Here is a 144,179-nt window from a genome sequence, read left to right on the forward strand (position 1 = left end):
TTTAGTTTAAAGTTAAGTTTGAGGTAAGAAAACTGTGTCAAATAGTATAAAAACATCAAAAATATTACGTAAAGCTACTTTAAATCTTTTTTTAGATAAAAAAATGTTTGATGATGACAAAAAGTTTTATCTATGCAATGATTTTTTATGTCAACTCAAAATTTTACTACTGAACATATTAAAATTGTTGAAAATTCCAGGTTTTTCTCAAATTCAAGATTTTTTCTTTTTTTTTTTGCTTTAATTTTCAAATTCCAGGTTTTTCCAGGTAAAGTTGCAACCCTAAATATTTTTTAAGTTCAGAATGACTTAGGACATCTCAGGCTAGTAAATAACTTAAAAAAAAAAGACTCATGCCAGTTTTTTTTTTTAATTAGGACAATTTTAAGAAGTTTTGAAAATCTTTCCAGGTTCTTTTTCTAGATCTTGAATGAGATTTAGCTGTTCCAGATTTAATATTTTAACAATTTATAAACAATTATGTTCAATAACTTAATTTGTTTAGTTTTGAAAATTTTATCTTATATTTTTTCATTTACTCAACACAATTTTAAAGATTTCTTTAAACTCATAATGACTCAGGACATTCAAGATCAATGGGGATAGTTTTTTTTACTCAAAGAGTGGCAACCACGATTATAGGAAAATTTATTTCTAAAAACAGCTAAGGTAAAATAAAATAATTTCAGATTATTACATTCATATATATTGAAAGAGTTTTTTCAAGTCAACTGAAGAGAGCTAAGTATAGGTTTTATAACAGTTATTAACGTATTTTAGAAAGTTTAAAAACTTATAAAATCTTGATAATATCATATTTAATAAAAATATCACAGTTACTGTATATGCATTTAAACCTTGTTGTTTTCAACAAAGCAAAATTTGTACAAACTTTTTATTTAAGCTCTAGATAAAATAATTTTACTTTCAACTTTTTTTTTATAAATCAGCATGAAACTTAGTAGCTATTTTACACAAATTAATGAACGTATCATTATACAAGGTCATAAAAGTGTACAACTATTTTCCACTAAAATCAATATTGGCCCTATTTTGAAAGCTTTAAATATAAACTTTAAGATACTTTCACATAACAGATAACTTTCTAATAAATTATGAAATATATTAAGTTTTGTAAAAAGTTATTGACATATTCAGAGGAAAATTTTTTTGACTGATTTATTTTCTTGAAATTATAAAGAAACTAAAAAAACTTTTCTCCTACATTTTGTAACTAGTGTACCTAAATTTTCAAAAATGTCCTTAAAAAATTATAACAATTAGTTGGAAAAAAATATTGTTAAGAAATATTTAATTTTCATGATTAAAAATGGAAAAAACCAATTTATTTTGTTTTGTGTAAAAAATTGGAGTTTTTTAGTTCAGAACTTTAGAACTAATGCTGTGAAACAATTAAAATTTTAAATAGATTAGAAAAATAAGGTTCAAAAAAATTGCTTAAAGTTTCAGAAAGAGAAATATTTTTAGTCAAACAGTTTTTATTTCAGTTTCTTTAGTTTGCACATCCATAAAATATTTTCAAAAAGAAAATAAAAAAAAATTAATAATTTGACTTTTTAAAATAAAGTCAAAATTTTATAACTTTTAGTTTAACAAACAATGTTCATATATCATTTTTCTGCTAAATAAACATTAAGTTCTAAAACTTTAAAAAATAACAATTTGAATTTTGTATAGTTATCAATTTTCAAGTCTATAAGTTTCAATTGTCAATATACCTTCATTTTTAACTACCCACAAAAAAAAACAAGAAAACAGCTATATTGATGAAAAACCCCTGGTGGGAAATCATTTGTTTTTCACTGACAATATAAAACTTAAACAAAAATACATAAAATTTAAAATTTTTATAAATACACTTTTCAAAAACACCATTTATAAAGTTTAAAAATTAAAAACCAAAAAAATAATGAGAAAAGGACATACTAATAAAATGACAATTTTAGGGAGAAAAACTAATTTTAGTCAAAAAAAGCCTATTTTAAGAAAAATATTAATACCAGCTTGAGCTTACCAACATAAAAAATCCTAAGTCTGCCTGAAATTTATTTTAATTTCAAACTAAACTAAATTATAAACAGTGGTCTAAGTGTGTAGCAATTCCGATATCATGCAATTATGGTATATTGAAAAATGGTAGCTATGTCAAATTTTTTTATAATGTTTTACTTGATAAAGGGTTGCCAAGTTTTTTGGAGGTATTCCTTTCAGGTTTTTGAAAGAATAAGTTTTTGGGTCTATTTTTATTATAAAGTTAAGTTTAAGGTAAAAAACTGACTTTAATATTATAGGAATATTGGAAAGATACTGTAAAGCTACTTCAAGTGTATTTTAAAATGAAAAATTTAACAATAACAAAAAAAAGTCTATGATAGATTTCTGTGCTATATCAAAGTTTTATTACCTTTCATATAAAAATTGATTAAAATTCCAAGCTTTTTAGTGAGTTTTCTTCAAAATTTTAGATTTTTTGGGTTTTTTAGCCTAAACTGTCAAATTTCAGTTTTTTTCAGAATTCCAAGTTTTTTTACAACTCTGATAACAACATTCATAAGACACTGTAAAAATACTTTAAATGTGCTTTTTAATAATTTCTTAACAATTGACAACATTTTTTATCTATGTAACAGATTATTTTTGTCCAACAAAATATTAATTACTTTTCATGTAAAAACTGTTTAAAATTCCAGGTTTTTCAAGAATTTTTAGTGATTTTTGTTCAAAATTTCTCAAATCCAGTTTTTTTTGCCTAAATTTTAGGGTTCCAAGCTTTTTAAATAAACTGTTGATATGTATTGAAAAGATGACAAATGAACAGCATCAGTACTTTTACATAAACATGTACTTACAGCATTGATTTTGGATTAAATTTGATGGTAATGATCACATAGTTGAAATGCAAAATTACTTTGTTGAAATGTTGATGAGGGAGTTAATGTTGCCAATTTTTTCAAGTTTTTCATTGAAATTTCATGTTGAGAGTGATATATAATGATGACCCACTAGGGGTTTCTTTATTGAAAAAAAGCTGCTTTCTTATTTTTTTATTGATAGTTTAAAATTTAAGTAAATTTAAAACTGATGTAAATAAATTATTGACTTGAAATATGATAACTGTAAACCATTCCATATGTATATTTTTAACATTTTCAACAGAACTTAATGTCTTTTAAGCAGAAAGTATGATATATGTACATTGTTTATATATATAAAAAAATTTAATTTAAAAATTACTAAAACTTACTGAGAAGCATAAAACAACTTGAAACTTTTTTATTAGTTACCTGCAAGCTTTTTGGTTGCATTTAGTTATTTATTATACAACCATCAAAAACATTCTCAATTATTTTTTGAATCATTAGTTAAAGTTTATAGCCAAGATTAAACTTATCCAGTTCAAAAATTCAATTTTTATATATAACTTTTAAATATTATATTATTCAACTAATATTATTAAATTGGAAATCTTTACTTAGGTAATTTTAATGAAGTTTCCCCATCTTGCAATCAAAATCACGGATACCTACTTAGGTAAAAAACCTAAAATGGGCGACAGAGAAAAAAGAAAAGTGCAAAATGTCTACACAAAATTCCAGTAATTTCTTGTGTAGTTTTGGTTTCTACCATATTAGTAAAGGCCAAAAAAACTTTTATATGAAGAAAAAAAAAACTTTGTTAAAGCTGATTAAAAAGTATACTTTTTTAAGTTATTTTTCTATTTTATTAACTTTTCTAACTTTTTTCAAATAAACCATATTTTTTTTATTAAAAATAGTCAATTAAAACTTTTTTCTTAAAATAGCTTTTTTAAAATTACGTTTTTAACGAAAATCAAAGGAATTTATAAAATTTTGCATTATAAAAATCTTATGAAGTCCAATAAGAAAAAAGCTTTGTGTATTTTATTATATTAAAAAGTTTAATAGTTGGAAAATATAACAATACGACTACTAATATAAAAAATGATGTTTAAAATAGAAACATTGTTTATCAAAAAAGTTTATAAGTTTACATAAAAAATAAAACAAAACTCTGTATTATTGTTACAAAATATCATCGAAAAAAGATCTTTAAAGTCTTTAAGATTTCTGTCTTCAAAATAAAAACAGTTAACAGAATTATGTAGATTGAAAAGTAGATTAAAAATAGGTTTTATTTTATCTAAAGCTGCTGTACTAACTTTTAGTTTAGAATTTACTTACATAACTACCATTGTGGCTATGAGCGACTAGCAAAAATTACTCGAACATTATATTTTTAATTAGAACTTACAAATTTTTATATAGTAATCAAAGTTTTTTTTTTTCTGGAAGTCCTAAAATAAAGAATAGAATTATAAATTTCATACTAGTTTGAGAAACGATTTGACTTTTTACTTGAAGTTGAGATGGTTGTAGCTAAAAAATATAGTTAAGTTGTCGTTAATTTTAAAAAACTAAAGCAAAAACAATAAAAATTAAATATTAGAGTAAAATATAATTACTCAAACACCAGTAAAAGACTCTTTTATGAATTGTTTTTCATTTTGTTTAAAGGAGATGAAACTTAGTCTAAATATCAATTACCAAGTTATAAACTAGTCATTTGAATGACTAAGTAACTTTCTTTATACACAATTAGTTTAATATATTCAAACGAGTATTTTCTAAACAACAGAAAAGGTTTTTTATCTTATTGTTTATGCAATAGTTTGTTAGGTAGGTTAGATTCAGGAACACTTTTGTCATAAAGTTAGCACATGGTATAATATCAAGTATACCTTTTGATTAGCTTTACTTTTAACAACTAGTGATGTAGTTCTTTATATCATTTTTCGATACATCTTAAGTCTTTATATTTTTGGTAATAATACTTGATATTTGCCCTTGTTGTTTTCATAAAAGTAAAAAGTGTAAATTATTAATATCAATTGTTAATTAAGTTCTTTAAATACTTAAAAACTTCTTTTTTAAAGTTTTTAGTGCTTTTTAGCTTTAAGTAGTGAATTTTCATGATTTATCTCTTTAATCTTTGTAAAAGTTTTTTTAATTTTGACTAAATAGCTGTAGCTAAAATTAAATTTTAAATAAAACTATGTTACTTAGCTTTTACTAACTTTTATACTTGATATAAAAGCTGTTTTGATTGAAAAAAAAAACTGAAGAATAGATTAAAAGATCATAAACGTTTTACCAATTTAAAGTAATTTCGAGATTTACTCTTTTTTCAGCGAACTTCAAGTACTTCAAGTTTCCAAAAATTAAATAAAAGTTAATGTTAATTTTTCTATCTAATATTTTAAATGTACATAGAAAATAGACGTTAAGTTTTGCATTAAAAAATTTTACACACATCTAAAATATTAGATAGAAAAATTAAGATGAAGTTTTGACATATAATCTTCTGAAACTGTTTACTTTCATATTTTCTTCTTTTTGTCGATGAAAATAAAATAACGAGCGTGAACTTAGCTTGAGAGCGTTTTTTAGGAACTTTATAAAAAGTCCAAACTTAAGACCCAATTATTTTCCTTATCTTAATAGCTACTTAATTTTTTTTTGTTCTAGAGAACGGTCATTTGTCTTTAATTCAAAAAAAAATCCATTGAATTGGGGTTTGACTTTTTGAGTGGGGCCCATTTAAAAATTTTGTGTTTTTTTCTATTTTTTTTATACAACCTTTTCTCAAATACTTTTTTTTTTTGATTTTTTTAAACATACTTATTAAAATGAGTTTAATGATGTTGTAAATTTTTTTTTTAATATTTAAATGTACTAAAGAATAAAATGAACAGGTAATTACTTTATACCTGCTTGATAAAAACTGCCCAAAAATAAATAGTATTACAGGCCGTAGAATACACTTTTAAGCAAACTGGTTTTTAGCCAATTTAATCAAGGTTATACATCTTTTAATAATTTTTCGATAAACTTTTCTTCAATCGTATTTCTCAGTTATGCTGAAAACTAAAAATAGTATATATGTAACTGAATTGTAAAATACAGTAACCAATATCGAAGTAAACAAATAATTGTGTTTCTTTAAACCTTTTATGAACTTACGTTTTTTTTTGTTTCAAAAGTGTTATTAAAAACTAAAAATTTATGTAGAGAATTTTTTTTCAATAGTTTATTTGTTAACAAAACAAATACAGTCAAGTTTATTTTAACGTTATCTATTTTATTATTTAATAACAAATTAATAAACAGAGCCAAGTATGTAATGGAAGTTATTTATATAAACATAACCATCTAGTGTGCACAACTTATTTATTTGGTTATAAACTGTGACTATCAAAAATTCAGAAAAAATGTGACAGGTAAAAATATTGATTTTACTGTTTAATTTTAGAAATGCAGCTGAATAATTGTTGTAACTTGAAAAAAAACATTTTTCTTTTCCGAAAACTTAAAGCTACAAGTTGAAATGGATAAAAAAATGTTTTCAAGTTTATGTAAGCTGTTTCACATTTAAAAGCTATGCTTTCACAAATACTTTTAAATGCGCCTTTTATTTGACCATCAGTAAAAATCAGCATGTGTATAGCTTTAATTCTTGTGTAAAATGAAACTAGTTTTCAAGCAGTTCTAAACTTTTTTTTAGCTAGTCTATCTGAATTAGACGCATTGCGATTTAGAAACTACAGAGTTTTCAATCTGTAAATATATAAAATGGTAACTATGCTCAGTAGTGCTTAAAACTTATTGATCCATATCAAGTTTTTTTAAAAAGTTTCTTAGTAATTCAAATAGTTTAATTTTTGATAATACATGGCTCAAAGACTTTTTTAAACAAGTACGACCGCGAAATATTCTTTTCGGTAAGGTAACAAGAAAAGGTCCTACCCCTATTACTAGTAGTAAAAAAATTAGAGATGCTATGAAATAAGTGATCTTTAAGTATTTTATCCTTATAAATAAAACATTTTTGTTAAAAAAAGTTAAACTTTCAAACATTTTATTTGTTAAAACTTGGACAATAGTATACTTATAGAAATAATTAAGAGTTCAAAATTGCATGAATAAAAAAGTCATATCGACCAAAGAAAGACTAACTAAATCATTAGCATGTCCTAGCTAGATCCTTGTGCAAGTTTTTAATTGTAACAAACATTTAGAGATAGTTACAAAAACAAAGTTTCAGTGTAAAGAATAAAAAACAAGTAGTAGTTTTATTTTTCATGATCAATACTTTTTTTATATTTTTATTCTAATGCATTGCTTATATTTAAAAAATTTACATTGATAATGCTATAAATTTTACAAATAAAAAATGGTTTCAGTTAAATATTCAGAGATTTTGAGCACCGACACAAATTATACTTCAAAAAACATAATATAAATGTTATCAAAAAAAAATATATATATGTATGTTAACATAGTATATTATCAATTTTATTTGATTAATGAGGGATAAACTATGTTAAAAAGTAACAAAAATAAAAACTCAGTTTTAAAATAAAAAATAATTTATTTACAAAAAAAAAAAGAGCAACAAAACAGAAAAACGAGTTTATATATTTAATAATTTTGAATATATCACAGTGTCATCTAAATTATAGAATTTATTGCAAGCAAACTGTATTTGATTTTAATTAAGTTGAAAGTTTTATTTGGTAAAATGGAATCATAAAGCATTAAACGAACAAACTTAAGACCAAAAATATTTACAACTCGATACTTTTTCTTCTGTGACGTCACACTACAGCTTGTTACTTCTTCAGCTGTGACGCCACACTACAGCTTGTTGCTTTTCAATTGTGACGTAACATCGGCGAACAGCTTGTCCCACCCCCAAACCTGGTCCTCCTCTTCGGACAGGTGGGGGTTGAGGTTGTTCACCAGGCACTTCATGTCTATGACGTCATCGATCGTTCGGAATGACGCAACGTTCATCAGGTCCACGTCTAATTCGCTGAAAAAAAAAATTAATAAGATTTTTCTAAATAAGCAAGATTGTTTTGAGGCAATAAAATCAATCTGTTTTTATGAGAAAATTGAATAAAAAAATTTAAATTGAGTTTATTATACTTTTTTTTATCACTAAAAGTTGATCAAGCTTTAGTACGTAGATTAAAAGCAACAAAAGGAACAAGAAAAACATAGTAAAAATAGTCAAGTCTGAAATTTATGTTAAAAATTCAAAATCTAAATACCAAAAGACCCTAAACAAAGACATAAAAAACCTACTCTGCAAAAAAATGGTAATAGTTTTTTGAGATAAACCATCAAACTTGTACTATATGAATGCAAACAAATACAAGAAGCTAATGAAAAATAGCATAACAAGCGAATATTCAATCGACAATGAAGATACAATTAATGCTAACAACAACGAGGCAGCCCAGATCATAAATAGAAAATTAAGCTTAAAGAACAAAAGAGTTCCAAAATATGAAATCAACGAAGCATTCCTTTCTATCAAAGACCACAAAGCGAATTTTCCACATGATATCAGCTGTAGAACAATTAATTCATCTAAAACTCACTTAAGTAAATTATCCAGAACCATTCTACAAAAATACATCAAAATCATAAGAAACAAACCCATGCTTTGACAATGGAAAAATTCTGACGAAGTGATAGATTGGTTCGAAAAAATCAACAACAAGAATCGCAAATGCTTCGTGAACTTTGACATAAAGAACCTTTTACCCGACCATCAAAAGAAAACTTCTAATAGATGCCATTAACTTTTCCAACTCTTATTCAAAGTTCACAGACTTTGAAATAGATACAATTATGCACACATGCAAATCAGTCATGTTCTATGATAATACTATTTTGAAAAAAACCAATAGCAATGACAACTTCGACGTACCTAAGAACTCATTTCACGGCACTGAAGTATGTGATCTTGTAGGTTTATACCTATTATACCATTTGTCCACGATAATTAATACCGAGTCAATTGGACTCTATAGAGATGATGGACTTGCCATTATCAAACAAACAAGTAAGAGTAATATTTCCAAAATTAAAAACAAAATAACAAGAAAGTTATCAGACATAGCAGAAACTGTGCAACTGCAAAAACAGAAAGCAATGTCCGGTAATGATCAAATGTAAATCAGAGCAAGTAATCTACAAAGCAATTGTCTCATCTGAGAAAAATGTCATTACATTGGATCCACCCGAAGACCTTTCAAGAATAGATTTACGAACATAGAGCATTATTTCCGAAACCTAACAAGAACAAACCCACCAACTGCACACAACTCGCCAATTACATACGGAAATTGTATAAAAAAGACGAAAAATACACAATTGAATGGAAAATACTAAGACAGACCAACAGCAGATTCAAACCAAACTTTATGTGCTCACCTAGAAAGACTGTATATAGCAAATCCTAACCAAAAAAAAATCTTTAATAAGAAAAATGAACTAGTCACGCAATGCCCTCATTACCCTAAGGAATATTTTTAGTTTTTAGTTTATTTTAAATCGCATTAACTTAGTTTATTTATTTATGTTATTCTATTTAATTTAATTGTTCCAATATGATATTTGTATTGTGTATATATTTTTGTCTTAAAGTTACAACATTTTCGTAAAAATAACATTTCTGTTTCCATAAAATCCCCATAAATCTCAATATTTACATTTTTTCAAAGCTTAATATGCAAAAAGTATAGTTAATAGATTATTAAAATTGAACTTACCTATATTTCATTTTAAATTAATTTAACTTTTGTAAACAACATATTAATTATAACTCATATTTTAAACTTAATTTTAATTATACTATTATGTGTACTTTTATTTGATAATTCATCGCTCTGTATACTTTTATTTTTCAGCTTTTTTAGCGTCCAATGAAGTGCTCTGCAGGGAAACGGTGTAACGCAATAAAAGTTAGACAATAAGTATATATGAAATTCAAAATAGCAAAAAACCTAAAAAATACTACTAGAACTGTAATACACACAGATTAGTGTCAATTGATTTTATTTCAAACCGATAAGTGGCGATGTCCTTGTTGAACTTCTGACTTGGGTTGGCCACTTGTTGGATCATATTTTCCTCCTGAAGATCTTCCAGGTCCGGAATGATTTCCATAACTTCCGTCTCCTCCTCATCATCGTTCTGTATCAACCGAGAGTCTACTTCCTGAATAAATATAAAACATTTACTACAAGTATATGTCTTCGATAAGGTGCTAAATATCAAAAATGAGTTCTGTATCAATCTCAAGTCTATGTAAAAAATTATTGAACTGTTATAAAAACATTTACTTCCAAAGAAACTATGAAAAATTTCGAAAAATGTTCTTTATCAATTTCGATTCTATTTCCTGTATGAATAAACATTGCATAAAATAAGTTTCATGTAGAAAATTATATAATAAACATTGTTAGTTTGTTCTAAAGTATCAATTTCAAGTTTATTTATTTTTGGGAAAAAAGTATTAGAAATATTAAATACTACAAGTTGCAAAAGAAGTTATGTATCAATCTTGAGTCTATCTTCTTTTGAACGAAGTAGAGTTTATTTTTCAAATAGAATTTTTTTTTCAATATTTGTATGGTAAGTGATTCAGTGTCAGTGATGATAACTATTAAAAAAAAATTACTACAAATTAATTGTATCAATATTGAATCTATTTCTTGTGGAAATAGAATATAAAATCTGTATTCTTGCAAATTATAATAAAACAATTGAAAAGTCCTGGATCAATCTCTAGTCTATTTTCTGTAAAAATTATTGAACTTTTTAAAAACATTTAAGTAAAAAAAAAATATTTTTAAAGAAGTTCTGAATCAATCTTGAATCTACTTTCTGTGAAAAACGTTAACTTAAATAAAAAAACTTGTTCTGGATTAATTGTAAGCCTTTGTAAGTATTTAAAAATAATTCAAAAATATTTGGCAGCTATTGATTAAAATTAAATAAATCAACAAATATGTTCTGTATCGTCTTGAATCAGATTATTTGATACAATATACAAACAACTTTTTATAAACTAAAATATTTGCTGTAAAAATTTCTGTATATATTTTTATGGTAAGAAGCATTAGTCTTAATTAAGAGGAAATCTATACCAATCCTGGTCTATTACTTCAAAATAAAGTTAATGAAAATAGCTTTTCAAATGGAACAAAATATGAAGGGATTACTATTCCTAAGTTTTAAGATTTAAAATAAAGTTAATTTAAAATGTTTTTTCAAATGATACAACATATAACGAACTCTGAAACAAACAGTTGAAACATTATGAATTCAACTTTTTTTATAGATAACTTATACAAGTTTTTTTCTACTTTATTCTGTATTATCAAATTTGAGTCTAGTTATGCAAAAACTAGTAGCAAATGATAAATTATTGCAAGTATTAACAATCAAGTTTAAATTGCAGTGATTATACAAAATAAAAAAATTAAAAGAAAAAGTGTAAGTTTTGTATCAACTAGAACTAAATTTGTAGCTATGGTATAAGTACAAATAAACTGTAAAACTACATAACTCAAAAATATATTCTTGAGATGATTCTAGTAAAGCAAGCTTAATTATTAAAATTGTATACAGTCTACTCTTAGGCTGTGTTCGAATTACAAACTCAAAAGATAGATTACTTTATTTAGAACTTTCTTATAAATAAAATAAAATTCTTGCCGTCTATTTTCAAAAATAACATAATTATATTAAGATAAAAAAGATAGTAAAAGACTACCAGTTATAATATAACTATTCAATTCTTGAAGTAACATAAACTTTAAGTTGGACAGTTTTAAGAAATATGTATATATATTTGAAAAAATTAAAACCAAAATTTCTAGAAACAATTAAACTTGAAACCCTTAAGACTTTTTGAAATTTTATTGCATAATATAAACAAATAATTTACTTCTTTTTGATTTTTAGCATCATCTGAAGTTCCCCACCCCATTTGTCTGTTTCTTGGTTTTTGATTAGCTGGTTTATTCTTACCATCATTGTTATTATTTTCATTCAAATCTAAATTCGAAATCTGCTTTTCAACTTTGCTCTTGTCTGTTTATAAATTTATCAATGTAATTTTAGTATAATAGAATTAGTTTAAACTTAAAATAATTTTTGGTAGAAGAACATGCTAGGGAAATAGGGGGATAATTACCTTTTCACAAATTTTTTTTTTGATATAAAGCTAGTTAAAGTCGAAGAGTACAAATGGTTCCTTGTGGAAAGAAAAAACTAAAGCAGCAAATAAATAGAAATCATTAAAAATATATCTTTTCTTATCGTTATTAAGATAAATACCTAAAATTTTCAGAAAATGTTGCAATATTTAGAAAAACCTGTCGTTTAATAAAAATAAATACTTTTTTTATATTCATTATAACTTTATTTTTAATTCAAAAACTAAATCTAAGACAGATTTTTCTAAATATTTCATTTAATTCAAGGTATTTAAATAAAAAAACGTATCATAAGACTGACTTTTTTTATTTACAAACTAGTTTTCTTATCCCATAAAGATTCTACTGTACTCTCTGACTTTGACTAACCAAATCCAATTTTAAAGTTTTTAATTTATAAAAAGCAACTTGTAGCTTATCTAAAACTCAACAAAATAAAAGCAGGTGTGAAAAAACTATTTACCATCCTATGACCTTAATACTTTTTGTATGATTACAACTATTCATAGAAATTCAGGAAAAACAAACAAAATAAATAGGAATTATGATAACAGTATAAACTTTAAAAAATTCCTCTTGTTTTTGGTCACTATAAATTTAAAACTAAATTATTATTAAAAACTGTTTATATGTGTTTAAATTGGTTCTGCATGGGAAAAAAAGCAAAATACTTTTTATTTTTGGTAAAATTAAAAAATATCCAGAGAAACTCAGAAAAGTAAATGTTATTACATATTAAAAAACATTTTTAACAATATTAAATAGGTTACCTATTAAAAATACTTAATATACTTATTTGATGCAAAACAAAAAACAAATAACTTAACAGTTCTCATGCTTTGTAGCAAATCAAAATTCACAAAATATAAAACTTTGAAATCTTTGTAAAGTGTTATCTTAAACTTTATTATTACTGTTTTTTAAACTAACTTTTTCCTGCCCTTCTACCTTTGGAAGGTTTTGATCTTGAAAGTTCCATGTTAAAATCATCATCCATTTTAAGAGTTTTATTATTAAAACTGTTTCTGTGAAATTTTATATTTAGATAAACTTACATTATCAATTTTTTATTTAGTTACAACTTTTAAATTGCTAAAAATAAAGTTACATACAAAAGTTATTTTGTAAATTTTAATAATATTAAGTTGAGCTAAAAAGCTCAACTTTTTGTTCTAAAAATTCATTTTATACCGTGTGGGTAAATATAACAGCAATAAAACAAGACCAATTATTCTAAAACTAAGAACTTAATCTACTTCATATAATTTACTTATTTACTTGAAATGTTAAAACATTCCACATGGAAGAGAAATTAACCTACACATTAATGTTGATTGTATAAAATCAGAAATAGATATTTTCAGAAGATTAAGAGCTGAACTGAAGAAAAAAAACAAGCAGAAGCTGAAATTTGAACATTAGGTTCATGATTAAAAAAACAGAACAGTTGAAAACACTGGGCAGGCCTTTTGGTTCAAAATCCCAGGATCTCGGGGTCTAGTAAGTCAAGTTTCTTAAATTCTAACATACAGCTTTTTAACATAAAAAATAAACAAACAGTTAGAGCAAAAATAAATGTAGCTTTTATTTTAGTGGTTGTACTAAAACTTCAAGCACAGTTAGTTGTAATAGTGTAAACTCTAGTAAATATTATTTTAAAAGTTTTATATACAAATAAAAGGTCTATTTTAAATAAGAATTAAAAGATAATTTAATAATATTTAAATAACAAAATTGTACTAAGTTAATTAAGATAAATTTTTCAATGTAGCTCAGGGGTCCATAGCCTTTTACATGGGCTAATTTTCCTAAAAAAGGTTGCTCGGGGCCGCAGTGTATAGAAAATACCTTTCAAAGGTTATTTTAGAATATTTATAGTATATATATGGTTTAAAAAAATCTAAACTAAAAAGAAGAAATTGTCTGGTGCCCATAATAGACTATGGTTTCCATGCTTTATATTAGCAAGGGTGGTCACATTTTTAAAGCAAAAATTTGTTTGTAAAAAATAACAAATAGATCATATTTAGCTTTTAAGTTTTGTTATTCAGGGTTGCAAAATGTTTTTTTAAAAAACATTTTAAGGCCTTCTGAGTTTCTTCTAGGTTTTTGAGAGTGCAGGTTTTTTTGTTTGTTTTTAGTGTAAAACTAAATTTAATGTAAAAAATTGTGTTAAATAGGATAAAAAATTGAAAAAATACTGTATTTCTACTTTAAATGTGTTTTATAGTAAGTAAATTTGTAAATTATAGAAAAAAATATCTTTTATATGTTAGATATTTTGTATCTAATTTTAATCTCATAACTTTTCATGTAACAATTGTTTTTTGATTATTTCTGTTCGAAATTCCTGTTTTCTTTTTTTATACAAACTTTGGACTTTAATACCTATTTTTAAGCATTGTATTTCTGTAGTATATGTTTTAACTTACCACAATGCGTTTTTTTTTTTGATAAAAGTTTTCTCTACTCAACATGTGTTACTCTTTTTGAAAGTAAGAAAAATGTGAACGCTCACAACTATGGTCAACGGATTGGTGTGGAAAAAATTGAAAAGTTTAGAAAAATATAAAACTAGTGTGCACTGTTTTTAAGCCCATTTCTGCAAATATTGACTATGGAAACCACAGTCTACCATGGAAACCACACCTTCTCCTTCCTTAGATTTTAATTTTTAAGATCATGTACATTCACATTTTTCTTATTGCGTTATTAAAAATTATGATTATTGAGAGCACCTGTCTAAGAGTATAGACTCATATATCATAGAAAGTGCATGCAAATTTATTAAAATTAATGTAATTTTTTTCTTTTAATTTAAAAGTATTTATTTAATTAAACAATAAATGTTTATCTGTATTAATTTTTTTTAGCTTTAAGTATGTTAATGTTTTCAAATTACTATTAGTTAAAGTTCATAAAGTATTGTACATCTAAGTTAATTAAAACTTAATTTGTTAGTTTGTTTAAATGTTTTAATTGTCTTATTTCAAAGCTTTTAATCAAATCTTTTTTAATTTTAAACGCATAGCTGTTAATTGTTATTGTATTTACTTGTATAAAATGCTCTCAATAATTATAATTTCTAATAACAGAAAGTGATTTAAAATGTATATAATATTATATTTTATATTATATAATATATGTTTTATTTGCACATTTAGGGTCATTATGACGTCATAATAAATCAAAAGCAGTTAATATGTCTATAAACACATGTTAAAAAGTATAAGCTTTCATTTAAAACATAAATTAAAAGTCTAGGACATGTATAAGTGATTTTATTACTGTTAAAGTCAAAAAATCAAAAAGTATGTGATTTTTGGGGTAAAATTAGTTTTTTGGGCAGCAAACTTTTTTTTTTTACATTCTTTTAAGTTTTTTTAGATTTTTCTTAATGAAGCAAAAACAAATTCAAATCTATGTACTCATAACTCCAGAAAACATCACCCAAGTACTCCCTACCCATAATCAAACCTTTTTCTAGTCACATTGTCAATGGAGACAAAACGATAACACTAAACACCAAATTTAAAAAGCCAAAACAAAGCCATCTCTGCCAAAACCCAGTCAAATCACCACCAATCAGCCCAAAAATTGATTGCAAATATACCAATACCACAAATTTATCTTAGTTTTAAAAATTTAGAAAAAATTACGTTTGACTTCTATCTGATTGATTTTTAAATAAAACAATTTTAAGTCCAGATTGAAAAGCTCCATAGTAGCTCTGATCTTTTAGGTTTCTTGGAATTTCCTCCCATACTTTACATCCAGGATAGGATAAGATTTTAGAACCATAGAGACTATTTACTCTAGTGATACAGTATTTTGTCTCTCAAAATCTTGTTGAATGATTGTGAATTTTATTTACTCTTGTAAAGTAAGGCTTGAAGTTAATTGGCAAAGTATCTCTTTTAAATTTGTGCATAAAAACTAAAAATTTCTAACTCATACTTAAACACATTTTTAACATTTAATATCTTCTTTTCTATCTTTATACTGTTAACAATTTCATTCCAAGCTTTAAAATGAATTCACCTTAATTCTTTATTTATAAGTTTATCAATCTCAGTTATTTTGATTTTACTTGCCCTACCACAACACAACAAACCATATCTTACATGACTCATCAGATTGAATTAGAGATATAATACAAGGAGTTTTGATAAAAAAGTACTTTGTTTTGTATAAAATACCTATTGTCTTCAATAACTTAGTTTTACTGCTTCAATATAGTCAGAACAATTGAAATCACTATCAATTGTAACATCGAGATACTTATAATTTTCTACCTTTAATATAGATGAACTACCTATTTTTATATAAAAATTCGTGCTTTTCTATACTTCTGTTTTCCAGAGTGAAAGAGCATGTACCTTGTTTTATTTACATTAAGTTTAAGCCTGTTGTTAAATAATTAACCATTTTGATACATTTTCCAACTGTGAGTTTAAGTATATATTATCTCTTTAATAGGTGTTTTCCTTTAGGGTAGTATATAACAGGGTATCATCTGCAAAGTTCAAGACTTTTATGGTTGTATTGTTTCGTAAATTATCAATGTAAAGTAAAAACAATACTTCTCAATAAACAATAAACTATATAATTTCTAATTTCTCAAACTCCAGGTTATTTCAGGTTTATTGGCAACCATCATTGTTTATTGGCAACCATCATTCATATTTATTAATTGGCAACCATCATTGGCAACCATCATTGGCAACCATCATTGGCAACCATCATTCAACGCAAACTAAAACGGCTAATAAATAGAAATCACTAAAAATCTATCTTCCCCTACTTCTTTTGAGATAACTTGATCTAGTTTTCAGGAAATGTTTCTTGAAAATTGTGTAATGTTGTAGCTTGATAATTCTGTAGCAAGGATTTTTCTTGATTTAGAAAATAAAAATTTTATATAAAAAATAAACAATATACAGTTTTTTTTTTGTTTTCTTGTCATAAATTTTTTTTTTTAATTTCCAAAAATTTTGTTTAGACAGAATTTTATAATTATTGCAAGGAAAATTTCCTGAAAATTTGAGTAAGTTATCTCAAAAGATGTAGGAGAAGATATATTTTTAGTGATTTCTATTTATTTGTCAATTTAGTTTGCGCCTCCCATAAAGAACTTATTGTTGCCTCCAACTTTGAATTTAAATTTTTTTTAAGTATATAAAATTAATAAAAATCAAGTTCTGCAACAAAAATGGATAATAATGAACAAAATAGGGTAACTGCATCAACTAAAATTTCATGCAAAATCTATTAAAAATTCTGCCATAACATTTTAAAAGACTTAAAACTATCCTGATATTTTTATTGAAAAAAAAAAACAAATCTATCCTGTGTCAGCCTGACTTTAAAATTTAAATTCAAAATCATGAGATATCATGAGTATCTTGAGTGTGTGGCACTACATTAAATATATTAAAGAAGTTAAGCAGTATATATAAAAATTTCAATAAAAAAACTTTTGCAACATTGGAGAGTAAGACTGAATATCATAAGAATAAATAGATAAAATCTATTAAAACTAAAACCTTTACAAAGTGATTCATTAGGAACTCCATTAGACCACACCTCTCAAATTTTGCAGTAATATGTGTACTTAGTTATCAATTAATTTGAGACAGATTTTTTTCATAATTAGTATAAAATAAGCTAACTAATTATACTTCTATAATCTACAACTTTACAATATTAGCCTAATTGCCACTCTTTAAATCTACAAAATTCGATTGAGTCTACATAACTATGGCAAAGTACAAAATATTTAAGAAATTTTAAAAGTCCCCTTTTCAAGTGGAATAAAACAATTAAAACAGCTAGACTTTGTTTTGTTGCAAATAACATACTTTTTAAAATGATATGGAAGTAAATATTTTATTTTTTATCTAACCAAGATTTTTTTATAAGTTTATACTCAAACTTTGAAAACAGAAAATATTAACTTAATCTTAAGTTTTTATATCTCCTAGACAAGACTCGTAATGTGCGAATCAATAACTGAACGCTTCTTCGTGCACCAGGTACTAGGACCAAATATCTTCAGCTTCTTTTTTTGCTGTTCATTAAATGAGAATAATTTAAAAATAAGTAGTTTAGAAAATATTTAATTTTGAGTCTCAACAAAATAAAAACATAGTAAAACTATACTCAAAACAAGTTTACGAAAACACATGTATATATGTTTACTAACAGTGTAAGTGTAAAACAGCAAATTGTTTAAACTACTTTTTAAATTCAATTTATGTCAAATTGAAATCAAATTTTGAAGTTTTCATATGCAAACAGATTGTAGTAAAAAGGTATACAGTTTTTTAATGTACATTAAATTTTTCACTAAATCTTTTGTGATTTAAAACTTATAACTGAAGTAAATAAAGCACAATTCGACTAATATTTAGACTCACTGTTTAAGTTTTGGTTTTAGTTTTTTACTAAGTTTGCTTTATTATTCCTTTTAAAGTTTTTTTATTGTAAAACTTTAACTGATCTTACTTCAAAAATGCTAATGAATAGACTAAATATATATTAATAAAGTATGAAAAGCAATTTAATTACGGTAATGTTAGTTCTAATTTTTCTGAAATATTTTATTTCACAAAACATGTGCATTACTGATTTTTTACTTTAACCTTATCATTTTATGTTTGTACCCTCGTTGATATGATGTATAATAATATTTTGGTTAAAAATCATAAAGAAAGATTAAATTAAAACAAAAAATCTAAGTTTGAAAGTTAAAACAATTCAATTTATAAACTGTTTCTCAAGCTAAACTATATAAATAGTAACTTTGACCAAAAATAATATTTTTTTTTAATTTAATACATATCTACATTTTTCAATAAAACGGGTATTCTTATTTTTTACAGTCATTTAGTCCTTATGTACGCCGTGTTAATGTGATCTTTACACAGTTATGTGAATAACAACTTGAACAAAGATTTTATAATCAAACTTAATTTAACTAATCATTAAAAGTTTAAAACAGTTCTTACATCTAAGTGGTATTTTTTACGTGAAGATATATTATTTTTTTTACTACATTGCACAACATAAGTTATTAACTTAAAATATAATTTTAATTTATATTACATAAATTACTTTTATAAAACACTTTAACAAGTTAAGACAAAAAACGATTTTAACAAAAACAGTAAAATATAAAATGTAAGAAGTTTTCAAACCTTGATAAAACTACTTATTTTTAGACAAACTAAATTTTCAAACAACTTTTTTGTGTTCTGATTAGAGTTTAAAGTTTTTAATATAACTAACCAACTGATTAACTGATTAAAATAAAAATTTACACTAGCCTAAATACTCTTTTTTTTTAATTTATTAACTCTAATATTTGTTATTAAGCTAGTATGAATTTTATTTGTCAAAGTTTTAATTAAAACAATTTAAAAGCTCAGAAGCTTGTTAAAATAACGTTGTATTTAATTTATAATTAAAATAAACATACTTTTATATAAATCATACTTGAATTACGACAATATATTAGTTGCACTGCATTACTTAGTTGATTTAACTAAATTTTTTTCAGCAAGTTGTTGTGTAAAATTGAAATGTCAAGCAAAGATGATTGGCAAGAAAATACTGATGAGCAAACTTTTTTTATGAAAAAAGTTAAAATTTCACTACCTGATGCATAAAAACCGACTAATTTAACCAATGAAGTTTCTAATCCTGTTGATAATCAAGCGAAAAACTTGAATGAAACGTCTAATTCGAATAAACCTTTGGTTTTATTTGCACCTGAAAATAATCCTGTTGACGCGATTGATACTAGGCATCGTTCTTGTTTTCATAAATCGCGTGATAGTTTTTAAATAAAGTTTTTTTCAATTATGCCTTCATGCTTGAAGTTGCTGTGATGTTTTTATTCTTTATTATGTTTGTTTTGGGATATTTTGTTGTAAAAAGGTTAGAAAGGGCAAGTTATTTAAGTATAGAAAATGGATTAAAAAAGCACAGCATCACTTTAGTACGGGTCGTCACTTTAATTGCCTAGAGTGACACTTTAGTACGGAGTGATACTTTAGCACGGGGCGAAACTTTAGCACAGAGTGTCACTTTCGCACGGAGTGACACTTTAGAACTGAATGACACTTTAGAACGGAATCACACTTTAGCACGGAGAGACAAATTAGCACGATCGTCACTTTTAAGTGATTAAATTAAATACTAATTAAGAATATGTTTAATAAAATGTTTAAAATTAAATTTTATATAGTCAGCATCCTGTTGATTACGCATTTCAGGCACTATAAAGTGTGAATTCAATATTTACCAAAGTTATTCTTATTTAAAATTATAGTTAAGTATGGAGTAAATTGTAAAACAAAGCTTAGCAGCTTTTTAAAGTAAATTATGAATTATACTTAGAGAAATCACTCGTAGGTAGCAATAGAGGTTTACTAAACAAAAACATTTTTGGTTCAAGAACCTGGTTACACAAAAAGACTTCTCAGTCATCAAGTTACATTGCATACCCAACATTAATCAAAATTATTAAGTGTTAAAAATGATAAAAAACCTTACAGTCAAAATTTAAACTCTAAAACGAAAAACTCTAAACTTTTTTTACGTTTTAAAAAGTATGTTTAAGAATTCGGGTTCTACTATCAATTTATTTTAACTTATTAAAACAAGTAAAATTAAAATAGAGCTACAACATACCAAAAAAAAAATTGCAATACTCAAAAAAAAGCAAAACAAAGCTGTATCCAATAAAAACAAAATATTTATTCTTCTTAAACTAAATAAATAGTATAAAATAAGTATACAATTTTAATTAAAACTATCATTTTTAACGAGTTTTAATAAATATCTAAGTATTAGCACTTTATCTAATATCTGAATAAGTTATATAACATCTTTAGTAGGCTCTATTTTTTGAGAAGAACATAGTTAATAATATAAATAAGTACTAAAAAACAAAAAGTTGTTAAGCTAATAGGTAATTTAACTCTAAATACTTAATCAAATGTTCTTTAACTTTATACTACTTTATTTCACATAATAAAAGAATAATATTTTACTTATAATTTATTTAAACATTTTGCAAAGCTGACAAGGTTGGAATAAGTTTTTTTCTTAAAGTAAAAAATTAATTTATATACTATGAAAACAACGAACAAAAGAAATAACAAAAAATCTACAAAACTATATTAGTCTATACTAAAATTGTACTGTATCCCGCGTAGGAATTCCAGTAGGTTATCGTTTTCATTAAAACTCAAAACAAGATGAAACAGCCGCTTGTCCGCTTGCCGGAATCTTATTCTTTAAGGATCTGGTTGTATCCCTACCAAAAAGTGGTACATTTCTACAAATCTGCAGAAAACCAGATAGTTTTATGTTGAAAAAAAAAGTTATAATTATTTAGAAAACGTAAATTTTCAAGTACCCTGTATTACGCCATTATGCGTCGTCTCTTTTTTATTTTGCAGATTCGTAGCTTTTTCGAGCTAGCTACGTCCCTAGTGTACTGTAAAGACTTTTACACAAAATTTTGCTATACTAAAAATAGATAAACTATTGTCTTAAAAATACATTTGTTTATTAGTTTTATTAAAATGCCTTTTCAATTTTTGATTTAAAATGACTTTGAATATTTTTGATTTTCCTCAAATGTAAAAAAAAAACTTTGTCTAAATTATAACTCTTAAAGTATCTTAGCTATTTATTGTATTTATTTTCTTTTTATAGTTAAATTATCGTAAAAAACATTTAAGTTTATTGTTTGCTGTTTGTTCCTGTGTGGTTTATTTTGTTATAGGTGAATCTATATGTATAAATTCATATCTAAAGGGATTTACAATTTAAAACAAGTCAACAGGCCCAGGTTTATTCTTCTAAGCCAGGGGCCGACTGGCATTTGGTAGTTGCGGGCCAAAAAAAAGGTAGAGTAAAACGGGCCGCAGTTGCAGTATTAGTCAAAACGTCGCATGTTTTCAAATCAAGTGTCAATTATACCTACGGTCGTTGTTCACTCTTCATTTCAAGTTTTAGAATACCGAGTGTGAGTTTTGGTAGTTTGAATGCCCGTAAACCACACTTTACTTTCGCAGGAACTTATACCCGCAGGAACTTCATAGGCCGCAGGTCGTCGTTCCCTGTTGTGGACTGATAATAAAATTGATAAAATTCTACAAAGACTTCTACTTGAACTTACTCAGCTTTCAAGTTTTCAACAAAAACAAATGATAAACAATACAACTTTAAAATTTTTCTTTAGAGTCGATAACCTAAAAATTGTTAAATTTATCAACAAATTCTACTGAAAGATCCTATAAATACTGTTAACTTTATTTTTTTTTTACATTTAAGGGTTATCTTAACTTGATCGCATAAACCTAATTAGTCTTACTTTTCTTTAAGACGCTTTCTAAGTATTAAGAATTATTAAATAATTTTATTAATGTGTTAGTTCTAGAATGCAACTTTGTTAAAATCTTAAATAGTTATAACTAATAACTGCTTTTATTTAAAATATTTAAAAAAACTAAAAGTAAGCAGTTAAAAAAAAGCTTTGTTTTATATAAATAAACTTTAATTTTTGTAACTGTTCTGTTTTTTTGTGATTGATTATTAATTTGAGCGTTAAAAACATACAAAAATAATTTTTATTAAGACAATATTTACAAATAGAAATAAAGTAGTAGAGTAAACTTATTAAAGAAAAATAATTTTACTGTATTTCAAATGTTTTTGTTTAAATAGTAAATAAACTTAAATCGATCAAATGTTTGGTTTTATTCTAGTTTAGGCAAAAATAAATTTTAGAAGTAATTTTTTAGCAAATAAAGTTTTTCAAATTAACAAAAAAAAAAGCTAAGAAGCTTTTGTCAATGTTTAGTTTGAAACGGTATTGACTTTTAAATCGATTTATTTTTAAACGTTAACTGCACTTAAATAGAAATTTATTATTTATGAAAACAAAGAAAAGTTTTGTCGCTTGCATTCAAATACTAGAGCAACAGTTTTTTTTTAAATAAAAAAAGTTTTTACTGTGAAACTACAATTATATACACCAGGTTCTTTAAATAAAGTTATATAGGTGTCGATGGCTTATCATGTATAATAATTTTATATGTAAAATTAAATGAGGCAAAATAGTAAAAATTTCGATTGATTTTATAAAAAAGCTGAAAAAAATCCTTAAAAAACTCACTTTTTACACCAATAAAAAGTTATTTGCTTATTTTAACAAAAAATATAGAAAAACAAATTTCAGTATAATTCAAAAAATCGCCAGTCGATTATTTTCGCAAAACGTAAATTGGCGGGAAAAAAGCGAAATGAGAGAGGTTGGAAAAAAACGAGAGACTGGCGTGCAATGTGCTTTTTCGCATCAGTATAAAATTCACAGATGCCAGTAAAACATTTGCTTGCGACTTTTATAGGTTGTGTTTACTAGAATATGAAAATGTTTATGAGATTAGTATTTTGTCAGAATATTTGTTGCAATTAGTTTTAAATGTAATGAAAATGCTTGTTTCTTAGAAAGTATAACTTGTATGGCTGGATAAAGTAAAAAAATGATGGCACAATTTTGATGAAAAAGTTTTACTTTGTTTTTTGTATATTTAGAGCTTGTGTAATAAACAAGTATCATAAAGAGTATTTTATAACTTAAAAAATACGGGCATAAAAAGTGAACTTTTTAACAGGATATTTTTGCAATGCGGCAAAATAACACCCAAAAATCGCTCGACACGTTTTGAATGCCAAAGCCGCTGAGAACGTGGTGAAAAAAACTCGAAAACATTTTGTATAAATAGAAAGCGACCTTTTGAATGAAAAAAAAAGTATGTCAAACAGCGAGGATACAAATATTAACTGGCAGATTAGAGGTCTGTGTGTGCAGTTAGTTTTATCAGTGATGGCTGATAGTGAATTCCTGTAACATTGTCTGTGCTGACTTCAATAGGCAGATAGTTTCTTTTTAATGAGATTTGTTATAATTATTTCTATAAATGAACTTTTTTAAACATTTTTAATTAGAAATAAGCTGGGCCAAAAAATTTATCTGAAATGCTACTGAATCTGAATTTTTTGCAACAAGTTATGAAGATTTAACTAAAAAAGTGTTATAAAATTAATTTTCAAGTTTTAAAGTTATTGACAGAGTATGACCAAAAATAAATTTAACGTAAAAAAAGAAGGTATTAAATTTAGTTCTAAACAATTTATAAAAATCCAGCTTTAAGCTTTTAATTTTTATAAAATCGATCAAGATAAGGCACCAAAATATTTAAAAAAAAGTCAATATTAGTTTCATAACACTTTTTTCTTGAAATCTACATTCACGTACAACACCAAAAAACTGATACATTCGAATAAAAAATGACCTTTTAAGTAGACTTCACATATCGGGGGATAATCTTTTCAAGATCTCATTGTTAATCGGAAATATTGTATTTTCTGTCGATAAACCTTACACAAGAGCGACTTTTTCTTTTTTTATTTGTTGTTTTAAAGACGTGCGTGCTAACCATATTACTACACAGATGTGAATAAGAGTGGAGAGGCTTATAAAAACTACAATACTTGTAAAAACTACAATATTTGTCAAAACTACAATATTTGTAAAACTACAATTTGTTTTCACGCTGAATTCGTCTGGAAAAGGGAAAAAGTTGTTTATCTAAGGGCAAATCACTTTTCAGCGAACTGAGTGTTGAGGCTAAGCTGTTTAAATTTGTTTGTAATTTAACTCCACAATACGTCGAGTAACTTATTTTTTATTGCGCAGTTGATGAGTTGATGTGTACAATAACTTATGAAAACTGTATTAGTTTGTTTAAAAAAAGTTGCTTGCTTGAATAAATTGTTGTTACAGCAATTAAGAGTTAAGTTTAGCTTAAAAAAACACTTTTTAAAATGTTTTTTAGAATCTAGTGTGCATTTTGCTCAATTAAAGAAAGTTTAAGTTTGGGACCTATCTAAATGTTGTCATTTTCACGTTATTTGTTTTACAGTATCTTGTTATTTATAATTTATAATTTTAAAGATATTAATTAATTTTGACAAAAAACAACTAAATTATTTTTTTTTTTTTTAAACATGTTAAAAAACCTATAACTTTGCGAATTATGATTTATTTTTAATTATAATTTTTTACAGATTTAATGAAACATAACAAATTAGTTAAATTTTGAATTAACAAAAGAAATGCCCGTGAAAAGAGGACACTTCGCCCCTAGAAACGTCTATCTGGACACAATAATTAGAAAGTTTGAAGGAAAAAGTCGGTTTAGTTTCATAATATTAGCTAATTTACTAAAACTTAAACAATTAAGAACTGATTTTTTTGTGTTTGTACTCCAGTAAAAAAAATTGCACTCTTAAAAACTTATTATCAGACCGCTGCTTAACGATTTTTTTCTAAAATAAAATTAAATTAAAATTAAATTTTATGCAACTTTCATAACGAGGTGCTGCGTTCAACTGCAAGCGTTATAAAAATGATCGATTTGTAAAAAAATTAAAAAACTCAATTGCCAGATGGGTGGCCTTTTGTGATACGCGTCTATAAATAAAAAGAAGAAAAACAAACCTGGCTGCCAAAATTTCTGGCGCAATTATTTTTGCGTGAACGCAAAGTAAGCAAGTTGGTCGTTTCGCCCATTGTGCGTTGTTTAAATTGCAGGGTTGCCGCAAATTGAATTATCACCCGCAAACGTTTAGTTTGCCGTTTCATTCGAACTGTATTGGAAAAGTAAGGTTTCTGCCAAATTTTAAAGTAATTTGCTAAATTCTTTTAAATTTGCTATTTTAGTTTGTTACTTATGTAAAACTTTTGTTTTATTGATTTCTATTGAATAAATACATCGGATTATCCTCGAAAAAGAGTCTAATTTCATTTAAGAAATCTTTTTACTATAAATTCAATCCAATAATAATAATGATCATACGGTTAATAAATCTTAATTAACACAGTGGCGTTTAGAAGTATTGTTTATCAATAAGTAAAATAGATAATTTTTGGAACATTAAAATAATTCAAAGACAGACAATCATATATGTATTTTCAAGTATTGAATTTAATTTAATAACTATCACTTTACAGTAAAGCAACTTGATAGTATATGAAAGCACTGCATGTTAAAAATTTTAATGTTTTTTTACGAATATAAAAGAATATAAAACGATAAATTTTTTAAATATGAACAAGTTTTTGGCGAATCTACAGATTTTAACAATTTGCTATTTAATAGCTTTAGTTTACATAAATTTTGAGCATATACGTAAAGATTACACTGTGAACATTAAAAAGTTGTGGTTATTTTTTTATGTATTAAAATGTTTCAAAATTGGTAAATAATAACTTTTTGAATGTGGACCAGTATAATCGCTGGTTGGTTTTGATAGTAAATTCGTAAAAAATACTTTAATAAATATTAAAAATTTGAAATCTAAAATAGAAAAGTAATTTCATACTTACAAAAGTAAACTATTTAAATCTTTAAAAAAAAATCATTTTAAGTCTATAGTTATTTTTTGAAACGTATATAGAATGTTAAATTCTGTTTTATTCCAGTTTTTCTATTTAAAAATCGCATTAAGAAGTGTAGACTGTTTGATTTTATTTGCAGTAAATAAACTATTATTGTAGTTTATGATTTATTAAGATTACTACATCTTTAAATTTTAAAAGTCATAAAACCGTAAAAAACTTGTTAAATTTAAAGTAAATTAAGTGCATAAGAAAACAGCTCTACATTTACAAAAAAGTAAATATTGGTACTAAAACATTTTCAAATCGGTCTAAACTACTTACACTACTAACAGCACAGCAGTTCCTCAGAAAAACCGACATAACTCTGATAAAGCTCGCAAATCAAATTCAATGCCCGCCCTGAGTCAAATTAAAAATGTCAAACCCGCCAAATTTTAAACCCGCCAAACAGGTCACGCGGGTTCGGTGTTGCCAAATATGATTTTGAAATTTACATACAAACTGCAAATCAAAGCAGCGCCAGGGTACTGTGGGATTAGAGTTGAAGTTTCAAGCTGAAACTGCAGTCCTGTCTAGTTTGCAAATTTAATTAAGCGCTTTAAAAAGGGAAACAAAAAGCTAATCTTTCCTTGTTTTATAAGTTAATTAAAACGATACAAATGGATTGAGTTCATTGTTTTTTAATTTTGTTTGTTCGTATCGTTACAGATTATTTAACAACAAAAAACAATTTCCATTTCTAGTTCTAATTAAACTTCTATTAATTTAAACTGTGGTTATATACTACTTTTCAAATTTTCTTTGTTTGTAATATTACAATTTTTTGAACAACAAAAAGTTTCATAAATTAAACATAATGCTTGTTTATAAAACGTAGAGAAATTTTAAAATGAACCATTAGTGTTAATAATTGATGTTTTATCTACGTTAATATGCGTTAAATATGTTAAAGAACCATAAAGAATAAAGCTAAAGAAATCTAGATATTAGTTTATTGAAAATATCAAACAGATTACAAGTTTATAGTGGCGAACATCGGGCAGTTAGGACACAAAATAATTTATTGTAACGACGGATTTATCAACTTTACTGGCTTCAGTCGAAACGAAATACTTCAGGTTTGTAATAAATTAAAATAATAACACTGAATATTTTTGGGCAGCTAAACAAAACTTTGCCTTTACTTTAACTGTAAACATTTTATAAATGGTTGAAAAAAAAACAGTTCAGGTAATTTTTTAATAGAGAAAGTAGTACTAGATATTTTTCGATAAAAAAAACAGAACTTTACCACTAATTCTGTTTAATAATTCTTAAAATATTTATAAAATTTTTTTTTTGTATTGAAAACGAGGGAAAACGCTTTTCAAACTGTTCGTACTTAGCTTTCAATCTATTTTATTTTTACTATAATTTACCGCCGTTAACAACTCAAAAGGCACCTTTAAAATTTGTTAAAATTTGAAAAACTTGCTTTAAAGAAAATTTGAAGGAGAAGTTAATGCTCTCTATGCAACTTTTTTTCATCATAGTACTACACTTTCACTTTTGCTATAACTAAACTGGACTATTGGGAATTAATACGTATGTAACTTGCTGTCCAAAAATTGTTATAAAATAAGTTGCTGTTATTTTAAGCAACATATGGTTAGCTGGAATTATTTTTTTTTAAGGTTATAAAACCATTACCGTTTTCTTTATAATTTAGACAATATACACTCTTGTGTAGTAAACAAAATATACTCGAAATATTTTATATTAATTTACTGAAAACGCAATAGTTTATCAGTAAATTAGCTATTTAAGGGTTTTAATGTTTAGCAAAGTATAGAACAGTCCAAATAGTTTTAAAACTATGCTGATTTAAACTTTTTTTCCGTGCGAAAATGATAGTCAAAAGATAGCATTGAATTTTTATTTAAGCAACAAACTAGTTTTACTAACACTTTCAAGTAACTTTGAACTGGCAGAAAACTGAGTTCATTTGCGAGAGACTGTTGCAAGAACGTAACTTAAATATTAATGTAAAACCTTTAAAATATTTTAAAAGATAAAAAAAACGTAACAGTTTATTTTGAAGCAATGTAACAATTTAAACCGCTTTTAAGAAATAACTGTAGGACGTATTGTATTAAAAAAACATACATTTTGAGCTGATTACACTTTAAAAATTAATAATTTTACTTTAATTAATATAGTTACGTTAATACATATCTTTTATTTAATCTAAATCATACTATCTCTGCATCACAGCTGTTTCTACTCATTCTATTTCACAACTCTGATTATTTTCTGATTGTTTTACAAATGTATGAAAATTAGTATAAAAACTTTTATTTTTCCAGCACCACTGCAGCTGCGACTTTTTGTGGGGACCGGAAACGGATAAGGCCCACATCAGGTTGGTCCGCGACGCCGTCAGTTCCAACTCGGAGAGGGAAATTCCCAACGTTAGAACTTATCACAAGGAAGGTTTGATCGAAAATAAAACTTTTGTAATCACATTCATTAAAACTCACTTAGTTGTTAGGATTGTTATCACAAAAAAATCTTGGTAATCTTAAAAACATTTTTATATTCAAAAACTCTCAATGTTAAAACTTACCACAAGAAAAATTTGAATACTTGTTACACATGCATATATATATTTGTATGTAAAAACTTAACTGTTTTCATGAAAACTTGTGCTAATAAATTAAACTAACTAATTACTTCGCTTACTTGTAATTAAGCATGCACAGATAAAATTTCAACACAAATCTCCTTATGATTTAGTTAAATAACTTTCTTTTAAATAATTCTAATTTATCACAAGGAAAGTTTTATTTTGACAGAACTTTTGTAAGTATATATTTTTGTTTTAATTAATATTTACCAATTTCGTATAGTTACAAAATTAATCGTATATAAAATTTGCGTTTCCTAGATAAAAATTCTACTGAAAAATATTTATAACTTCGTCTATAACTTTATATAATATTTATTCTTAAATATGTTCCTAAAAATTTTTTTTTTAATAGACTGTCCTCTTCATTATTAAAGTATATTAATTTGTCAACCTTTTTTATAACAAAACTAAAATCTAAAAAAATAGCTTCATAATTTGTTATTGTATAAAAACAGAACGATAAACATCGTAGCCTTAAAAAACAGTTAACACCATTAGAGTATCGTTTTATACATAAATTAACCTTTATTCCGTTTACCACAATATTAACATATCATTTTGACTTAATAAGCAAAACATACCTATAGTGAGTTTTTTATTAATGTATGCTTTCCAATTTATTAAAAAACACTCAATCAAAAACATACAGTTTTTTGTGAGGTACAAGTTTTAGAGGAGAATTTGTTTGTTGTAGTTTTGAATAATTAATAATGGTTAATGACTTTCTCAGCAAACAACAACTTGAGAAGGTTTTAAGAATTTATTTTTGAACAAATAGTAGTAAAAGTCAGATTAGTATACAGTTTTAGTTTATGAAGAAAATAAGTTTTACTTAAAGGTAGAAGTTTATATAATACATATTACAAATTTAACTAAAAGAGCACATTTTCTTAAAATGCCTTTTATTTTAAAATATGTTTAAATCTTTAATTTTATTTACGTATAACAAAGTTTTCTTAAATATGAAACCAAAAGAAGTCTTTTATTACATATATAAAAGTTGACTAAGATAACTCCGTGAACCTTGTAAAGTTTGTTTAATTTAGTTTTATTTTATTTACAAAATTAAAACTCAAACGTCGACTTTGAAAGCTAAATGCAATTTTCATTTTCAAAATAGTTTAACAGTACAAGATATTAAAATCGACAAACCAGCAAAAAAAAAAAACGGTTTCCACGTTCTAGCATATCGAATCGTGAAATATGTAACGACACGAAACTATTTCACAACAGTAGCTTTCACGAAGATGGCGGGAAAACTGACGAAAAGGACTTTTCGCACTTTTGCTCCGACGCGCGCGCCCGTTAATAAGGCCAATAAATTTTTCATCGTTTTATTTTTGGCTGGCAACTCAGTTTGAAATTGGTTGAGTGTGTGTGTAGCGAGTTTTCACTCAGCCGCATGAAAGTTTAATAAACACGAATGCAGTCAGCAGTCCATCAAATATTCATCAGCTTGAAGGAGCATCCTTTTAAGTTGAAAAGTAAAATTCGCCACCAAGTTACAACATAAAGTTTCAGCCTGAAAAACTTAAAAAAAAATAATTTGGTTTGTTTTGAAATAAAAATTTAGTATTAGTTGTGAAGTGCTAATTTACAACTCAGTAACACAAGTATTTAAGTTTGTATATAAATTATCAAATTGTTAATACGAACAATTTACAATAGTAAACAGGATTAAACTAACAGTAAATAATTTCAAACTGAATGAATGAACAAATAAATTTTAACTTTGTTTGGATTAAGTGTTTAAACTTATAATTGATGGTTTTAAAAACGCAAAGTAAACACTTTTTTTTTAAACAATAAATAAATATAAAAGAATGTAAAAGTGTCTAACTAGATAATAATAAAAAGCTCAAGCAATAATAACAACAAGACGTTCAGATCCCAAACACTGATTAGTACAACTGCAGTTTCACTTGTTATTATTAACTTTGTTGTATCAGTGAAACTGTAATTATATTAAGAAACGTTTGGTATCTGAACGTCTTGTTATTGCTATTTTTGTTAAACAAATACAGACCTTTGAGTATGGTTATAACTTTGACTTTTGCAAAAAACCAGTAAATCTTAAAATTTGTAAATAGTTTTAACTACAATTACTTGAAAGAAAACTTTATTTTGTACTAAAAAAAATAAAAACGTAAACTGCTTAGTAAGCAAGTTTCAAGAAAACAACAAAAGCTCTTACTCAAGCCTTCAGTTCTCTTAAAAGTTTTGCTTAAAGAAGCAAATCGTAACAGGAAGCGTTTTAAAATAATTGTAAAACCCACCGCTGCAAAAGCATTCAAATGGGGAGATGGTTGCCATGGAAACCGTGAGTTTGCGGCGGGTTACCACTGGAAACAAGCTAAATTGAAAGAGTAGCACAACTCATTCATAAATTATTCACCTTTCTTCCTTCCAAAACGTCTTTTTTTTTCTTTGATTTCAAGCTGCAAACGCAAGCTTTAAAAGTATCCGCTTTCTAAGCTGCTTTCTAAAAAGTCCCACTTTCAATTAGTACAGGGTTTAGAACCGAAAAACTTTGATGTTTTTTTTGTTTTAAATTAAATTTCTTTTGTCGTTTAAATTTTGTCAATTTTTGACATTGAAACAATTTTCCCCAGCATTTTTTATTCAATACACACTTTCAAGTCGTCATCAAAAAGAAATGAAACGGAAAGCTGAATTCCGCCACAATTTATACGCTTCTTGCCCACACACTGTAGATTTTCGTTGTGACGTCACACACGGTTGCTCGTCTTTTGTGGCGAATTATTAATAATTCAAAACTTTGTTTTTCACTTTGTTACAAGCACAAGCAACAATGCTAACAAATGCTGTTCGAGTCTTGGTGAACTTTTAAAAAATTATTGTTTGTACAAAAAAAGTTTTTTGTTACAAATTAACTGCTGTTTGAAAAAAGGTTTTCTTTTAAATTTCTGTGGTTACTATATTTATAAAATTTAAATTTTAAATTGACGTTTATTAATATAAAGTAGCATCTAAACGGATTTTACACGTTTAAAGTAAACGTAAAACATATTTCAGCTTTATTTCTTAAATATTATTTTTTTAACAGCGCGGCGTTGCAAATTCTAATCTCTAAATATCTAGACTAATCACGATTCGTTGACACAGTGTGAAATAAATATGTTTGTATTAATAAAGTATGGATTTGTATGAGCAAATTTGTGTATTCAAGTAGTTTCAACCGTATAAACTGTCTAAGTTGTTTTCAAGTAAAGTAAATAAAACCTAAAAGTTTTATTTGACAAGCAAACCATAAAAGTATTTAAAAGCCTAAAATTACAAAAACTTAAATCTTTTCTCATTAAATATTTTTACATTTTATTACTTTTGAAGAATAAAACTACTATTTTAATAACTATATAACTTAAATTTTTCTAGAAAGCTGTTGGTATAATTAAAGAATAAAAAAAGTGACTTTAATTTCTTAATACGAGTGCATTTTCTATTTAAATATAAAGTTGTAAAGTTTTCAAAACAAAAGTCTCGTTAAAAACTTGACCTTATAAACGTGATCAAACGGCTTCGAAACATGCATGAACCTTCATCATGCATGTGTTTTTATATAAACACACGAAACTGCTGTCTACTTGACTCTCCTTGACCTCTGTCAGCAACACGTTTAAATTTGAACCTGTTGCAAAAAGTCATGAAAAAAACAGGAAGCATTTTAAATCGCATTTAAAATAAAACACGGGGATTTATTTTGTAAAAGGATTTCGGATCGCGCAAGCATATGCTCGGCATTTTGGGAATTTGTTCACAAGGTAATATCATTACTGTTATCAGCGCTGCTTTTGAGGGGTGGAGGTCGGTTTCGCGTTAGGGGGTTTTGTTGTAAATACCTGCTTGTGTATCGATCGAAGTTGAACGGGCGCTCAACGGGAAAAATATGTGTGTGTGAACTAAAAAAAAGTGTGGTTGAATTTTGAACTACTTTTATTGAGTCCGGTTTTAACTCTGCATAATGATGAACCAAAACCTAATAAAAATTTAAAAAAATGATAAAATTTTGGATCCTTGACCTTAACTACACATTCATAAGATGGCAAAAAGGTAAAACTGTTGTGTGAACTGAAAAAATAATATGGTTTGAATTTCGAACTATTTTTGATGAACTTAGTGTTAACTCTGCAGGGCAGCAAACCAAAACCGCATAAGAACCAAAACCGCAAATTTTTTTAAATTTAATATGAGAATTTTTGCGGCATCTAAAGTAGAACTTAAACAATTTGTCAAAACAAAACAATAATGCAGATTTTCAACTGCAAAACTGCATATTGAAACTTTGCAAATGCGCAAAAATTTTGACCTTTTATCTCACTTAAACGTTTCTTCAAGTTTTTTCCAGTATCTTAATAAAACTTGATTTACATTTATTTATTTATTTTAATAAACTTTCGACAGGTTCCATAATGCTGTGCACAATCAACATAACTCCAATTAAAAACAACGACAATAACGATGTAGTTATGCTCATACTAAGTTTCGCAAATTCAAATGTGAAAAACAACAAGCAGAAAAATAGTAAGTTGTACTTGTTGTCTTTATGTAGTATTTTTTGCTTGATAACATATTTAGTTTTAATAAATATTTAAATAACCTTTTGGTTTAAAATATAAGCATTATTTTTCTAAGTTACTGTATAAATATCCGAGGCAGAAATGTGCATCTTTGAAAAGTTATTTTTGAAGTTGTGCAATTTTAATACAATTTTTCTCATATTTAAATAAACTCTTGATGATTAAACAAGGTTTTTTGTTGTCAAAACTCTACTTCTGTTTGTGTTTAAATAACATAACTTTCTAGTAGGAGAGTATAAACTTAATGGAACTTCAATTTAGCTCGTTGTTTGTTTGTTAAACTTAAAGAATCTTTCTTTTACAAAGAAGTTTACTAATCATACAATTACATTGTAAAGCCAATAGTACTTATTTATTATAAGTTTTATTTGTCATCAGATTTTTTTTGACTTAATTCTTAAAATCTATAAAAAAATTATAAATTTTAGGTTTTTCTTTAGTGTTACAACAAATAATTTAGTTTTAAAAAATACCTCATCTTTAAGATGAATAGAAATTAATTAGATAAAATATAAATATAAAATTTTTAGATATTAAACTTAAGTTTATTTAATAAGATTACCTGAAGTAGAAGTTTAAAACCAATAATTAAGTTAGTACTTCTTTTCCGTATTTATCGTAGTAGCAGAAAATAGTTCAACTATTTATTTGTTTAAAGTTGTTTCTCTCTTTTTACTAAATGCTAAATTAACTAATATATTTATTATTATTAAGTAATATATTATTAAACATATTTACAATATTATTACTAAATAGTAAATATTAGTCAAGGTTTAAGTATAATAAACACGTTTTCAAATAAACTAATAAACAACATATAAGCCATTTAAAATTATTTTTTTTAGACAATATGAAAAAGACAGACGCATTAGCAAAAACATTCAAATCTCCGGAATGGCTAAAAAAGAAGTAAGAAGATAACTTTTATTTCCAAGTAATTTGGAAAGAAAATTAGAAATTTTATTTCTATTTTATTAATTAAGATACTTGACTATAAAACTTAGAGCTTATCTTTAAATTAAAGTATAAACTTTTAAACAATCTATGGCCTAGAATTTTTACTTCAATCAAATTTACAAGGGCATTCTCAATTTTCACGATCAAAAGTCATAAATTACTAACTTTTAAACTTTAATCTAATAATAATTACATAAAACATGCCATTGATTTTCTACTTGCATTTTACCTAAATCTACTGAAAAGCCAGTTGCCTCATAATCTCTTATTTATACATAAATTATTAAAAGTTTCAATTTAGTTTTTATGCTGCCTTAGGGCATGAGAACTGAAGGTTATTTTGCTCGATCACTGCTTAGATGTGTGTGTATGTTGTAGATTAAAGTAATTTAAGATGTGTCACCTACGCCATAATTAGCACTTCTAATTGCTAATTACGATTGCCCACTTCAGAGGTCAGTGTTGATAACGCGTCAACAATAACACGATTGAATATTTTACACTTTAGAAACAGAAAAGCATCAAGTTTAAACAAATGTTTGTTGTCTGCTATTTTTCATCACTTCAAATCTTTGAAATAAGTCTAAATAATGTTGTTTTTATTTTCCTTTTAGTTTTCTATTTAACTTTACCTTAATTTTTGATCAAAACTAATTTCAAAAATACGTTAGACAGTTTTTATTTGCAGTTAAATAAAACGAAATAAACCATGTCTGGTTTTTAATAACTAAAAAAGGTACAGCTTTGATATTTAACTTAACTAGGATTTTTTTTTCGCAAATCTTTTTTTAAATTAAACTTGTTGCATGATAATTTAAAAGTAGTTGTTCAAACTTCCAAAGTTTTACACAAAATAAAACTAGCTAAATCTTTTCTTATAGGCATTAAGCGTTTACCAGCTCGCTTTAATCAAGATAAATAAACTGCATCAATTATACCTTGTAGCTCGCATTAACACAATTTTCGATGATTTTAAAACCACGTGTGTTGCCATAGCAACGGATTAGCGCTTGGCCTGTTGCCAGCCTGCTAAGTCGTCGTTACTAGTGGCAACCAAATCCCACCAACTTGCCACTGTGACGTGTAAATGCCCTGGATTAAACTTGATTAGGCAGACAATAGAATTACAATTTGATCAGATTAGCTGATGGTGGTTATATTTGAACATAGTTTGAAAAAACATTAAACGTTTGTTTATTACGAGAAAATAATAAAATTTTAGTGAAAACACTTTTATCGGCTGTAAAAAAAGGTTATTAGTTGGTTACTAGGGTTGTTAGTTGCTAGGGTTGGTAAATTAAATCCATTGATTACATTTTTTTATACACAAAACACAAACTTATTTACTTTTTATTTATTTTTTAAAGCTAAAGCTTAAAAATAGTCTCTAATTGCGTTGCATTTTAGCTTTGTACCGAAACAGCATTTAACAAAATTAAAGTAACAAATAACGAACCTAAAAACCTTTATTGGCACTCAATATTAGAATGAAATCGATGGCTATGTTTGAATTATTGTTCAAATAAAGTTGTAAAGTTTGTAGTCTTTATTTTATTAAATAACTTTTAAAACCTTGTAAAGATAAAACATTGATAGTAAAAAATAATCGGAAATAAACAAGATAAAAGTTTGGTTTAAAATAAAACGTGGCAATCAAGTTTGCTATAAAAAGTGTTTTAAAATTTGAATTTTATGCAATTGAAATAATTTTTGCAAAGCTTGTCAACGTAAAAAACGTGTTCTAAATGTTAATTTTATCAGACTTGTTAAAACGTTTTTGAAACCATAATTAAATAACTTTTAACTTTAAATTGTGTCTTAGTACAAGGTATTTTGTCTTTTTATAAAAATTCAAATATGAAGTACAATAAACGTGCTATATACCGTGTTAATTTAAAGACATTAACTTTTAACATTTACTTTAGTTCTCTTTTCTAACATTTCAATGTTGTTTTAACAATTTAGAAGAAAACTTGTCTATTGAGACGCATCTAATTCTTTGCTTGAATAGTTTTTATCTTACAGTTGAAAAACTTTTAATTTAACTGCTACTAAGAAGCCAATATTGTCTTTAAAATGACAATAAAATACAAGCAGTTTATATAAAGTTTATGATATTACGTTAGTACTTGCTATTTTTAAGCTTACGTTGTACGGGAGTAATATAAATAAAGCTATATTTGGAAATTCTTTAGTAATATCATTTAAGAATGTTTAGTCTTAAAACTGAACATTTATATTGTGGATAATTTACTTGTTGATATACTATTTTTGTATTTTTTACGACTTAGCTATTTAGTGTAGTAAAGTAAATTTATTTAAAACAAAAATCCATTAGTTTAAAAACAGGAGAAACGTACAAAATTCAACTTCGAAAATTGCAACTATTGAAAACTTTACTTTTCTATTTTTCAAATATAATTAAATATTTGACGTTTGTACTTATTAGAACAAATTATATTTTATCAAAATAATAGAACCATAAAAGCCTAAAAATGTATTACTATATACATAATTCGTAATATTTTTATCATAAGTCAAAGTTTTTGATATTTATAACAGTATATTTTGAAACAATTCAATATTACTAACATACAGCAGATATAAGTGGTTATTGAGATAAAAGCCTTTATTTTAAGTATCTTCTATTTTTATACTTTGATTTAAACTGTTATACTATTAAGCAATAAATTGCACTATCATTTTATTAATTTTAGTTTTAATTTAAACTAAGTTTAATATTTATTAACTTTGATAGATACTCAATCAGTTAAAAACTATGAAAACAATGTATAAACAAATAATTTATACACGACAAATGACAGCAATTAGAATAAATAACTCCACTTAAAGTTATTTTCATTATCAAAATAAAAGTTTAGTACTTTGATTGAAACTGTTATACTACTAACAATAATTTGCACTGTCATTTTATTGTTTTTGTTTTTTATTCAAACGAAATTTCATATATACTAACTTTACAAAATACTCAATCATTAAAAATTATATAGATGAAATAACAGTCGTTAGTATAAATTCATTTAAAGTTATTTTCATTATCAAAGTAATTGTTTAACGTTTTTTTCCTGTGTTTAACAACTTTAACATTAAAAGTACATAGTTGAAATTTTTCAAGTAAAAAATGTCTTCAACTAAAGTTAAATTTGAAAAAAAAAATGTACTAGTTTTTTATTTATGTTTTAGTTTTCTTTTGATCTATAAAATATGTTTTCATGTTTTTTAAAATAATTTATTTTTTTCTATTTCAGATTTTCCTCTGTAAGGTTCGCTGATGTGAACGAGCACAACAACAAAAACCACCACAACTCTTCCAGTTTGGGGAAAATCCCCCTGGATGACGTGGACCGCATGACGTCATCGAACAACACTGGCGACGTGTTCGAAGACGAAGGTTTGTGACGTCACCATTGTTTGAAAAAATGTTTATTAGTTGACCATCTGAAAGTTTATTGTAATAAGAGTTTGTTTTAAAACTTTTCTAAAATTGGGTTTCATTATTCAAAAAAAAATACATTTGAATAACAAAAAAATATAACAAACGTGATTTAAAAAATTATACTTGTATATATACCTGCAAAATTTTGAAACGTCATTATAATAAAAAAAATTTGAAACAAATAGTTTTTATTAAGTTGTAATAATTCTATAACTTTCTTAACTTGGTTAAAAAACTTACAGTATATTTAGAACAACTTTGACGTGTTATAATATTAACAAAAAAAAAGTTTTATCCGATTATCTACATTTCATTGGGTGCAATGTTGTTATTATGCATCGAAATGTGTTTTCAGTGCTCTTTGTGAAAGCAGTTTGTGAGATTAAAAATTATTTGACGATAAAAGTGATAAGATCTTTGCGGTTACATGTCAATAATACTTGTTGAATGATTTTATTATTTTGCTGCATGTACATCTAAAAGTAACATCAGTTAATTGATAATTAAAACTTTTGTTTCTACTCCTTTAAAGTTCTTTGCTGGTAAACAGTTTAGAATAGGTTTGATTGTACGTTTTAATCAATAATTACACGTCAATGTACTTATTCCACACAAAAACCAGAAAACTTATTTTCTAATCATTTAAGTTAGAATAACTGAGTCAAAGTGTTTTTTTGGTGAGAAAAAACTATTTGATGAATAACCTTCACCAATGTTTCAACAGCTTTTTACATTCTAATTTTGTAATTTTCCAAGTAAACAAACATAGCTATAACTAGCAGATAGATCATTTTAAAAACAATTTTATCTTTAAATTAATTTTGCTTAGAAATGTTTATTGGTAAAACTACTAACTCAAACTAGTGAAAACCAAACATTACTGCTTTAATTTATCTAAAAAACATTACTTAATCTATTAATAATTTAATCCAAAACTTTCTCTCTCAAATCAAAACCATTAATCAGAATAGTGAATCAGCGAAACTACACTCTCCAGCCCCGACAACTGTTCTTTCTATTCTTAAAATAGTCCTTTTAGTAAAAACAGCCGAATTAGAACAACTTTTGAGTAACATTTTTGGTAAACAATCTGAACCAAAATACACTGATTTAATTTTAAAATTTATAAATTTAAGAGTGATGGTAAATGTATATATTTATATATATATTTATATGAATAAAGAAAAAAAAATGGGTGGGAATTGTGCATGGATGGGAAATATGCGAAAGGGATTTATAAGTATACCGTTATTTTGTTATACTACTAAAATTCTTTAGAAAAAAAATATATTTATTGGTTTTGTTGCTAGTAATAACTATAAATATTGGATATCAACAATAACTCAAATTACTAAAACCACTTTTTCATTTTAAATATTTCCCCAGAACAGAGAATCAGCGAAACTTCGCTCTCCAGTCCCGACAACCACGTCGGGGGAAGCCCGGTTTGCGAAACCGCTAGCACGACGGTGGAGAACGGAGGCGTCCACTCGCCCAAAATATCATTTTTCCCGCCACAAACCCACCGGAGGCGAAACAGGCCGATGACGGAAGTCCACGGGGAATCCCCGACCTACCACAGATTCGGTTTGTTTTATATAGATTTAGTTTGCTAGTAGTTATTATTAATAATTTTATTTTGTTTAAAAAAATTAAACTTACAGAATGTTCGGTTCGTTTTATTATATATGTGTTTATTTTAATTTAAGGATTATTTACAACAGAAAAACATAAATAATTTTATTTTAGCAATCAATAAAACCTACTATTTATTCAGTTTACTTTGTTGTGTATTAATTTAGGATTATTTTTATCTGTTAGTTTATTACAAAAGAAATTAAAAACATCTTTTTTTGTAAAAACTTAAAATTAAAATAAATTCCTTTTAATTGATCAAATAAATAAATATTTGTGCTTACTTAATTATTTAATTAATATTATATTATTTGTATTATAAGATATTCGTTTTTTTTTAATTAGTTTGGTATATGTTTATAAACGTATTATGTTAATTTTCCTTTCTATTTGAGTATATACTTAGCGATACTTTTATGTTCTTATACATAAAGTTATTACAAAAATTTACAAAAATAATACACAGGGTTAAATCATCAAACTTAAAATAAAGTTTTGTACTAATTATTTTTGTCAAAATACAATTATATAAGTTGGTAATATCTAAATATACAGTTTTTACGGAACTTAAAAAAAATAAAGTTTTTGTTCAATTAGAAACACATCTAGCCGTAAAATATTAAGACATTTAAACATTTAATTTAAAAGTTACATCACCATAAAAGATATTTTAAATGCATGTAGATAAAATACGTGTTACTCTAAAAACCAGTGAGTTCTTTTTCAATCCCACAATCAAAAAACGTTTTTATCATAAAAAAATAGACTGTACTAAAATACAAAATTACCCTAAACACTATTATATAACAAAGTTATAAAAACAAAAAGAAAACTTCTCGAATTTATTCAAAAAAAGAACCTTTAACTGTCTGTAACAATTAGCAGTAGTTTTTTTACAAATTAAATGAGCTGAACAGTTTAAACTACTTCGTTTCTATTCTGAATGGAAAGTTGGCAGGAACTTTTGCGTTCCTCCGTGTTCGACCTGAAGCCAAGTTATTGTTGTTTTAAAAGCGAAAAGTTGCACAACGCACTTAACACGCCACCAAACAAATTGAGTGGCCACTAAATTTAATTTGTTTGTATAAATTTGCCTGACTTTTACTTGTGTGTTTTTCACATTGTACAATGTACGTAAGAAGTTATAGAATTTTGGTGTTATTGTTTAGAACTTACACAACTTCATAAGAGTTAAAAATTAAAAGTAAAACATTTTATGATTTGTGTTTAAAATTTTTCCATTTGAACTTTTAAATTTTATTAACAAAACAATGTTTCACTCGTTTTAACTAAATCAAACGAGATCATCAGTTGAACAAAATACTTTTTAAGTATAATTTTTCTGAGAAAAAATAAAACTTTATTCTGTAAAAAAAAAAACATAACAAAGTTTTAAAAATGATAAAAATTTTAGTTATTATTTACGAATCAGTATCGAAAATTTCATATGTGTATGCCTAAAAAATCAGCAATACTGCTGCACTTTTACACTTGAAATCTCTCTGCAACATTGAAAATATTTTTATAACAAAGTTTAAGTTGACTTTTTAGCCTGGAAAGTTTAATCTGATAATTAATGAAATTAAAGTCAATTATACGCTTAAATAATAGCACATCAATCATCTTCAAAATTGTTTTTAAAAACATCCTAAATTAATTAAATCAATGTTTTTTTGAGGAAAAACTGTGGAAGGTTTTTTTTATTAATATATCAAAAATATTTTTTAAAAGACGTGTGTTTTGTGAAACTTATTTTATAGTGTATAGCTAAAAGGATATGTACACGTTAACAATTTTAATACTTATTATATAAAAAAAGTAGAAATTTTTGTTTATTTTTATTTTAGCTACGGTTAATATATTTTAACTTAAAGACAAGATTAACTATCTCTAGCTATTACTAACATTATGATAAGTATTAAAATATTGTACAAAACATAACATAAAATTTTACACATAAGCAAAAATTTAATAAGTTTTTTTTTGTAATAAAAGTAAACTTGACTATAAGTTTTTTAAAAGTTTTTATTATATAACTGTGTTTTATGTTTTCATTATAGAGACTTTGCAAAATTATAAAATGCAATATTAAATAAAATCAGTTTTAAAATCTAATGTTTTTAACTTAAACTTTCTTATTGATTTAAACCGACTATAACTAAACTAAGACATTACAATTTAGAATTTATTGTACTAAAAACTTTTGCGGTCATACATTTACAAAGAAAATATTAACCTAGTTGGCTGACTTATTTATTTTGAACAACAAACAATAAACAAAAGAAACAAAAAGTTGGCATCCAAATTTATAGATCTACATTTATAACTGTACTTTCCGTTTAAAAATTCAGAAATATTATTTTCGGTAGGTTGACCTTATACCATGCACCGTATTACATTTAAACAAAATATTAAAAGAATTCCTTTTAAAATGAAAGAAATTAAATTTAACATTAAAATACTGGCTTCGAGCTAACTTATAACATAATTGGAAAAACTAGTTTACATATACCAATGTTTTGTTATATACTTATGTTATTAAACTATCTTTTAGATGTGCTTCAATATTAAGTTTGATTTTACAGACACTTAGTTTAAGATGAATATTTTTCAAATTATATAAATGGATACTGTAATAAAAAATAACTTTTGTTTTCATTTGGGATTAAGCAACAATATCTAATTGGTTCACAACTAAATGCAAAACAAAAATCTATTCTATTTATTTTATTTCATTTATTGTTTTAAGGACGAGGATCCACATCATATCTGCCACTAAAATTAGAATTTTAGAATTATATATAAAAGTTAAAATAAAAACTTTAGGCATTATAAACTTTAAAAAGTTCATAGAAATATTGGGTATTTTTTTACTATAAGTTGTTTTGTAAAAGAAAAGAACCTACATTGAGTGTTTTCAAGGATTTAACAGTTAAAATATAAGAACATATTCTAAATTTTAAAAGTTAATAAACACTTTTTTTATATTAGTTTTTATGTAAAAGAAAAGAGCCTACATTAAGTGTTACATAGGATTCAGTGGTTTAAGCATGTAAACTAATCAAAACTTAATATCAAAATATTGGTTTTTAAATTTGAAATATTCAACAGATGAGAGACTTCACTCGAGTCTGACCAACCAATCAGCGATCGTTCAGAAGAACAGAAACGCGATAAGACACGCAAGCTCCATGACCGACCTCAGTCCCAAGAAGAACACATTAGGTTATTTTGTATAAATGTAGAATAGTGTAAAGTTTTATTTATTTTGTATGTGACTAAAACGCATTAAGACACGCAAGCTCCATAACATATTCCGAATTCTAAGAACAACACATTATTTATATTTATTTTTTTATTATTATGGTTTTTTTATACAAATCTGGAATAAAGTGTTTGTGTGTAATTAAAACGCGATAAGCACACTAGCTCCACGAAATATCTCAGCCCCAAAAAGAAAACATTATTTGGGTTTTTATGATAAAATTTGACTTGTGGTAAAAACTTTTGTTGATTTTTCTGCACTAACATAAGTCGCAATATTGTTGTAAGTTGTTCAAAACTTTTTCTATTTCAACTTTAAACAAAGTTCTAAGTACAAAAGTTAGAAAAAAGTAGTGTAACGTTAAAGCTAAGTAGTCATTTAAAAACACTATTTACAGGTATATCAGTTTTTGTATGCAAAGTAAAAACTTAACATGTCTGTAGAAAACTTTAGCGACCAAATATTAATATCTGATTTATGATGCACGTATGTTTCTAAGATATATAGACAGAGATTAATCATCATGTTTGTGGTTAATATGCTTCTTATTTGCACATATTAGTTTTGATTAATAACCTAAGCTGAATATTTTATGAATCTGTTAAATATTTACAACAAGTTACTTCTCTGCCAAACAGAATAAAACTAAAATAATTATAAAATAGAAAGATTTTAATTTTTTGCTGCATAAAAGTGTAAAATATAATAATCCGAATATATTTGTTTTTAGAACTTACAAGTATAAATAAGGGAAGAGTCCAATACTCTTGTAAAACTTGTTTTGAATATATTAAATTTTTTTTTGTTGTAAAAAAAAATCTTCTTTTATAATACCATCAAATTTTGTTTAAAATAATATAACTCATTTTGTACAGTATATAATTATGCGTGTCTTAAATTTTTATTTAAAGCAATAACTTAGTCTAAAAATACATTTATATTTAAGTATACATTTACAAAAGGTTTTTAAAGTTTTCGACAGTCAATAATATAATCTATAAATAAAAAACGTTTATCTTTAAAGGTATATTTTATAAAATAAAAATGTTAAAAGCAATCTAATTATTACAAGCTCATAATTTTTATTTGTAAAGGCGATTTAATTTGTTTATTTAAAGTAATGTTTTAGTTATCACTTTTAAAATATTTTGAACTTACAAAAAATGGTAACAAAAATAATAGATAAAATGTATGATTGATTACATTAGTTTAAAATAAATGCAATAAGTAGGTGCTTAAAAAATAGTCCTTCTTTACTTTATCAATCTTTATCTATCAATAACAACAAACTTGTTTTTCAGAACCCCCGACTAACAAATTCTACAATTCCGACTCAAACATACACAAGGAAAAGGTGAAACTTTAATAATAAATATTCAATTAAAGTAAAAAAAAAATAAGTTCAAAGTCAAGTTTATCTTTGTAATGTAATTTGCAATCATCGGAGGTTGTACTTTAGTAACTTTGTTTCAAACTAGTCGACTACTTATGGTTTACTTCACAACCAAAATACTAAATATATTGTTAAGTACAAAAAGTAAAGTAAAAAATAATTACAAAATATTCGACTACTCTTTAAAAATTAGATAACTGCATAAATTTTAAAGACTTAAAACAAGTAAAAGCTTTCAAATGTGTATATAAACTTTATTAGTGACAATATTTTTTTACTAAGGTATTATAAAAAAAATTGTAGCTTAATTTTTAAGAAAAGAATTTAAAAAAACCATTTATAAACGCTTGTTGCGTTGTAAAGCTATTATAAAAACCTAAAATTATATGCATTTTTAGTAAAATATCTAACGTGCTTACTAAATATATCTCTTACCAACTTTTTGTTTCTTGCTGAAATAAAATATTGAACAATTATAGCGGTTCATCAAATTCTTCTCAAAAAGATTTCTGCTTATTTCCTTTTTTTTAATCACGCTGGCTAATCATTTAATCAATAAATGAGAAGGACGATTTCTTCAAAACGACTGCCTCGCTTGCTTTGTAAACTTTTACAAAGTTCAAAAAACGTTTAATCCCCACCACTGCAGACTTTTCCTTTTTTCTCCAGACTTTTAATCGTAAAGTGCTATTAATCATTAAATATTCTGGCATGCAAACTCGATGGATTTTTTTTCTTGCCTCTATTTTTTGGTAAGCTTATGTAAAGAAATTGTTTAAAAGTACATTTAGGAGTCTGAACCGTTTTAATTTTTTTTATACTTATTGTTTTGTTATTATTCTTCAGAATATACTTAATCAATTGCTTATTAGCAATTTTTTATTAACAAATTTTGCGCAAAAAAGCGAAGCTTTAGTACTGTGTGAATCTAGTTATTTATAAAATTTTACTTTTTGATAAAAATCAGCTTCAAGATATCTCGTACTCACTAAATATTTATTTCTCGTTTGTATCGACATACAAAATTTTTTGTGATATTTAATTTCTTCAAAACTTTTAGATTAGTATTAATCGAAAAATATCAACAATAAATTTAATTTAAGTTTCACAAAAGTGCTGTCAGTTTGATTTAGCTGCAGCTTCATTTGCATACTCCAAAGTCGCACATAATTTGCATAACTATCAAATTTTCGATAGAATTCAAATTTTATAAAATTTGTTTCAAATGAGTTTTATTATTTATTGACTATATATGTTTTTCAATAAATGAAATTACTAGTTCTACTTGATTTCATAACAAAATCAAGCATTATTTATAAACTTGCTGAACTTTTTAACCCTTAAACTTTGTTTATGACGTCATAGCAGCCGAACAGCGCCAAACTGTCATCGAGTTCGTCGCCAAACTCGACAAAGCACAAAAAGTCCTTTCTCGAAATGACCCAGGGCTGGGTCAAACGAAACAACGTGGTCCAGATCAAGGAAAAAAGCGCCGTGCCCGGGAAAGTTACAGAGGTAACCGTAGCAACATTACATGTTGTCATAGAAACAGTATGAATGTTGTCATAGCAACCAAATGACCTATGTAGATAGCTGTAGTAAGTATTTTTCTTGTAGTCAAAAGAAAAGAGGCCCATATATATTTGTTGTCATAGTAACACTGTAGGTAGATTTCTTCATCGCACAATTTGTACCCAAAACACTGTTCGTAAATATTAGTATGGAGCATTAGTATAGAAGCATTTTGTAGTTGTCGTTTTTATCGTACAGCTGTTTTACTCTCATCTTATTGTGACGTATTGTGTTTAAAATTAGTATTTAATTGTTTTTTTTTATTATTGTTGTGTACTCGATTTTTATTTCGTAAATTAATTATTTGTTTGATAATTACTATTTTCAAAGCAAAAAATAGGCTTGAAAAGTTATAAAAAACAACGAACAAAGTTCTGATAGATTTTCTGCAAATGTAGGCATATTGGGAATAATAAATCAAAAACATATTGTTGGTAAACAACGCGTGTTTGAGGTGTATATTTCTTAGAAAATATTAAAAACTTCGTACAAAATATTATGAATATCATTGACATGTTTACTGTAGATTATTTTGATTGTGTGTTTTGTTCATTTTTAATTAATTTCAGTGTGTTATATATGTTTTTAAAACCAAAAAAAACTTCAAGTAACTAGTTTTTTTTTATTTATTTTAAATGATAGAAATAGTTAAACAATAGTTCTTAAAAAAACTTTGATTTTAGAAGCTATTTATTAATTCACTCAAGTTTTAACTTTCCTTAAAAAAATGAATAGTTTAATTTAACTAAATCAATTAAAATTTTTTATTAAAGTCTTAATTCTTATCAAGTGTTAAATCAATTGGTTTAATTTATGTTTGTCGCAACTTTGTAACAAATCGTTTTCTTAGAACCGAGTACAATTTATTTCTGTAGACGATTACGATGAAAATGCTTATAAGAAACAAAATCTCTTTCGAAAGGTGACAAATAGAAAATATGCACAATAATTTGTGAACACTTTAGAATTAATTTAACTCACTTTTGTGTTTCCACTTCTTTTATTTAGTGTGTACAGCAGGGTTTCCCAAACTTTTTTTTTCAAATTGCCTCCTTTGAAGAAATTAAAAAGGCTATTGCTCCCTCCAACAAGACTACCATTTAAAACATCTAAGACATTTTTTTTTTGCTCTTCATCTGCAACTCAAGATTTTCGGCCCTTTAATAATTATTGCCCCCAACTTACTAAAGTCGCCCCCAGGGGGGCGGTACCGCTACTTTGGGGAACCCTGGTGTACAGTTTAGATGTTTCAAATTTTTGCGATGGTTTTTAATTTTCCAATATATACTACTTATGAACAAAAAGTTTTGAATTTATTTATAGGTAGGTTAATGTTTTAGTTCAAACAACTTTTTTTTTTTCAATGACCAAAAACATGTTTTTAGATATTAAGTGGGCATAGTATTCAAAAAAATTGAAGAGATATTGTTTTATACGCTAAAAGCTTGTTAGATTACTTAAACTTCAACATCTAAATACTTAAAATAAACACTTTTTCTTTTAAAGAATTTTTTCAAGTACTTCAAACTTAAAACGAGCTTATAATAGGTACAAAAAAGCCTAAATTCGTTTATTTTAGTTTAAATTGTTCCGTAAACTTGTACTAAGTGCTTAATAACTTTCTAAATTGATAAAATAGTACTTTGTAACTTTATCAAAAAAAAATTTGCAATTTAATCTTTTTTTCTTAAATATTTTTTTTGTAAATTACTTTTATTCTAATTTCTTATGCTGTTTAACTGTTTTTAATTTCCTTACAATCCAACTTTAATTTTTTTTTTTAAAGCTGAAATATAGCTACATATGTTTTGCATGAATATTCTTTATAAGGAAACACTGCATGTATCTGCTGTAGTGTACAAATGTTGTATTGTTAGTAAAAGTAAAGTGTTAAATTCGTCTAAATAAGTCAAAGATTGCAATTGATAAAATTTTAACTTATACTTTTAATTGTAAGCGTATAAGTATTTCGGTTAACTTATACTTTAAGAATAACTGGAACAAGTTCGAATAACTTAAGAATTATTTTTCCTTGAGGATTTAAATCAATGCTTTGAACTTACATTCAGCTCGAATGAAGCAAGCATTTTCAGACAATTTACCAATATTATTTTATTTCGATAAAATGGCATATGTTTTTTTCAAAAGAAACTTTAATTCCTCAGAAAAAGCATTTACAAACTCGACTTATTATTTGTTAAAAAAAAAAGTCAATATACTTTTAAGAAATTACTTCTTATCTTCATAGAAGAATATTATTTGATATATTTTATAGTACTTTTCTCATTTTTCTAGACTTAAATGTGTTGTTTATAAAACCTGATAACAAAATAAAATAACCTAGCATTTAAGTTATTTGAAATATAGTTCATCAAGTAAAATAAATTGAAGGCTTTAACGTTTATTTCCACATTAAAACAACATAAGTTCAATATAAAGTTAGGCTTTCAAGTCAAATGTATTAAACTTTACACTTACTTTTATGCTTATTTTTAAACGAACGAAACAATACTTAAAAAAGTGTACTTAAATACTAAATGTCAAACATTAAAAGTGCAGGTTTTATACTATATGTCCTGGGTTTGAGATTTACAAATTTACCCATCAGATAAATCACAAAAGTTTTAGTACATATTTTGACTTTTCTAAAACCAAATGTTGCTTTTTTCTTATTATTTAACAACTTATAAGTTATAAACCATCAAAAATACCAAAAACCTTATTTTAGTCAAAGTTTAAACTAAACAAAAGCGTGCAACACTTCAGCTTTAAAAGTATGCTAAATTCCATTAAAATAAAAAATTGTTACATTTAGACGAGTTGTACTTATTTGAATACAAGCTGTTTTTTATTGATAACATATAATAAGTTTAAGAACTCGATAGCCGAAAGGTTTAAACCAGGTCCTTAGACCAAAATTTTTGAGCGCTTTTCCATCGTTCAATAAACAATAGATAATTTAAAAGGTGTTGTGTAACAAAGTTTATTACATTTCATCAGCAAGCTTGTTTTAAGATAGTTTAAAATATTAAAAATAATCCACACAAAAACCACAGGTTTTGTCACTGGGGGCGCAAGTTCTTCCCGGTCAAATGCAGATGACGTCACAGTTGCACAGATTCACCATCCTCCACTACAGCCTGTTCAAAGTGAGTTGTGACGTCATGACGTCAAACATCACGCGCACGAGTTGTGACGTCATAATAGCGACTTTTACGAGTCGGCACGAACGTTTCGTCTGAAGGATAATTAAAATTGAAAAGAGCAAAAAATATTAATGTGAAGATTGATAAACATAAAGTTATTTACAATCCATTAAATAAAACATATATTAACAAAAATATAGCTCTTTGAATAAGTTCATCATAATTACATTGTTTGTTTTTCACGTATTAGCTGACAAATAACAACCTAATGTGTATTTTAAGAGCATTTGAAAATTTTTTTAAGTATAATTTCAGATTATAAACATATGCAGTATTAAATAAAATGTATTTTTATTGTAAATAGCGCAAAAAGTTTTATGAGTAATTTTAATAAAACTGTTTTTATTGTTAAAATTCGTAATAATAAACATAGGCAGTCTGGGACTGGATGATTCTGTTGTTTGTCATCTACACCGCAGTCTACACTCCTTACTCTGCAGCGTTTTTATTAAAAGTTAGTTTGTATGGTGAACTCTTTAATTTTGTATTGAATACTTAGTGTTTACCAAAGATGAGAATTTTTCTGAAAATCAGTTATTAAAGATCTTAACTTGCTGTCAAGAACAGTATGTTGTATTTTTGAATGTCATGAAAGCTTGTACACAATTGCAGAAACAATTTTAACAAGTCTAGTTTCGTATGCTTCGTAATGATTGATTATAAAACTTTGTGTCATTTAAAACCTAACAAAATACGTATGTACCTGTTTAATCATAAATTGTTCTGTCTCATAAATCTCAACCAAAGTTTTATTTTTAATTTTTTTGTTGTGTATAATAAAAAACAACTTTTTAGTTTCAACTAGAGTCGCAATCTTAAAATTTATTTGATTTTTTTCTTCCAATGTCACCTTAAAATATTTTTTTGTCTTTTTTCTTTCTAGTTAATTGCTACTACTTTAACTTGATTTTAATGTTAAACTGTTTACAAAAAACATCAAAAAAATCGAATTTTAACAAAAACAGCTAAAGTTTTTTTACTTTTACAACACAGCTTGAAAATCACCGAAAAAGTTTAAAATGTCAAGTCTTTGTTTTCATTCGCACTTTTGGCTGTTGAGTTAATAATTTCAGAAAACTAGTTACGCAACGAATTGGGAAACTGAGTAAAAATAAATAAAAGTTTAAAACAAAAAATAAACGCACGAGTGAAAATTTAATACGCCGAGCAATTTCCCAACTTTGACGCTTTTTTATTGCTAACTATTTGTTACTTTTTTGTTTGTAGTTTAAGTTATCTCTGGTTAACTTTCGTGCCAGAAACCCTTCAAAGCCAAAGGGGCCTTCTTTTTGTTCTCAAAAAATTATTTTATTTTTCAGTTCAAGGTTTAGTTCAAATTCGTTATGAAATTTAAGTTTACGCTTTTTTCTCCCGTTGTTATTTAGCAGTTGGCTTAAAAATAAAACTTATAACTAAAACATACTCATGATACGTGCTTATTTTTGTTTTAAAACAATACTAGCTAAATTATAGTAAGATAAATGTTTGACTATAATTTTTGTTACTTTTACAATTCCAGGATTTGGGAAACCACAGAATAGTTTTAGAAGAAAATTTGCTAATTATAGTGAAACAGTTATAATAATTGGTATTAAACTTTAATCACTTTTGGGAATAAGGGAACAACACACATTTTAAGTCTAAACAAGGAATGAGGCCATTTTTTTAACCTGACTATTATTTTTAAGAAACTTGTAACTTACACTTCTTTTTAAATAAACTACAAAAACTATATGATTGGTAGTTGGGTTGTAACAAACAACATTCACAGGAATCAGGAAACCACACAATAGTCGGGGAGGAGGAAAATCAGAAGACCCTGCAGTACCTGGAAATTATGGTCGATATATTTTTCGGCATCGACATTCTCATCAACTTCAGGACCACGTTCGTTTGGTTTTCGATTTGTACTTTGCTTATACAATTTTTAAACTTTTAAGCAGCTATTTTCGTTTTTTTCGTAGGTCTTGAGTAAAACTAAGCTAGGTGTTATAAAAATTTGTTTATTTTTTGTTTTTAGTGCTTAAATTCATGTTTAGTCTGATTAATTATTTGTTACAATACTTGAGTCAACACTTGAATAATTTTATTTTTTATCTATGTAGATATACTATTTAACAGGCAACTTTGTGTATTTTTTGCAAACTTGTAATCACAACTTTTATTTTTATACATAACTCATGTTTTCACCACAGATACGTGAACAAAAACGACGAAGTGGTATCCCAGCCTTCCAAAATTGCCATCCACTACTTCAAGGGGTGGTTTTTGATTGATCTGGTGGCAGCCATACCGTTCGACATGCTCGTCCCTAATCAGGAACAGGTTAAATGTTTAAGATATTTATTAATATTTACTTTACTGGTTTTGATTGATCTGATGGCAGCCATACCGTTCGACATGCTCGTCCAGACATACTGATCAGAGACAGTTATGTAAGAATTATGTAAAAACAAAAATTATGTTAAAACATGTCAATCTAAAGTAAGTATATTAACAAAAAGCAGGTATACATTTAATAAATATTTATTGAAGTTTGACTGCTTTGAGAAATTTCTTTTTTTTACGGACATGTTTAAACTTTTAAATTTACTGATGTCCGTTTATTTTTACAATTAATTTTTAAACACCAGTTAAGAGTTACTCAGTAATTAAAACTTAACTGTTGTATACCATAAAAAAGTTTTAGAAACTATTTCGGAATTTTTTGTCAATTAAACTACTGCTCTTAATTTAGTTCCCAACTACCAAAAAAAAAACTGATAAATCATTTTAGAATCTTGAATTAAGTAGTTATAGACTTATAAGGAACACGTTTAAAAAAATTATTTTAAAGTAAACATGACTGACAGTAATCACTGAAAAATATTTTATTAATAACAAATTAATTGACTTTTAATTAATGTCCATCATAAAGTTTTGAAAACTTTTTTTGATTGATTGCTCTATTTAATTTTATAATTAATTAGATTAATCTTATGGCCCAAAGCTACGAAAATATTTATCTAAAAATTTCCAATACCAAAGTTTTACCTTTTCATCTCTTAGCTAAGGAACAATTTTTTTTTTTCTATTTTGCTTAAAAAGTTGCTTATTTCAAAATGTAATCTAAAGCAATAGTTTATTCAAATTAACTAAGTAAAACCAAAATACTTTATAAAACTATAAGGTTCAAAAATTTAAGTATAAAGTTTCAACTGTTTTACTTTTCATTCAATGAACTGAAAGTTCTCAGTTTGTGAAAGACTGAGTAGTAAGAAAACCTAATTAGAATCGATCGAAAGAAAAAAAACGACAATCATTTTAAGTTTTTTATTTAAATTTCATTGAAAAAGTGCACCACAATGAAAAATTAATAAATTAGTTTTGCTTTTTTATTAAACAATTTAAACGAAAACTGAGTAGTAAAAAAGCTAACTATACTCAATAGAAAAAACAAAAACTTTTTAAAAATAAACTCATGTTATTTCCAGTTTAAACTTTAGTACAAGAATAATATTAAGAAAAAACAAAATAGTTTTTTTTTAATTAAAAGGAGTTCACAGTGTGAGAAACGAAGCAGTATGAAAAAGCAGATTAAACTCGATCGGAAAAAAAGAACATATTTATTTTACTCGCAGTTAAAAAAAAATATTAGGTTGTATAAAAAAATTAAAAAAAAAAAAGATTTTTCGGTATAAGTAAACTAAAAGTAAGAATGCTAATTGTAATCGACCGCTAAACGTGATTAAAGTTTTTCATTTGAATTTCAATGAAAAATATTCATTTAAGAAATGTCGTAAAAAAATTTAAATTTGAACTATTTATTAAACAAATATGAATTCTCAGTGTGAGAAACTGAGTAGTAAGTAGAATTGAGTAGTAAGAAAAAGCTAATTACGATCGATTTACTTCGCAGCCTTCCAGCCTATTGGCCAATCAATTTCTTGACATTCTGCCAGGCCCTCATTAAAAATTTCAATGGACTCGCTTCGTTTTCATTTAAACGTTCAACTTGTAAATTTTTAAAAAAGTTTTCTAAAATATTTTGGTATAAAAGTTCAGTTATATTGCGCTGTTTTGTTCTTTTTCGATTTCCCACTTTAAAGATGCTTAAACTATTGGAACTTTATTTTAATGACGTATTTAATACTACTAAATTTAAAAGTATTACTACGTCATAAATGAAGCATACTGTGCGAATTTTTTGACTGTAATAGGTAGTTAACACTTTTTTTAAACATTTATACTTTCTAAGACAGACACTGTAAATGCATTAAAAATAAATGAGTCTTTGACATTTGTCATAATGGCAGCTTTTTTGTTTAACATTTTTTTTGGGTAATCTTTTACTCTCAACTAAAAGTTTTAATGGAGAAGTAATAACAATTGTCCCTTTTGTTCTGCGATGATTTATTTGGTAAAACCTTCCGAGATAATGATGATCACCCCCAGAATTCAGTTGCGAGAAGCATTTTGCATAGTAGAGTGAGTGATTATGCGGCAAGAAACTACTTAAAATTTCAACAATGCATTTTCGTCTTTTGTTTTAAGAATTTTCCTTTAGAAATACTTTTTAGGTAAAAATAACTAAAATGGAATAGTTGATAAAGTATCCACTCAACAGATTGGTCTTTTGTTTTGAAAATTTTCCTTTTAAAATACTTTTTGGGTGAAAATAACTGAGTAGGAATAGTTAATTTTTTATGACTAAGAAAAATATTGACTCAACAGATCGGTTCTTACGTACATTATGTTTTTATGGTTATTAAAAAAAAACATTTATTTTGACAGATACATTTACTTATACTAAAATATTTCTCTTAAGTTTGGTTGTTTTTGTTTTTAAGTTATTTGAAAACTAATTACTTTGACCGAAAAGAATGATTGAATTTAAGAAATTTACATGTTTAAAATAGTTTTTTGAAATAAATTAGTTTTTACGTTATTAATAACTAGTACTGAAAACTATTTTTGGTTTTCCCAAATATTAAAATGATTGTACAACTCAGTAAAAAATATTGACTATTGTCATAAGAGCATAATTTACTGTTTTCTAGAAGTTAATCAGTAATTTAAAGTATGATAATTTCAAAACTGAAGATATATATATATATTTATGTATTGTTTAAATTTGTGGCGTAAACTAGATTTATTTATCACAAGACGTTAGAATTGTTTTGTAATATTTAACTTCAAAAACTTGTTTAAAGCTCTTTGCTAGGTAGAATTAACTTTACGATTTCTTACTAATTTTTGATTTGGCTGCTATTTACTTAAATATAAATTTAATCAAAGAACTGTTTTAAACAGATATTTTTTTTAAGAATTCTAATACCTATTATATATAAAACTATTATACATTTACAAAACCTACAAAAATCTTAAAACCAAGACTCAAAACAAAGTTTATATTTATATACACGTCATGTGTAATACTCTAAAAACTAACAAAAAAAATTTCAGCACACAGTTCTGATTGGCTTGTTGAAGACTGCCCGCCTGCTGCGATTGGTACGAGTGGCCAGGAAACTAGACAGGTTTCACTAATACTAAATAAAATAAACCAACAAACATATTAATTTTTTTTTTTAATTCTAATATCATCAAATGTGTTAATACACCACATTTAACATTCTCAAAAACTTAATAAAACAAAAAAAACAGATTTTATTACTTAGACAGGTAAGACGTGTTTCAAAAAAATAAACGAACACTTTTGAACGTGAAACTTTATTCATTTATCCTTCAAATTATCATACTTCGTTAACTTATAACATAGATCATACCAACAACTAAATAAAATAAATTAAAGAATATTATTTATTCGGGACAGGTACAAAAATAAATAAGTTCACACTTTTGTACAAGTTTTGTAATTAAAAGTATATTACAGTTCCTTTACAAACTTCTTTCTTCAAACTACCATTGTTTATTAATTTTGAGGAGTTTAATTTCAAATAAAATATATTCATTTTATTCATTATCAACACAGGTACAGTGAATTCGGTGCGGCCGTCTTATTTCTCCTGATGTGCAGTTTCGCGCTCATTTCTCATTGGTTGGCCTGCATCTGGTACGCGATTGGTGTCATCGAAATAAACGATCCAATAGCGAGGGATATCGGTGAGAATTTTATTTTGTAAAGTAAAACTTTTTGAGAAAAGTAGAGTTTTTGTATTTATACTGACTTGAATAAGTTGTAAGTTTACCTGTTATGGGAATAAACGATCCAATTACGAGAGACATAGATAAAATTTAATTTGATTTTTTGAAAATAACTTTTTCTTTTGTTTGTATGTAAAACTTTGGAGTTGAGAAAAAAGAGTTGTACTTTATTTTGTTTTAGTTAGACACATGCTCGTAGTCTTACTTTAAATTAACTTAAACGATGCTAATCTAAACTAATACAAGTATAACTTATTTGAATTAAGTTTATTTAAGTCTGGCTAAGGACCTATACTTTAACCTATCATCTATATAATTACTATTAGTGTTGTTATTACTACAGTTAATATCACTATATCATATATAACGAGCTTAAATGCAAATAAACTTGTTATTCGATTTAATCTGCAGTTTAATTTCCAGGCTGGCTGCAGGGCCTGTCAGTGCAGCTAAAGAAGCGCTACGACAACTCGTCGGCCGACGGTAAGCTGACGGGAGGGCCCTCGGTGAACGACAAGTACATCGCGTCACTCTACTTCACCTTCAGCAGTCTGACGTCGGTCGGCTTCGGAAACGTTTCGCCCAACACCAACAACGAGAAGATATTCTCCATCTGCATCATGATGGTCGGAGGTAAGAGTGTTTTCTTTTGTCTAATTATTTAGTTATTTTTTATATTAACCATGAGAAAATGCTCTTCGTATGTATAATGATGGTCGGAAGTTTGAAATTTGTTTTGTTTAACTTTTAGACTAAATATTTACACAAAAAATAAAAAGATATTCTTCATATACAATATTGTGATTAGGATTGGTGTTTTTTTTTTATAGAATTTTGTTTTAAACTTTTTTTTCATTTTTGTATTTTAAAAGTTTTAGCTTTAATAGGGAAATTTGGAAAAAAAATGATAATTGCAAAGTTGTACGATCGAAATGTTTTTAAAAATTTTTCTTCACAGAACAAAAAACTTAGTTTACCTTATGTTTATTGATTTAATGATCAAGTTCGTGATTTTCAGTTAAAAACAATATGTATTACTTTATTGTTTTAGATACAAAAGCGATATGATCAAAATATGTTTATTATTTCAAACTTTAAATAAACTTATCGAAATTTTTTCGTTTAATCTCACCACATACTTAAATCTATATATTATGTAATTTACTTTTATTTAAGTAAAGATAAAATTCATTTATTTAAACTAGTTTGATTCTTTAAAAACTTATTTTTTAATATATCAAAAAAACTACATTTTTTACATTTTTGAGTGCTTTGTCGTAATTTAGTGAATTTTTTTCATTAGCTGAATTTTTTTTTTCAATTGATCAATTAAAGTTACATTAATCAATAGTTTCCCACTGAACTTATGTTTGCTTCAAGTTTTTATAAAAAAATGCAATAGTTTTAGTAAAACAGTTTAAACGTAGAGCAAACCTTATACTTTAAAAAATCCGAAGCTACTGTATAAAAATTGCTCATTTTTTCAAAAAATTAAAATTAAATTAAATCGAACTTAAAACTTTTAAGTTTTCATGACATGTACAAATGTAAACGTGAAAAATCTTTCTAGCTTGTGGCTTGTGGTACTCTAATATTCCAAGGTATGAATACTCACCTCAACAATCTTTTGTGTTTCCAATTTTAAACAGTCGCAAACTTTAGTGAGTATAAAGTTCAGTCACACTTTATAAAAAAAACCGAAATATTCGACACATGTATAAAAAGTTAGTAGGTGAAAAAAAGTCAACAAAACAACAGAAATCACAACCAAAAAAGCTGCTATTTATAAAAAAAAAAACATTTTCAAACATGAGCAAATACTGCAGTGACCTTTTGTTTCAGACCACAATTTTTTTATGATATGTTGGCGGCTATTTAAATGTTTCGAATTCATACAGAATTACATTTAAAAGTGTAGTTTGGTTGCTTTTAGACTCTAAATATAAACTTGTTGTTTTGAAGCTTACGCTACAGAAAACTTGGCAGGCAGTTTAGATAAAAATTATACAACGAAAAAGTTTGTGAGAAAAATATGTTGTGATTTCATTTTTTTGTATAGTTCTATAGTTTTTTAAAAGAGATTATACTTGAAAATGCAGTTTTGAAACATTTAATCTTCTTAAACTCTAAAAACATTCTTTTTATAGTAAAAAAAATTCTCTTAAAGATGCAAATAAAAAGCCGTAACAGAACACGACTATGATTCAAACAAAGTTTGATTAAGCTATTAAGCAAAAAGAGAAAAGAAAAAAATGAAGATTAATTAGATCATATGATATTGGCTTTTTCTGATGAAAAATGAGAATGTGCAGACTTGTTGATTCGGATGTATTTATTTGCTAATTAATTATTAATACATTCAGACGAACATCTAAAGTTTTTGCAGTGGTAACGTAAATTCTTTTAGTAAAAACTTCAGAGTAAACATTGATCATAATTAGATTAGAGTATTCAAAAGTCATGTTTGGTCATTAACTTTTGCTGTAACAAATTAAAACTTACTTAAAACATAAAACTTAAAAGTTAATAAAAAGCTAAAGTTTTGTTCAAACTTTGAGTAAAAACCGTCGTATTTTAAGTTAGCAGTAATTGATTTACAAACTAAATAACTCAATAGCACACTAAGTTACAATTTTCAAAAAATACAAAGTTGTTTAAACTTGAAATGTATAGTTTATTTAGCAACTTAAATTTGAAAATGAAATAATAAAAATTACTTTTAATGTGTATACACTCAATCATTTAACAAAACTTTGTTTCTCACGCAGCGTTAAGGCTTTCAAAGGTTTTTTAAATTTTAGTTAACGAATTAAAAAGAAATAAAACTGCTTTAAACTTATTGCAAAGAACAGTTGATAATTTTGTTCTGTTTAAAAACTAACTTTCTACTTTCCACTGATGTAGTTTTTATCAATAAAGTATAAACTAACCAAATACTATTTAATTAAACAACAATTAAAAAGAATAAAAGTTTTAGAAAAATCTAAATTCACAAAAAAAAGCTTCACTTGGCGAGGTTAATTTTAAAAACGGGTATCAAAATTTTAGTTGTTTCATTTGTAAATTACACCAAAAGTTCACATCTAATTTAAACACGTCGTTGAAAGCTTCTTAATTTTCATGAAAATTAAAAGCTGTTTATTTCATATATGAAATCAGCAACAAGCATTTTTCTACCTACTACAGTAGTTAGCTTTACTTTTAAAAAAATCTATTCCATCCTTCAACAAAGCCTTTGTGTACGCATCGGTGTTCAGTTTTCGACCACATAATAAATATTCTCCCTTTTTACACATCATTTAAATATTCAAAACTTACTAACACTAAAATTTAACTATTTTAAAATTGAATTCACTTTATTTTGAATTCATTCCTTTTATTTATAAAAATGTAATAATTTCACTACTTTTAACAAAGCATTGATATAATAATAAAATCAATTTTGATTCACCAAAAGGTCACACCTAACTCAAACACAGCGTTGAAAACCACTTAGCAACTTAATTTCCAAGGAAAAAATTAAACCTACCAGTCTTACAAGCAAGTTTAGCAAGAAGTATTTAAACTTTAATTTTCCCATGCAGCACTGATGTTCTTTTTTTTTTTCAAATACAACAATCCCACAATTTTCAACATTTTTTCCCCACGCAGCGCTGATGTACGCGTCCATCTTCGGAAACGTGTCCGCCATCATCCAGAGGCTGTACTCGGGCACGGCGAGGTACCACGCGCAGATGCTAAGGGTGAGGGAGTTCATCAGGTTCCACCAGATCCCCAACCCACTGAAGCAGAGATTGGAGGAGTACTTTCAGCACGCGTGGAGCTACACAAACGGAATCGACATGAACATGGTTGGTGTTTGAGTATTAGTTTTTTTTATGATTTTTTTCAATAAGTTGATTGAGTTTTAATTTTGTCGACCAAAGTTATTTTGATAAAATTTTCAAATTTAGTTTTTGTAAAAATCATTCTGTTTAACGCCTAAAGATTGTTGACTGGGGTAATGTGCAAAAAAACTACACTCTGTTTTAATGTTAAGCTAACTTTTTATATATCAGTTAGTTTTAAAATGCTATTGTCCAAGGTTTTTGAAGTTTGCATACCAAGCAGTCATATGCTTTAACTTTTAATCTACTGAAACACGCAAATTGAAACTTAATTACAACTTTAGCTATATGTTTAAAAATTGATATATTTTATAAACTGTTTAGGTGCTGAAAGGGTTTCCGGAATGCTTGCAAGCCGACATATGCCTTCATCTCAACAGAAACTTGTTGATAAATTGTGCCGCGCTCAGAAACGCCAGCCCTGGTTGCCTCAGAATGCTTTCTATGAGGGTCGGTTAATTTACAGCGAAAGTTTCAAACAATAAATATTAAGATCTAATAGTAAAAAAATCAAAACAAAACCTTTTGTAAAATAAAAATCAAAATTAAAAAACTTACCGTTCAAGACGACAATAATAGTTACTTTTTTTTTATAATAAAAACACAATACATCATTAATCACGTATAAATTAGTATGTATTCTTAATATTCTAAAGTAGTTTGCAGGCCCTAATACAACAATTAATTAACTTTACAGTTCAAGACGACGCATGCGCCACCTGGTGACACGCTGGTTCACACGGGCGATCTGCTTCCCGCGTTATATTTCATCGCTAGAGGCGCCATTGAGATCGTTCAAAACGACATCGTCGTCGCATTGCTGAGTTAGTTTGTTTTTTTTTTTGTTAGTTTTTTACATAAATTTGTCTTTTTTAAGCTTAACTAACTTAAACTTATGTGTAGCTTTACATGAATGCAAATGGGTATCAATCGAACGCTGGAAATAAAAATGATGTTTATGTTATTTTATGATTAAACATACAAAAAAGTTCTCAGCTATTTCAATGAACTAGAGTTTTGATTAAAATTATTAGATAACTTTGTTACCAATCTATATTCAAAAAAGTTATTGTTTGTTTTTATCAAACTGACAAGGATATGTTCATTTTGTTAAAGCTCTGATAAATAAAAATACATGAAAAACTTGTTTAAGTATATTTAGATTATTACTTTTTAAACACATTTAACAATTAGCTATCAAAACCTCATTTATTCAAACTTTAACTAATATACAGTTGAAAAAAACTTTAGTTGTATTTATATTTATATTCAATTTTACTTGCTATAAAAATATATTTAAAATCTGCTTAGGCAGTCAAAAATAAATGTTCATTTTATTTAACCTCTGATAAACTTGCTATTGAAATAAATTTAAAATATGCTTAGTCGGTCAAAAATAAATAGCTGCTCATAATTTCTAAACAATACTAATTTTAATTTAAAAAAAAATTACATTAGTTGAATATCAGTTTGGTATAAAAAAAAACAAGCAAGTATTATGTATATAAAAGTTTGATGTACAACATAATCCAACTCTTGTGGTAGAAAATCACTTTCTTTCGTTTACGTTGTAAGAATAATCAAAATAATTGTTTTAAATCCAATAAAAGTTTCCAAAAAACTTCGACATTAAAATTTAAACTTTCCTTTTGAAGCTTTTAACTTGTTTTTTTTAAGCTGTTGAATAATTAAAGTATAAAAGTAACATTTGTTTTCAAGTTTGTAAAGCTTGTTAATAATTTAGGGGAAAAAGTTATTTTAAGAAGTAAGAAAAAAATTATTACAGGTATCTAGCTTTTTTTTACATTAAAAAAAAAACAAGTTCTTTGTTTAACTAGTATATAAAAAAATAACCTATTCTAAAAATTTCCGGAAAAGAGACAAAAGTGCATTTAATAAACCCAAAAACTATATATTTTTAATATTAAACATTTAATGCTTAAACCAACAACATATTTTTACAATTTAACTTTAAAACCGTCCTTTTCAGTTTTTAGCACACAAGTCTTAGAATTTGATAGATACGATACATCACACTGTTTTAGTTTGTTTTAATTAATCAACTTTTTTCAAATAAACATTAATGCATTCCATATTCTCATATCTGCATTACAATCGTCAGCATAAAACTTTTAAATATTTCAAACTGACGTCTTAATTTTTTTAAATTTTTACAGGGACGGGGGACACGTTCGGGGAGCCGATGTCCCTGGAAATCCCCATGGGAAAGTCCAAGGCCACCGTGAGAGCGCTTACGTACTGCGACCTGCACAAGATAAGCAGGAACGACATCCTGGAAGTTCTGGAGTGCTACCCCGATTTCAGGAGGAGGTTCTGGAGGGATCTGGAAATAACCTACAACCTCCGAGCATCCGTTAGTTTCAAATGTGGTAATGAGAAAATATATTTTTAATGTAGTTTTTTATAAAATCTGGAGATAACCTACAACCTCCGGGCATCCGTGAGTTTTCATGTATTATAAATCCTTAATAGTTAAATTGATTTTTTTTATGAAATTTTTAGAGTCAAACTTAAATGTTAGTTGTCAAATGCTTAGGGCATTTGTTAGTTGAAAAATAGATAATTATCAATTTTTATTTCTATAAAAATGAACAAATTGAGAGCATCTGTTAATTGAATAAGTTTATAAAAATTAATTAAATTTAAAAATAAGTGCATAAAATTTCAATTCTGATTGCTTAAGTATTTCGCGCGTCCTTTAGTTGATGAGAATTTTGGAGTTCAAAAAATATTTTATTTTTTTGTACGCTGAATATATAACACAGTAAGAATATGAAAACAGTGCTATTTTTTAAATAAATACAAAATTACATATGCCACGTTAAAATGCGTTAATTTTGAATTGTTTCAAATACGTTGATAAAATATGTAAAAGTGAAATGTCAAAAAAGGTTTTATGAAATTATTGTAAAATTTTTATAATATGTGTTTCTAAATAACAAAAGTTGTGAAGTCATGCAAAACAACAAATTTGTACATAAATAATTTTGTAAAACGACAGCCAAATCTAAAACAGTTTCTTAACTTTTTTAAATATAAATAAATACTTAATAAACTAAAATTTACTGTTATGTATCGGTCTTTCTATATAAAAACTAGGAGTTTCAGTATAATGAAACTACTACTGTTTTTGATACATTTTAAGTACAAAAGAGAAAGTTGAAAAACATGTTTATGTAAGTTTTCAGCTACAACATAAGCTTCTTACAATGCCACACTGAAGCAACAGGATTTTCATCGAATTTAAATCAGATTAGTAATGCCATATCTCATAAAAAGGATTAAGTTTTCTCTTACTTTTTTGCTTAGGAAAAACAGATAATTTGTTATGTAAGAGTTTATTGAGATCAATTTCAGACAAATAATTTGCATATTTTTTCATTTACTACTTGAAATCAAAGTTTTTTGGGATGATTTAATTTAATTGTATAATATTTATTTAATTTAGCTAGCTGAACTTATTTTCATTATTTAACATAAATGAAAATTTATGTTTGTTAGTAAAAACTTTCAACTTTGTAAAAACAAAAACTTGAACTCATAATTGTGAAAAAACTTAAATAGGTTATTTCAACAAACTATCAAAGTTTTATACTTTTACTCTATAACATAATACTTAAACATAAGATGAGTGATTTTATTGATAATAACAGAGAGATCCAAACAATGTTGATCCTTCCACGGGGGCCAGCTCCGTATTTTCAAGTTAGTTTATTATTTGTTTCCCACTAAAACTTTTATAAATTGCTTTTAGTAAAGTATTAAGTTAGTGGTGAGTCAGTCAAATTTTTCAACCATAAACTTATTCGCGCTTTCATGTAGAACGATCATTATAGAATTATAGAATAAAACATTTAATCATATTAGATATTTGTTTTCTACTAAAACTTTATAAAATGCTTCTAGTAAAGTATTAAGTTACGTGGCAAGTCAGTAATTTATTAGATTATAAATTTTGTTGCCACAAAAAGTTTTTATTTAAACCTCAAGATCACAAGCTAATATTCTATCTATATTCTTTGTAAACATTTTAGTAAGATATATATATTAATCACCAACTTTCATTTAAAGTAAGAGCTATTTAGAAATAATTATTTCATGAATTTCCAAAAAATAGTCGTATTTCTGAACATAATTACCATGACAACAGGGATGTCGGTGAATGGGGGAGGGGGAGATTCGGCTGACCCCCTGTACAGGATCGTTTCCATGGATACAGAAGAGGAGGATATAAAATTTCAACCCTCCGCATCGATCGACCTTTCTCCCAATCCAAATGGTTGGCATTAATTAAATTTTAATATTACAAGCTTACTTAAAAATATGTAATTTGAAAAAAAACAGAAAACTTTTTGTACACAAAGTATTTGTCGGGAAAGAAATAATTTTATACTTATGCGTCAAGTTTATGTACTTGCTATGTTATTGTTATTAAGAATAACTGGTTATCATTCTACTCTACTATATTAGTAAAACATTTAATTAGAAATATGAATACTACCACTTTTTATTATTAAATTTTTTAGGTCAAATAGAATTAACTCCACTACCTCATGAAGTACCAAACCAAACAGGTTTGTTATTAGATTATAATTGAAGTTTATTTTTCAAAGTTTTTTTGTTTAGTTTTAAACATTTCGTCAAGCTATACAAGCATTTCCTCAATTATAAATACTTTATAATAAATTATAAAAACTTTATTGTTTTTAATTGAATATAGTTTCAATAAACAGCAAACGGTGGGGTTCAGAATTTAGTTGGAAACTGTTTTGGGATAATGAAGCAAACAGACATGTGCAGTCAGTACGTACAAAAAAACAACTTGGAAAGCAAGTGAGTAATAAGACAACGATTATTTTATTCAAATATATATCTATAACAAAGTTTATTGAGCACAAAATTTTTGATCCTAAGACCTGGTGAACAAAAAACCTTTCGGTTATCGAGTCGCACACCACTTGGGTACCTTTAAACGTCTTTTGGACATATTTATATACGTTTTTCAATTTGCTACTAAAATAAACTGTTGTTGCAACAATAAGTACTTTACTTTTCTTAAATATCCAGTAATACTCTAATAATAAATACAAATTGCAGAAGCTCAAAATTGCATATAGATTAAAGCTTTTATGTTTCCAAATATTAAAGCTTCTTTTAAAGTTGAAAAAATATATTTATTCAAGTATAATGTTTTTAGTAGAAGGCAGAAAACAAGGGATGGATCTGGCAGCGAAAAAGAAGTAAAATTCACTTTCAAGTCTCAAGAAAACCTTCTCAATGATGACGACCCCTGTTACAGGTAGTTTATTACAAAATAAAAAATTGTTCTTTCATATAAAAGATAAAAGTATATAAAGTAAATAAACTTTTTTTTTTAACTCACTAACTACTGATATTTAAATCAAAGTTTAAATAGCATTTTTGTTTTCACAATGGTAATGCACAATAAATTAACAAAGTTCTAATCGCAATTTATATTAGTTTCATCAATAAACATCAGTTACTATTTTCAATACTTTTTTTGTCAAACTTATTCATTTTATGTGTTAATTTCTTTAAGACTATATATATATATCAAATAAGTAGTTTATAAGTAGTAAGTTTAAATTTGTTTTATTCAAGGTGCGAGAAGAAATTAAAAAGATTGGAACGTGAAGTGAAAGAAATGCGAAACGAAATGAAATTAAATTTACAAACAATTGAAAACTTATTAAAATCACAAGTAAATCGTATTTAGTAACATTTAAAAACTAACTTAGGTTTTTTTTAATTATGCAGACAGTAAAGCTTAGTTAAGCAAACAATTATTAAAGACTAAAAAAGTCTACTTTTAAGCCTACATAATATCCACTTAATTTTTGTTTTTTTATTTAAGTGATTTTTTTTTAAACCGACATTGTAAATAAAAAGTGTCAAACAAACAGAACTAAAACTCTTTTGTTGTATTCTATCTAAAACACTTCAACTATTTTCCTTCAGATCGAAGCAACGCAGCGCAACAACGGGGATCCACCTAATAGCGGGGAAATCCCTAATATTTCCGCCACGGTGCGGCTCGAAGAGGTGCATCTGGGTTGCCATGGCAGCAGTCACTCAAGCGCATCGTCGTCGTCAGCGGAGCGTTACGACGGAGACGCCGACGTGCCGCTGATGAAAAGCGATCATACATCTGCATAGAAACAGTATAAAACATAAATTATAGACCAGGGCGCTCCTACTTGCAATATCACTGATTTAGGACATAAATAGTTTTTAATAAATTTATGAGTAAATACTAAAATTAAAAGTTATTTGATATTACTTTTTAATTAAAACCAAGCTAAATTACTTATTTTTTATTAAAGTTGATATTATAATTTTTTTAAATGTTTAATAACTTAATTTGAAACGACTTATAAACAAGTATTTAGATTATTTTTATTAAAGCATTGTCAGTATTTTATTTTAAAACTTAATGCATACCTACCAATTGCTGCCGAAAGTTTTAGTATAAATTTTTATTATTTCAAGTATTGAATGATACTGAACTCTTTTTTATTAACAGTGTTTCAAAATCAACATTATCAAATTTATAAACTTTTTAACGATAATACTTGACTATTTATAAAAAAAGTTAAAAAAATAACTGAGTCTATAATTAACTTTTTTTTTATTTAGCAGTTTTTAAATAACTTTTATAAAGTTAAACATAAACAATAAAAGTCAATTACAAATTTAAAAACTTACCTAAACAATTGAAAACAACTTTCTTTTTAGATTTAAATGTGCTTTCATAATAAACTCTTTTTATTTATTAGTTTTTTTAAACAACTACTTCTTTCTTCGATTTTCATATAAATACATATATATATATATATATATACTTTTAGTCTACAACCTAAGTATTCTGAAGAACACTATAAAGGTATAACAAAACAATACAAAATTTGTTTTAAAACTTTAAATTGAATCACGGTACAAACTTCTTACAACTATCTTGAATTATTCGTAAAACTACTTCTTTTATATTAGTACTTTATATTTTGTTTTTAAATATGCATTTACAAATGTTACCAGCTTTTTTTTACCTTTTCTAAGCCATTTTGATATAGGATATTTTAATTGGAATGAATAAACTGTTTGTAATTGTCGTACTATTAACTTGTTGTTTTATTTACTACTTGTTTAAGTAGGAATTATAAGAAGTATATTTTAGTGCATAGAGTCTGTGACTTAATTTGCTTGTAAATAAAATCTCGCAGAACAATGAGGTTTATAAACAAAAGCATAGCCTGTTTTTGGATTTTTTAATCATAAAACAAATTTTCTATTTAAATTAAAACAATAATAAAATAACAAAATATAGAAATTGTTGAACAAGTACTAATTAAACAATTTTATAAGCGTAAACTAATTAGTTGTTAAACTTCAATTTATTTTTACAGCTGCTTTTAGGTTTACTAAAATGTAGCATGTAAATGACACAACATTTTTAAGTACTTTGTTTTTTTTTTTTCATTTTGTATAACTTATCAATAATTACTGGACCAGTCGTTAAAATGTATCAGTGGTGTGCGACCCAATAACCGAAAGGTTTTTTCGTGCACCAGGTCCTACGACCAAATATTTTTAACGTTTTTTTGTCGTTTCACAAACAATCTATATATGTATATATATATATATATAAAGGTTATTATTCAAACTTGAACACCTTCTACAGAGCCCACTTGAAGGGCTTTTAAATAATCTATTGGAAAAGTACGATTTAAAAAATACTGGTATATATGTTTCACAAAGCTTTAATTTTTCATAAAGCTCTAGTCATCACCCAGTTCAATTCAAAATAAAAAGCACTAAACTAAACATGTTTGCAAAAAGCTTGGTAACAAAAAAATAGCTAAGGGTTCGTAAAAAACTAGCTTTTCTGTGTTAAGCAATCAAGAATAGTTTAAATTGATACCTAAAGTTACATTATTAACTCAATTTGGTTGTTTTTAATTTAGTTTTTTAAACTAATATGTAATATAACTAATGAAATGCCGTGTATTAAACACTAAAAATATAGACAGTACAATAGTTTGTTACATAAATAAACTGATATTCACCGATTTGAACTAAATATAAAGCAACATATTTAAGTTTTTTTGTTTTGATTAAACAGCATAAGCATATTATATCTATACATTTTTCTTTTTTTTTATAATTAGAAAATATACAATATTTACTTTACCTATGTAACGTGCATACTTAAAACAGCAGAATGTCATTGCTTAAATAAAGTTTTATATGTTTATTCAATGCGTACATTCTTATAGTTTTTAGAAAATGTTCTATAGTTTTAAAACTGTTTACATACCTTATTTTGTCATATGTTTTATAAGGTTTTTAAATTAATGAAATACATACAGCTGATAGTCTATGTAAAAAATAAATTAACATCAAACGAGTATTAAATGTATAAAGGAAAGATAATCATCAATAAAGTAGAGTATAATTTTGTTTCATTTTAAACAGGAAGTAAAAAAACATAAGTTGTAAATAAACAAACCATTTTAAATTCTAGTTTTGGGTTAATATTTTTCAAAAGAGGTATAAAACTTTAAAATGTCTAATAATATAGTCCTATATTTTTAAGGAAAGAATTTTTTTTACAACACATAATTTGATAAAACTGTTTTAATTATGTTTTTATACTTATTAGTAATCAAGCTGTTGTTAATTGTTAACCAACAATTCAATTAACCTTTAGTTAAACAGGTAGTCTTTTATTTATATTAAAAAATAATTATTTTTCATTATAATAAACTTTACTATAATCTACACTACAGGTCTGAAAATCACCAATAATGTTAAAGTTGTCACAAAAACGATTTTGTGTACGAACTGATTTTTTTTGTTTTATAGAACTGTTGTAGAATATTTTTTTAATTTAGCTTTAACTTAATAACTCAGTTAGTTGGGTTTACTTAAACTATCATTTAGAAAAACATAATTAGATGATAGTTTATAAAACTAGATAAATTGAACTACTTATATACAGTAATAAAGTAGCTTAAATTATATTACTTGGTTACCTGCAATAGAAAATTAATCAAGTATGTTTTTTGAATATTATATCTTTTGCTGGCCTTTTTTTACTTAATAAAGTATTTGTAACAATGGGCTAAAACAGATGTTATCTTTAGTCGCCAGTTAGAATCACGAAACTGTTTAATTGAGTTTAATTTAAACAAGAGTATTAAATATGTCCTCGACCCAACGAAAAGTAAAGTATATTTTGAAATAAAAACGTCTTTTTAGCGAACAGCACCAAGCCATAAAAAAGCATACGTTCATGGTTATAGCCTATAACTTATAGGCTACCTCAAGATATTGTCCTCGACAAAATGTTAAAACTGATTTTAAGTAATGTACGACTTGCAAGCAAATTTTTTTTCGTTCTTTAGGTCCTAAGACCAAATCTTTTTTGAGCACTTTTTTTGTCGTTTGGCAAAAAATTGTTAGTAAATTATTAATTTTATTAAAAAATAGGTGTTAAAACTTAATAAAACTTATATAACTTATCACCATTTATTCAATAAGGGTAGCATTAGCATTTTAACAGTTTTCGATTTTTATTACTAAAGTAATAACTAATTCAGTAGGCTAAATTAGATGATATACGCTTATACTATAAACTTATAGTCTTTAATTAATTAAATAAACTTATAGACTAAAATTAAAAACATGGTTCTTTACTGTACTATGATTGTATCAAATATGCTATTTAAAGTGACATTGCCACTTATCTCATCTTATTTTGAGTTTTTTGTTGCATTTTTTGTGCTACTTTTTGTAGAAAGGGTAACCAAAATAATGTAAACGTAAATCATCATAAAAAAAATTCGAGGAGACGGTGTGTTGCCCATGGTAGACTATGGTTTCCACTTTCAATATTGGCAGTAAGTTAAATAAATTAAAGGGGTGGTTACCATTTTTCAAACATTAACTTATTACTTAACAGGATAAGACGTTAAAAGATCAAATTTTTCTTTCTGTATAAGACATTTGAAATTATACAAAGTTAAGTTAAATGTTTCTTATTTTAAACGCTAAACTTCAGAAGTTTCCTTTAGAATAACACTTTTAAGTCTTTTTAATTGTAAAGTGAATTATGTTTATTCTTTAATATTATTGTTTATTGAACGAAAAAAAAAGCGCTCAAATATTTGGTCCATGGATCTGGTGTACGAAAAAACATTTCGGTTATCGAGTCATACACCAGACCAGGGTACAGTTTAAAGTCATGTTCAGGACAGTATTTTTTTAGTACTTTTTAGTAAAAAGGAAAGTACTTTTCATTTTAATACAGCTTTAAATATATTTACTTTGTTGAAACCATTAACACCATTTTTATCTTTTATTATTTATTAGTGCAGGCTAGCACCTAAATTTAGTCTATTTTGAAAGTTGAATTTTAAATGTAAAAAGAGGTCTATTTTAAAATGCACATGTTTGTGCTTAATGAAGCGCACAAATTACATGGCAGGCATTTGTTTTTCTGTAGTCATGTCCTGTACTACTACTGTAATAGTTTTATTTAGCAGTAACTTATTTGTAAATGAAATAAACTTAATAAAGTAATAGTTTTTCGGGTAGATTTTTATTGTTATATTTTGTTAATTTATGTTTTCAAGATCAATTGACCTTAATGGTATTTTTGATGTGCAATTGAAATGTGTTACTGTAAAAACTAAAATACTACACATACATGTTTGCTTGTACCAGGGGTCAGCAAACAGCAGCCCTTGAAACCAAAATCTGTGGCTAACAAGGTACTATTTAGACAAAATTGTACCATTTTGAAGTAATAAAAAAAATTGGGGTAAAAGTTGCAACTTGGCTGCTAATTTGAAATTATGTGCTCTTTATTTCTTCCTGCTCTTTTATGTCTTTTATTGCTTATTTGATCATATTGTTTGTTTTGATAGTATTTTTTTTATCATTTATTACATTAATTTTAAAACAATTGTGTTCAACAAAGTATTTTTTCTGTATAATTTGGTCTACAACTTATAAAAGGCTGCTGATTTCTGGCTTGAACATATACTCTGTTGTTTTGTTTAATACTGAGAGAATAAGTACTGAAATTTATTCAGTAAGAAAGGTGATTTGAAATAACTTAATTTTTAATACTTTTACATTTGTTTGTCTTGATAACTGATTTATAAACTTTTTATAAAAAGTAACATTTTCATTTTTAACTGGTCTTACTTGCTTAATACAAATTATCACAGCTAATATAAAGATGTCAGAACTGTATAATGGATTTGCTGATTCTGAAGTTACAGAGGAAGTCAATAGCTGGTATGTGGACAGAATTGGTGGATACCCAGTGAGTTGACATTTGTAGTAGTTGTTTTATCTACACATTTTTATTTAAGTTAATGCCAAATATGTCATTGGTTAAAATTAAACACTTTTTTCTATTATTTTTAACATCTTTTTACAACTTTATAGCTACACATGAAATCTTGACTATGATACAAAATCAGTATTAGTCATGTTATTACTCAGTAGAGGTAAAGATTTTTAGAATACCTAAGAATTTAATTTTTTAAGTAATGAACATTTTATTTACTTCTTTTTGTATTTAAGCATTGCAAATCAGACTTTTATGATAAAGTTTTGTTGATTAATCAATAAAACCATATTAAAATTTAGGTTTGAATCAGAATCAAAACAATAAGGCAAGTGTAAATTAAGAGCAGAAATCTAAGCTTTTAAGTGTTTATAAATTTTTTGCTTTTTAATATATCATATTTTTATGTATCTCAAACTTGATAAGTTGTGTGTCCCTAATTACAGGTCATTTGACTACATTCTTTTCTTTCATTTCCAAAATAAAATATTGTCAGGGTGGCATATTTTCTGGAAATTTTAAACTCAGGATAACTCACTCCAGTTTGGTTTCTTATAAAATTTAAAAAAAGTCATTAGATTTTTTTGAAAACCTCAGCCCATTTTTTCTTGATCTTGACCAAGATCTTTCATCTTGATTTAGTTGTTCTAGTTTTGATATTTTATAACCAATTGTGTTCAAAATTATTATGATTATTAATTTTTAAAAGTTTATTTTAATTAATAAACACTTTTTCTAAAGAATAATAAAAAACTCAGGATGACTCAGGACAGTATTTTTGAAAGAGTTGTAACCATGTTAATATCAATGAGTGATGCTATCATAAGGGATGTGGAGCAACAAAATCTATCATAATTAATGGCAATGGGGGGTCCTTAATTTTTTTTTCTAAAAATAACATTGGATCTTATATGAAAGCTTAAAGTACAAACTACAAGTGAGTTTTTAAAGAATAAAAAAATATTATTTAAGTTTTGAGATATTGTAATTTTTATAAAAATTTTCCAATACAAACTTATGGACCACAAATTTTTCAGGGTCAATCTTCTTGGAAATTAAAAAAATCACTAAAAATCTATCTTCTCCTTTATTTTTTGAGCTAGAGACCTCAAACTTTCAGGAAATATTTCTTTTATAATTTAAAAGATTTTGAATGTTGGAATTTAAAAAATAAAAAATAAATAAAAATTTTAGATGAAAAATAAGAAAAATATAAGTAGTTTTTTTTTAGTAAAAATTTTATTTTTTAAAATTAAAAAAGTACCTGCATTCAATCTTTTTTAAATTTAATAATACGCTTTCTGTGAAAATTTGAAAAAAATTGCTTAAAAAATGAAGGAGGAGATAGATTTTTAGTGAAATGTTTTTTTTTGCGTTTTTAGTTTGTGCCTTCTATTAGGAACCTATTGAGGTCACCAAATTTGATCGCTCATATCTCAAAAATTACTTTGAAGTTTTTCTAGCAGTTAAAAATGTCTGATAGCCCAGATAAAACTCTATAAAATAAAATCAACTTATTAAAATCAAGGTGGACCCCCCTATGCCCTTAAAGCAGCATTACAGTGATTTTATGTTGATCATATCAGTATTTTACCTTTAAATTTAGATTAATACTTGAAATGAAAATATAAGTTAAAAAACTTATAGTTTTAAAAATCTGGAAAAACAATAAAAAGAAAGCTTTTACAAACCTGTGTTTATTTTTTTTATGCAAATTTAGTCTAAATGCATATTTTTATATAAATACTTTAAAATTCCAAACTCTCTATGACATGTTGCCCTAGCTATTACTATAGTTAATAAATAGTAATAGTTAGTGTAAAAATATATGTATTTTGTGTGTAACTTGCAAAGTTTTTAAAATATTTTTACTTTGCTTTCATTTTGAAAAATGTATTTTTTTATTTGATAAATTATTATACATTTTCGGGCAGGATTTCAAATTATCATAGCTATTACAAGCACAAGATTGTTAAAATTTTCAATAAGTCACAATTAAAATAAGCTACGTTAAAATGCACCTCAACTTTAAGCTCACTTTATTTACTACATTTTTGCTTAAGCATGTTTACTTTGAAAATTAACTAAAAGAAAAATAAAAGCTACATAAAGCTTTTATTATTATTGTTGTTATATTGGTTTTGTAACTTAACTAAAATTTAAACTTTACTTTAAACTCAATTTTAATATTAAAATTTATTTTTTTTAGTTTTTTAAGTAAAAATTTTTGAGTCAAAATTTGTTTTTATTTTAATTTAATTGTTTAAATGCTATTTTCTATGACTTTCACATCTCTTTTTAATTATTTTTTGGACAAACTTTAATTTACATACTTTCCACATTCAATAAGTTTAAAAATAGTTTATACTTAACTTACAAGGTAAAGCAAAAATAAATATTTCAACATTTTATCTGTTATTTCTTGATAAATAAATTTTATGATGTTAACAGTACTTTTCATCAAAAAAAGAATACTAAAATAAACGACAAATTCTTAAACTTTATTGTATTTATTACTAATTTGTTTACGAATTTCATAAATCAAATTTTGCCTTAGATGTGTGGAATAAATAGTAAATCTCAGTCATTTATCCTTAAGTACAGTTTAAATAATAGTTAACTTCAATAAGTTTTTTAAACCCTTTTATTAATACTCAACTTATACATGTATGTTTTTTGAGATTTAAAGTATAAAGAAATGACTTTTTGTACTTAGTAAACTGGTTTATTTTTAATACACCATTAAAATGATAATAAATAGAACGTTTTTAACCTAGATTTTTGTTTCCCCTGTAAGTGATCATGTTTAAATAAAACTTTATTTGAAGTTTAAGCTAGTTTATATGTTTTTGTAGAAGTAAAGTAAATGATTAGAAAACAACAGAAAATTTTAGTTTATAGCCTAAATTTTTTTTTTTCAAAAGTACAACTTATTTACTTTGTAAACATATAAAATGCACTATTAACTTATAAGTACTTTAATAAAATATCATAATACTATTAGTTCTTCAAAATATTTCATGTATTCATTGCTCTACTTCAACCATAATATTAGGTTAATTAAACCTGTTTCTAAAACTTTAAACTTTTACTATTAGTTTTGCCACATTTACTTCATTATCTACAAGGAATGTGAGCGCTACGTAAGGTGATTTGTTATTATTCTTATCAATCAAAAATATTTTTCAGGTAATTTTGGACAACTCAATCAAGAGTTTCACATCTAAATGTGAGAAATGCAATGAGTACAGATGCTTGGTTGCCCAGATGTACTGTGAAGTTGATGAGAACGAAAGATGTTTGTACGTAATGTGCTGCTTGAACAGACCATGTTTTCAGAGTGATATTGGGTAAGTTATAAAAATTTTTCAAATTTGAAACAGGGTTGCCACACACTCAGGGAACTCAGGGAATCTCAGGGAATTTTCAAACTGTAGAAAATCTCAGGGAAACTCAGGGAATTTCGGAATTTTTCTTTTAACTCAGGGAAACTCAGGGAAGTTTTGATTTTTTCTCTAAATTTCAGGGAAGTTTTTGAAAATCTCAGGGAAATTTTTTTCTAGATCTAGAATGAGGTTTAGTTAATCCAGTTTCAATATTTTGTTCAAAAGTAGTAATTTTTATTATTTAATTAAGTGGTTATTTAGAATTTTTTTAGCCTTGCGGCTAGTTCTTCAATATTCTTAGTATTAACATTGTAGTTTTTTTAAGTTTTAAATTTATATTTACTTAAGTAAAATCAAACAGTTTAGAGAAATGAAAGTTGTTGTTAACTATTCATTAAAAAGTTCTAATAAACTTTTTGTTTTTAGTTACTTATGTAGTTTAAAAAACACTATGTTGTACTATTAGTTCTTATTTTTTAAATAATAAAGTTATTTGTTATTTGTTTACAACTACTTGTTTTCAGTAAAAAAATTAAAATAAATACAGATTAGTGTTGTATTACTTTTGTTAAAAAAAATAGAGGTTAAATTTTTGTTAATAAATAATAATATCATAAGTAGTAGCAGTAATGGTAATTAATTAGCGCTCTGCTAAAAATGTTCCAAATAAAGGTGATGCTTTGAGCAAGTTAGGAGAACAAAAAAGTAAACTTACAAAGCAACTCAAATGTTTGAATGAAGACTATGACAAATATACTGCAGATGCCAACAAACAGTCTGATTTAGAAGCAATGAAAGAATTATTAGCAAGAGGAATAGCTGCTAAGGACAACGCAAATAAACTTGAAAATAAAATTAAAACTATTTATTTAGAAATTGCATACTTAAAAAAACAGTATTAAGATTTTTTTATTAGGTAATGTGAAATTGTTTTAAAATCAAAATTATTTTTTCAGTTATTTAAAATAGATTGTGTATGAACATCTAAAAGACATAAAAAAAATTTTAATTTTAGATTATTTTGTATCAGTTGTTAAGTTGTACTTTGATATGAGATATTTCTTTAGCTATTTCTTTAAACTTTCTTTTTGCAGGTTTTTATACAATAATGTTAAGCTTTTAAGTTTTATTTACTGCATTCAGAACAGTTGCTAGGAAAGACATACAAGTCATAATGAAGTTATTATGTATGCATTTAAGTGAGTTCTTCATGTGAAATTATTATTATAGTATAATTAAATTTTGTCAATTAAAATGTCAAACAAATTAAACTTTATTCTTTTATGTAGAAAGTTAACTAACAAGTTTACACAAAGTTGGGCAAAAATTTAGTTTTTAATTTTTAATTGGTTTAAACCTTTTAAGATTGAGTTTTGAAAACAGTTTTTTTCATAAATTTAATGCAGAAGCATACACATACAACCTTCCTTTTATTATTAAAGAAGAAAAATGAGAATGAGGTATTAATAATTTGTGTTAGAAGAGAATTTTTTTTTTTTTAATTTGAAAAATACTCAGGGAAACTCAGGGAAATTTAAGGTTACTCAGGGAAATTTTTGGTCACTCAGGGAAGATTTTTTGGCTCAAAGAGTGGCAACCCTGTTGAAATTGAATCATCTTTTAAATAATAGTGAGTAGGCTTGAAAATTATACTAAATACCTTAAATTGTTTTTTTTAATACTTGAAAATTCAACCAATTGGAGTTGGTTTTAGCAGTTTGATTTTAATGATTACTTATATAATACATTAACTAAGCTTATACTATTTTCTTAAACTTTATCAACTCTTACACCCATTTTAATGTGGTTGTATTAAAAATACACAAACCTAAAATATTGATAGAGTTTTTTACGCAGTCAAAATGTTTGTTGTGTTAATTTATAGGTTTTCTTGTGAATATTAATATGAGTAAACTTAAAAGTTTAACTTATATTTTTCTGATCTTTTTTTTAAATCATTTTTTGTCTCTGCATTAATATCTTTTAAAAGTTGTGTATTATTTTAACATAAATTTCTACACTAGTATTTTTTTATTCTACTAGTTGCTACAGATAACATGTGAGTTGTTATTGAATATGAATTTAAAATGTATTTTGACAAGTTATAAACTTAGAAATATTATCAACTATTTTTTTCATTTGATAAAGAAAAAGATTTTCATGTTTTTAAGTTATTTATATATACCATTCATGTATCATTGACATAAATTATTCGGAGTTTTTGTAGTTCATTTCTTGTAATCAATGACATTTGTATCTTTTTATCATTTTAAAGCTTATGTTTTATTTATCCCTTATAATCTTGAATAACCTGTAGTAGTCAAATAAATTAATTGGAGTTAAATGTTTAAGGGCATGGTGGCAATAAGTTATTCACTTTTTTTACAATTTGATCTTATTTTGATGAGTTTTAACTAAGCTACAAGTTGCTTTTTACAAATTTCTTAAATTCATAATCGTTTTTGACATATAGCTGGTCAAAGTTGGAGACTACAATAGGCTCCTTATGGGAGGCACAAACTAATACTGCAAACGACACAGCTAGAAACCACTAAAAATCTATCTCCTACGTTTTTTGGAATATTTACCTTAAATTTTCAAGAAGTGTTTCTTGCAATATTTAGAAAGTTCTGTACAGGGTTGCCACACACTCAGGGAAACTCAGGGAAATTTTAAGATTTTATAGAAAATCTCAGGAAAAAATTTTATAGATCTAGAATGAGATTTAATTAAACAAGTTTCAATATTTTGTTCAAAAAGTTGATTTTATTTATTTTTAAGTGCTTATTTAGAAACTTTTTAGCCTTGCGGCTAGTTCTTCAATATTCTTAGAATTAACATTGTAATATTTTAACCAATAATATAATTTTTACGGATTTGTAAAAAAACTCAGGGAAGTTTAAGGTCACTCAGGGAATATTTTTTGACTCAAAGAGTGGCAACCCTGTCTGTAGTAACAATTTTTTTTTATTATATGACAAAAAAATTTTTTGTTTATTTTGTTATGAAATTTTTGTTTTTTAATTTTTCTTAAACAGAATTTTCTAAATATTGCAAGGAACAAAATTAGGAGGAGAGATAGATTTTTAGTGAAGTAGTCTTTTTTGCCTCACATAAAGAATCTATTGTAGTTTCCAACTTTGACCGACGTTATTTCAAAATTTATCTTTAATTAAAAAAATCTCTAACAAGCAACTTGTAGCTGAGTTTAAACTCAACAAAATAAGATGAAATTATTTACCTCCCCCTTGCCCTTATAACACACAGGTAGTTAATACATAACAGTTATAAAGGTAATGTTCTTTCAGCATTGTAAGTAGTATGTTTTATTTAAAATAAGTTAAAGTAAACATTCAGAATCAGGTTTACAAGATGTTTTATTAGAATAAATAAACATAAGCTTTCAAATACAAACATTTACTTTGTTACAGGTGGAAAGTTTATAGAATACAGAAAGGTGCAAGTAAAAAAGTTGATCCTCCACAAGTAGCTGTTAGTTTTATAAATTGCTTATGTAAATATGAGTATACAACAAAGTCAAATATTACTGGTAGATATTAGAATTAATATTTTTTATTAACTCGTGCTATACATGTGTTTTAATATAAATTCAATGTTAAGTTTAAGCAGTTGTTTACATAAAGTGTTTTTTATAGTTCATAACACCTAATTATTATAAAATTATTGTTAACTTTAAATTTTGTATCCACAAAACTGATTTCATTAATGATTTGAATCATTATTTTTGAAAATATGGTAGCAAGTCAAGCAATTTTTAGTTTATGAAACTTATCTTTGTGCCTAAATCGTTCGTAAATAAATAAAGTACCGTAACAAATTAGTTAAACTTATTAGGGACATGAAGGGTCTAACATTTACTTTTACTTAAGTTATCATTGACCCTAACATGAATGCTCAAGTCTTTTACTTATAGGTACTTTTTACATAACTAATAAAAATAATTATTTTTCTAAAATTTGAGATGCAGTCAGTCGTTTTGGATACAAACGTATAGAAGAAAACTTAATCGCCAGCAGCTTTCTCTAAATTAAAAAAATATTTAAGTTTTATCTTTTACTTCATCTTTTAAGCAATTGAACTTTAACTTTTAAAAAATGTTCCTTGCATTTAAGAAATATATATCAATAAAAATTAGAAATATTAAATTTTATGACTGTTAACAGAAAGTTTTTTAAGAAAAAAACTACTTTTACTTCAGTTTTTTTTTTAATCCCTGCAATAAGATTTTTTGTTATTAAGTTAAGATACTGAGAAAGTTTGAGAATGATTGCTTAAAAACTGTAGATGAAGATATATTTTCAATGAAATAATATTTTTCCATATTCATTTGGTCCTTCCATAGTTTCTTACTTCATAACTCAAAAAGTAGTTTGAATTTCTGGTTTGGTAAAAAGCAACTCTTACAACTAAAATTAAGAGATTAACATATAAAATAATGGCCTTAACAAACACTAAAATAAACTTATTAGTAAAAAAGTAATTTGCAGATTTGTTTTTATACCAACCAAGTCAAATATCAATAGATAGTAAATTGCACTATTATAGCTTATTTTCCCTTTTGTTAATATTAAAATAAGCTATTTTAATAGCAGTAAATTGAGCAATTGTTTTTAATTAGGACAAACATGTGGTTTTTACACAAAAAAGTGTTAATTTATGAAAATTTAAATATTTAATTTGTAATGCAAAAAAATCCAATGTTGAAAATATGCCTGTTAAGTGCTTTGGTTATGCTTGCTTCTACAGCAACAAAGGGTAAAAGTTGTATAAGTATTTAAATTTCAAATTAAACTTTAATTAATATATTTGATAATAAATTGTAAGATTTAAAAGCATTTTTTCCTACTGCATTAAGTAAATAATAATTTGTTAATCAACTTTAATCCAACAACATTTAACATAAAAGTTATGTTTAAGAGTAAGGAAGTTTAAATTAAATGTTTATTAATAAGTTTAGCAACAAGTCACAGATAAATTTAAAGTTGATAGTATAATATTTTATTATTTAATACTAGAAATTAATACAACTGATAATTTTTAAATTGATAACATAATAAATCATATTAATTTATTTTAATTTTTTTAATTAAATGTTAATACAGCAGAAACCAACAGATGAATTCGAAGTTTATAATTTAATATAGTATTTTACTAATTAGTTTTTTATATTTAAAACAGAAACCAACAGATGAATTCGAAGTTGTTAATTTAATATTCAATCTTATGAAGTATTATTTAGTTTTTATACTTACAGCAGAAGGCAAAAGATGAATTTGAAGTTGGTAGTTGGGGAGACGATGACTGGAGTGATTGTAATGAAGATGACAATGATAAGGTTATTAAATTATTTATTTTTGCATTAATAAATACTTATTACTTGTATATTCAAATAATGACTTAGGTGCGTCTAATGAGGATAAGAATAAGGTTATTTTATTGTTTGTTTATATACATGTAATATTTATTCATACTAATACAGTTAATGTTGGTTGAAAATGATGACTAGGATAAATCAACTTTTAATGAAAAGTGAAGATGTTATTTTAATTATTTTTGTGTTAGTAATTGTTATACAAAGAGCTATAATTTATGTTATTTGGGGAGGTCAATGAAGATGATAATAATAAGGTTTTAAAGCTATCTATTGACTTGATAAATAATTCATATACATACTAGTAAAGTTATTGTTAGATGGCGTGAATCTACTTTTAAAGAAATCAATAAGACACTTTATTATTTTTGTTTTTATTAAAATTAGTGCTCAAAATAATAGTTTTATAGATATTGTTTTGCTATACATAAAGAGTTCTGTTTAAAATATTGCTTTTTGATATTATGTTGCAGTTCATCACTAAAAATTGTTCATTATTTATTATTATTCTGCTGTTTACAATAACCATTAGATGATATGATGTTGTATTCTATTTTGGTTAAACTTTCTATGCTTTATAAATAAAGTAGGGCATTAGATGTTTTATATAAAACAGAAACTTTATTTTTATTTTTGTACTTTACACATGTATCATATGTTTATTTCGTTTTATATGTGTTGGCAGTTAGGTTTCCATCTTCAACGTTTTCAAAGTTGTCATTAGGACCCGTACACCATTAGGTCACAAATCAAGTCGTTCTCAGATCAAAAGTTTTACCAAGTTTTAGTACAACTAGTCTTTAAGTGGTTTTAAAAGCAGTAAAACAATTTTTAAAGTTACAGTGCGTTCTAAAACTTAACATATAGGTTATTACGTCGTATCACTTCAGTGTTTGTATAAATACAAATTCACATTTAAATAAGCGTTATTCTGAGAAAGGGTTGATGTTGTACACCCAAAATACGCGTTTAATAGTTTTGTATAAAGTATGTATGAGCATGAAGTAAGGTTATTTTTTGTTTTGTTACTTTACTTTATTATGTACAAACTGGGTTGCTAAAAAACTTCTAAACCTGGAATTTGACAACTTAGGCTAAAAAACCTGAAATTTAAAAAATAAAAATAAAGACCTGGAATTCCGAACACAAATCAATAAAATCCTGGAATTTTAAACAGTTTTTACATGTATAGTAGTAAATTTACGATTTGACTCAAAAATCTATCATGTAGATGGACAAACATTTTTTGTCATCATCAAAAAAATTTTTTTATTAAAAAACACATTGAAAGTAGCTTTAGAGTATGTTTTTAATGTTGTTATACTATTGAACACAGTTTCTTACCTTAAACTTAACTTTAAACTGATAATAGACCCAAAAAATGTGTACTTTTTAACACCTGAAGAAAATTTGCCAAAAACATTTGGCAACCCTGGTACAAATTAAAGTTTTCATCATTTTTATTTTTCTACTTTTTCAGAATTATGCAAAAAATCAGCATTTTGTTTGTACTGTTTCATGAAAACATTAAGAGTTTTGTATGAAATAACAGGGTTGTTAAAAAATCTTGAATCCTGGAAAAATATTGAATTTGACAATTTAGGCAAAAAAAACCTGGAATTTGAGAAATAAAAAAAAAAAACCTAAAATTTGGAACAAAAATCTCTAGAAACCAGGAATTTTAAGCTATTTATAATTGGAAAGTAACAAAATTTTGATTAGATACGAAAAATCTAGCATAAAGATTTTTTTATGTGGTATTAAAAACACATTTAAAGTAGCTTTACAATATCATTTAAATGTTGTTATACTATTTCAAACAGTTTTTTTAATCGAAATTTTACTGTTATACTTCATACAGACCAAAAAAACCTGTATTCAAAAACCTGGAAGAAGTTTACAAAAAACCTTTAGCAACCTGACTAGTTTCATACGCTTTTTTGAATTTTTTGCACGTTGTACACAAACGTTAACAGTATTAAATTTACTATTACATTAATTTCTACTTGAAAATGTTTAGCTCAGTTCTAATTAAGTTTAGGTAGCTTTTTCATTTAAAGTTAATTGCTTTTTATTTTGATAAGCTATCTGAACATTGTTAAGTGAGTACAAACAAACTTAAATTATAGTGCTATTTTTCAGCCGGTAGTTGTTTTCTCTTTTAAAAACATTTTTGTTTCTTACTAATGCATTATGCTCTGGTATTTCTAACACAACTACAATAGTACGTCTCAATATTAGTTCTTTTGTACAATGAAAGGTTTTTTCAAGCTAAAAGTATAGAATTAAATTTAAATTAAATAGAAACATTATTTAGTGGAAAATAGAAAATAGAAAACTGGAAAATACATTACATTTAACTGTATTAGTACTTAGTGTTAACTATGCTTGTTATATAATTTTTATTTGAAAAAGTATGAAGAATTTTAATTTGATATATTTTGAAACTATCATACTAAAAAATAGTATTTTTTTTTTTCCTTTTCTATTGAAAAAATTAATAGTTTTATAAGAAACCATATATAAAGAGCAGCTACAAGTAAAAGTAATTTTCATAATTTTATCTAATTTCAACCGTAACATTATGTATTTAATTGTTTACCATACAAAAATTTTAATTTTACAGAAAAAATATTGTAAATTTAACTTTAATATTTAGGAAGAAGAGCCACAAGTAGAAGACGCGATGTCGGAAATGCAAGGCAAACTATCTGAACTCAACATAACAGACATAGAAACACCATACAACTTCTTGTTGCACGACAAGCCTCAGCACGACGTCAACACTTTCGCACCATTCTACATGAGCTTCTACGAGGGACGCGAGGACTTCACTTCGAAAGCAACCAGGTACGAGAGGCAGTTGGCTGCCGAGCACGAACAATCGGAGCTGGCCAAGGTGGGTTGAAAAATTTATATTGAGTATATGTTGTGAACAAAAGCTAGTTGAATGTTTGCAATAGAGTGAGTGTAATAAGTTAAGATGAGTTGCAAAGTTATGTTGAATTATGTTTTAAAAAACTTATAGTTTGTATTGAAAAAATGTTATTGCTAAATATTTCAATTTTTTTAAATGTGTTTTTATTTTATGTTGAGTTATTGCGTATGGTAGCATACATAAAGATTTTTTTTCTTAAATACATAATGTTATTTATCTTTTTATATAAAAGTTTGGAATCTCAGAAAAGTTGTGATTGTATATAAAAGTAAAATATTTTTTCCGAAGTTAAACCACTTTACAAATAAAATCAACATGATTAAAATGCTTTATGTCCTATAATGTTTCTTTTATTGTTGTTTGTTGTGCAAGGTTTGACTCATAAATCAAAATCTGACCTAAAACAGAACAAACAAGCAAAAAAATAAACACATAAATATACAGTTTAAAACGAAACTTATTTTTAAAGCATAAGCTTTTTTGCACTTTAACAAACTTGTTAATTATTTCAGACAAACTCTGTAAACGACGGTTACGAAAAATGTCCATGGGAAGTCGAAAAAAATCTGAAGAAATTTCAGATGGCCGTCAGAGGTTGCCCCAAGCAAGTAGTAAGGTAATAAATTTTTTTTTGTATAAAATTAAATATCAGTCATACGTTTTTTTAGTTAAAATATAAAATTATAAAAAACATTAAAACTTTAAAAATTTTTCAAAGCTTAATACTTGTGAAAAAACTACTGTAGTTATACCTAAGCCTGCTTTAAATAACATATTACGTTGGAAGTAATATAAAAAATTCTTTAGAAATTTAATAAGTAAGCTGTAAAAAACTGTTGTGTTAATGAACTAATCGGTTTACATAAAGATATTTTATTGTAGAGGTCCTTGGTATACGAAATATATTAGTTAGAGTTTAATTCAAAAATTTAATTAGTACAAATATGATAACTATTCAAAATATAATAAAAATTTAAGTGTTTGTTAATAAAAGATCATAGTGAAACAAATTCACTGAAATATATAATAAAAACAAATTATACAGTACTTCTACTTTAGCTTCTATTACTTTCTTACAGTACTTAATTTTTTTACATAACCCAGTTGAAGTGTGTTAATCCGTTAACACACAGAAACGTATGTCGGTATGATAAAAAAAAGTACTTTATAATTGTTTTTTATTACAAATATAACAAACATTCCACAGGTACTGTTTAGGTGGAGAAGCGTTAGTGTTGTCAAGAAACGACATGAGAAACTTCAAAAATCCGAAATGCAGCAGCTGTAACAAAAAATGTCAGTTTGAATTGCAATTGATGCCGGCACTCATTTCCCATCTCAAGTATAAGTCAGGTACGTTGTTTTGTACGTTATTGAAACAATGGATTTTGTATGTTAGACTGAAATTAATTTTAGGTTATTTTAATGTATGGAAAATTAAGATTTAATTCCATATCAAATATAAGTCAGGTATGTTGTTTTGTACATTATTAAAATTTTAAATCTTTTCAAAATTATAAAATAAGCAATGATGTCACAAAATATCGGCCGTTAGTTTACCTAGACAATGAGTTTATTTTTACAAAAACTTATATTGGGTATATAAGAGCTTAATTTTAAAGTTTGAGTTTTGGTAATAGAGAAGTTCCTAATTATTTTTTTTGATTGTTTGTGAATCTAGGTCAATTTATTATAAGTCAAAAATAAAAATTGAAACTAATGTCCCAAAGTTTTAGATTGTTCTCTACAAAAATGTTTGACTTAAAAATTCGAATAAAACCTATAAAAGTTGTTATATTCATGACTAAGTTTTATAAAATTCCTTCTTTTCATATGGGACTATATTTTTAGAATGTTCGATCAATTTGTTTTTAAATTGGTTAGGAAATTAGCGAGAAAATGTATCTATAAAGTTTACTTTTACTAGAAACATGTTTATTCTTTTTATATCACAACGTCAAGTTAAGAATTTTTTAAGCTGCTAAAGAAATGTATCTAATGTTTGAGATAAAAAGTTACAAACATTAACAGTTTGTACAACAAAGAATTTGTAAGTCAAAGTGTGCACTGTATAGTAGGGTGCATCTGTTGCCCTTAAAAATAAAGATTTTTGAGAAAAGCTACTATTTGTGCGTGGCAATTCACATAAACAACTCAAAATAAAAATTGCTTCCTAGTTTTAACTACTTTCGCGCTATTTGCATTTTTCTGAAAACAACCCCTGTCTATGTAAATTGTATGGAACATTGAAAATTCAACCTTCGAGCTTTAGGTTTAATTTTTTTTTCATGTAGTAATTATCATAACATTCTACGCGTTTTCAGATGATTTAAAAATTATTTTTTGTACTTTTTATCACTTTTCTTAATTTTTAAGTTTTTTTTTATCTATAATTCCTCAATAAAAATTTCTTCAAATCGTCTGAAAACGCGTAGAATGTTATGATAATTACTACATGTACAAAAATTTTAAACCAAAAGCTCGTAGGTTGAATTTTTAATGTTCCATACAATTTACATAGACAGGGGTAGTAAAAACTAGGAAGCAATTTTTATTTTGAGTTATTTATGTGATTTAAAGGTCTTTATTTTTTTTTACAAGCAACAGATGCACTCTACTGTACTGTGTACACTTTGATTCAGGAAAAATTACTTGTGATGTTATATATAGTTCAGCAACATGTTTTGTATGCAGTTTGTTTTCCAACGTAAATTTCCACAGCTGTAAAAAGTGTTACGACAGCATAAAATTAACATACGTTTCGTAAAACTCATACGAGTGCTTTAAAAACATGAAACTTTTGGTGTTGTGATCTAGACTTGAATTTAAGCTATAAAAAATTGATTTTGATTTTATTTTCAACTTTGGTCATGTTACGTAAAATTCGAAAGTTTTTCATTGAGCATGTAAAATAAATTGCAAAAAAAAAATAATTTCAGCTGAAGTCGAATACGGGACCTTACTGGTTTACACGTGCGAGGAAAATTGTTGGAAAAACAAAAACAGCAACAATTTCGAAATACATGAGGAAAATTGTTGGAAAAACAAAAACAGCAGCAATTTCGAAATTCATGAGGAGAAATGCGTGCTGATCAAAGATTCCGATTCTTACTTGTTTAAATAATGTATTGAAGTACAGTGATATAAATATATAACTATTTATTTTAGCTGTTTTATCACGGGTACTTTTAGGAAATTTGGGGATAAAATTTTTTTTTTAGGATCATGTAATTAGAAGAAGATATATGTAGTGTTAATTTTAGCTTGGTTTTAGTTAGATAATATTTTTTAACGGATTTTATATGGCACTATTAATTTATTTTGAATTAAAGTAAACTTCTATCATCAGAAGTTCTTTAAAAAATGATATTAATCTTTAAAAAAATGTTGCATTTGAAATATGTAATAACAGAAATATTGTTTTATAGTTTGCGCTAAAACAATTAAACTTTTTTGATCGAAATTTATAAATTATCAACTAGTAATTAAAGTTCTGAATATAGTTAGCTTTCTGAATTTTCTACTAGTTAAATATAATTGTGTTTCAGTATTGAACTGATATTGATATAATTACATAATTTTATTTTCAAACCTAATAACAACCTAGAATCGACTGATTTGACACTATTACTAACTTTTTTATCTGAAATTTAAAGTTTTATTTATATTTTCTTAGTTCTGTTTTAATTAAGTTTTTAAACTTTTTTTATAGCACTTAACGTTCTACTGTAGGCTTAATTTCTGATTCCAGCCAGTTCTAAGTAGTTTTGTAAAATATTTATAAAATGTGCTAAAGTAAATAGTATAAAAAAAATAATTAAATTTATGCAGAAATATATTTACTGAGTGAGCACAAAAAGTTTTGTACAATAAGTTTTTTTTTATAGAAGTGGTAAAGTTGTGTGCCATTTATTTTGCTAGTTATTACTCGAAAAGCTCACTTAACTTCTAAAACGCTTGAGCAGAAAAAAAAGAATCCAACTATGTATAACATTTAATTTCTTGTCATTCAATATCAATTACCACTTGTTAACCTACTTAGTGTAAATTATAGTTTTTAAAGCAAAACTAATTTTGCTCAATTTATCAATCAAGACAAGATTTTTTTTCTTCAAACATTATAAGGCTGTGTATTGGTGTATTAAGAGCTTAGAATATTGAAAACGATTAAGTATTTATTTTTGAATTTAATTATTCAATCTCTCGACTACTAGAGTAATATTGCTTTTAAGTAATTATTTTTTCTAGGTAGCAAGTAAGTTTTATAACTTTTTTTTTTAGTTAATTAAATTTCTTTTTAAGTCTAACATACTTTGAAATCATTATTTTTATTTTTTTTGACCACATCAACATTTAAAGATTACAAAAACATTTTCAACTGATTATCACCATTTTTTTTTTTTTTATATAAATTATACTTCATCATAGCAAATTTAACATTAATTATTGCTAAAATGAGCTATATACCCAAACTAAAACTCTTTAGTATTGTTCAATTATATAACAAGCTTCTATAAACTAGAGTCTTCTATATACAAATCGCTATTTCATAACAAACTCTGATAAAGTCTTCAACAAGTTTCTAAAATTAATATAAACAATTCGTCTAGTCATGTTACAAATATATTTTTTAAGGTTAGTCTAAATGTTGGTTATCTTTCTCAAATAATTAGTCTTAATTTGTTTATGTTGCATAATAACCACATTTAAAAAACGTTCAGTTTAAAAGGGCATAGGGAGTCTACCTTAGTCTTACAAGCTGATCTTGTTTTGCAGAGTCTAATCTGAGCTATTTTTACAGCTTAACAAGATTCAAAGTAACTTTAAAGATATAAGCGACCAAAGTTGGTGACCTGAAAAGGTTCGTTTTAAAGGCTGCAAACAATAAATCGCAAAAAAAGACTGTTTCACTAACAATCTTTCTTCTTCTTCAATTTTTAACCAATACTATTCTAATTTTCACAGTAAGTTTATAACTAGCATTTAAGTCAATTTAATGCAAAAAAATTTAAATTATTTAAAAAAAATCTCTTTTTTGTTTTTTTATCCAATATTCTTTTTTTAATGTTTCAAAATTACAACTGTATATACAAACTATGATCCTAAAAACTTGAGGTCTTTAGCTTGAAAAATAAAGGAGAAGATATATTTTTAGTAAAATTTGAAGTTTCTGATAAAGTTGCCAATGAAAAACTTCCTGTCTATACGTTTGTATAGAAACTTTTTACAAAAACGTCAACATTTAAAAAATCAACTAAAATATATTTTTTTCTATAAAAACTGGTCTGTATTTTATACCTTAAGCTTTCATATAAGAGCCAATTTAAATTTCTGCAAAAAAATGTTTGGACCCGTCATATGCCCTTAAATACTAGTAACTTGTAAAGTTATCTAATTTTAATCTCCATTTATAAATTATATAATGCTTTGTTAAAGTTTTAGTACATGTATTTGACTTTAACTGAAGTGTATATGAAATACTAAAAAGTTGTTATATACAGAAAATATTTTCTGACGTTTTTAAACTTGCCAGTTTAGGAATTCTGAATTCAGCTTTCAAAAATTTATCATATTTTTTACAATTTTGTACTTATGTAGTTCTTTTTATTTTAATATTGTTTAGATTTAAAGTTTTTGCTTGCACAATATAACAACACTTTATAAATTAAAAGTTGCACTCAGCTTGAAACTGAGAACTAGTTTTATCTTCACTTACTGTTTTAGGTTTGATGGTAAAAACCAATAAAAGTCATTGTTGTTTAAGAAAAGCAATTAAAAGTTTAAGCATTTATAAAAAACGCTTATACTAAACACAAAACGGTCTTTCAAAATGGCTAAAAATAGAGTTGTAGTTTTACACAAACGTAAATTTAGTAATTCAGAAGTTACTGGAACTACCTTTATGTTTTCACAATTGATTTATTTTCACAAGTAAAACCTACCAAACATAAATTTATTTTATTTTGTTACAAATTACAGTTCAAAAGTTAAACAATTATCAAAAGTTTTACTGTACAAAATTTAGTATTGTTTTTTATTCAACAATTGATAAAATCGAATCTCAATGATGGATATCCAACCCACGTCACAACTTTGATTCGGAACATTCTCGCATTGATTGTCTTAACAAACTTGTTGATCTTAGGGGTTGATCTATCGATCCCCGCTTGAAATATCTGTGAAAAAAAAACATTGTAAATTAATTTCATTATATATGTACTTCAATGTTTTTTGAAAGTTAACAAAAAATCCAGAACTTTTTTATAGCTATTTGTGATTTATGATGTAACAAACCGATACTGACATCAAATATTTTAATTTTTTGTATCAAAGTAAAAACGAAAATCTACAACTTAACTTGTTTTACTTGCTACAACTCCAGTGTTGAAAGCTTGGATATTTTAAAAAGTACTTCACATTTAAAACTTAACTTTAATAATTACAATATAAACCAACCAAATCCATTGCTAATATATATATTATAAATTTATTAAGATAATAGTATAAAAATTATAAACAAAATACTAACTTTACGTTGGTTGTTTTCATCTTCAATAGTGGTGAATTCTTCCTGCCCGTCTTTCATATATTCAACCATGTACGAAGTGGCCCGCTGGTCAGTGGTCAGTCTTCCCTGGGTTACAACACCTGTCGCGTTTACGTTTTTGAGGAAATCCACCTGTATCCACAGGTCGTTGTAAATCACTCCTGTAGTTATGTATTTTTCAATTAAAAAACTTAACTGTTTCGTAATAAAACAGTATAATGCAACAGATTGCCAAGCTAAAGCACTTATCTTGACCTGTACAAATAGGCCGTCGTAAATCAGCCCTGTTATGGTAATTAAAAACATATAACAATAGATTATTTTCCACAAAAAATCGGCAAAAGTCTGCAAAGCAGAAGCCTGGACTTTCGTTTGCGGTGAGACAAAGCTCAAGTTTAACAAAAAAGATGATCATACCAATTCCATCATCAGACAACAAGCCCTTCGGTAGGCTGAAAACGGTTCCGCCCTTTTTAGGACTCACCAGGCAGTCACAACAATCGGTCAGGACTGACTGATTAGCCATAATAAAAAATAAAACCAGTCTCATCCTGCCGAAGGCTTGTGGTCAGATGATGAAATTGGTACGATCAACCCTTTTGTTTAAATTATGTTCATTGGTAGTTTTACTTCAGTATTTATTCATACCAGAAATTCTTTGAAAAGAGTTGTGGCCCCCGCACCACGCCCCGTATGCACTGCTTCCAAACAGTCTCCCGTGGACAGCAGAATGATCTTCCCTGTTGAAATAATGAGACCCGTCGCTCAGTTGGCTGTCGGATACAATTTCTTTGTTCTGTACCCCCAATCCGCATTCTGAGAATGAAAATTTTTGAATTCACTGCTAGTTATTTAATGAACAAGTTGTTTGCTTTTAGTTCGTCTAGTGCTCTATTTAACGACTTTTAGTAGTAATAGTGATCTTTTTATCAAATAAACGTTTTAAACAAAAACCTTTTGTTGACACATCTACAAAACATTTATGTAAGTGGTTTTTGAAAGTACATTTGTTAAACCTACTTAAATATTTTTAATAACTTTATCTTAAGTAATATTTAAAAATGAAATTTTAAATACTTACCTCTAGCAACTTCCTCACTAAGTTGTTTATAAAGAATTCGCTCCATCGAATCCGTCCTTTTCTTCACGCTTGACAACAGATCCCCGTTGTCAAGGCCGTCCCTCCCCGGCAATCCCGTTTCCCCTTGCACCCCCGGATCGCCCTTCTCCCCCTTCGGTCCCTGCTTTCCGCGCATTGCGTGTCCATGGGAAGGGCCAGAAAGTGAGGCGGAAGGACAGACGAGCCTGCAGTCGTTCAAATCATGCCCGCTTATCAGGTGCAAAAGGGAAATTCCCAAAAGTAAAACAATCAGCAGTTTCATTTCAACAACAACTTGATTTTTGTTTTTAAATGAACAAATTTAAAACACTGAAGCGAATTTATATGGTTTTTGAAACTTTTTTTTCGTCTATTTAAAGGTTTCATTTTTGTTTCCTGAAATACTTAAAGCACTTTCTTTTTTTGTGACACAGTTAAACAAAAGAATACTTGAAAACAACGGATATTCTCAAGTACGTTCTTTACTTAATTATTATTTTGTTATTATTGTTGATTTTAAGAGATCCTTTTTTTTTTTGTTACATAACTTAAAGCATGCTTGAAGACAAACTTTAACAGCTCTTTAGTTTTCTTGATTGAGTTTTAAACCAGCAAAAGATAAAAATAGTAAAAAAGTTTGGTGAAGCACACACTTCGATATTTTTAAAGTTAAATTAAGAATATTTCCCAGTGCATCATTCACTTTAACTTTTTATTGTTGTTGTTGATTTTAAGAGATCTTGCTGCAGACTTTAATAGCTTTTTACCTTAGAAGTTTAGTTTGCTATGAAATTTTGATGCAGCAACAAAAAAAACATTTTAATAAACAACAGTTGAAAACTAATTGCTACAATATCACAAAAGTTTTGTTTCTTTTCCTTTGTTCATAGATAATAAAAGTTTCAAAAACGAACTTAAGTAGCCACTTATATTTAAAGTATTGTCTTCTACTTACAAAGGATAGTTCAAGTACAGAAAAATGAAGCTTACTGGCCAACTTTAAAATTAATTGTCGACTTTGACTAACAATTGAAACATGAAATAAACTTTGTTAGCTTTATTTTTTACTTTTAGTTAATAGTTTTATTTAATACAAATGATTTTTTATTTTAATAAACCAAAAATAACTTTATATGAAGTTTAGCTATAATTGAGAAACTTAATTATTTTGAAATAAATATTACACTAATTTACTCTTTTACAGGAAAAGTTAACAAGTAAAAGCTGTTCTGTAAAATTTAAAATTTAAAGGATTTACAAGGAGAAAAATCATAAAAAAATAACAAAAGGGTGTGAAAGTTCTAAAATTTTTATATTTGTGATACAAATTTTAAGAAAAAAAATTGTTACATATTCAATTTTAACAAAAATTCTATTTAAGTGTTAAACTAATTCAACAAAGTTTTTTGAAGTTAAAGTATTTTTAATGTGAAGCACTGTATTATAACAAAATCTGATAGATTCATCAATAAGTGATTTCAACGCTAATATAAACAGTTTATCTATTTATATTTGAAATGTTTATAATTTTTATCTTTAGTGCAAATTTATAACAAATTTAAGTCTAAATGTAGGTTAAAATGATTAGTCCAAGTTGTATAGACTACATATAAATCACATTAAAAAACGTTGAACTAAATATAAGTAACTTATAAAGTTTTTTAATATAAAACCTCTATTTAAACTATTCTAGTTAAAATTATTCTGTTAAAGTTTAATACATGTAAGCGACTATAACTTAAGTTCTAATGAAGAAACTAAATATTTGTAAAACACAGAAAATACTTGATATACTTTGATCATTTTTAAACTTGCCAATTTAGCGTTATGAATTCTGCTTCCATTGATTTAAACTTATTTTTTCACTTTTGTAATTTTTTTTTTCTTTTTTTTTTAGTATTTTTTCATTTTAAATTCACTGCTTGCACTTACAACTACATTTTATAAACTAAAATTTTCACTCAGTTTGAAGCTAAAAACTATTTCTGTTTTCATACTACTTTACTGTTTAAAATTAATTTTTTACTTAATTCAGTTTTACAAAACAACAATTTTTAGATTAAATCTTTATTAACAATTTTATTTTTCTAAAACAAAACGATTATATCTTTGAACAACTGATAAAATCAAATCCAATTGACCAAAGGTCATAAACTAATCAAAGTTATTTTTATTACAAAACCACTGTTTACGTTTATAAGACGACAAAAAAAATAAGCACTTGAAAAGTTTGGTCCAAGAATTTGGTGTACAATAAAATTCGGTTATAGATTCATACACCACAAATACAGTTTAATGTTATGTCTAGGACATAAAAAGGGTTAATATTTTACAGTTTGAAAGTTATATCTTATTAAAAACACCATTTTATAAAAAAAACCTTTATTATTCAACAATTGATAAAATCAAATCTCATTGAAGGGTAGTTAACCCATGTAATTACTTGAATTCTAAACACTCTGGCATTTATTATCTCATCAAACTTGTTGATTTTTGGTGTTGATGTATCTACGCCTGCTTGAAATACCTACAAGAAAAACTTTGTTTAACTGATTTAGATGTAGTGCATGCATAACTATGTTTTAAAAAAATAAGCCACAAATTTGTCATAGCTAGTTCTGATTTATAATGTTTCACAAAGTAACAAACTTATAGTGGCAGCAAAAACTTTGATTTTTACTATTAAGTTTAAAACAAAGTTTTCAAATTAATTTGTTATACTTGCTATAACTACAGTCTTCTAAGCTTAAACATTGTAACTGTACATACAAACACTGTACATTTAAAACTTAATTTAAATGATTCAATAAACTAAACACCTACCATAGCCAAAGTTACTCTATTGAAATAAACTGTAAAAAATAATATTTTAAAACGAAATAAACGAATAAAATACAAACTATAGGTTGATTGTTTTCGTCTTCAACAGTCGTGAATTCTTCCTGTCCGTCTTTCTTATATTTAACCATGTAAGAAGTTACTCTCTGATTATTTGTCAATCTCCCCTGAGTAACAACACCTGTCGCGTTTACATTCTTCAGGAAATCCACTTGTATCCACAGGTCGTTGTAAATGACCCCTGTAATTATAATTTAAAATTTTTAACTAATTCTATATTCTGTAATTTTTGTTCTGTTTACTAAGAAATATATAAACTTATACTTTATTGAGACTATCAATGAGAATGTGTTGTAAAATAAAGCTTTATTTGTCTTGGAAATATTTGGCATAAGTAGTTTAGTTAGGTATGTGTTGTGAAGTTTTTGTTTCTCAAAAGTTGGCCAACTTTATAGTAAAACAATCAAACACACAAAACGTTTTTAACAATGTTTGTATTCAACGTACAACTATATTAGTAAGTTCGCCACCAATAAATGTAATTCACAATGTTTTAATTTTAGTTACTTTTAAAAGTCATAAATTAATATTTCATACAACTCTCCGTAAGCAATCATACCTAACAAATACTAAATTAATCATCTTATATAATTTTTTTTAATAAAATAAAGTATAAAGTGTGAATACAGGTCGTCATAGATCACTTTAAAATTTATAATTTGAAAATGTTATTAAAGTAGGTTATTTCGGAATAGTTTATTTCTTTTAAAAATCTAATATGAATCAAATTTTTAAAGTCAATTTAAAACTCAATTAACTTTTAAAATAGTTAATTATTTATTTTACAAAAAAATTAAAATACACGCAGTCAAAAATAAGTAAGTTATATTATTTTGCTAGACGTCAAAAAACTGTTATAAATTATTTTTTTCATACCAGAATTTCGACGAAAAGAGTTGTGACCCCCGCACCATGCTCCAATTTTACTGCTCCCAAACAATCTACCGTTAATAGCTGAGTGATCTGCCCTGTTATCCCAATGAGATCCGTCACTTAGCTGACTGTCGGCAACAACTGCTTTGTTCTGAACCCCCAATCCGCATTCTGAAAATTGAAACTTCAAAAATATAAACACAACTAAATTAATCAACGAGTGTAACGTAATCTGCTTTTTACTTATCTACCTCTGCGCTAAAAAACTGACTTTTATATAGATGTTATTTTTTAAGTTTAAAATAATTAGCGCTAAAACTGATAATGTTCAAACAACTTTTTCAAGTTAAAATTTGTAAAAATTTGAAATACTCACCTCTAGCAACTTCCTCACTAAGTTGTTTGTAAAGAATTTGCTCCATCGAATCCGTCCTTTTCTTCACGCTTGACAACAGATCCCCGTTGTCAAGGCCGTCCCTCCCCGGCAACCCCGTTTCCCCTGGCAACCCCGGATCGCCCTTCTCCCCCTTCGGTCCCTGCTTTCCGCGCATTGCGTGCCCATGGGGAGGGCCCGAAAGTGAGGCGGAAGGGCAGACGAGCCTGCAGTCGTTTAAGTCATGCCCGCTTGTCAGGTGCAAAAGGGAAGTTCCCAAAAGTAAAACAATCAGCAGTTTCATTTCAACAACAATTCGATTTTTGTTTGTAAATGGTTAAATTTAAAACACTGAAGCGTATTTATATGGTTTCTGGAAATAAAACTTTTTTTTCGTCTATTTAAAGTTTTCATTTTTGTTTGCTGAAATACTTGAACGCTTCATTTTGTCCGTGAAACAGTTAAACAAAAAGAATAGTTAAAAACAACAACGGACATTTCAAGTACGTTCTTTACTTAATTAATACTTTGTTATTTTTGTTGATTTTAAGAGATCCTTTTTTTTGTTACAAACCATAAAACATGCTTGAAGACAAACTTTAACAGCTCTTTAGTTTTGTTGATTGAGTTTTAAACCAGCAAAAGATAGAAATAGTAAGATAGTTAGGTGTAGCACACACTTCGATATTTTTAAAGTTAAATTAAGGATATTTTCAAGTGCATCATTCACTTTAACTTTCTATTGTTGTTGTTGTTGTTGATTTTAAGAGTTTTTTTTTTGCTGCAGACTTCAATAGCCTTTTACCTTTGAAGTTTAGTTTGCTATGAGATTTTGATGCAGCAACAAAAAAAAAAATTAAACAACAACAGTTGAAAACTAATTAAAAATGGCTGCCACTTCACAAAAGTTTTGTTTCATTTTCTTTGATCACAATAATGAAAGTTTTCAAAACGAACTTGAGTAGCTACTTATATTTAAAGTATTGTCTTCTACTTAGAAACGACAGTTCAAGTATAGAAAAATTAAGCTCACTGGCCAACTTGAAAGTTAACTTTTGACTTTGAGTAACAATTGAAACATGAAATAAACTTTCTTAGCATTTGTTTTATTTGGTTTGAATTAATATTTATTGCAATAAACTGTAAATAAATTTGTACAAAACTCAGCTACAGTTAAGCAAGTTAATTAATTTGCAATAAATATTTCACTAACTTACTCTTTTACGGAAAATTTTACTAGCAAAAAGTTGAATTTCAACACTTAAAACTTCAAAAGTTTGCCAGGAGAAAAAAAAAACCTTTAAATGCTTCTTTTCTTTTACAAATTTATAATTAAGACTTTAAGATAAAGTAGTTAAAAAGTTTAGACAAAACTAATTTTTAAAAATGTCAAAAAAAAACTACACTTTTTAACTAATACTGTAATAAGAAGCATAACATTAACTTAGCATAACATTCGTTTCTATCCCATTTACATAATGAGCAATTACAACAAAAGTGTTATAATTATACACATTACAGAATAATTACTGATTTTTTTTTGAAAATCCACAATTTGACAACAATAAATGTTTATTAACACTAAGGCAACTCCTTGCCAGAACCATTTTTTTATTTTTTTATAGTGATAGCACTTCTTATGTTTCCCTTTTTATAAACTAATACTTAGGAGAAATTTCAACATTTATTTAGTTTTATAAATCAGTATTTTAAAGAACTAAACTTAAGCAAGTATAGTTTATGACAAGCCTGATTTTGAGATTAAACACATAAACGAATTAATTTAATATTAAAGCGTTTTTATTGTTATGCATAGTATTGTTTATTGAACGAAAAAAAGCGCTCAAATATTTGGTCCTAGGACCTGGTGTACGAAAAAACTTTTCAGTTATCGATCATAGACAGCAAACAGTTTTGTAAAAATCTTTAAATCAGTTAAAAACTTTAAGTAGTTATAAATGTTAATTTTTTTATATCTAACAACAAAAGTAAAATATTAGTTAAAAAACCATTTAAAACTTGTAATAATTAAAAAACTTTAGCCTAGTAATTGTATTTTAACAAAAAAAAAATCAGATAAAATATCGGTAAAAATGTACATTAAAAAAACAACAGCAAAAAAAGTCTAAACCTAAGTTTAGATTAAACAACAAAGTATATGTATATATAAATGACATTGTTATTTTTGAATTTATTATTGATAAAAGGTTCAGTTTTATATCAATCTAGAATAGTATACTTATTTTTAATTCTGCTATCTTAATCGTATTAATAAGTGAGCCTATTTTCATCCTGAACCAAAAATTCTTAAATAGTTTTGTAGATCGTACCTACTATTTATGTAGTTTAGGAAAGATTTAAATTTAAAGTTTACTATTTAGTTTTTTTACATCTTTAAATTAAAACTTGTTTGCTGATGTAGACGTTATCCTTTTACAATTACTTTTATAATCGTCTTAAAATTAAAGAATCACGCCTTGCTAACGTTAGTTGAGTCAAAAATGGCCATCTTGACTCTAATTAATTATTCAAAATCCGCTTAGCTGCAGTTTCTAAGGAAATCATCAAACTAAAATTGGTTGTTCTTGAGTCAACACTAGAGAATAATTCAAAATGTCCACTCAACAAGAAGTAAAAATGCTTTTGAAAGACAAACGTATGTCTGGTGAATTGCATCATGTCATACTCGAAAAAGCATACGTTCATGGTGATGGGCTACCTCAAGATATAAGTGCATGTGTAAAGTCAGAAACTCTTGAAAGACTAAAAACCTACACTCCTAAGAGAGAGATAAAGTATGAGTCTCTTGAAGAAAAGCTTGATTCAGCAGACAAACGAAGGAAGGCTAAGCAACTAGCTAAAAAGGCAAGAGCAGCAGCTGAAGAAGAAAAGTTACAAAAGGTGTTTTTGAAAAGAGAAAAGGTGCACAAAGAGTTTATTGACTCAGCTCAAGAAGCACTGAAAAAGCAAGCTATTGCTAAAAAAGCTAAAGAAGCCCAACTGCTTTTACTAAAAGAAAAAATGGTGCAAAAAGAAATGCATGCAAAGCAAGTAAGAATGAAAAAAACTGAAGAAAATGTTAGCCATGAAGATATGGAAGTTGAATAATTAAAAATAGTTGTTTGAACAATTCTCCTTAGTTATTGCATGCTTTAATGTGCTATATTTATCATACTGTTTTGTAAGCCACTGTTAAGTTGAACTAGTTTCATTTATTTTTTAAACTTCATGCTTTCCATTTTAGCAATACTTTTTTTATACTATTTTATAAATTTTTTAAGTTTGTTTTATGCATATAACTTTTGATTGCAATTTTCAATTTAGTTGCATGACTGTGTTTAGTGTTGTATAAAACTTTATTATACTTTGAAAAACTTTGTTAAATTCTAAAGGTATAAAACCTACAAATTAAAAAAAAATATATATTAACTTTAAACAATATTCAATGTTAAATTTTTTATTAGCTGTTATTTTGAAATATTGTTCATTTAATTTGTTTAAATTATATTTAAAAATTTTTACAGCTAAAGTAAAAGGTTAATAAGATATTTGCAGACTTTTAAATTGCAGAGGAGTCTGAGAACCTTGTTTGAAGAAGATTGGTGGTAATTATGTAAGTTTAACTTTTAAGTATATATGCATACGTTTTTTTAATAGTAGAAACTATGAATTTAAAATCTCTACATTTTTCAGAATAGCCATTTTACCTAGAAAACCTTAAAATTTGATGCTTTTCAAAAAAAAAGGAAAAATGTTACTTAACAACTTTGTTTGTAAAATAATCAAGTTTATTTTGTAATTAATTAAATTAGTATTACTTATAATGAAAATATATACAATAATCTGAGTTTAATTTATTACAAAACACACTTAACGTAACATTGCTTCAGTAATATTATATATTTTCATATATTCATATACTTCAGTAGTTTTATATTATATAAAAAGTTACCAAATATTTTTTACCTTTAGTATTTACAAAAAGTGTCAAAAAAACATGTAAATTAAAAAGCCTAGTAGAAATTATTAAACAACCAGAGCCACCTTAATTTATATAGGGTTGCCAAAAACCTGTTATCCTTGAAAATCCTGAAATTTGATAGTTTAGGCAAAAAAAACTCAGAATTTTATAAATTTTTATTAAAACTTTGAATTTCAAACAAAATCACTCAAAACCTAGAAAAACATGGGAGTTTTAAACTGTTTATACATGCAAGTAACAAAGTTTTGATATGATAAAACAATTTATCATAAACATTAAAAAAGTTTGTTACAATTAATTTTTTTTTTATTAAAAAACATATTTAAGGCCATAGGGGGAGTCCACTTTGTTTTTTACAACTTGATCTTATTTTGTAGAATTTAATCTGAGCTATCAGACACTTTTAACCGCTTAAAAAAACTCAAAGTAACTTTTGAGATATAAGCGATCAAAGAAAGGGCGTTCAATAGGTTCCTTATGGAAGGCAAAAACTAAAAATGCAAAAAAAGACTATTTCACTAAAAATCTATCTCCTCCTTCATTTTTCAGTAATCTTTCTCAAATTTTTACAGAATGTGTATCATTAAACTTTAAAGAGATCTATTGTAGGAATTTTTTTAATTTTGAGTAAAAAAAAAATTATTGTCAAAAAACTACCCTTTTTTTAGTTTTTGTGGATAAAATTTTTATTTTTCAAAATTTCAAAATTCCAACATTCAGATTCTTCAAAGTATTAAAAGGAACATTTCCTAAAATTTTGAAGAAGATTCCTTGAAAAATGAAGGAGAAGATAGATTTTTAGTGAATTTTTAAACTTACGAGAAAATTGACCCCAAAAAATTTGCAGTCCATACGTTTGTATCGGAAACTTTTTACAAAAAATATTATATCTCAAAAGTTAAATGATATTTTTTTATTCTATTAAAACAGGCTTGTAGTTTGTATTAGGTTTCATATAAAAGCCAAAGTTAATTTTTGTAAAAAAAAAAATGTTGGACCCCCCTATGGCCTTAAAGTAGCTAATCAGAATTTTTTTAATGTTGTTATATGACTTAAGACAGTTTTATACCTTACGTTTAATTTTTAAATTTTATTATTTTAAAAAACACAATCACACTGTTACACTGCAAAGCTGATTTTTAAATTGTAAATTTTATTCAGTAGAATTCTATTTCTACTTTCATTCTATTTTCCATTCATTTAATTCTATTTGAATAAGACTTACAATTTGAAAATTGTATTTATAATAATAAGATTTTCATTTTCCACCTCCTTCTTAGATAGATATCTCATCAAATTTGTTTTTAGCTCAATAGTTATTTTTACTAAAAATTGACAAAAACACTTGTTTATTAAAAAACCTGGAAGAAATTCAGAAAAGCTGGAAGAGTTTTTTTAAAAATTTTTGGCAACCCAGGCTATAACTAACTTTTTTTTTTGTTTTTAGAAACTTTACAAGTTAGATACTACTGAATAAATTTCTTATGCAAATTTAACTGGATTAAAGCTACATTTGAATATTATATTAAGGGCATAGGGGGGGGGTAAACACTCATTTTTGGTTTTTGATCTTATTTTATATAATTTTTACTAAGCTACATGATGCTTTTTACAGATTTTAAAAAATCAAAATAATCTTGAGATATAGCGGGTCAAAGTGGGGGGCAACAATAGGTTCCTTATGGGAGGCGCAAACTAAAGCGCCAAAAATAGACTATTTCACTAAAAATCTATCTTCTCCTACGTTTTTTGAGATAACTACCTTAAATTCTCAGGAAATGTTCCTTGATATATTTAGAAAATTCTGTTGGAAGGAATTTTTAAAATATTTAAAGATAAAAGAATTATATGAAAAATAAACAAAAAAACAGTTATTTTTTTAGTTTTTTTGTTATAAAATTTTTATTTTCTAATTTTTATAGATTCTGTTTCAACAGATTTTTCTAAATATATCAAGGAACATTTCCTGAAAATTTGAGGTTGTTATCTCAAAAAACGTAGGAGGAGATAGATTTTTAGTGATTTCTAGTTATTTGCCGTTTTAGTTTTAGAGCTTTTTGCAGCTAAGCTGCATGTCTGTTTTCAGTTTTTAGGATGAAATAACACATTATAATACTCTCCCCTTGAAATTCCTCAAAAAGCCCTGGAGCATTGTATAAAAGCAAAAAATCATAATTTTCAAGTTTTTTATTGGTACCTCAGAATATAACACTACATTGGATTAATTCCAGTATGTTTATTGTCCTTCACTCGTTTGTGCTGCAGATTTGAAACAACATGTTTGCAAAATTATTGAACTTTATTTCTCAGCTAACATTAATGAAAATTTATAACAACCTGTGGCATTTGCATAGTGTTTTATGTTCCTTTTAGTTCTTTTTGCCTTTACTTGGTTATTAGATTTCATTAGTTAAAATAAGCTATTTTTAGGTAACATTTTGTGAAATAGACCAGATTTCATCATACTATACATATATTAGTGGAGTCAACATTTGAAACCTATTTATTCTGTTCTTTTAGTTTAAATAACAGTTTTCCTTTTTTACTTGCCTCCTTTTTGTATATTGTCACCCCACTGAGACCTCTTCTTTATTTACTTAAATAAAATTGTAATGATATTTATAAAGATGCAAAGTTAACAAAAGCACATATTAAGAATATATAAAGCAGTAAAAGTTGACTAAGTTATTATGATAACTTTTGGACTCTGCAATTGCAAAATGTCTAAAATAATTTTTATTTAACTTTGCATGTGAATTACATTAAATTAAGTAACTTTTTGTCACTGTTTTGCAAACATGCATAGTGAGGAAACATTCACTTTTAGTTTTGCTTAGTACTTTAATATTTAAAATATATCATAAAATGAAAGTTTAAAGTTAAATTATAGTAACAACACTTTTTATAATTAGCAACTTTGACTGTGTTACAATGGATAATGGTTTGTTTTTATTTTACTTAATATGACACACTATTTTTTGTTAGTAAATACTTTTTATTTATATAAGTTGTTTCTTCCAGGGTTTCCTCACTTTCAGGCAAGTCTTTTTTTATTCCAATTTTTCTTCAAAAAGTTTTTTTTTTTTCAAATTTTAGTTCTTTTGTTATGGCATTGATTTTTTATGTCTTTAAACGTGATAAATTTGTTGAGGTTTGGCTCTTAATTTTTTTTTCTCACAAACTCAGACTAATTTTTGGTTACTAAGGCTGTTTTTTTTCTGCTTCAAGGAGTAGAAACCTATTATTTTATATTGAAAAAGCAACGTTTTTGTTATTTGTAAAAAAAAATGTTTTTTTTATTTTGTTTAGTTCTTATATATAATTAAAAAAAATATTTTTTCGATGAACATATATAAAATAAAGTTTATCTTAAAGTGAGAAAATTTGTTGTTTTAACTTTTATATTTTTACACCATCCATAAAGCATTTAAAGCACTCTTAGTTTTTGAAGCCTTCAACTAATAATAACAATATATATTAACCAATATTTTGTCTGTTTTTATTTTTAACTCATTGAAAAATTACATAAAAATTTAATGAAATAACAGGAAAATGTTTCTATACCTTCATAGATTTTATTAATTACTAACAAATTACTTTCAAATGTTGTTTTTATGTTTTTATTTATTTAAAGTACTAGTAGTTTAGGTGGTATATATTAGATGGTACATAACTTTTCTACAATGATTATTAAATAACGAATAAAAAGTGTTTTGGAGAGTGTAAACTGCCTTTAAAAGAAATACTGTCATTTTAAATTACTTTATATTGCCTTGAAATATTAATGAGTATTTTATGTAATTTTTGTAGCGTTTACATCAGCACAATGAACTCAAAATGTTCAAACTAACTTTAAGATAATCCATTTGGTATATTACAACATTGCATATTTTATTTTCTAAAACAGTTACAATTTAATTTGTCAGGTTTAAATATATTTTTTATAATATAACTCAACTGTATCAAAACAAGGATAAAATTTAACTGTTTAAACTTTTTTTTAATACTTTCTGTTTAGTTGAAATATAAACAATATGAATAATTCACAGATACAGACAAAATGGAGAAGCGTTGGTCTTATCTGAAAACAATCTGAACAACTTAAGCTTTCAAAATGCAGCAACTGTGAGCAAAACTGTCAATTTGAACTGCAGCTAATTCCTGCACTAAATTCTTTATCAGATTGAAAGTTTGTTTTTCTCTTCAACTTAACTATTAAACACTTTTATATGATTTTTTGTATTTTCGAAGGCTATTTAGCTTCTATAAATTAAAAATTCCTCAAACAAGTTGTTAATTATTTTTTTAATTATTTTTTTGTTAAAAGTAAGCTTTTAAAGAGCATGGAACTCATTAATTTGAATAAAACTTAAGGTAGTTATTTTTGTTATTAATGTACAAACTAAAAAAATGTTTTTTATATCCTATGCTAGTTTTACTTGTAATTTATTTATCATTTGTATATTTTTACAAAATCCAGACACTAAATTAATAAACTATGGGTAAATATTTTTTTTGCAATTTAGTTTAGTTTTACAGTCATTGAAAACATTTACCACTTGATTTCTAAAACGATATAAAATAAGTTAATATTTACTGTTTGTTTTGATTTGCACACATACTATATATCTAAAAGGTTTTTAAACCAAGTTTTTTTTTACTTAACTTTATTTTCTATGTTTTGAAGTATCCAAATATGTTTTTTTTTGGTAGTCCTGATGTTATTTTTTAGGGGTACCTTTCAGCTTGTAGAAGAAGTAATCTACTATAACGTTATAAAATTAGTACTAAATATAGTTCAAATCTATTTATATCAAAATGTTATTAACAAAAAATACACCTTTAGACCTTGATAATTGAATAAAAGAGTACATAAATAGAATGCAATTTGTAATTTTTTTTTGGTTTAAACTTATTTTATTTGATTTTAAAAGCTTTAGAAAAAACCTGTTTTAACTAAAAGTTTTGTAAATTTTTGAAAAAAGATGCAAAACCAAATATTACTGTTCCTTATAAATACTTGTAACTTAGTGAGTTTATATTTTTTTAAACAAACATTTTACTAAGTACAAAATTAAGAACAATTTTCAGAGTTTAGTTAATTATTTACTAAGAAGTTAACTTTTTTTGGTTTATCTGAGATAATTTAAATCAGCTGAAATGTTGAAATATTTTGAATTAACTTTAGTTTGGAAATACAGCAACTAACTAGTTAAACGAATGTTAAGTAAATTTTTAATGAATATTTAATAAGTTTGTCGCATACCAAATGCTAACATATTTACAAACCGTTATAATTTGATTTATTATTCTCCAACTGATTGTTCATTTTTAATGGTGAACAATTGTGTTTTAACTCACAACGGAATTTTAATAATTAATTTCAGAACATTTTAACAATTTCTTGTTCATTTTTTAAATGGTAAAACTTTTTTTGAAAACAGTTTAGTTAATTATAATTTTCAATACAGGGGAAGCTGAAATTGGAACTTGAAAGAAAAAAACAAAATGAAAAAGATATAATTAATAAAAATTTGTATATATTTAAATCTATTTTTTTAATATTGTTTTAGGTTGTTTCTAATGATTTTTTTTTAAATAGAATAACACTGCAATTTTTGTTTACTATATGCCTAGTTTAAATTTTATCATCTTAATTAACCTGTTATTATTAATTATTCAAGTATGAAGTAATTAAAAAACTGAATGACTTTTTCATAGTTTATTATATAATTAAAAAACTTCTTTTACTGGTTGAACTTGTGTCAAGATATTTTTTTCTTTATTAATTTTTGGCACGTTTTGTTATTATCATTAATCAGATAGTGTTTATTTTTATAAAATTTTGTAAAAGTGCATTAAGTTTTTAACTCTAAAAAGTTTTATTTATACTTACAGTATGTTTTACAGTTTTATTCTCGCTTAAAAACTAAATCATAAGTATCAAGTACATAATAATTTAATTTTTATCATAATTTAACTTACTGTGTTTTTTTGGACTAATAATTAAAATTTAACGTATATAAAATTTCAATTGGTTAATAAAGTCAATTTTCAAGGTAGTTATATAAAAGTTATATAGGCAAATAACTTACTAAGTCTCCCCTTAATAATCAAATTTAAATACGTAAAGTTTTATTCTATAAACAAAATATTACAAAAAGAAGCATTTGAAACATCTTTATAAGGTATTGAAACTAATTCAGATATAGCTGTAGCTTTATATAAGTTTGTCAGTTTAGAAAGGTTATCTGATCAAAATAATAGGTTTTTAATAAAGTATACTCGTAAGAATTGGTTAATAGTAGGTATAGTCGTAGAACTTTTCTTTATAAAAACAAAATATTTTTAGTAGGTTTACAAGTTATTCTTCATATAAACAATTTTGAATTTATATGTTACATTCCATTATTTAGGTTAATAAATATGGATTTCTACTTCACTTAACTGGGTTTAATATATTCGAAGGAAAGTACAGAATTCACAGTAAAAAATATAAACAAACTTAAAACTCCTGGCGCAAGACTTGAAAAGCATAAAATTTAAACGTTGAAAAAATTAACGCATTCATTACAAGTTTATTTGTAATTAGTTTACTGCAGGTTTTCGTCAGGTATGAATAGGTCCTGAGCAACGGAACGTACATTTAAAAATATAAAGCACAGAACAATTTAATAGTAGTTAACTATGTATTTATCCAACGATAACTTGAAATATTGATAAACGAAAACTTGGTTTTACTCTTTGCAGCCAACTAGAGTTTTTAATGAAGCTGACTTATACAGGGAAAATGCTCTGGGGTTTGTAAGGTTTATAACTTACTCAGAGGCTTGACTGCCAATTTCTGACGATCTTTTTGCCCTGGAGACGATTGTGTAAATTGGTTAATGAAACTAGTCATCTAAAATATATATATAAGTTGTTTGTTTATAGCTTGATAATATAAGTCAAAATCCTAGACGAGTTTACTTACAATGCATATAAAGGATCAGTCAGATTAGTAATGATTAGTTATGTCCTGGACATGATGTTAAACTGTCCTGGTGTGCTACTTAATAACCGAAAGGATTTTTCGTGCACCAGGTTCTTGGACAAAATATTTGAGCGCTTTTTTTTCGTTCAATAAACAATAAGTAAGTCATAAATAGTACTAGAATAGAGTCTTAGAGGGTTAACGTATAAAAAATCTCGTTTTCAACTTATTTTTAGCTTAAGACAGCTTGCATTGACTAAACTGAGATTTTTTAATAAGTAATATTTATCAATTGTGTGGCATTAAAAAGTATATTAAAACATTAAATACTAGGCCAGTACAAGCGTTAATGTTTACAAAGTCGGTCTGTAAAAAACTAAGAGTATATTTTTTAACATTTTTCAGAAACAACTAAATTTAGATTGGGAAGGTTATTTAAAAGCTAAAACTCGATCGCTAATTAAAGATTTTTGTGGTTATAAATTGCCAAATCCTACTTTAAACTCTTATTACCAGACCAACTTATTAATTTAAGAATGATTTCTGACTAAAATAATAGTTTTGAGCTCAAGCATTATTTTCAAAACATCAAACTCCCAAGCTGTGTTATTTAAAATATAATTTAAACAGCTTGCTTTTTGGCCTAATTGTAGATGAGATGAAATGCAGATCATTTAATCGAGCACGTATTAACAAACTGCGCCCTGCGATGTATTTTTCATTCTAACAAAAATAAAAACAAGTATTTGTGGCAAAAACCTCAAGATAGATTCTTGAATTAGTATTTACAAATGCCTTTTAATAAGATATTTTACCACAATATGTTTAATTTAGTATTTTTAATGACGAAGTAAAAAAGTATATGCGGAGTGTGGTACATAGAAAAATTATATAAGGGAGGTAAGCCCTTTACTTGTAAAAGGATCCCTAATATAAAGTGGAGTTAAGGTTAAAGAATAAGAGTGGACAAACTAAGCAGAAATTTTAAGCTCAGGATATATGTATTAGTTCAAAAAACACATGTGCCTTATAAAGAGTGAACACAGGTTTAAAAATTGAAGTACAAGTTATCTTGTCGTTTAAATATTATGCTTCCTTTGTTGATTTGCAATCGTGAACTATGCACAGTAATTAAAATGATAAAATTAACCTGATACGTAGCTGATAGATCTACCCTGAAACTTTAGCTTTAAAAAGTAAATAATAACACAAATAAATAAGTTGTATACAGTACTTTAAAAAAATTGTTTCAAAACAACAAATATTTGTGTCCTAAGACCTGGTGCACAAAGAACCTTTCAGTTATCGAGTCGCACACCACGGGTACCTTATTACGTATTGTCGAGGACAAGAAACGTTTTTTATAGTTACAAAAAATATATTGTAAGATTACGAAAAGCATTTCTGTAACTAATTAGTTTAAAACATTCTGCATCTTTGTATCAAACCTATTACTTAAGATGTGATCCTTTAAACAATACGAAAATATATGTCTGTGGTTTTTCTTTCATCTAAACAGTAAAATACTTGAAAGTTACTGTCTTAAAAATAGGTTAGTGACGTTTTAAAAAAACACTTATTTTTATTTTGAACATTAATAAAAATATTTAAAGCGACTTTAATGACAAAAACTTTTCATATAAAGTTTTTTTGTAAGCAAAATAAATTACACTTCTTTTTAAGTTTGAACAATGTAATGTAATAAATGTAATGGTTTGAATAAAATGAACTATAAACTTTTAAAAATGTTTAAGAGATCAAAAATGATACCATATTCTAACGTTTCCCAAATAACAAAGCACAAAATTAGTATAAATACTTAAAATGTGAACGATTTGTTTTGTTCGCAAATGTTTTTTGACAAGTTATATCTATAAAAAAAAAGACAAAACAAAACTTAATAATACCTGTTTTCATATAAAAAGAAATTACTAAAAGTTTTTAGAAATTATTAGTTAACAATTAATGGGATAGCTTTAAATCACTGCTGTTACTAAAACTTAACTTGAAATAAAAAGTTCATAAAAGTTGTAAATGTAATAAATTTAACCATTTATTTTAATTTAACAAAGCTGTCATTATAAATTGTACTTTATTCTGACGTCTTTTAAAAACGTTAGTAATCAGTTAAGCTTTATATATAGATGCAGTTTGTAACTTTACAGTTACAATGCTTAACGGGCTTGTAAAGACGAGATTAGTTCTAATTTGATTCATTATTTTGCCATTAGCTTCAATTTTCAACAAACGATATGGTAAAGCATGAAAAATTTTAAATGACGCAACCACAAACACTAACCTACATAAGATATATAAATTAAATGAAGAAGCCTAGGCGGTATGGGTGGGATAGATCAAGACTGTCAGGATCAAAGGCGCCGAAGGCACAAATATGAAGTTATCCTTCAAGATTTATAGGCAGACCTTAATCTACATATCAGACTGTAAAACGTTGTAAAAACAACTGTACAACAATTAAATTTACAATATAGAACAAACCGCTCTTTGTATTTCAGTAGTCTTTCTTTGGTGCTCGAGCAAATTCCTTTAAAGAACATGCAACAGCACTTTGACTTGGCAGTGGATTTTAATTCAGTATATTTATATGTATATATACAAGTAATAAATGTTACCAGCTGTGTGTTACGTCACTAAGAGATGAAACAAAATTAAAAGATATTAGTTAATTAAATTCATTTCGACATAATGTTTCTGTGTTGGTAAATAAATACTTGAAATACATAAATTGCAATATAATGTAATAATCGCTGTATAAATGTTTAAGCTCTTAATTTTTTTAAACATTCTGCTAACCAGTAGTGAAGTATTTTTTAAAAAGTTTGTTTTATTAAATTGTTCTTTTTCAGTTGTTCAAACAAGATAAAAAGAAAATTTCTATGTCAGTACACTTAATAAAACGCTTTAAAATAATTTCATTTGGTATTGTTATTTTACTTTATATAACTGGTTAGTAGATGCTTAAAAAATAAACTGTGCAGACAACTATCAAAACTTCCTAATCTTTAAATTATTCACAAGTATTTATAGCTGCGTGAGTATTTGATCGTTCGTGACTGTGTTTTCAAAAAGTTAATTTTTATTAAAATTTGTTTAATGGTAATCAACAAAAATGGCAATAACTTTTTTTTGTAAATAGTTTATTTTAAAAGTTGTAGATATTTTGTGAAGTTTCAATTCTAAACTAACACAATACAATTATGAGTAAAATTAAAAGTAACTTTTAGTTTGGTGAATAAATGTACTAATCTAAATTAAAAATGTGTCATTAATAATACTAACTTCACTAACGTTATATAATTTTTTTTTCACTGTTTGTTAGTCGAAAAGTTTACACTACCTATGATCAATCTATTTAAAGATACGATAATTTTTTAGATACTGCAGACTTGAAAAATAATCAATGTTGTCTGAGACCTAAAATTACCTAGCTTTAAACTACTAAAATAAGTTTATTGATAAAATAAATCAATTTCAAGGGTCGAATGAGGTCGGTTCTTGTTTGGCTTTTTTAACAAAATTGTTGAAGGGCACTAACTTGGAATTATCTTAAAAAAAGGTTACTCATACAATATTCAAACACCTTTCTTCAGCATGGTATAAAGAAATTTATATAAGCAAGTTTTAAAGACAAAACAGATTAAAAACAATTTCAATTAAAACAGTTTTGTCTTTAAATAAACTACATCTAGAGTTATAATAAACTTTTTTAAATTACATTAGTTTGCTTTTGTGTCATTTTCGCATGAGAATAATTTATTAACAGGTAATTTGCTAATATTCTTTAGCAAACTCTGAAAATGAAACATCAACGTTTTTATATCATAACATAGCTACGTTAAAAAGTCATTGTTTTTGGTCATTATTAATGAAAATGTAATAATCTAAGGTTTTTTAGGTCATTGATATCAATGTTATTAAAATCTAATACTTGAGCACAAATACCAGTATTTTTTTGTATATTTAAAAATTTGCTCATGCGACGTTTATTAAGTTTTACACAAAATTAAAACTATTCAAAAAAAAAATAACTTTTAATTAAGTTATTTTTGACTTTACAAAGTATATGTGTGTCAGTAGATATTTTTTTTCAGCTATTTGAAATTAGAATACACAAAGACCAATATATGAAGATGCTAAGTTTAAAAAGATAGAATCTAAAACGGAACTAAAACTGTTTTTACGATTATCTACTTTTTAATAACTTTATAACAATTTTATTAATTCTAATGACATGGTCTGGTTTTTATAGCTTTATTTATTTGGAAAAATTTTACTACCTATTTTTAAGCCAACAACAAGTCTTAAATTGTCGAAAAACAACATAATTAAAACAAATCTTATTAACAGCGCACATACAGACAAATTTGCTTTAAACATAATAAGCAATTTTTTTGTAGTATGCTTAAAGAAATTATTTTGGTTAACACGTTATTCTGGACTTTTTTAGACTGATGAAACCGCTTTTTTTTATTGGCTAGTTTTCGTTTGTTTAAACTAAGTTTTTACTTGTTTCATTTTTTCAACAACTTTTGGCAAGTTCTTTGAATGCAATCAAGCTGTGTAAACATACCATTTTAGCAACAGAACACTTAAGTTTAAATGAATTGGTAGTTATTTAACTTTCTTCATTATTATCGGTGAAACAACAATCAAAGTCTTCATGAAATAAAATTGGGGCAACTTCTCCAAAAAAATTTTTAAGTTGAAAAACTAGTATCGTTCTTATTAAGTACTACTAATTTAAATGTTTTGCAAACATTTTTTGTTTAGTCTTCGATATAGTTAGCTTTAAAATATTTTTGTACAAGTTAAGATACAATGTTACCTTTGCACTTTTGAATTATCTTTCTAAAAGTTATTTGTGTCATGATTCAAACATCGTTTGTTACTTTAAAATAGCTGGTGTTGCTTTGCTGTAACTCGTTTCAAGGTTTTATAAACTTTTGTAGCTATTAAATAATTGAAATCTAGAAACTTTGCTTCGTGATAAAACTTGCACATCAATCGTATTTGTCAAAATTAAACACAACTATGTTTAAATTTTAGTACACAAGTATGTACTAAAAAACTTACTTTATTTAACGCTATTTTCAACAACTTTCGGCAATTTATTTTTTGGGTTGAAATTTTGTTCTGAACAAACATGAAGTATGTGAATTCTGTAAATTGTATCAGTAGAGACTACAGTTTTTGCTCTATTCAAAAACCATAGTATTAAAGCCATTTTATTTTATGGTGTAATTTTGGCTTAAGTCGTTTTAAACTCAATTCATTACGAAGTGTTACAATAATTTTTGAAGAAATAATTCAGCAACTAATTGGAGCTTAAAACATATCACGCTTAAACAATTTTGAAAAACATGTGGTTTTTAACTTTGGTTTCTCTAAGCCTATTTAAACTCGTTTCCCTCAAAGACTACTATTTACTTTTTCGCCAACTTAAAGAAACCATGGTTGTGTTTTATCTCAGGGTAAAATATTCAGACAGCTATAATTAGTAAAAAGAAAACCCAGAATTAGCTTTTATGACTGTTGAAAACTCCCCTCCTACTTATTACCACGAATTACTAGAATAAATTTCGTATATGAAAACCTTGTATTATTTGTATGTCAATAGGACTTGTTTTGTTAATTTACTAAAGCTTATACCCAGTGAACACCAATGAATGATAAATTATCTCCAAAAACTTTTGGGTTTTTTGAAAACCAGACCTTTTATTTAAACCTTATTCGTGTGGGGTTATTTCTTAATAATTTTTATACTTTATTTTGGATATTAAAACCGTTATTATATCTTAATACAAACTGTAAAATGAGACATATTTTTGATGCGTTTTACACTACCTTATGATTAAATCACTCATAAATTATCACTGTCATAATTAATGTAAGACGTTAAATTTCTAACAAAAAGTACTTGCCGTATCTGAAACATAATGTTACAACACTCAAAAATAACCAGCAGCTTATGTTTAAACAGCTTTAAGCAAAATAACTACAATACGAGGTTAGTTAATGCTTTAAGTACGAAAAACAATGTTTTCAAGCTAATTAGCCGGGGTTAAATAAAAGTTGGAGATTATTTTTGTGCTTTCGACAATTTTTATGTATTTATCCTTTAAAAAAAATACCGTACTGTAAAATAAGCAACAACTAAGATTACGGAGGTTACAAAACTTCTCATATAGATAATACTATTAGTATATATTTAGTTTTGTTTACAACCTTATCAGTTCGTACTTATATGCAACTAGTTAAATGAAGATGTCCAAATTGAATATTTTATTTACAACCAGGTGACAAAAAATTGCGCCCTCTAATAAAATAGTAAACTGAAGTAGATAGTAAATAATTATTTTACTTGAATAGGTCGCATTTTTTTGTCACCGAAACCTGGTTATAAACAAAATATTCAATTTGCACATCTTTATTTAAATAAGCTCTTTAAATTTCAGTAAATTGAGCAATCTTTTTAAGTTAAGACAAATGACTGTATATGCAGATGGTTAAACATAAAGTTGTATAGAAATATTTCAATAGCATCCTAAAAAGCAGAGTCAACCGCCGTTTTAAAAAGGAAGAAGTCCTTCTTAAAGCACAGTTAATTATTTTCAAAAAAATTCAAATAAAACATTTAGATTTACAAAAGTATGAATAAAGATATTGAAAACTTTAAAGTTTGCAGCAAGCAAAAAAACAGTGTTTGTAAACTTCTGTTTTAAAAAGCTTGAATTTTCTTCTTCATTGTACTTATTTTTTAACTAAAAAGGACAAAATGCCCTAAATATTTTTGCTTAGCAGGCCGCAGTTTGCCAAACCCTGCTTTAAAGGATAGGTGTGAAACTTTTAGGAGTTCTTTTAGTTTTAAATGGGTAACTTCTTTAGTTAAATAGCTATAAAGTATAAACAAAAACAACTGTGACGGACAAAAAAAAAAAAACGACTAGAAAATGCACTGAAAATAAATAAAATTCAGTAAATTGTCATTTACAGCAAGAACATAACAATGAATATTTTGTAATAAAAAATTAAAATCATGAAAGCAAAAAACTTTACACATATTAATAATTCAGAGATTTTAACTTAAAAATTCAGATATTCATCCGTCATTTATTGTATGAAAAAACTTCAGTAAAACTGAATAACTTTGTATAACTATTTATAACTAAAACCAAACTTAAAACAGTAGCTTTTTTCACTTTGATACATCAAACTTTTTTTAAATATATGCTTTGCAAAGTAATAATAAATTCAACTGCTAATTTAGTATTAAAAGTATTATCTAATTCAGCAAAATTAAAAATATCAAGTATGATTTAAAAAGAATTCAACAATAATGTTTTGTTTTGGTACTTTATTTAATAAATGTTTTCTAAAAATAGTACTTGTGATTCTCATCAAAAGTGTTTTATCTATTCTTTTAATAAGTTTAATTTGTAAAAATAATTGGTTATTTTAACTGGTTTTGGATCACAAAAACTGATTAAACTTAAGTTTACTTTGAGTGAGAAAATATTATAATACTTAATAGTTTTTACATCGAAAATTGTTCTGTTTATATTTATATTGCTAAATGAAATATCACTCAAATACTTTAAAACTAGCAATCTGAACTTTTATAATTTAAAAAATTGATGATAAATATACTTGTATCAATGTAACTACATTATATTAAAAACAAAATTTTAAATAGTTCACAGCAGTATATAAAACTTGGTAGGTGAAGCTCATAAGTATCAATGTGAAAAAAGTTTTAACTATTTTGAAAAACTTCTTGCTGTAAATAACAAAACAAAAACAGTTAACAAGTAGTTGAAATTTTTGTTGTTTGTGTCCAAATTTCTCCTTTAAAACTGAGGACTACATCACTAGTAAATTTAAAATATTCCACTCGATTGTCAACTTCCAGACTGAACTTTTCCACCACTGACTTTAATAATGAGACTACCTTTATTAAAAAGAATGCTGTTTATATTTGAGATAAGGCTAAATTAAAAATGAATGAAATTTTTTTGGATAAAAAAATGTCTTAAATGTTTTAAAACTGTTTTAAAGGAGTTGATTGAAAAACTTTCAAGTAACTATAGAAATTATATCAATTTTAAAAAAAGTTTGTTAATAGTAAATACATTTTTTTTATTGTTGTTCTCTTAAGTAATATTTTATTTTATTTGGCAAACTAACTTAAATATAGACCTTTTATTTAAAAAAAGTTTAATAAGTTTCAAAACTACATTTATATGTTTTTTTATAGTAAATGAAATATTAGGTTAATTTCGAACAATGGTTTAAGTTTAGTAAACAAAAAATTACATAAAAAAATTGAAATTCAAGTTATTACAAGGACATTTAAACAGGGTTGCCACTCATTTTTTCCAAATTTTTTCCAGGATTTCCAAATTTCTTCCAGGTTTTTAAAAGTATACATTTTTGGGTCTATTTTTAGTTTTAAGTTAGTTTCTATATAAACAACTGTGTTAAAAAGTATAAAAGCATTAAAAAGATACTGTAAAGTTACTTCAAATGTGTTTTTTAATAAAAAAACTTTTTGATGATGACAAAAAAAATCTTATTTATATGATAGATTTTTTGTGTCAAATCGAAATTTTACTACTGAAAATGTTTAACTTATTAAAAATTCCAGGTTTTTTTCAAAATTTCTCAAATTCCAGGTTTTTCCAGGTCATTTTTACCTAAATTGTCGAATTCCAGGTTTTTCCAGGTAAAGTGGCAACCCTGTCTAAAGTAGAAATATTGTATAAACAAAGCTTTTTTTACCTTACTTTCAATTTTTTGATAAAAAATGCAATGTTTAAGTTGCATATAGATAAAAGTTTTATTAAACAAGAAGGTTTTCTATAAGGATAAATTTAGAAAGTTATGTAACAAAAACTAACTAACAAACTTGTTTGTGTGTCCATTCTATAACAACACAAGGTCACACTTGGTTGGTATGGTATAATATGCTTGATCTAAAAAATATTAAATAAGTAAATTAAATGATTGCTGTGCAATTACAAAAACAAACATAATGTCACAATCATGTACACAACAACCCTTTCTTACAGGTGAAATTCTTTGTTAAATTAACAAAAACTTAACCACTAGTTGTGGTCTTTTTGAAGTCATGAAAAAAGCAAACAGTTTCTAAAAATTAATTTTAAAAGTGTTGTGTATATATAAGTATTCACAAAAATTTTAATCTTCTACACTAAATTAAAGAAATACAGACAATTTAAGAAAATGGATCTAACTTTTAAGGTTTATTTTCTAAATTTTTATCTGCACTACCAAATACTTTACCAGTTTTAAAGACAGTAATGGTTTTTGGTGTCATAAGTTTTTGTTTCAAATTATAAACTATTGAACTTTGTTTCCTTATATATTTATAAAGATTAGATTTTAGATTAACTAAAAGCACAATAAAAAGGATCTGGTAGCAAAAAATTCAAACAAAAATTTAATCATTAAACAATACTACACAAAACACCCCTAGTTCTTCAAATCATAAAGTGTTTATTTTTCTTAAATTAAATTATGCCCTGTGCAGGAATCAACTTATTCCATGCTTAAAGTTTAATTAACGAAGTAGATTTAAAAAACTTGTAATCCTCATTTCAAGGATATTTTGTGAGAGCAGACAAGCTAATAATTTGTTGTTTTATTTAAACTATAATTTGAACAAGCAAAGCATCACTTATAAATTCTAATCAAACATAAATAGAAAAATTATAAGCATTGATTGGTCACAACAAACAATAGTAGTTTTAAAATAAGATGAAAACACTATGCTTTTATGTAAATGTTTCTATTAGCTACTTTTATATTTACCTAAGAGTCCTAAATACAAAAAACTTTAAAATAAGCTCTAATAAGTTCTTTTTACAGTGTTTTAAATAGTTAAGAAAAAATTGGATTGTTTAATATAAAACCTTAACCATTCCACAGTAGTTGAATGCTTATTATACAAATCAAATACACAAAAAAAAGGGTTTCAAACTTGAATAAAGTTATAACTTGACTATTAAAGTAGTAATTTATTAATTGTCTAACAATCAAACAAAAACTTTTAACTATTTCAGATTACATTTTAATACTAAAAAAAATCAATAGTCATCATTATTTTATTGTGAAAATTAATTTACAATTTTAAGAGACTTTTACTGCAAAAGTAAGTAATTTACTTGTCAAAATGGTTATAAATTTTGATAAGTATAAATTGCATAGTGATAGTCATGTTAACTTAAACTTTCATTATTTTAATATTTTCCTTAGTTTATCTACATACCAATGGTCTTAAGGTGAGTCTGGCAAATTTTAAAAAATCAGATAAATCAAAAAACACTTATTATAAAAATGCAGTATGTGAACAGACATGTTTTTATACTTTAAAAATTGACTTATTTTTTACTTAAGGCCATATGAAAAACTTTTCAAAGTGTAAACAAAAATTGTAAACTGAAATATACTTGTTGCGTAGCAACAAGTATATTTCAGTTTACAATTTTTGTTTGATTTTAAAGTGGAAAATTTTATGAAAAAAAACGAGAGAGTCATTCTTTTTTTTTGCGTTCTCTCGTTTAACTCTGTGAAAAGTGTAGTTGCCAGGCTACAGTGTTATTGTAAAACTCATGTCTAAAGCAAAGGAAAGCACCAAACAAACTTATATTTTATATTTATACTTATATCAATATAAACTAATCTATTGATATAATCAGATTGTAAATTAAAAACAATTATTATTAAATTAAAATTAAATTTAAAGTATTAAGTATATTAAGCCTAAAATTATGATAAAATAAGACATCAAATATATTATAGTTTCAACTTGATATTGGTACTCACCTAAAATTAACCATAACCTATAATATCTGTTGGCTTCACTGCAAACACAGCTACTAAGCCACTGCGCCTCGACAAGGCCAGATATGTGCAGTGGGTTACTTTTTTTAAGGAAAAAAGTTTCACTTTATTGAATATAAGTGTTACTATTTTTAAGGAAAAAAGTTTCACTTATATTCAATATAAGTCATAAAAACCTATAAGAAAATCATTATATAAAAATTATGATTATAATTATGTAAAAAAAATTAAAAATTAATTAATAAACAACTTACAAAATATAACTTTTTATTACAAAAAAAAACAGCAAACTAAGAACAAATAGGGCAATTAAAATCTTGTCCTTCTTTTACTTTTGAACATGAAAGATGTACCCATCTGCAACAGATACTACACTGTGTCTGAAATTAGTTTCATGTAAAGCTTTAAACATTAAGATCAATAATCAATTAATATCAATTGAATAAAAGACCAACCCATAGGATCTCTGGGTTCTCTACATCTTCATCCACTTCGTCTTCCGCTTCACCACAAATAAAACAGTGTGAAGATTGTATGTTGGAATCTGGATGTTTTGGACCTGTAAGCATTTATGTTAGTTTTAAATAGGTTTGAAAAAAAATTAAAAATACTCCCACAACCTCCTAGTTGTAATATTTTCACTGCCATCTTTTTCTTAAAGACATCTATATGAGGCAGTGGTTTTTCTACTCCAAATAAAGAATGAGCGTACTGCAATAAAATTATTTCATAATTTTATCAATATAAATTCAACTAAAAAATTACTTCAAGGGCGTTGTACAGTTCTTCATCTTTGCTTACATGGCTCTCAGGTATTGTATGTACAAATTTTATTTTTTTAGATACATCACACAGTTTTTTAAATTTGTTAGCAATCACTTCAACTATTTCATAATGTTCTTCTTTACCATAGAACATTGCTAATGATTTAGGCTTGTTAAGGAACTGCAAACAAATTGCTGAATAAATTCTGATTCATTTAATTTTTTTTACAATTATATGTAACACTTACCAGAACAACAAAACTTTCTTTAAAATTCCAAAAGCAAATAAATTTTTTTTCCTTCTTCATGGTTTGATTAATATCTTTTTGTCCTTTTGGTGCCATTTTAAATTTCATAAGTTTTATAGCATCTAATATTTGAACATCTAAAATTTGTTAATATGTTTCTTTATATTTAATGATACAATAGTGCCCTATTTTTTTACATAGAAATTTACCTTTAGGTAGTATATTCAGCTTTAGATGAAGATTTATTATCTTCATAGAAATTGTCATTCCCCTTTTTAATGAATGGTACTCTTCATGTGTCACTGCAATTTTAAAATCTCCTTTTCTATGGATCAATCCAACAATCATTTTAGTCGGATTGATAGCCATTAAATGTTTTACCTGTGAATGAAAATCTATGTGAACTACTATAAAAATTAATATTATTTTTAAGTTCTCTACCAACTTGTTCTTCTAGAAATTTAGCGTTATACATCCAAGTAATTTTTCTCTCTTCAACTTGATTAAAATTACAATTAACGTTTTGAGGCTTCCGGTAGTTCCATTTGTTGTTCCCTGGTTTTCTTTTTTTAGCTGTAGTTCCCCAACTGTCTTCTAGTGGTCTCTTCTTTCTTGATTTTTCTCCTATTGGCAATGTTAATCCGTGGTTTATCATGTAGGAGTCTTGGTTTCTTCTGTTTGAAAACAACAGTTTTTCTTAATGGGTTCAAACATATTAATTATTATTTTTTACTTTGTTTACTACCTGTAGATTTCTTTTATTTTTTTAATATAAATATGGTACGACCATCTCGATTTTCCATTATAATCGTCCAAGTCTTCATTGTCCTCTCTTCTATTTTGTTTTTTGTCCATATTTCTATGTTTTAAGGTACCGAACCAGCTCTCTATGCTCTTAATAATTAAATGTTTATATATTGAAGGCTTTGTAAAGAAAAATAATTATGTTAAACGTACTTGGTTGTTGAATACAACATTTTTTCCCATTAAGAATATGAGGATGGCCGTCCATAGGGGCAGGATTGCAGCCCAGGTTTTTTCAAAATAGCCGCAGAATTCTGGGCAAACCAACTCATTCTTTGTGTGCCATGGCTGATCTTGACCAATTTGATTATTTCGCACCTCTTCAGATATATTCTATGAAAGAAAAAAACATAACACCTTAAAATAGGTAAAATATTTTTAAAAACCTGTTCAAACCTTGCAATCTTTAACAAACGGTGACCTTTGAAAATTATCTTCGTCACCTAAGTTTTCAGGAGAAAGAAATGCTGTAGCTTGGCCTTTGTCCATAGTTCCACCCACCATCTCATCTAATTCTTTGCTGTAGTAAATTATATTTTATATTTTTATTATCTATTTATTTTTAATATTTATATACCTTCCAGAGAGCAAGTCGGTTATATAGTCCTTGCTTTCTTGAACCTCTTGTGTATTCTCTAAACAAATAATAGTATTAATAATTGTTATCTTTGATAAATAATGAACCTTACCACACAACCATTAAGAAGAGCATCTTTGAAAACATACGACCGGTTTCATTCTTGTTAGGACTCTTCAGGCAGGCATTTTGTGATATAAAATAATAGTTAAAAAGACTTACTTGAGTTTAAACTAATTACACAGATATGATAGTATATTTCAAGTATACTATCATAGCTGTGTTGAGTCATCATCCTGGACATGACTCCTAAATATATTCTTCTGGCCTTTTCATCTTCTGTTTTCTCTTCAAAGTAGCGTTTGAAGCTGTGAAGGTTGTGGTTGCTGCAGATGTGAATAATACTTCTGCAGCATTTATTCAATATTCCTAAGCTTGATGTAAGGTCTACAAAATACAGGTTGAGTTTTTATAAACACAAGCAAAACTAGTTGTAAAACTTACCTTCTGATCTTATTGCTTCATAAATTAGCCTCAAATATAGTTTTAAATCCATGCCATTGAATGTTAAGCTGATTGCTTTTAGCAGGGCAAGTGAGCAATCTGACTCAACATGTCTAATGACAGCCCTGCCTATTTTTTAAAAATTCATAAGTCAAAGTACATACTTGTATAAATAATTTGACTTACTATTGATGTTGAGCATCTCTTCGTACCACTTGGAAAGGAAATGCCTGTAATCTTCGGTCCTGGTCCTCACACTGAACATGTCTGCAATAACTAATGGAGGGTGGTTGAGGGACTTGGTGGGTGCAAATTCATCTGATCTTTCGTCTTTGCCTATAACTTTTATAAGTATTCTATAAAATTAAAATATATATTGAACAAACCTCTAAAAATGCACGTTGTCAAGAAAACTTCTTTTCCGTCCAGTTTGTTAATCAGGTTACCCGTTGTGTCGATGTGGAGACTGACTGACTCTGTTGCTTTAATTTTTTCAATAGCTATCTTCAATTGTTTTTCTGAGTACATGATAATAGAAAAGTTCTTCTTTGTGCGGTCGTAACTTTGCACAAAACCTTTTACTAACTGTTGGAATGTTAATTTACAAAAAAAAAATTTATAAACTTATCAAAGTATAGTCTTTACACTAACTTCAGCATCTTGGAAACTGTTGTCCACTTCTTCAATTGCTTCATCAAGTTTGGTGTGCCAAGGATTTTCTTTTAACATTCCTCTGTATCTCGCATTTGAAACTTGCTTCTCTTCTAGTATTCCTCGTTTGTTGCCTGTAATAAAACATGTGTAACTTATTGTATATTACTTATTGCACTAGAGTAATAAGTAATTTCCAACAGACCTGCTATCAAACATTCAGGGTCTGGTTGGTGGTTATTGACACTTACACCTTTCACACTTGTCCTTTTTAGTTGCTCAATAATTGCTTCTAATTATAATTTAAGAGTTTAAATAACTCATGTAATAAACATATTTAAATTATATTAAATAAAACAATATATTTACTTGTTTCATGTGGCTTTAGTCTTAAGCCCTTTGCTTGCTTCTTTGAATGAACTGGGTCGTTCTCTCTTCTCAGGTACAGCTTTGTGGGGCTGCAGGAGCCAAGATACCTCACTGGACATGTCTTCACTGTTAAGCACTTTAGCACAAGCACTATTTTGTGTGACTTTTTGGAGAAGTAGGAATTCTGATTTTTTAATTCACAGCTCTTTACATGAGGGTGGATCAATTGCCTTATTATCTATATCAATTATAATTATATTTATTTGTAAATAGTGAAATACCTTAAAATATAAATGTGTGTAGTGTAACTTAAGTATTGTTCATGATCGTTTTTTTAAACTAATTCAAAAAACTGATCATAACAATAATAAAGTTATATACAAAATATGCAACAAGGTATTTTACCATAAGTTTAATTTTAGAAGATTGTTTTATAACTGTAACAGTAGTATTAATTTTGTTATAATTACTAATAAATACCTCCATCCATCCCCTCACAAGCTTATTACGGTTCTGTAAATTTGAGTCATACATCTTTTCCCATTGGTCCATCTTTACAGGAACTTGAAAACATCTTGCTTCTTCTGGAATGTCCCTCATAATGTTCTCTTTCATTTTTGCTTTTCTTTTCATCATTCCTCCCCACTCTTCTTGACCTTCTTCATCTTGGTCACTGTTTTGCTCATACTCAGCTAGTTTAACTGAGTATGAGCAGCTAGGTATGTCGTTATTAGAATCAATCCCTTCTTCTGGAAGAATAAGTTGATGTTCCTGTGGAACTTGTTCTGGTTCTTCTCCCTTCTTACTCTCTACTAAACAAACTTTGTCATTAGAATCAATCCCTTCTTCTGGAAGAATAAGTTGATGTTCCTGTGGAACTTGTTCTGGTTCTTCTCCCTTCTTTCTCTTTTGTAAATAAACTTTGTCGTAACATAACGATATTAGTAATTTTTAATTAATAATGAAAACTTATAAATAATAATAATAATTATAATAATAGTAATTAACGATATTAGTAATTTTTAATTAATAATGAAAACTTATAAATAATAATAATAATCATAATAATAGTAATTAACGATATTAGTAAAAATTTATAACATAACGATATTAGTAATTTTTAATTGATAATGAAAACTTATAAATAATAATAATAATCATAATAATAGTAATTAACGATATTAGTAAAAATTTATAACATAACGATATTAGTAATTTTTAATTAATAATGAAAACTTATAAATAACAATAATAATTATAATAATAGTAATTAACGATATTAGTAAAAATTATAACTTAACGATATTAGTAATTTTTAATTGATAATGAAAACTTATAAATAATAATAATAATCATAATAATAGTAATTAACGATATTAGTAAAAATTTATAACATAACGATATTAGTAATTTTTAATTAATAATGAAAACTTATAAATAACAATAATAATTATAATAATAGTAATTAACGATATTAGTAAAAATTTATAACATAACGATATTAGTAATTTTTAATTAATAATGAAAACTTATAAATAATAATAATAATTATAATAATAGTAATTAACGATATTAGTAATTTTTAATTAATAATGAAAACTTATAATATAATGACAATAATATTAATGACAATAATATTAGGATCGAGCTGATTTTATTTGTACCCATACTCACGTCGTGCCGAGGACGCATGCGAATTTTGAAGATAAGTTACCGAGTAACTTTGCTGGAATCGTGTTCCAAAGCAAAATCCTTGTTTTCTATAGTGACGTCACAATAATATTAGGATCGAGCTGATTTTCATTTGTACCCATACTCACGTCGTGCCGAGGACGCATGCGAATTTTGAAGATAAGTTACCGAGTAACTTTGCTGGAATCGTGTTCCAAAGCAAAATTATTGGATTCTATTTGCAAATTATTGTTTTATATGGTGACGTCACAGTAGTGGTAGGATCGAGCTGATTTTCATTTGTACCCATACTCACGTCGTGCCGAGGACGCATGCGAATTTTGAAGATAAGTTACCGAGTAACTTTGCTGGAATCGTGTTCCAAAGCAAAATCCTTGTTTTCTATAGTGACGTCACAATAATATTAGGATCGAGCTGATTTTCATTTGTACCCATACTCACGTCGTGCCGAGGACGCATGCGAATTTTGAAGATAAGTTACCGAGTAACTTTGCTGGAATCGTGTTCCAAAGCAAAATTATTGGATTCTATTTGCAAATTATTGTTTTATATGGTGACGTCACAGTAGTGGTAGGATCGAGCTGATTTTCATTTGTACCCATACTCACGTCGTGCCGAGGACGCATGCGAATTTTGAAGATAAGTTACCGAGTAACTTTGCTGGAATCGTGTTCCAAAGCAAAATCCTTGTTTTCTATAGTGACGTCACAATAATATTAGGATCGAGCTGATTTTCATTTGTACCCATACTCACGTCGTGCCGAGGACGCATGCGAATTTTGAAGATAAGTTACCGAGTAACTTTGCTGGAATCGTGTTCCAAAGCAAAATTATTGGATTCTATTTGCAAATTATTGTTTTATATGGTGACGTCACAGTAGTGGTAGGATCGAGCTGATTTTCATTTGTACCCATACTCACGTCGTGCCGAGGACGCATGCGAATTTTGAAGATAAGTTACCGAGTAACTTTGCTGGAATCGTGTTCCAAAGCAAAATCCTTGTTTTCTATAGTGACGTCACAATAATATTAGGATCGAGCTGATTTTCATTTGTACCCATACTCACGTCGTGCCGAGGACGCATGCGAATTTTGAAGATAAGTTACCGAGTAACTTTGCTGGAATCGTGTTCCAAAGCAAAATTATTGGATTCTATTTGCAAATTATTGTTTTATATGGTGACGTCACAGTAGTGGTAGGATCGAGCTGATTTTCATTTGTACCCATACTCACGTCGTGCCGAGGACGCATGCGAATTTTGAAGATAAGTTACCGAGTAACTTTGCTGGAATCGTGTTCCAAAGCAAAATCCTTGTTTTCTATAGTGACGTCACAATAATATTAGGATCGAGCTGATTTTCATTTGTACCCATACTCACGTCGTGCCGAGGACGCATGCGAATTTTGAAGATAAGTTACCGAGTAACTTTGCTGGAATCGTGTTCCAAAGCAAAATTATTGAATTCTATTTGCAAATTTCTATAGTGACGTCACAATAATATTAGGATCGAGCTGATTTTCATTTGTACCCATACTCACGTCGTGCCGAGGACGCATGCGTATTTTAAAGAAAAGTTACCGAGTAACTTTGCTGGAATCGTGTTCCAAATTTTTTTTTACAATTTCCACTGTGAGAAGGTTTTTATTAAGGCCATATATAACTCCAACACTTTTTTTTAAATATGTTACATCTCTTCCTACAAAAAGCTCTATAGTAATTTTTATGCAACTAAAAAACTTTTTAGTTTTGTAAAAAATCTTCAATACAAAAGAAATGAAATAGAAATTTTCTTTATAAATTTTCTCAAAAAACTTTTATGTTTTCAGCAGTTTAACATTTCTCCATTTTAAAAAATACTCTTTTCAATAGCACAAACAAATCATTGGAATACTTTATTATAAAATCAACTTCAATTCCAAAAAAAAAAAAACAATTATTTTGTTTCAATGTACTTTTATTTTTAACTTCTAGTTTCCAGTTCAACTTTTAGGCAATAATGTGAAGCTTATATAAATTCAATTTTAGTTTTTAACTAGTGCACTTTAGTAAGAATAACAAAAAGATTTACCCTGAACTTAAAACCTGAATTTTGTTCTTTGTAGCTCATAGCACAATTAAACAGTAATTATATTGTCTAAAATTTAAGAAAGATATTAACAACTTACCATTTTGTAATTGAAGAAGCCATTTGTTTTTGATCTTTTACTGTAAAGTCGTGAGAAATTGGATTTTGTTGTTATTCAGTGTGTTTGTTGTGTTGACTGTCATCAAGAACAGCTAAACAACAGTTTGAATTTGGAAATTTGCATAATGGGCGAAATTTAAAAAAAACGGAATTTTGATCAAATGATTCAAAGTTAAAAATATAACTTGTGAAATATCGGTTTACTGTCATTTCTAACCCGCTATCATTTCTGACCCGATCACTTCTAACCCGATCATTTCTAACCCGATAATTTTATTTTGATTAAAGAGTTGTATCAAAATTTTGAAAATATCCAAATTTAAAACCAGTATAATAGAAAATGTTTTACAATTAAGTTACTTAGAAGCATATTTTTTGAGGAAAAATAAACCTTATGTTAGAAGAGATAAGAAAACAAAAATGAATTTGTTTTTTATGCTTTTAGTTTATCCAAGAAAAAATAAATTTAAAAATAAAAGTTAGATTTATACTTACTTGTTTAAACTTACATTGAATTCGTTAATTTGTTAACGGAGTAGTAAAATGTTCTGTAAATAATAACCAAGTTGTTTTTGTTAAGTACAAAGCTCATTAAAATAATCAAGTAATCCAGGTGTCACGTTCAATTTGATATGAAACATAGTTTTCATTAATAAACGCATTCATGACGCTCAAGTAAAAAACTAAGTGATAAATATTTGTACTGTAGTTTACAGGCAGCAACTGTTTTTTTTTTTGAGATTTTATTCACTTGTACTTGTTTTTTTGTGGTGTTTATACTGAAGGTTTAATTTATGGAGGAAAAAATCATAAAAATAAGGCACTAAAAAGTTTAAAAACAAATATAGTAGAACAAAAAACAGCTGCTAACGAATCTACTGATGTAATTGGTGCTAAATAGTAATTTGTTTGTTTGTTTTAAATGAAATAATTAGTTTTTTTTTTAAACTGTTTAAGCCATTACGTATATGTTTAATAACAAAAACATATGAACTCGAAATTTCTTAATCATTTGTGAGTCATGTCTGTTATTAAAAGCTTACATAATACGTTTTGTTAGAATGTTTCTTTACAACTTATTTTTTAGTTAAGATTTTGAATTTGATAAATATTGGTAACACAACAGTTGTAGTTTAATTAAAGATTATTTAAAGTAGTTTATTATGTAGTAACTTTTTATTTTAAATTTAACTGTATTTGTTTTAAGTATTAATAAAACTAAACTTTAAACTTTACGAGTATGTTAACTTTAAAGACGTTTATTTGTGTTGTGTCAAAACATTTTTTTATTTAAACAACAAAGTTTATAAATATTTTATATCTAAAGATAAAGTTTTTTGGCTTTTGACTATTTTTACTATCTTCTATGTTGATATTGTTGCGTAGATTCGATTTTATTGTCATACTTTAAATTTGTTTTTTTATTTCACATAAACAACTTTTTATCACTAATATGATTTTTGTTTTGAAACACTAGAACTATATAAATACAGATATTTCATCAAAATATTTTTTCACAGATAATAATACAAATTTATCGAAAAATAGATGTAAGGAAATCTTTAAGTTAATTACATCCATTGACTTAATTGTGTTGTTAAGATTAAAATTTGATATTTAAAAAACGTATATATTGTTTTTTAAACATTGCTTAATGTATTTGTGTTATTTATGCTTCATTATTTTTTTTTGTAGATACTTGAATACAAACATCAATAAACTAAAGTATTTTAAATTTTAATTTGAACGACAACTGTTTAAAAAATCTAACTTATCAATTAACTCACAATTGTAGACTAAAAAACTTATTTAGTTTTTGATAATTTTACTTAGTTTGTATTAGGCTGCTTTAAAATTAAACTAAATTTATAATTTTCATCCACAATTTGGAGTATTTTGTAGCTAAACTAATATTGACAAAATAACAATAAATTTAATAAATAAAAATAACTATATAAAATACATGTTGTACAAGATACTTAATTAAAACTGTTGTTTTATATTTCTCGAATTTTTATAATTTTAAAAAAAAACTAACATATGTTTTTAAATTTCAAAATACTGTTAGTTAAAGTTATAAGAAAAGCTTATTTAAATTTTTAAAGATGCTTTTTATTATTTAAATTTTAAAATAAAGCGTTTAAAAACTTTTTTAAATTTAAAAGCAATTTGCTTAGTTTTTGTTTTTTATAAAACATAGTTTTAAGATTTAATAATTAATTGATTAAGAAGAAAACAATGTGCTTTTTTTATTCATTAAGTAAACAAGATAGTTCATAAATGGTGACCTTAAACTAAAGAAAAAACATCATAAAAATTTATTGGCTCTTAAATAAAAACTGCTTTTAATTTTAATGTATTCGTTTTCAAAAACTTTTAAGTAAAAATCAAGCGAAGAAACGGAAAAAATATAACGTTTTAGTTATACTTGAACTTAAATTACTACTTTTTTATGTGTCTCACGAATCCTGTCAGTTAAAAAAAATGTGTTAGTACGTTTAAATATTTCGTGTACTACGATTTAATTTTCTATTATGAAAAGCTTTTAAACTGATTCAACTTTTTTAATTAAAAGCTAGTTCGTTTATTATGTTCAATAATGCAAAACATTCGTTGTAGTTTTTACAGGTAGTACTTTAAAATACTTCTTTACGAAGACAGTTGTTTTAAACTTTATGAAAACTTCTCATGATTAAAACGATGCGAAGTTACATAAATGCATTCAATGTTAAATGATAAAAATAGCTAATAAAAATAAATATAAGCTCTACTTATTTACTTTTTACATATACGCCTTTTTTAATATTTTTTGTACTTATATTTATTAAAAAATATAATTTGTTAGCATATTTTTATACAAGTGAATCTAGTTGATTTTACTAAAAAATGACTCCAAGTATTAAACTCCGGGTAGATTAAGTTGTTTTTGTCTAAAAAATTACAAACTGGTTAAAAAACCATCTTCTATGTTATAGTCGTTTTTTATAAAAAAATAAAATTAAAATTTTTAAGTTTTCCTCGCTCAAGTATAATTACAAAGTAACTTGTTTTTAAACTAAATTACCTCTACTAGTCCAAATTAAGACATAAATGTTTCAATTATCAAACTCAGGGTTTGGTCGTTGTATTTTAGGTTTCTAAAATACAATATAAGTTCTATTATTGACTACCTAAAATTTTTTTTAATTTAACACGTTAGCTCCTGCTACTTAAAAACAATATGATTTACCTAAGATAGACTTACTTGAAGGTTTATTTTAGCTGTAACAAACTTTACTCGGGCATAATTAAACTTGTATTATTTTACCAGAAAAAAATATGGATATTATTATAGATAACTACTTCTTTTCTATAAAAGATATCAGACTTAGAGTGTACTTAGCAAGTTCAAAATACAAATTATTTTTCAAACATGTTCACTGCAGTGGTATCGTCTGGTATAAAACCTTACAACCTTTTGTACAGTTTACAGCAGACTATTTATTAAGATATTAAATTAAAAACTACCCATTTGTCAAAAATTCTATGTAATAATGTAAAAAAAAATGTTATGAAAAGGACAAACATAACTCCTAGAGTAATGACGACCCTATAAATAGACAAAAATGAAACTTTTTTTAGTTTAATAACAAAGTTGTTTAGCGTGTAGCTCGCTGCAAATGCCAAGAGCTGGATTAATTAAATTCCAGTAATTTGCTGCCATCGATTGTGCTCTTCATCAAGAATGTCTAATATAAGTTTCAAAACTGGCCTTAAACACACTTCAAAATTTATTTTTTTGATGTTTGTCAAGAATTCCGGAACGTCTAGTGTAACTTTCAAATTTTAAATTAACTTTTTATGCAGTCCAAAACAAATTCCGTAAACTCCATAAATCTCGTGCAGCCCAATACATATTATGTGCACACTTTGATAACCACTTGTTCAAAGTATAAACCGCTGTACTCTACAGTCGTTGAACATGCCAAGAGCTATATTACTTAAATTCTAGTAACTTTGCTGCAATCGTTGTAGAAACTGTGAATTTTATAAAAAAAAATCTGTTCACAATATCACCATACACAATATATGCAACGTTTTTGTAAAATGCACAAACCACCATTTAACCATTTTTGAATTAAGTTAATCAATAAATTCACACCGCTGTGCGCACATCAATACGTTTTGAAATTTTAAACATTAAAACTAATTAAGTTGTTTTGTATAGCTGTTTCTCAACTGTTGCAAACGCGTTGCAAACTCACACTCTCTTTCAACAATCTGACGAGCTCAGATGAAATGACAAATCGCTTGCTCTTAACGAATCGATGCGGAAAACTGCTCTAAATATAAATCATTAAAAAAACACGTTGCGTACCAACACAAACTGCTAAACATTAACACTTGCCTGATTGAAAATTTTATTGTTCTAATATTAAATCAGTTGAAATTGAAAAAATCAACGTCTTAATTTAAGAGCTTTTTTTTGTACTATAAGTTATTTCAAACTATTAAGTAACTAAAAACAATTACCATTTCAGTATACTAAATTGAAAGTCAAGTATACTTTATAGCAGCATTGTAGCTTGGTTTATTGTGGCTGTGTTTTTACAATTTAATTCAAATTCTCTTGAAAAATCTTATGTAATGACGTCGTTTAACCAAATTACAAACAGGAAATTTTCTTTGAATAATAATATAACGAAGATTTAATAATGTCTTATCATATACTGTAAACACATTCTTTAGGGTATAATGATGCATATTAAAACTTATTATTTTATTAAACTTAAAATTTCTTACACTCATAAAGGAGAAGAAAATTTAATGAAGTTTAGGCTGTAAAAATTATAGATAAATAACAAAAAAAAACAGTTGGAGAAAAAAACTTGAGCGAAATATTCTTTTGTTGCCTACTTAAACTGCGCCTTTATAAGATACTTGTTGAACTAAGAAAGATATTTAAAGTTATTAAACATTAAGTTAAGTATTATAATAAAGTTATAATAAGATTTATTAAAAAGAGATTGATAACGACAATTAAAAAAGTGGCCTAAATTGCACTGAAGCTTATTTATTATGGTGCTAGTTGTAGTTAAGTAGTTAAACTACAAGCCTTAAAATATTAGTTTGTTTGACAGGTAGTAAGTTCTTTAAAACAAATATCGCAACTTTACCTTTTAGTAATAAGCCCTATGTGTATATTTTAAAACTGAGACTGAATCAATTATCAGACTAATTAAAACTAAAAATAAGTAGTTAAAATGTATCATTAAAACAAAAACTCCGGCCCGCAAAGATGTTTCAAATTAGAAATTTGGCCCGCAAGTACCACCAGCCTGCCGACCCTTGATCTACATATACTACATATAAACAACTTATTAAGTATAGAAAGTTTTTTTTTTCATAATAAAGCTTTTGTAGGTTATAAACTTGTAGTGAATATCAATAAATGCAATTTAAAATAAACTTATTTTTAATATATTTTGCGAAATATTATAGTTTGTTTTTTAGTTTAAAATTTTGAAAACTTTCTTTTTTTTAAACTTATACGTTATATAACATTTTAAATAGTGTGAATAAAAAAGTAACATTTTGTTAGAACCTGTGTTTAAGCCATAATTAAGTTTTTGAACTAGTGTAATAATAAAACTTAAAAACGTAACTACTTGGTAAAACAAATCTAACGTAAATTAAGTATTTACATAAAAAAATGTTTTATATAAAAAACATAATTTTCTGTTTGTATTTATACTAAATCATGCAATAATGTACATACTAAATCTAAACAGATTATTTTTAAAAACGAGTATTGAAAGAAAACGAAATTACCGAACGACATTTATTAATACGTATTACTCATTTTACATTCAAAGTCACAAAATAATGTAATTAAAAACCTGTAGTGCTACAGAACATTTAGTTCAGCTATTATATTTTGCTCTTAAATACCTTGAAATTAAACTTTACTAAAATATAGCCGAAACCTTATTAACATTTTTCTATTTTAAATATTTCTTCGTACGTATAACTGACGCATACATTTAGTATAAACATCTTAAAGTAGTTAAAAAATATATGTTTTTGTTCTTTTTTACTCAATTTATTAATACTTTTCAACAAGTTTTCACTGGTAGGTGTCAAACTTGCACGAATGGACAAATTTGTACGAGGGGAAATTTTTGCACGAGCAGACGATTTTGCACAAGCTGAATTTTTTATCTATTTTAATTTTTAATGTTTTTATTAAATTTTATTCTTTTTTTAGTAGTTTATTTTTCGATTTCTTTTATTTCACTATAACTGTTACCCTGAACCCTTACCATCCGTCAATAATATTTTTTTCTTTAGGTTCATATTTTAGTTTTTTTTACTCTAGTGCAAAAATGACCCTTCGTGCAAAATTCTAACTTGTGCAAAACTGACCATTGGTGCAAAACTGTCTTCGTGCAGTTTAGTCTCCTCGTGTTATTTAGTCTCCGTGCAATTTTGACCCGTTTCCGGTTTTCACAGGTATTTTGGCACACGAAAACCATGTTAAAATTTTTGTCGCTCGACACGTTTCCACCGACCATTCGTCGTTTTCAAAGTCGTAACTTATGAGTTTGCTGTTTGTGCTGAAAACAAAGATCTTGTCGCCGATTGCGATCGTCCCGCAAGGCATGTGCAAACAATCTCTCAAAACCGGTGAAGGTAGTTTTATCAGGGTGAATTCACGAGTGGTTGAATCAAACACTTCGAAATTGTTTCTGACAAATCCACCAATTACAAACAACTTGTTTTTCACCGCAACGGACTGGTGCGAGTTTCTGTTTTGGACCATTTTGGGCATTTTTGTCCATGTACCGGCTACATGGTCGTACGCTTCAACAGTGTTCAAGCTTTTACGATCAAAACTTCCACCGGACACGACAATTCTCCCTTCGAACACCGAGCACGCTGAAAACTTTCTTGCGTTGCCCATCCTCGATAGTTCTTTCCACTCGAGACTTTTTGCATCAAGCTCGAAACAAGTGGATGTAACAAGCTCTCCTACAACACGATCCATAACACCACCCATGATGTAAACGCTGTCCATAAAGGAACAAGCAGAAAACATGTAACGGTTGTCCAACATGTCGACCACATGATCCCAAGTGTTGGTGGCAGAGGATAACTTTTTAACTGAAGTCACAACTTTGTAATCAGCACCAATGCCGCCGAACACGTAAAGTTCACCTCTTACGTAAACTGCTGCGAAGCATTTACGAGCTTCTGACATTTGCGGCAAATCGTTTACTTCGTTAAGGCTGTTCGCTGAAAAAGATTTGACATCAGCAACAGGCTCCATAGATTCAAGATTCTTGCCCCCGCACACAACCATGCTAAAATTACTTTGGTTGCAGTACCTGATTGTAGTTTTACAGCTGGTTGAGTTTAATTGTTGTTTCGCGACTAACACACCTTTAACAATGTCACCGTATTCATGATACTTTGATGAAACTCTGTCTAAAACGTGTTGTAAAGCTGGAACCGACAAAAGGGGAAGACGGACCTTAGACAAAAGCTCTTTTGCGTATTTGCCACGTTCAGTTATGTCATGACGCAACCAGCCTTCCGCTGCATTGTGTACTTGCAGCTCTGAGTCGATGTTTAATCCACTGCTTGAAAGTATCTTTCTGACACGGACAAAGTCTAACTCTAAAAAGTCGTCGCTGTCAGCAATCGTTGGGAAGCACCGCTCAATAAAGCTCATGGAAACTTCAATTGAACTTGAATGATTGAAAATGTTCAGTAGGGAATATATTACTAAACAGTTTTTTATTTCTTTTTTGGACATCATAGTTTCGTTTATTTCGTTATCTTCAGCTTCGTTTAGTAAAAGCTTCTTAAACTTCAACGACGTCACAAGCTCGTTCTCCTCCATAGTAAAGTTTTCTGTGGTTATCACAATGTTAACATTTTAAAACATGTTATTCAAACATAAAAACTTGTACCAAACTCTCCAGCTCTCTCATGCAACATCCTGTCTAAACTAACTGGTGAAGGGTCGTAAATTAAATGGATAATAATCTAACAAAAAACTATTTTTTTTAAACTGGGTTTAGTTTCAAACTTTTTTAACGTAATAAACATAGTAGTTTTTATGTTTTACAAAAATCTAAGTAGTTATCAATATGTAACAACTCAAAAAAGATATAAATTTGAACTGTTACTTTAAACACACTTAAATTAACAATTAAAAAAGTAGAAAATAGAGATGAAAGAAGATATTTAGATTTTAACTAAAACATAAAAACCATATAACATATGATATTAAAAAAAACCTTGCTTTCCAAAGTCTTTGATGTTATCTAATAATTTTCCATTAAATTTCTCGAACGCTGCTTTTTTGTTCATTATAACAAACTCAGGGCAGTTTTGGTTCGTAGGATTTTTTAATGACTTGAATAAATTTTGTCTGGCATGTTCAAGCCTTGTTGTCTTTATATTTGGTACTTTTATGCAGCTTTTTACTTTTTTTAGCATTTCAAAGGTTCAAAATTACTACAAGTCTAAAATTTAAAAATAAGTACAATGAAAATTAAATCTATTAATTGGAAAAAATTTTAATGATAAACATAAATAAATTTTCAAAAGAGTTTCCCAAAGGTTGGGTCATTTCAGAAGTTTATTAGGCCATAGTTTCAAAAGGGCAAAAAAAGGGGGGCTTAAGTAGCAAATTGGATTTGGTGGGTCCGTGAGGCCATAATTTAAAACTTGCACAAAATGTTCTTGAACTGATGATGAAAAAAGTAAAGGTGTTAGGCGTATTTAGGTAGTTTTGAAACTTTTTCTATATTTTAGAGGATTTTTTTAAAAATTTAGTCAATCTAGAAATGTACTGAAGACTATTTTGAGTTTAAACAAATAATGGTTTATCCAGTATTCAGATATCGTTATTTCTTGACACCTAAACACTTACTTATTTGTATTTATTTCAAAATGTCATGCTCGAGTAATTATTTGGCAGTATTCTTACAAAGATATAGCACCTAGCCTACTTCCGCTAGATTTACACCACACTACAACTTTGGCAAATAGTGTTTGTTTTAAAGTTTAAGATAAATACCTAAAGGTAAACTTGAAAAATATTAAGAAAAAATTATGAGAGCCAAAGCTTGGTTTAACAAGTGCTTTTAGACAAGCTCAGATCAACATAAAGTTGCATGATAAACAAAAACACCATCAGCAAAAACACTATGTCACCGCATATTAAGTTTATACTTCCACGGTGGCCACTAAACCTGGAAAAACTTTGAGAATTGAGAACTTCAGAAATTAAAAATAAAAACTGGAAAAACCTGGAATTTTGAGCAAAACTCACTAAAGTCCTAGAATTTTAAACAGCTTTTACATTTTAAGTAATAAAATTTTGACTTGAAACAAAAAATCTATCAAATATGTATAAATTTTTTGGACTCATACTTAATATTTTTAAATTAAAAAACACATTTTAAGTAGATTTTTTTAATGTGTTATTACTTGACATAGTTTTCAACCTTAAACCAAACGTTAAGCTAAAAATGTACCCATAAACGTGTAATTTCAAAAACCTGAAAAAAATCAGAACACCTTGAAAGAAATTTCTTAAAACCCTGCTTTTACACGCAAACCTGCCATTTTTATTTGAATGTTATTTTGAAAACCAGAGATTCAAAAATAATATTAGTTAAATAGTAAGTATTAAGAGTATTTAGTTAAATTATTACGAAAATAACTTTATTCATGTAAATGAGAAAAATGTAAAATATTTTAAGTCAAATTTAGAAAACAAAAAAAAACTTTTTATTTCTAACAAAACATATTTTTTAATGTAACACTTTGAAAATTAAAATAAATATGTCAAGTGTGGAACAAGCTGTAAAATTTTCAATGAAAACTAATAAATAAAAAAATTTTTTAGATAAACTTTAAATTTGAGTTTTTTTTCTGCTAACTGTTTAAAATAAAACTTATAAAAAATATTTGCTTAAAATTACTTATTTGATAATTGATAACTAGTAACTCAGTATATATTCTTTTATTGTACAGATAAAAAAAAACATTAACAAAATTTAACTTTGAAATTATAACAAATGGTAAATAGTTCAATGTAGACTAAGCATAGATTTTATTTTTAGTTTTAATTGCCATAAGAAAATAGACAAATGTTAGACTTAAATGAATTTTGTAATTGCTTTTTTATTTTATTTTAGAATGAATTGCTAATTAATTTTAGCACAAAATTATGATGTTTAAATAAATTAATAAAAACCTAAAATCTTACTTTAATAGAATAAAAAATAACTTAGTACTGATTTTTTTTTGAAAATTTGAAGCTTTAGTCCATGTTGCTAATGACATCTTTGATCCTGATAACAAAAGTTATCTTGTAAAATTTTGTTCAGCATGTAGAAAAGTACAATTTCAAAAATAATCCAGTTACTAATCTAATACTTTTTACTACTAGAAAAACTAGTAGAACTACTAGAAAAACATAAAACTGACAAAATAAACACGAAACTAGTCTGTTTGCAATTAACTGTTGTAAAAATTATGTTTCACTATCTAAAACTAAAATTCCAAACCCCCTTTTAAGTTATATATGTATAAAAATTTAAAGAAAAACCTAAGACAAAGAAAATTACAAACAAATTAGGTTGTTGTTTAATACTAACTTTTACAAAAATTTATACAACTTTTGTATAAAAGTTAACTTTACATAAATTTAAAATACAGAATAAAATAATTGGAATATACTTTAAGAGAAGTATGTTTTACATCTAAGGTTAAAAAACCAACTAAACGTATATGATTATAGTTGTTAGAAATCTAACAAAAGATAGTTTGTAAGTTACAGACATTTTCAAAAGAACTTTAAGCAGGTCTACACTACTAATTTTCTAGAGCAGTGGTCGTCAAGGTGTACTTTGGTACATATCAGTGTACCCAAATATTTTTTTTTGGGTTGTACGAAACTTTTAGGGTAAACGAAACTTATTTTGGGGTGCATGAGAGTTTTAGGTTGTGCTGAACAAAATAAAACTAAACTTTTATTTAGTTTATTAATTTTTTACTATGAAATTTATCCTCAAAGCTAATTAAAATTCTCATAGCTTGAGTATGTTCTATTTTTTTGACCATTTTGTTTAAAAAGACCACTTTAGTACTTTCTAAAACTTTCTATGTAAATAAATCAATAACTTAAAATTTATTTTCCTGGCAAAATTCCCAGAGAATCTTTTCAAGTAACATTCCTAGACTTGGGTATGAAAAAGGTTAGTGTACAGCTTATTTTTTACTTTATTAAAACTTCCAGTTTATGCTTTTTTGCTACAATTAAAATTACTAAGTATTATTATAATGAAATACATAATAGTTAAGTTTTGGTACTGGTTTTAAAATTTAATTATAAGTAACTCATTTAAGAATGTTTATTAGTTAATTTCATTTAGCGCATCATCAGAATAATCTTGCTAAAAACTGATAATGATTTAGTGTAAATTTAGTTAAATAGAATGGTTTTAAAATGTCCAGCTAAAAATAGTTATGTTTTAAAGTATAAAAGTCTATATACAAAGTTTAAATTAGAGTTAAGTTATACTTGTTTTCTTAATTGAAAAATATACAGGTACAGGTAGATTTATAAGCTAAAATTGTTAAAACAAAAACATATAAGACAGTATAAATTTTACATGAAACTAAATTTAATAAAAAGTAGATTACAAAATACGACAAAAACCTCAACAACAATACTAAAAAGACGCTACTTATATAGTTTTAAATTGTAAAAATATCTTTGTTTGCAAAATTTCGGCTCTAAATTCTAGAATATTTGTTTATTAGATTATTATTTTATACTTCAATTCAGCAAAAAAATACAGCTTAACTCTAATTCAAACCTTTATACAGACTTTTATGCTTTATGACGTAACAATTTGAGCCAGGTACTTCAAAATTACTATTTATAACTAAATTTACAACATAATATTAACAGTTTTAAGCAAGTTTATTCTGATGATTTGCTATATGAAATTAATAAATAAACCTTTTTAATTATGAGTGACGTATGTTGAAATATATAATATAATAACAGTTAATTAATAATATTTTTACATACAGAATCAATTTATTAAAATAAATACAAACAAATATACTTTTAATAAGCTTAAAATCAAAAAGTCCATAATGCTACGAGAGTTTTGATATACTCAGGATTATATTTATTCTTTCAAAAATTTATTTTGCAAACTAAGTTTCGGTCAAAGACCTCGTCAGTGCTTAAATAAATCTAAAAAAAAAGATATGTGACAGTCATGGAAAATAGCATTTAAACAGTTAAATTAAAATAAAAACAAATTATTACTGAAAATTTTTACTTAAGAAACTAAACAAATCAAATTTTCACCTTTTAAATATATTAGTTCTCCTCTAGCAGTTGAGATCTCTCTATTTGTTTTCTTAAAACCAAAACATATAATACTCAGGATTATCTCAGTCTAGTATTAAGTTTTCTCGGGTTGTAACTTACGAGGGGAATGCCCCAGAGTGGTGGACACATTAATGGCCATGCTAAATATGCAAATAATAAAAATTTAGAAAAATTGCAAATTAGTCGAACAAAAAAAAAACTAAATACTGAATAGTTTAGACAAGTATCAGCACTAATAAAATTGTATAAATCAGCAAATAAGTCAAACATAAAAAACCTGGCAACGTAAATGTATAAGCCCTAATAAGATTGTACAAAAAGGCAGCTAAAAATGTTATTTTATTTCGAACTGGAAGCTAGCTGCTGAGTTCAAATTCAACTGTTCAAAACCAAATACACAGTCAGTGTTCAAACAAGTAACAAGCTCGAATCAAATAAGCTATAAACGGACTGGTTTCACTTACAGCCCTCATCAGCGTGGCTGAAGGAGCTTTACGCGTTGATGAAAATTTTATTCGCTTGCTTGTCGGTCGTCGGAGTAAGGTTCCCAGCCGCAGCTGCAGAAGTCGCAGTTCGGGGCTGACGAGTAACCAGGGCATCATGTTCGCTTTGCTGTCCGCCTTCGTGCTGGGATTGCAGTTTACAATAACATTTTTAACTGCCTATTTGTACAATTTTATTAGGGCTTATACATTTACGTTGCCAGGTTTTTTATGTTTGACTTATTTGCTGATTTATACAATTTTATTAGTGCTGGTACTTGTCTAAACTATTCAGTATTTAGTTTTTCTGTTCGACTGATTTGCCATTTTTCTAAATTCGTATTATCTAAACCCGGTGCCGGTGGTATCCCACTTCACGTTACAGACTCAAATCCCAATTGCAGGACTTGTAGCCTGGCGAAGCTACTTGTAAACTACATTAAAGAAAAAGTGCAATGGTTCAAATAAAAGTCGTAAAAGTTTTCAAATGCTCATTTTTAATATCTTGTTAATTACCTTTTCAAAAACAAAAGTTTAAAATAACTTTTGTATTAAACTTCATTTAGTGGCCTTTTTTTTAATTAACTCAATACTTAAAGTGTTTTAACTTTTTATAAACTTTCTGCTACTTGTTAAAAAAACATAATTTTTATCTATTTGTAGTTTTTAAATTTTGTTTAGTACAAAAGTTTTACAAAAAGAAAATTTTTAGACACTAGTTCAATATAAAATACGTACGTTGTACAATTTACATGTTTATTTTTGGTAGTTTTGGTACAATGTAGAATATTTTTTATAATATGTATCTGTTATTCCATAGACCGGTTTTCAGTTAATTGTTGTGTGAAGATGTTTTACTTTTTCTTTGCATCTTTTTTTATTCAAAACTAATTAGTTTCAAATAACTTCTACAACACCTGATAAAATTCACTCAAAAAAAACTGATAACTGTCTTAAAATTATCTTTTTACTTTTGTTACAAAAGTTTACCTAAAAACTTTGTTGCATAAACAAAAATTTCACTTATATTGATATATTAATTAGTTATTCTTAGACAAGAGGTTTTGCTTAAATACTTCTGAATTGCATTTAACAATCAAACAGCTGCTTGTCAGTTTAGAAAGCTACTATTAAAAACAAACAATATATTAAAGATTAAATGATTTATTTTTTGTCTTTGGACAAACCTGCGACACATTTCTCAACTTTACTGTACTTTTCAATGAAATAAATAATACAAAGTATAAATCTTTAAAAATGCTCTTTTAAAAAAGTGTTAAATGTGTTACAATTATAATGCTTTTGCGACATACAGCTTATCACATACTAATTGTTAATAAAGTTAAAAACCGTATTTTTGAATTGTTATTCCGTTAATGACAATTACTGCTTAATTTGTTTAAACTAAAAACAGGAATAAACATTACTGCATATCTGATGCAAGTGAAACTAGCTGAAAGCTTAATAGTGAAACAAGGACCGCTATAGCTTTTGTTTTCGTTAACTTAGAAGTTGTTAGTGGTTTTTCGTTATAAAATAGTCATGCGTTTAGTATTGATGAACATTAAAAAGTTTAATCATTTCAAAAATTTTGTGATTTAAAACTTAATTCTGTTTTAAAAATTTTTTTGTTGATATCAAAAAATCATGTCAGAAAAGTTTTGACATGATATATTAACAGCAGTTTGCTTTTATAGGTAACCATCATTTAAAATTTTACTAAAAGTATTAGGTGAGATGTACTAAAACAAGTACAAACTACGTCTCTAAAATATTAATTAAAAAGTATTCGAAATGAGCAAAAATTTTAAATTGTATTTTCTTATAAAAGCATATGACAAAAACACAGTGTTTTATAAGCAATATAAAAGTAATTTTTTAATAAAACGGATACAAATCAAAATACATAACAAAAGAGTTTATAAAAAAGTTTTTAAAAATTATTTATTTTGTATAAACTTTACTGTAAAGTGCAAAGAGCGTAAAACTAAAATTATTTAAAAAACAAAACAGAAGCTAGTCTCGTTTAGAGCACAAGTTGTGTTTTTTACAACGACTATGATAACTTTTTAATTTATGACTTTTTATTTTGCAAGATTTCATCATGTTTGAATTTATAATTATTTTATTTCTTTAACATGGATGATACCATTCGTATAATTTTGTAAGTTTTTTATTTATATCTATGTATCTTACATTAATTGTAAAAGATCAGTTTAAGTTTGACTATATATAGTTTCGTTGTTATCTGTTTATAAAATTATTAAATAAACGTATGTAGTTAGTTGTAGACTTTTTTATGCTTTTTTTACGATTTAGAATCGATTCAAAGCTTTTAAACTAAATGCAGTACTCATAAAACTGTTTATTTAAGCAATGCATACCTCCCACAAAGAGTTTGAAAAAAAAATTGTTGTGTAAATTGTTATAACTTTTTACAAAAAAACTAATCGCTTCAACAACTTAAGATTTCACAGGATAGTGTTAGGCAGGATAATGTTCGCTGGAAAACGTTTTTTATACTTGTTTTGATTTTGTAAATAAAATAAAGCTATCAAGCTAAATGCAGTACTCGTAAAACTACCCAGGTAAACAAAAGATAGACAGGTTTAAAGTTTGAAAAAAACAAACATTTAGTAAAAACAAATTGCTTTATCAGCTTGTTAATTCCACAGGATAGTACTAAAAAATTAGTGTAAACTGATTAATATAATAAGTAAATTATAAAACAGCTTTAAACGCTTATCACTCATTCTCAGTATCTAATTATTTTACTAGGAGTACTTACATAATTTTTATTCTTACTTCTTTTATTTTTTCAATTTTTGTCAAGATGTGTTTAAAAATCTACAGAATGTTTAAGTGTTTTTCTTACTATTTTTTTTCTGTCATTACGATTGTATGTTAAAAATTTTTTGTCTACTTTAAAAAAAATTCACTAAAGTTACTACTTCGGCAATTATACTGGATAATTGTTTCCTATTGTGCTACTATAGTGCAGTCATTTTCCTGAAAGTCACTAAAGTATTTGTTGCAAACTTTTTATCCGTTGTTTCACTACAATTCTAGTTTAAAATAGATTAGCCTTGAAATATTAAAATAAATCAATTTTAAATATTTTTAGTATAAAACTATTTTGGAGTCAGTTTAAACTCAACATAGACATAATAAATTTACAAATTGTATTTAATAAAAGTTGTAAGAATAAACAAAAACATAAAACAATAAATATTGTTTTATCTTATTAAAACTCACAACACTATTTTATTTTATTAGATAGATAAATGTAATGTTTTTTTGAATTTATTTTAATTTATAATCTTGTAATTAACTAGTTACGTTTAAATGTTTAGTTTAAAAAGTATTTAATTGAAAATTATATACTTTTTAAGAGTGTAATTTTTATCGGAATTGTACGGGTTTGTATAAAATAACTTATTTATTTTTCAAATATATATCAAAGCAATTAAACAAAGGGAAACAAAGTAAATACTTATCAAACATAAAAAATCTCATAATTTGTAAAAAATCTAAGACTTAAATGATAAATTATAACTAAACTATTTTTTTAGTTAAAATTATGTTAAAACATTTTATCTTCGCATTAAAAACCTAAACATAGTTTTAAATAGGCAATATTTTGACATTTTATATTGTTTACATTAAAAAAGTTATAGTTTTAACTAATTTAAATATAATTTTGATAAGTCTATTTTTTTTAGGCTCAGTATAAGCACACCACATTCCATTTCTTCAACTTCTACAACTCCAACGATTTAATTAATAATATTTATTTGTTATCGTCTATTTTTAAGTATTTTGTATCATGTTATAAAAATGCGTAATGATTTTATATTTTGAAGTAAATTATGCTTAAACTTGTTCTTGTTGATTTTTTTATGGAAACATAGATAAATTATTTTTAATACTTCCCATCAAAAGTTTCTCATTAAGACAAAAACTTCTAACTGTGTCCTTGTAAATATACATAATGTAAGTTATAGAAACTTAATAAAGTTCTTAACTTTTTCAGTCACTTTGTAAAAATCTAAAAGGCCGTTTAAAATTTTTTACTTTATTAATGAACTCTATTACAAATAGACTGATTAACATCGTTTACCAATTGAAAGCTATTTAAATTACAAAATTAACAAAAAGCTGTGAACGGCTTGTGTGAAACATTTGATTGCTAGTTAATTAGACTTAACTTTAAAATATTTTCAAAGTCTTGCGTTTGTTTAAAAAAAGCTAAGTAAAAATAAATCTAACAAAAAACGCATTTCATACAACAGAAACTTTCCAACTTAGATATAAAAATACTTTAGTTTTAAATGTTATAAACGATTTAACTATTACCTCGATACACAATTTTGTTTGTTTAAAGACGAGTGAAAAAGTTTACAAACGCACATAAAGGTTTTTTACAAAGCTGGATGAATTAATTATTTTGATTTGTTATACTTTTAAACGGACAATTATAATTGTTCATATTTTGCTATTCTACCAAAATGGTCAGCATCTAATCCTTATGTATAGAAATAAAATATTTTATAATTTTTCAACGAAATATAATATTTGTACCATATCCGGTACTTTACAAGCGTTTATATTCAGTTTTGAAGTTTTATTTTTTACTTAATAATCTAATTTTACAACTTTTTTTAATTGTCTTTAAAGTTCTATTTAAATTCAGATGAATTTAAAATCAGTTCAGCTTTTGAAACAAGACTTGTTAACAAAAGTAATTGAAAGCATTGTAAATTAAAGAATATTTAGTTTACATGAAATTCTGCTACTATAAGTATAAAACTTTAATATGAAAAATAAGCACATTATATAAAAATGGAAACCCACTTTTAAATATAAGTGGTACTACAAATAAAAAAAAAATGGTCAAAAGTTTTATACACTAATGTTTTGTGACCAGTATTTGTAAATAAATATTGGTATAAAAACGTTAAAAGTCTTGTTATACATTCAAAAATCTAAAGTTAAAACATTTTCCATAATCTCTTAATATTTTTTATGAGTTTTATGAATGATTAGTTTTAATTAGCTTTTGCAAATTGCATTTTTAATTGTAGAATAATACCTGTAAAATAGTGAAAACAAAAAAAACTTAATGATAAAGTATACTTCTTCCTAAAAATAACAAACAAAAGCAATAAAGTGTAAACATTTTTAACTTTTGTTTTTAAAATAAATTATGAGTAAAAATTAAGATAGTTTTTTTTTTTATAAAAACGACAATCTTAAAATTTTTTAAAGTAGTAAAACTTGTTTTATTAATTTCTATAAAAATTTGTTTGTTACATACAATTTAAAGTTTTTAAACCATTTAAGTTGATGCATTAAAATTTAAAGTTAAAGGACAGTAAAAAACAAATAAGAAATATTATGTGTACAAACAACTATTAACAATAAAGTTTATACAGCAATAGATAAAAAAAAAAAGTAAACTTACTATATTGTATGAACATTATAATTTTCTACATTCATCACTACTCATAAAATACTCATCACTAAATGATTTTTAGTTTTAAAATAACTTATATCAAGTTGTTTAGGACCTGTCTATTTTAACAAAATATAAGTAGTATAACCGTATTTGCAATACTTTACAAATTATACTTTAGTAAATTTAAACTCTTCTTCTGAATACTTAAATAGCTTCAAAAATTTTACAAGGTACAAAGGTTTATGTAACCAATATTTTGTCAAAACATTTCTTAGAAACTTTTTTGATAAAAATATAAAAACATAATTTAACTCCTATAGTTTGAAAAAATGTTTCTAACTTGTACTTTGTTAGTTGAAAAAACTTATTAATGCAATTCAGATGACAAACTAAAACGAAAAGAAATTTATTGAAAAGAGTTTTTTTTTCAAAACAATTTCAGAAAGTTTTAATAAATAAAAACATTTAATTACCTTTTCAACCACGTGAGAAATAAAAACTTAATTTATATTGAGCAATTAAAAGAGAAATTAAGTAGCAAAGTTTGCATTTGAACTCTTTTCCGTGAAAATAATACATAAGTTACAGGGTGCAATAAAAGATATTTAACAGCATCTTGAAAGAAAAAAAAAGCTTTTTATCCTTTCTTGATTTATTTTACAAGTACTATTTAGTAAGCTTAGATTTTACAAATAATTTTACAAATAAAAACAGATAGCAAGTCACGAATAAAATTAAAACGTTTATATTTTTATTAATAGCTTTTATTGTTTTGTAACATTTTTTTACTTAACAGATTTATATTTTTTTATTTTCTAGACACTTGTTTAGTTGAGAAACAAAAAAGTCATGATTGATGATCTAATTCGTTTAGTTCTGTAAGTTTGTATTACTAACGGTTTAATTAACTATTAGTTCTAAGAACAATAATATTCGTAAATAATAGAAAATTAGATTTGTTAGTTTTGTACAATGCAAGATCTTTTTTTTTTGCAATATGCAGCAGGGTCGAGGCGTAGTTACATGATAGGGGGTTTCAATATCCTCAAACGATATTTATTACCTCTATGCATGTTTGTTAAATTTGTACATTTAACAATAAATAATAATCAAATTTTTTTATGGTTCTCCGCACCCCTTGTGACGTCATCAAGCGTCGTCTTTGGTATGAAGTTAAGCAATAAAAAAATAAATATGTTTACGATTTTTTTAAAAACAAACACTTTACAAAATAAATTTTGCTCTTACAAAAGATTTTTTTTTTTTGTAGCTAAGTTTATCAAAACACACTTGAAACAAAACTTGCAGTTTGAATTTAAAAGTTTAAGGCATTCCTAAAAATTATTTTAGTAAAACTTAGTAAAACAAATTATACTAGTATGTATTTTAATAGGAACCGATGTTCGTAGTCTTCAATTAATTTTTTTTTGTAATAACTGTTAGTGACTAACATAAAAAGTATACTCTATGTTGTACGGTTTAATTTAATATTTTAATAAAAAGTTTGATTAAAGTATTCTTTTTAATAAATCAAAAAGCGTAAATTAAGTTAACATTTTTCAAATCGGCTCGTTATTATTTAAAATATATTTTTATTAACAGAAAATTCAACAGATTATTTAATTTTGAAAGTTGTGTTAGTAAACTATTTAGTTTTCAAATAATCATTTATAAAACATTCAAGCTTTTATTTTTAAATTTTGAAAACCTTAACTTTCCAACAAACTAAAAGTTGGCCAAAACTTTAATCTAAAACATTATTTATTTGTTTTTTTTTACAAATACTTAAGTTATATTAAACTGTTTTTCGTTGTACATGGAAACCTTATCAAAGTAGACAAATTTAACAAGTGTTTATTTTTGAAACGTTGTTCAAATTAAAAATGTTTATAAACAA

At 26.1% G+C, this 144,179-nt stretch overlaps 6 protein-coding genes and 1 long non-coding RNA gene across 7 annotated transcripts; 3 read left to right on the plus strand and 4 right to left on the minus strand.

Moving 5' to 3' along the window:
• Positions 1–7,519: 7,519 nt before the first annotated feature.
• LOC145840925 (intraflagellar transport protein 43 homolog) lies at positions 7,520–13,136 on the minus strand. Its single transcript, XM_082948281.1, has 4 exons — positions 13,049–13,136; positions 11,848–11,993; positions 9,961–10,112; positions 7,520–7,914 (listed from the first exon to the last, which is right to left on the minus strand). The coding sequence occupies exons 1-4, from the start codon at positions 13,113–13,115 to the stop codon at positions 7,737–7,739; spliced, it is 543 nt and encodes a 180-aa protein (XP_082804407.1). The 5' UTR covers positions 13,116–13,136; the 3' UTR covers positions 7,520–7,736.
• Positions 13,137–25,280: 12,144 nt separating this feature from the next.
• On the plus strand, positions 25,281–65,878 carry LOC145840308 (voltage-gated inwardly rectifying potassium channel KCNH6-like). The gene is made up of 28 exons (XM_082947520.1): positions 25,281–25,391; positions 27,615–27,721; positions 28,949–29,075; positions 33,694–33,813; positions 34,715–34,778; positions 38,096–38,238; positions 39,670–39,870; positions 43,030–43,143; positions 44,485–44,537; positions 45,942–46,091; positions 49,205–49,297; positions 49,728–49,808; positions 51,126–51,241; positions 51,550–51,679; positions 54,800–54,873; positions 55,329–55,459; positions 55,925–56,134; positions 59,153–59,352; positions 59,713–59,838; positions 60,086–60,212; positions 61,566–61,762; positions 63,063–63,114; positions 63,560–63,688; positions 63,936–63,983; positions 64,143–64,242; positions 64,607–64,708; positions 65,032–65,131; positions 65,389–65,878. The coding sequence occupies exons 1-28, from the start codon at positions 25,316–25,318 to the stop codon at positions 65,584–65,586; spliced, it is 3,369 nt and encodes a 1,122-aa protein (XP_082803646.1). The 5' UTR covers positions 25,281–25,315; the 3' UTR covers positions 65,587–65,878.
• Positions 65,879–70,668: 4,790 nt separating this feature from the next.
• Positions 70,669–85,662, plus strand: LOC145840935 (uS5 assembly chaperone PDCD2L-like). Its single transcript, XM_082948290.1, has 8 exons — positions 70,669–70,762; positions 73,979–74,139; positions 77,607–77,667; positions 79,451–79,531; positions 82,227–82,466; positions 83,018–83,121; positions 83,713–83,858; positions 85,445–85,662. The coding sequence occupies exons 1-8, from the start codon at positions 70,676–70,678 to the stop codon at positions 85,627–85,629; spliced, it is 1,065 nt and encodes a 354-aa protein (XP_082804416.1). The 5' UTR covers positions 70,669–70,675; the 3' UTR covers positions 85,630–85,662.
• A 2,828-nt stretch (positions 85,663–88,490) lies between these two features.
• LOC145841000 (lactadherin-like) lies at positions 88,491–90,438 on the minus strand. The gene is made up of 4 exons (XM_082948360.1): positions 90,134–90,438; positions 89,701–89,868; positions 89,035–89,213; positions 88,491–88,681 (listed from the first exon to the last, which is right to left on the minus strand). Exons 1-4 carry the CDS (start codon positions 90,432–90,434, stop codon positions 88,544–88,546), a joined length of 786 nt encoding a protein of 261 aa, XP_082804486.1. The 5' UTR covers positions 90,435–90,438; the 3' UTR covers positions 88,491–88,543.
• Positions 90,439–92,210: 1,772 nt separating this feature from the next.
• On the minus strand, positions 92,211–94,640 carry LOC145840820 (lactadherin-like). Its single transcript, XM_082948159.1, has 4 exons — positions 94,299–94,640; positions 93,926–94,093; positions 93,052–93,230; positions 92,211–92,678 (listed from the first exon to the last, which is right to left on the minus strand). The coding sequence occupies exons 1-4, from the start codon at positions 94,597–94,599 to the stop codon at positions 92,541–92,543; spliced, it is 786 nt and encodes a 261-aa protein (XP_082804285.1). The 5' UTR covers positions 94,600–94,640; the 3' UTR covers positions 92,211–92,540.
• A 3,184-nt stretch (positions 94,641–97,824) lies between these two features.
• Positions 97,825–104,022, plus strand: LOC145841028 (uncharacterized). Its single transcript, XR_014370137.1, has 3 exons — positions 97,825–97,908; positions 102,327–102,466; positions 103,749–104,022. It is a non-coding gene; the product is annotated as an uncharacterized LOC145841028 (long non-coding RNA).
• Positions 104,023–130,381: 26,359 nt separating this feature from the next.
• On the minus strand, positions 130,382–138,022 carry LOC145841666 (kelch-like protein 25). The gene is made up of 4 exons (XM_082949019.1): positions 138,012–138,022; positions 136,807–136,969; positions 132,216–132,372; positions 130,382–131,826 (listed from the first exon to the last, which is right to left on the minus strand). The coding sequence occupies exons 1-4, from the start codon at positions 138,020–138,022 to the stop codon at positions 130,382–130,384; spliced, it is 1,776 nt and encodes a 591-aa protein (XP_082805145.1).
• Between the last annotated feature and the right edge of the window lie 6,157 nt (positions 138,023–144,179).

Source organism: Thalia democratica, chromosome 7 (assembly GCF_965202585.1).
Source record: "Thalia democratica chromosome 7, ktThaDemo2.hap1.1, whole genome shotgun sequence".
Lineage (NCBI taxonomy): Eukaryota > Metazoa > Chordata > Thaliacea > Salpida > Salpidae > Thalia > Thalia democratica.

Excerpts from the sequence above, each read along its gene's own strand:
- LOC145840925 (XM_082948281.1), bottom strand. The coding sequence starts at position 13,115 with ATGGATGATGATTTTAACATGGAACTTTCAAGATCAAAACCTTCCAAA. Across the intron at positions 10,113-11,847 it reads ATGCTAAAAATCAAAAAGAA|GAAGTAGACTCTCGGTTGAT; the intron begins GTAAATTATTTG and ends ATATTTATTCAG. Across the intron at positions 7,915-9,960 it reads AAGGACATCGCCACTTATCG|CGAATTAGACGTGGACCTGA; the intron begins GTTTGAAATAAA and ends TTTTTTTTTCAG.
- LOC145840308 (XM_082947520.1), top strand. The coding sequence starts at position 25,316 with ATGCCCGTGAAAAGAGGACACTTCGCCCCTAGAAACGTCTATCTGGAC. Across the intron at positions 43,144-44,484 it reads TCCCAAGAAGAACACATTAG|AACCCCCGACTAACAAATTC; the intron begins GTTATTTTGTAT and ends CTTGTTTTTCAG. Across the intron at positions 63,115-63,559 it reads GGCCAGCTCCGTATTTTCAA|GGATGTCGGTGAATGGGGGA; the intron begins GTTAGTTTATTA and ends CCATGACAACAG.
- LOC145840935 (XM_082948290.1), top strand. The coding sequence starts at position 70,676 with ATGTCAGAACTGTATAATGGATTTGCTGATTCTGAAGTTACAGAGGAA. Across the intron at positions 70,763-73,978 it reads ACAGAATTGGTGGATACCCA|GTAATTTTGGACAACTCAAT; the intron begins GTGAGTTGACAT and ends AATATTTTTCAG. Across the intron at positions 74,140-77,606 it reads TGTTTTCAGAGTGATATTGG|GTGGAAAGTTTATAGAATAC; the intron begins GTAAGTTATAAA and ends ACTTTGTTACAG.
- LOC145841000 (XM_082948360.1), bottom strand. The coding sequence starts at position 90,434 with ATGAAACTGCTGATTGTTTTACTTTTGGGAATTTCCCTTTTGCACCTG. Across the intron at positions 89,869-90,133 it reads TAGTGAGGAAGTTGCTAGAG|AATGCGGATTGGGGGTACAG; the intron begins GTAAGTATTTAA and ends TTTCATTCTCAG. Across the intron at positions 89,214-89,700 it reads CTCTTTTCAAAGAATTTCTG|GAGTGATTTACAACGACCTG; the intron begins GTATGAATAAAT and ends ACATAACTACAG.
- LOC145840820 (XM_082948159.1), bottom strand. The coding sequence starts at position 94,599 with ATGAAACTGCTGATTGTTTTACTTTTGGGAACTTCCCTTTTGCACCTG. Across the intron at positions 93,231-93,925 it reads CTCTTTTCGTCGAAATTCTG|GGGTCATTTACAACGACCTG; the intron begins GTATGAAAAAAA and ends TTATAATTACAG. Across the intron at positions 92,679-93,051 it reads ACGAAAACAATCAACCTATA|GTATTTCAAGCAGGCGTAGA; the intron begins GTTTGTATTTTA and ends TTTTTCTTGTAG.
- LOC145841666 (XM_082949019.1), bottom strand. Across the intron at positions 132,373-136,806 it reads CAGCCACGCTGATGAGGGCT|ACAACAAGGCTTGAACATGC; the intron begins GTAAGTGAAACC and ends CCAAATATAAAG. Across the intron at positions 131,827-132,215 it reads CAAAGACTTTGGAAAGCAAG|AAAACTTTACTATGGAGGAG; the intron begins GTTTTTTTTAAT and ends TGATAACCACAG.